Source organism: Pistacia vera, unplaced genomic scaffold (genome assembly GCF_008641045.1).
Source record: "Pistacia vera cultivar Batoury unplaced genomic scaffold, PisVer_v2 Contig911, whole genome shotgun sequence".
NCBI classification, from domain to species: Eukaryota; Viridiplantae; Streptophyta; class Magnoliopsida; order Sapindales; family Anacardiaceae; genus Pistacia; species Pistacia vera.
The window spans coordinates 31,866-176,044 of NW_022196792.1; the positions used below are offsets into that span (position 1 = coordinate 31,866).

The following is a 144,179-nucleotide window of genomic DNA, read 5'->3' on the forward strand; positions in this document are numbered from 1 at the left end:
TAAAATTATAAGGATAGAGATTAGTTCACAATTCAATCTTATAAATTTTCTCTCACAATTTTGATGTAACAGTTCACAATTGGTCAACTCATAATTTGACAGATAGGACCCATAACAAATAGACGAAACATATTTATAAATTAATCAATTATAAGCTATTACGTCATAATTATGAAAAAAATTTGTAAGACTGGATTGCATAAATTATAATTATCGAGTAACTCTACACAAACTTCATACGAACTAAATGACACTTTTTCATAATTAATGTAATTGGTTTCTACCTGTATTTTTAATTTTTACTTATTCAGTTATTTCATGTCACATCAACTTGTAGGTGTTATCAAATTTTTGTATTATTCTTTGTCAGCTTAATCAACTTCTTGTTCATTTTCATTTAAGAACTTGTATTATGCATCTAAAGTGTGATTCATGAGTTTGATGAATTTGTCTTAGAAAAAATACAAGGAACCAGCTGGCAAGGCGATGCGACGTCACCGGAAAAAAAGGAAATTGACCCTCAAGTCAATAACAAAATGCTAAAAACTTTCCGCTTTGTGAATAGTGTTAGACCTATAATAAGGAAGCAAGTGTGGCGGCCTTGCTTGACTTATTCGAAAGGGACAATGAAAAGGTAAAAGATGCAGCTACCTGGACATCTTACCTATTCCTTCCTTTCGAACTTATCCCATTTCCCCACCTTGAGCCCCACCTTTTGGGAACACTTTATTATCCTTGTCCCTTGCTGACGAAAGTAACCAAACCTATTAGAGTAATTTTGAAAAAGACCTCTATGGAAAGTCCGAAAAATGTTTTTCATAAAAAAAATATATATATATACTTTTTATCTAATAAAATTAAAATAATAAGCGTTTAAACCAGAGAAAAATATGCTTCTATTATATATTTTTTAAATGATATAAAAGTTAAAATTAATAATATAAAAGATGCAAATTATAAAATTAAGAAAAAAAATAAAAAAATTCAAACAAAATAGATAAGTTTATTTTATTAGATAAATTATTTGCTTCTTTGTCCCATTGTTACTCATGGTCAAACTACCATGCAAAAAAAAAAAGATAAACTCTTTTGTTTGTTTAGATCTGATTAATTTTTAGCGCATTTCTAACGTTACACCTCCATCTAACATATTAAATCAATGGCAGTTATCTTTTGGATGAAAATGTCACTATATTGAAACGTTTAGGTTTATAATGTCACTTTATTTAAATCTTTGAGTCTAATGGTACTTACATTAAACTTGAATAGAGCGTTTGGTTCAGGAAATTTTTTATTACAAAATAAATAGTATTAACACTGAGATAGATTACCTTGAAGATTAGCGGGGAATGTTATATTAAAATGTTTTGTTAGATTAGTGAGTATAAATAATTAATATGTTTGATTGGAAAGAATAAAATATTATCGAATGGGTTTTTGTTAAATTGCCCTTCCTTTTTAATAATAATATTATTGTTATTTAGAGCATTACTTTTAACCTCATACATTTAAGAATTTAGATAAAACACCCCAACAACAAAAGTTTAAAATTTAACAAAATACTCCTAACCACCCAAGAAGACTGGCCGCCGTCAGCCACCACTGTTGACTGCTGCCGATAGTCATCAGAATAGCGCACGACCTGTCAGATCTGGTTGAATGTGCATCGATTTGGCCGTTTCCGAAAAATCAAAGGCTAAAAACAGCCAGATGGTCGTGGATCTGGCTGAAAAAGGCAAGATCCATTTTGGTCATTAATGGCCAAATCTGTGGTCGTTAACGACGGTGGATCTGACTAAAAACAATCACATTTGGGCTACTTGTTATTTAGTAGACATATGAGGGCATTTGTGTTTAAAATTTTTATTAATTAAGGGTAAAATTGATATAAACAGTGGATTACTCCGATAATGAAAAAATAATACCCTTTCAGAGGTAATCGAATTACCCCATATATTACCTACGGTAATCATTATTGGTATTGATCAATTATCATAATTTTTTATTACTTGACATATCGTAATTTTTTATTACTTGACATCCAAACGTGATAATTGTCGGATTAAAAGATAGATTACCAATGTTATCAATTATACCGTGAACCAAGGGCTCATGAAAAGTATTTATGTTTTAAAGCCCATAAACTTTATAGGAACCACAAGTCAATTATTCAGAATTGTAACATCATATATTTTATTTAATATGCTTTAAAATTTTTATTCTTCAATAATTTCATACCAAAATTGTTATGTGTTAACGAATTTTATAATCTTAATTATACATTAGCATGTTTGGATTAAATTAAATGTTATTCAACTTAACGTAAAGAGAGCTTTGTAGAGAAGAATTTTACATTAAAAAAAAGAATTATTAGTAGGATTTGTAGAAAAACCGATTCAAATAAAATTGATATCAAGTTAATTAAGTCGTTTTGGTCAACAACTAAAGACAAAGGATGGTATCTATGATGTAAATATTATAAATTAAATATATAAAGTTAATTAATTTTCCACGAGTTCAATGAATATGTCTTCGGAAAAATATACACTTTGAACAAACTGGTACTAAAGGTGAAAGGGACGACACTGGCCGACAATGTTGAAACACATGCAAAGACAGAATTTTGACGCTCAAGTCAATGAAAAAAAGCTAAAAAGTTGTGCTTTCCGAGTAACGTGGAGTGCGTTTGATTTATTATTTTGGATATAATTTTTGAAATAATATTGGATAATTGAGTAGGATTATGATTACGAGAATATGATTTGTAGAATATGTGTTTGGTTGAGTATTTTGACCTTGATATTTGTGTTGAATATTTGATTGATATATTTTTTTTATAAATGATTTATAAATATAATATATTGTTGCATTTTGTTAAAATAATGTATTATTATATATATAACTTATCAATTTACATTTTAATAATATTAAATATTTTGTTGGTAATTTTGTCACCCATAAATATTAAAAAACAAAAATTCATATTAATTTCAAGTACTAATCTAACTATTTAAAAACATCACATTAATACATATATGACAAAAGTACTAATTATCAATCCTTACCATCATTCTTGCATGTATACTCCATTAACAATTACGACATGGTCCACTGTGTTGCTGACAGTGCATTCGTTATGTTATCCTGCACAGTCGTCATGTTGTCTATAATACCTTGTTGCGGTTGACGCGGTCCTTCTCCATTTCGGCCATATTCTGTCCCGTTTTGACGATCATGATATACTTGCTCATTACCCGTACTATTATTGGTTTTTTCGAAGATACGGTCATCCATATTGTGCATTCTGATAAAATTATGAAGTACACAACATGCCATAACAATCTTCTCTTGTTTGTCCAACGGGTAATTGTTCATTCCATTCAAAATACAGAACCGTCTTTTCAAAACACCAAAGGTTCTCTCGACAACATTGCGGAGTGAAGCATGTCTGTAGTTAAACAACTCTTGTGGCCCCCTTCAATTACGGCAATGATCAGAAATATGGTAAGCCACTAGCCTATGAGGGGCGAGGAACCCATCTCTATTTGGATAACCCGCATCAACCAAATAGTATTTCCCTGTAATAATATCATACATTTTATTTGAATTATAGGGCCTCAATAGTGGAGCAAAGACGCTATAATACGTCAAGAAATTACTTATACCTGGTGGAGGATGTGAGAATCCAGAATTAGGATCATCAAGAATTGAATTTAAAACTCTTGAATCATGCGCTGATCCTTCCCATCCAATAACGACATAAGTGAACATCATCATAAAGTCGCATACAGCCATTACATTCTGTGTCGTCGTTCCTTTACGATTCCGGTACCTATCGACAAATTCATGTGGAACCGAAGCGTATACATGTGTGTCATCCATGGCTCCAATACAGTCCTATCGTGAAAATTGAATTTTACTCATATTAACCGACTATAAAAATTAATAACACAATGAACTTAACTATCTACTAATAGAAAACATAATGAACCAGTACCTTAAAGAAAGGGTAATATTTTCTGTTGGCTGATATTTCCCATGGAACATCATTGAAGTCAGGTGGTCTGATAAACTCTATCTTCAACTCACATAAAGCGTCGCAAATTGCGGCAACATGTCTAGAGATCATCTCACTCGAATGTTGGAAATCCTCCATCATCGTTTTGATTGTCTCGTTTTTTCTAACGATTGTTAGAAATATCATAACTTGTTCTTCCAAACTCGTCTTCCTGGTTGGTTGCAATTTGCCTTGATCGGACAAAATTTCACATAAGTATGTAAAACAATCTTTGTCCATGCGGCACTTGTCATAGATCCTGTCAGGATGACCATTGAGTACTTCCAACATGTACTCATGACCAGTTAATACGGATGTATGTCGTAGTTCACGCCCACTTGCTTCTAACACGGCAACACCGCAGAGTGCAATGGATATATCTGTCAGTATTTCTTCTTCGTCCCTCTCATCTGTAGCACGTCGTCTTCTTCCTGTATGGCAAGACGACGCCATTTAAACCTACACATTTGCAAAACATTTATCAACAATTAACAGTTGTTGTACTACTTAGCAAAATATAACAGTTAATATTTAATTCTTATGACAATCCAAAACGGTGTTTAAACATGTAATATCACATAAAACAGTACCACAATTAATAAGTTCATACATTAGTGTTATAAATTGTAATTGTAATGACAACTGCCCATTGACACATACAAAATTGTTGCCAAACACTTAGGAAATATAGTGTCATCTACTTATTGGGAAATTTGTCATAAATCTAGTTAGCCTTTTCTTCGAGTAAGAGTTTCACGAATATCTCCCACCACCCTGGATTTTCATATAAGTACTCGACAACCGACAGGTAAAACTGTGACGGTACTTGCATGGCCATTATGATGTCAATACAATTGCTCATGGAAAAAGGATCAGATGGAGCACTGGTGTTCTCTTCATCCCTCTCATCTGCACTGCGATTGCTAGCCCACGATCCCATAGTCCGCTTCTCCACAGGCTCGTCCGTCAATCTACCAATGACATCTACAAGTGATTGTCCAGGGTCACTTCCGTTCCTCCTATTTCTCGCTCTTCCATGGCCAGATCTGTTTGGTCGTTTTTCCCCTATCGTCCGATCTAGATCAGGTTCAAAGTCGCTATCATCCATGGGAACCGCGCCCTGATTGGAATCACTGAAGGTCTCCACCGGTTGAGATGTAGATGGGTACGCATATCTCCCAGAGGCAGTTTGCCTCTCGAATATGATTTCATAAAGATCCTTTTGAGGAAGTCCTTTGTGGTAAAATTATTACGCCAGTGGGTTTTGCTGGTAAGTTAAAAGAATAATATATTAATATTTAGCAGTCCACAAAAAAAAAAAAAAAAATGCGTACAATTACGATGTCGTTGAATAATATTAGTTAAAAAATATGAAAATTTACCTTGACATATTCTTGCCAAACCTCAATGGGACACGTTGGACTTTGTGACTCGTTATCCCACCCGAACCCCGTGTGTTGCAGCAATTTCCGCCATGCTTGATATACTGTTCGCAGGTGAAAGAACTTAGAGGTTAATTGTGTGACATTGAGTCTCCTGCCAGCCAGTGATGATATGTCGTCCAACATGTCCTCGTAATCAGCTGTTTTTATTGTAGTACCGTGTGAAGTTTTGGCCTGCTCAGATAACAGGACCAGAAAATTTGTGGGTCATCTCAGTGGACTAGGCCACAGAATCACTCATCTAAGGACAGTAAGGTGAGGGACAACCAACATTGGGACACCATACGAATCACCAATCACATTACAAAATATAATACTCATATGTTAACGTAATCAAGTAAACACATATAAACTTATACATCATTCGATCCGACATTGCTTGAAGACGTCAATGCAAGGGAAGATACAGACAATGTCGACCAATAGGGTGTATGAAGAACTCCAAGTCTGGAAAAACGTCGAAACTTTCGCCTCTACTGCAAGTAGTAATCAATTCTACGACATCGGGACAATTTATACTGACGTTTGTGCATATGAGCGTAATTTCTTGTTACGATTAAAGAACGATGTCAAATCGATAGAACAAATATATCAATTAGTGAAATCCGAATAAAATATTTGAGTCAACCAATTACAAAACGCATTATTAAAGTCCAAATTAAAAGGATTAATGAAAAGAAAAAAACAGTATTAACTATAATTATTTCCAATAAAATAAAAATGAAAAAAATAGAGTCTTGATGTCTTGAAAACAAATAGGTAACGGAAACTCACAAACTGGATTTGGGTATTTCGCGAGTCTCTTTCCCTTCCCTGAGACAGATAAACATCAAACACAATTAAAAGGATTCATGTGTGCACACGATATTAAAAACATGCCAAACAAAACAAAAACTTAGAAAAACACAATTAAACATCAAGCACAATTATAAGGATTCATGCGTGTACACGATATTAAAAACCTGCCAAACAAAACAAAAACTTATTAAAAGGATTCATGCGTGTACACGATTTTAAAAACCTGCCAAACAAAACAAAAAGTTAGCAAAACACCTTTCTCTTGTAGACAGATCTGCGACAGATCTGAGGTGGGTTTGTGATAGATCCCTTCGGTTACGGTGGTGGGTTGACGATGGTGGGTTGATGGTGGTGGGTTGACGATGGTGGGTTCACATGACAGATCTGAGGTGCGTTGACAGTGGGTTCACGTGACAGATCTGAGGTGCGCTGACGGTGGTGGGTTCACGGTGGGTTTGTGACAGAGCGATTTGCGGGTTCACGGTGGTGGGTTAATGGTGGGTTCACGTTGGGTTTGTGACAGAGCGATTTGCGGGTTCACAGTGGTGGTTAACAGTGGGTTTGTGACAAAGCGATTTGAGGGTTCAAGTTGGTGGGTTGACGATGGGTTCAAGTTGGGTTTGTGACAGAGTGATTTGTCGGTTGATGGTGGGTTCACGTTGGGTTTGTGACAGAGCGATTTGTGGGTTCACGGTGGTGGGTTTGTGACAGATCTATGGTGTGTGGTGGGTTTGTGATAGATCTAAGGTGGGTTCACAGTGGTGGGTTTGTGACGATCGACTACGGTCACGTTTGTGTTGTGATGATGGCGACAGATTGATTGGGTGGTGCTATGGGGTGGTTTTCTGATTCAGGTGGCTGGTCTAATGTGCTTTGTTTTGTATTTGCAGGTGGAAGATTATGTTGGAGAAGAAAGATGGTTTGTGACGGTGGTGAAGCTACGAAGGTGGTAATGCAAAGTGAGAAAGTGACGATGGTGAAACACTGAATCTGGTAATGCAAACAGAGAAGTGAAGCACTGAAGCTGGTAATGGATACTGAGAAAGTGAAATGGTGAAGCAGTGAAGAAAAGTGAAAAGCAAACTGTAACGGTCAAAAAATTGTCAGATAGTTGTCAGGATTGTATTTTCAGGACAGTATTGTGTAAATATTGAACCAAACGCTATCTGTAGAATCCAGTCCAGAATATGAATAAAAATATTGAATCAAACACAGCCGTGGTTTTTGTTCCTCGGATTTAGTTTTGGGTTTCACTTTTCTCAAAAACGTTTTAGTTAAAATAACCCAAAACTTATAACTAAATATGTGATGTGTATAAATTCTAAGGCTAGCCACTTGTAGGATTTTTATTAGTGATCAATATCTGTAATTGCATTTTTCTTTTATTTATTTTTGTTCTTTTCTAATTCAAGTCTTCACACTAACACTGGCCTCTTGCATTCTAGTGCATATCCCGTTTGTTTATTTCATTTAGCTATATATATATTAATCTTTACAAATAATGATCAAGAAATCTTCTTTCACACATATATACATTAAGGTAAAAAAAATAAACATATATGCTCCAAGACCCGAAATTAATATTTTTCTACCAGAAAAAAGCTACTGTACAAATACAACATAAGCATAGCTGCTTTCCTTTTCATTTTCCAATCATCTGCTTCATCCAATCATCTGGTTGGTGTACCCATAATTTTATGAGGAAAAACGATAGTATATCAAATTTGTACATCAAATAATGTGATAAAATCTTGACTATTAATTAATTTTAACTTAATATTAATCAACGATCAAGATTTTATCACGTCATTCGATGCACAAATTCGATACACTTGGCTGCAGCATTACTCAATTTTCTGATACTGACTGACTTCTACACTGAGAAAAGTCTGGAAGACATAAGGATCATAAACAGAGTGAAAATTTATATCAATAAGTGAATAACAATATAATTAATGGAAAATAATACAATTATTAAAAGGAACATGTCAAATTTATGTATTGAATGATATGGTATAATCTTAATCATTAATTAATATTGATTCATAATTAATCGATAATTAGAATTACATCATGTCATTTGGTATATAAATTCGATACGCTCTTTTTGGTAACAGTAACATTACTCATAATTAAAACGGATATATACATGAAGATAGATCAATGAAATTATTAATTTAAAACTTGATTGACTTTGGGCATGAACCGATCTATAATGTTGGAGAGCATAGCTAATTAGCTATAAAAAAATACATGAAAATTCGATACGCTCTTTTTGGTAACAGTAACATTACTCATAATTAAAACGGATATATACATGAAGATAGATCAATGAAATTATGAATTTAAACTTGATTGACTCCGGGCATGAACCGATCTATAATGTTGGAGCATAGCTAATTAGCTATAAAAAAACACATTGTAAACTTCTTTAACATCTCCAATGCTAGTTTTCTACTTTCAAAAATTGATGACAAGCTAGGAATTAGCTATGCTGTCGGCTACATGTATTAATTCATGCCTGCTTCATCAAATCATTAGCCATAATTTTCTGATTCTGACCGACTTCTACGCTGAGAAAAGCCTGGGAGACGTAAGGATCATAAACAGAGTGAAAATTTATATCAATGTACGTGAATAACAATATAATTAAAGGAAAATAATATATCTATTGAGAAGAGTTTACCTAATTTATATATCAAATGGCGTGATATAATCTTGATAATAGCTTAATATTAATTTATAATTAATCAATAATTAAGATTAGGTAACGTTATTCAGTGTATAAATTTAATGTATTTTTTTCAATAATTATATCATTACTCATAATTAAAACGGATACATACATGAAGATGGATTAATAGAATTATTAATTTAAAACTTGATTCTCTGGGCATGAACCGATCTATACTGTTAGAGCATAGCTAATTAGCTATAAAAAAACACATGTGGTAAACTTCTTTAACATCTCCACAGCTAGTAAGAATTCTTCCTGCGTGTAATGCATGGAAACGACTATTGTTGAGAACTGATGGTTGAATAATACTATACAAACAACATTCTCTCATAAACTTTTTCTTACAACCTTAATGTGATAGTTTGCAATTGATTAGTTCATAACAAGTCCCATGTGGATCTTGTATGAGTCCTACTAATTAATTGTGAACTAACTAATTACGAATTGTTATGTTAGAATTGTAAGAGAAAATTTGTGAAATAAAATTATTGGTGTAGTATTAAGGTAATAGTTTTTGTGAAATAAAATTATTGTTGTAGTATTAAGGTAATAGTTATATTAGTCTAGGGCTGGTTAACGAACCGAGACGCTCGTGAGCCGGCTCGGCTCGGCTCGGCTTAAGTTCGACTCGTTAACGGCTTGGTTCGTCTGATAGCGAGCCGGCTTGACTTTGCTCGTGAGACAAAACGAGCCGAGTTCGAGCCATACAAGGCTCGGCTCGTCAAGATCGTGAGCCACGCCTGGCTCGAAAAAACGGGGGCTTTTTTGAGAATTTCTGAACTATTGGGATTTAATTAAAATAATGCAAACAAGTTTTAAAAAATAACAAAATGGCCCCTGTTATTAAAATCCCCAAATCGTGAAAAATCCATCACAGTGGAACCCTGGCCGTAAAATTTGAATCAAACTCCTCCCAAAGTAACGATTTTCGGCCAGATCTTGTTCATCTTCGTCAGCTTCGCGGGATCTTCGTGGGATATTGTTCATCGTCGTCGGACCTTTGACAGCCGTTGGATCTTCGTCATCATCATTGGATCATCGTCGGAACTTCATCTTCTTCGTACGAGCTTCGTCAGATCTGAATGTTCTTCGTCGGATCTAAATCGTCTTTGTCAGATCTGAAGTTTCTTCGTTGGTTCGTCATCATCTTCGTCGGACTTTAATCAGTGAGTAGGGGGTTTCTTCGTCTGATCTTGTGCTCCTTGTTTTGGGATTATTCCTGTACCAATGGGATGATAATATCTTTGGAATATTTGCATAGTTCAACTAACCTCCATTGATATTTTTGTGAAAGAGCCCTGTGTCATTTTCCTTTCTAAGCCATTAAGCACAATATTTTATCTGTTACATATTTCTCTATATTAATTGTTTTTGTTGGATTTTGTTATGCCTGGGAAATCAAGGGCTGACGTGGAAAGTCATGTGATGAAGTGTGACCTGCTCCCGTCAGAACGGTAAGCGCACGTCAAGCCTGCCAAACGCTATGGAGCTCCCACGTGTCCATTTCCCTGCTCCAAATCGCGTGAAATCAGCTTGGGAAGTGGGCAATGGGACGTAAAGCCGGATTACGTCCTGACATTCACACCAACCTAAGGATTTAATGATGATTACTTGCATTCATCTTGGTACAAAAAGAGGAAGACCCTTCATTAAGGGGATTCGGCCATTTTACACTTGAACTCTCTCTCTCTTACAAACTTTGTATTTACTTTTCTTAATCATTTGTAAGTCAGTTCGCTGTTACGACCTGACCCACTATACTAATACAAATCAGTGGACGTAGGACTTGCTACCTTAGCATCCGAACCACTTTAAAAAGCTCTCATTGCATTTATTCTACAGTCTCTCCATAATCACAGGTGTCCCCTTGATCAATCAACGTTACGCACGTGTCGATTAGTTAGTGTTAGAATCACGCATCAACAGTTTGGCGCTAGAAGGAGGGCCTGATTTAGTGTTTATCCTTCATCAGCAGAATCTTCAACCTACCAGTTCTACAGCAACAAATGGCTCGCCAATCTAAACCTAAGCAAGCCAACCCGCGCATTGAGGGAGTTCCCCTAACCTAGGGGGATACCCTTTCTAGGATACTTCCAGTTTCACAAAATGCTGTAGTGGATATCCCAGTAGCTTCGCAGCTTGACCCCGCCATCAGAAGCTACCTGGAGAGGTTCGACAATACTCTCCAGACGGTCAACCAGAGGCTGGACCGTTTGGACCAAGGCATATCATCTACCACAGCTGGGGCGGTGCAACCGCCAAAAACGCATAAAGGTCAAGCGAAAGCGCGACAAAGGGAAAAAACCCATGTCGCAAGCACTGCAGAGCGCAGACGTAAGGGTAAGCAAGTGGCAAAAAGTAAGCCTACGGGCTCCCAAGGACCAGCGAACACAAACCGTGCCCCAAGCAAGGTGCCGGCAAAGCTGAGACTCGACGAAAAAGTGAATCCCGAGCTGTCCCATGCTACGTCGTAGGTGAACCCAAGCAAAAGTGCTGGGCGCGACGATTCCTATCACCGCCAGCAGAACGATCCCAATCGCTATCATGCGGGTGGTCCCTACACCTCGCGGGGCAGTTCGTACCACCGCGAGGGTCATGAAAATGCCCCGCACAATCTATCTCCTTCACACGCCTCTAGTCAGCATGTGTCGAGTGCGGCCGAAAATGCCGACCGAGGCGAAGAGGAGTCCGACCTCTGAACTTTCCTGAACAGTAATCGCGAAGGCCGTACTCGCATGTGTGAAAGCAATCCCCAATTGGCTCCGTTACCACAAATTGAGGAGCTACAGCGAGCTCTAGACAGGTTAAGGGAGCAGCAAAACAAGCAGGCCCAGGTCGCCTCTGCATCCCCTTTCTCTCCCAAAGTGTTAGCTGCTCCACTCCCACCGGGGCTCAAAATGCCCGACATATGGTCGTTTGATGGGAACCATGACCCACAGGATCATTTGTATAAGTTCAACGACCTGATGGAGCTCCACTAGGTTTTGGATCTTGCAAAATGTCGTTGTTTGGCCGTGACGCTGACTTCTCACGCCAAGCGGTGGTTAAGGTCGCTCCTAGCGGGATCGATCAGTTCGTGGCATCAGATGAGCACGACGTTCCTACGGTATTTCCAAGCAAATCGAAAGTTTTTGATGCCTTTGAGCTACCTCAGCAACATAAGGCAAGAAAGAGACGAATCCCTGCAATCTTACATCGACCGTTTCCACAGGGAACTCAACAAGATGGCTCATGCCCCTGAAGAGTCCATCCGAACACTTATAATAGCTGGAGTTCGCCTGCAAACCGACATGTGGAAAGAACTGCAGGCTGAGGACGATGTTTCCCTCACCAGATTTTACAACCTTGCAGAAAAATATCTCCGAATAGAGAATTCATTGGCGGCACTCCGCCGTCGCGATCACGGCACTTCAAGCAGTATGTCTGGTCGGGGAGAAAATAGGAAAGCTGATCGCAAAGGAGTCATTGATAATCAGCGAAAAGGAAAGAAACCCCGTTACGAACACAAAAAGTCCTATGCTCCTGTTCCTTATCGCAACCGGGACGGAGCTCAATACACTCCGCTGAACGTGTCCATATCTGCAATCCTTGACAAATCCAAGGAGGCCAGCCTACTCGGTGAGCCGGAACCCATGAAAATCCCTACTACGGCCAGAAACAGCAAAAAATACTGTCGCTTCCATCGGGATAACGGGCATCACACTGATGAATGCCAAGCTCTAAAGCAGGCAATCGAAGAGCTCATCAAGAAAGGGCACTTCAAGGAGTATATTGATGACTCTCCAAAAGAGAACCAAGGGGAGCAAAAGAAAAAGCGTCGTGATCGCAGCGCATACAGTAGTGTTAACATAATCTGCGGAGGCCCACACCTCGCGAGAAACACGCGAGGTGCGCAGGAAAGGTACGCTCGCGAAGCATATCATGACCCGATCAGGGTAATGAACACTTCGCAGCGACCACAAAAGGCTCGAAAGGAGGAGCCGATCACCTTCTGCGAAAAGGAAGCAGCTCGCTTGCACCATCCTCACGAGAACGCCCTGGTGATCACGCCCCTGATAGGGTGCCATAATGTCTGCAGGATGCTTGTGGACAACGGAAGCGCTGTGAACATCCTGTTCAAGACCGCTTTCGAAAGAATGAGCCTAGACGAGGTCGACCTGAAGCCCGTCTCGATACCTCTTTACGATTTTACAGGGGACCACCTCCCCAAAGGAACGATCCAGCTACCAGTCACGCTCGACGACTACGACAAGGTGACTAGGGTTACCGAATTTTTGGTCGTGGATTACCCATCGGCCTTTAATGGAATCTTGGGGCGACCTCTGTTGAGAAGCTTCAAGGCAGTCATTTCCATATATCACCTTAAGATGAAGTTCCCCACTCCAACGGGGATGGGGGAAGTGTGCAGATCGCAAAGCGCATCTTGCGAATGCTACGTAAAAGAGGTGTAGATGGCAGGCAAGGGAAAGGGCATTTCGCGATGTGTGCGTCGCCAGGCTATGGCGATCAGCCGGATCGAGCCACAGCCCGGTCTAGCGGAGGATAATATAGACCCGCGAATCCAGGAAACCCCTCCCAGCGGCCCGGTTGAAGATTTGTCCGAGATTTCAGTTGATCCAAAAGAGCCGAGCCGAGTGTTAAGGATTGGAAGCTGTCTCAACCCTCAACTTGCTTCCGAACTGATAAGCTTCTTAAGGGAAAACATTGACGTGTTTGCCTGGTCGCATGCAGATATGGTCGGGATCAGCCCAGACATTATTTGCCATGCATTAAACTTCAACAGTGAGGCCAAACCGGTTTGCAAGAAAAGAAGAGCAATGGATCCAGAGCGGTACGCTGCACTAAAATCAGAAGTGGAAAACCTCCTCCGAAATGGGTCCATCCGAGAGGCACTCTACCCGACCTGGGTTGCCAACCCGGTCCTGGTAAAGTAGCCAAACGGCAAGTGGCGGACCTGCGTTGACTTCAGCGACCTCAACAAGGCTTGCCCGAAAAAAGCTTCCCTCTGCCGAGAGTCGACCAGCTCGTTGATGCCACCTCGGGGCACGAGCTGCTAAGTTTCATGGACGCATACTCGGGATACAATCAAATCTCGATGTATGGGCTAGACGAGGAGCATACGTCCATTACAGACCGGGGGCTCTATTGTTACAAAGTTATGCCTTTTGACCTCAAGAATGCTAGCGCGACCTATCAGAGGTTGGTTAACCGAATGTTCTTCGACCAGATCGGAAAGACAATGGAGGTCTGTGGATGACATACTGGTCAAATCCTAGATCGCCTCAGAACACATCGCACATCTCGCCAATATGTTTAACATCCTTCGGCTGTACAAAATGAAGCTGAATCCCCTCAAGTGTTCATTCAGAGTATCGTCAGGAAAGTTCCTGGGATACATGGTTAATTAGTGAGGGATAGAAATAAACCCTGAGAAGATTCAAGCTCTGCTCGATATGGAGAGCTTGACCAGCAAGAAACAGGTAATGAGTCTAAATGGGCGAATAGCGGCACTTAGTCGCTTCATATCGAGACTAACAGACCGCTGCTTACCATTTTTCAATGTTCTGAAGGCCAACAAGAAATTCGAATGGACTCCCGAATGCGAACAGGCGTTCCAGAGTATAAAAGAACACCTCGGGAAGTCACCTCTCCTCTCTAAGCCTCTTCCACAGGAAATCCTGCTCATATACCTGTCCGTCTCTCAGTTCGCGGTCAGTGCAGCTCTAGTACGGAAAGAGGAAAAGGCGCAATGGCCAGTGTACTATGCGAGCAAGCGTCTGTCGGATGCCGAGATGCGGTATCCGAAAATGGAGCGACTAGCCTTTGCTCTGCTGATCGCATCCAGAAAGCTGCGACCTTACTTCCACGCCCACACGATCCACGTAATGACTAATTAACCCCTCAGACAGGTCCTCCAGAAACCAGAAGCCTCGGGTAAATTGCTCAAATGGGCCATGGAATTAAGCCAGTTCGACCTAAAGTACAAGCCCAGGTCGACCATTAAGGGGCAAGTTGTTGCTGACTTCATCTCAGAATTTTCCTGTCTCCCAAGCGAGCAACAGCTTAGCGAAGTCATCCAGGAAAGTATTCAGAACCTGTTGACCTGGAACCTCTACGTCGATGGGTCATCGAACAGAAAAAGAGCCGGTGCGGGTCTTCTCCTTGTAAGCCTCGAGGCGGCTCGAATTCATGGTATTCTCCGGTTCGGGTTTAAAGCGACCAACAATAAGGCTGAGTATGAAGCCCTGCTTTCCGGGTTGCGGCTTGCCAAAGAAATGGGTGCAACAGCGATTAGCATTTACGGCGACTCCATGCTGGTCGTTAACCAAATTTTAGGGGAATACCAAGCCAAGGAAGAGAACATGATCCGCTACCTAAAAGAAGCTAGGATCGCTCTTGGGTCGTTTTTGAAATCACTCAGATCCCCAAAGATAGCAATTCTATAGCGGACGCCCTAGCAAAGATAGCCTCGTCGTTGGATTCAGATAACATTCCTGTTCGTTTCGTCGATGCTCCAACTATCAGCTCAACCGAACAAGCCGTAAATATGACTCAACCAGACTCCTGGATGACTCCCATTTTTCGGTACCTCAAGGATGGGACCTTGCCAGACGACAAGGTCAAGACAAGGGTCCTGCGAGCAAGATCTGCTTGTTACACACTTATCGGGGACCAGCTGTATAGGAGAGTATTCAGTGCCCCTCTCCTCCGATGTGTAACCAGTGAAGAAGCAGACTACATCATGAGGGAAATTCATGAAGGGATCTACGACAATCACACAGCTGCTCGATCTCTTGCGAACAAGGTTGTTCGTTAGGGATATTATTGGCCCCGGATCCAAGAAGATACGCACAATTTTGTCAAGAAATGTGACAAGTGCCAACGGTTCGCGAACATTCCGTGAGCCCCCTCTCACGAGCTGATAACGATGTCTAGCCCCTGGCCATTTTCCATGTGGGGGATCGACCTTATCGGTCCCATGCCAGTCAGAAAATGAGGGGTCAAGTATGCCGTGGTCGTAGTAGATTATTTCACAAAATGGGTGGAAGCTGAACCGCTTGCCGCAATCACGATCAGAAAGCTGAAAGACTTCGTTTTCAAGAACATAGTGTGCCGCTACGGAATTCCCCACACCCTCATCTCGGATAATGGAAAGCAATTCGATAACGAGGAGTTCAAGCAGTTCTGCGACGAGCTGGGCATCCATAAAAAATTTGCCTCAGTCGCCAGATCGCAAGCAAATGGCCAAGTTGAAGCTGTCAACAAGACCACTAAGCACACTCTAAAGGCCAAACTTGGGGCAGCCAAAGGAAATTGGGCTGACGATCTCCCCGAAGTCTTATGGGCGTACAGGACAACTCCGAGAACCTCCACCTCAGAAACCCCCTTTTCGCTAGCCTATGGCTGCAAAGCAATGATTCCTGTGGAGGTAGGAACTGGTTCTCTTCAGAGAGACTTGTACGATGAGGTTGAATCTGGATCTTGTTGAAAAGCACCGCAGCAAGGCTTTGCTAAGGATAGCAGCCTACCAGCAACGTGCCAAAAGGTTCTTTGATTCAAAGGTCAAGCGAAGAGACTTCCAGGTCAGAGACCTTGTGCTAAAAGTTCTCCTTGGAACCAGGGAACCAAGTGCGGGGGTACTAGGACCTAACTGGGAAGGTCTATACCGGGTTGACAAGGTGATCAGACAGGGGACTTACCATCTTAAAAGGTTGAACAGTTCCAAAGTACCCCGAGCTTGGAATGTCGAGCACCTCCGGCCTTACTATCAGTAATCCCGAACTCAGCTCTCATTATAAATCAGTTTTTGATTTTGTTAGTTCCCTCTTTGTTGTAAAGTATTATTCTGTTCGCTGAAACAGTTCGCATTTATTCTGTTCGCTTGTAACAATTCGCATGTAATATTACCTATGTAAAACTGAATTGTAAACTGCACTTATGTATGATAAAGCGAACAGCAATTGAAAGCAAAATGTATTTTCATTTATTTACAACAAAAATTGTTTAAGACCCTATTCCAATGGAGTCGGTCTCATTGCGCTAAGGCTGGTCGGGGGGATCCTTCGAAGCAAGACCCGAACCCTCTACCTGGTCGGATCTTCGGGTGGCCGCCGCTGCTTGATCATCTTCCTCCGCCAAGATCTGCAAGGTCTCTTGCCACCCATCTGGGAGGTCAGAAATATCCAGATCTGGGTTCATTGGTCGCAGGGTATAAATGAACCCGATTGCCCAGTCAGTGGCCTTATCCTCGATCTCCTCTGACTGGATCTGCATTTCTTCAGTCAGTGAAGCAATTTTTTCCCGACTCTCCTAGAGTTTGGCCTCGAGAGCTAGCCTTTCCTTTTCGAAGGCCTCCATTTCTTGTTCAGCTCGCTGAGCCCATATAGAGGTCGTCTGGAGCTCCTGATCCTTCTCTCCGACCTCCTTAAAGAGCCTAACGGTTGTCCTCTGAAGCTCATTTACTCCTTCCGCACGTCGTTCAAGCTCCACCTTTTGGAAGTCCACTGTCCGCAAAGCGGCATCCTTTTGGTTCAGGTACCTGTTCGCCACTTCGAATGCTTGTGTTCTTTCCGCTACGACGGTCTCCAGGCTCTGTTTGAGCTTCGCGACCTCCTCTTTTAGATCACTTGCCCCCTTCGCGGCCCCCAGCCGAGTCTTCTCCATGGACATCCTCATTGCAAGCAAAGCCTGCGAGCAAGAAGTGAATTAGAATGAAAATGGCGTACAAACTTTGAGAACATTTCGATTACCTTGCTTAGATGTTGGAACGACGTGGTCATCAGGTCATCGTCCATATCGGCGAACTCATCATATGACTCCGATAGCCCATACTCGAGCAGAGAATAGACTATCAGCTGCAGGTTTTCGGGCAGGCTCCCCAACGAGTCCAGCATTAGTGCGCCCTTCGCCTTGTCGGCAACAATCGCCTAGTCCGCGGGTTCTTTGCCCGACCTCCTTCTTGAGTCCTATCGCGACCTTAAGGGCTCTTCCTCAGATTCGGTCTCTGACTCGTCGACCTGAATCTGCTTCCTCTTCTTCGACCTCTAGGCCGGAGCCTTCTTCCTCGGGCGAGCAGGTGGTGGCTGAGCGACATGTTCTGTCCTGGTCGTTTCGTGCTCAGGACAAGACTGGGAAGGCGCGGCTGTTCGCACCAGTTGTGCCGTTATGGGGCGAGCAGCTTCGACCGCCCTTTCTCTCCTCGATCGAGGGAAGATGAACGGTGCTCGTCGGGGTTGCTCGTACTCCTTCAGAGGCATGGTCGCTGCATGCAAGTACATTAGTAACTAAACAAAAATTATTCTATGACCTGAGGGGAATCAATGTAACTTACCTTCTTCTGGGGACTCCAAAGACGCGTTGTTACTGAAAAAACCATACTTTCGCAAATTCACGGTCGTCACGAGCTTCCTCGTGTCTCGACTTTCCTCGGGAAGGACTCCAAAAGACACTAGCATGTCCGGGTCAGCGAGCAAGTCTTGGCTAGTCGTCTTGTTAACTACAAAAGAAGGCAGGTCGTTATAATAAAGGAAGCGAACAGACAATGAACCTAGCGAAGAAGAACCTACTTGGTTTCTGAAAGCGGTAGTAGCCGTCATAGCAGAAAAAGAAGAACTTTGTCTCGTAGGCCCCCGCGTTGCTGGGATAGCTATGTATCCCTTCGGTGATGGTAGTTAGCTCGCCCAAGCCACTCTCGCGGCACGCGATGTACATCGCGATGGCGATGACATACGTGTTTGGCATCAACTGCATTAGTGCGATCCCAAAGTGATCCAGGACCTACCTAATGAAAGGATGGAAAGGAATCATCCCAACACCCTTGAAGATCTCTTCGGAGATCGCAGCTAGGCCATCGGAAGTATGCCGCAACGACCGGGTGTTGTCAAGGAACACCTCTGCGCGGACGTCGAACTGTCTTTTTATCCTATCGAACTCTTCTCGGGTGAGAACCGAGAAGACATCAAGGGATGCGTCCGCGGGAACGTCCCGCGAAGACAAACTGGCTCCTTCCTCGGGTCTGGACGTTGACGGTTCCATTCCAGAGTCTGCAACATCGACAGACAGGTCATTTTAGCCATCACATGTTGTCCTGCACGACGGGATGGGACAAATTCCTTAAACCCTAACAGTAATTCGAGCCGCCATCCACGGCTCGAATCCTACGACGCGTCTCTGATGAAACACTAGGAGACCCAACGCCATTGCCCACCAACCAAACACAAAAAAAAAAAAAAAAAAAAGAGGAAGAAGGAAAAGGACCTTACCTTCTGGGGCGCGTGACTGAGGACAGATCTTGTTTTGGATACCTGAGAGATGCCAATCGGAAAAGAAGAGCCTCCGGTTTGCAAAGATTTTTCGCTCGAGGCAGAAGGGATTCTGGTGGCATCATCTGAAAAATTTGGGCTTTTATATGGACTGCGAACCAACGGTTACCACCCCTCGGAATCGAAATGACAGCCTTCTCTCTCTCCGCATTAAATGCGCCCCACGTCGCATTCAATGTTGTGATAAGGGTCGTCGTTTCGAATGTGTCGTGCAATTAATGCTATCAAAACAACACCAGGTCAGCACACAACGCATTTAATGCGCCTGCCAGACGCTTTAACACGTGCAGAGCGCCTGACAGCGCGGAAACAAGCTCATTGAATCTCCAACCCTAAGGCACGGTAAGAAACGTCCGATGAATCCAGGTCATTAGGATGATGATTGTCAGGTCGTTTGGGCAAAGATTGTGCGAGGTCGTGTTCGAAAAAGGCCCTGTCCCGAGTTTCTTCCATTCAGGTCGAAATTACCAGAACCTCCAATCGCGGCATGACTTAGTTTCCAAGGTTCGATCCCCAAACCTTGAAAACTAGGGGACTTCTGTTATGCTTGGGAAATCAAGGGCTGACGTGGGAAGTCACGTGATGAAGTGTGACCTGCTCCCGTCAGAACAGTAAGCGCACGTCAGGCCTGCCAAACACTATGGAGCTCCCACGTGTCCATTTCCGTGCTCCAAATCGCGTGAAATCAGCTTGGAAAGTGGGCAATGGGACGTAAAGCCGGATTATCTCTTGACATTCACACCAACCCAAGGATTTAATGATGATTCCTTGCATTCATCTTGGTACAAAAGGAGGAAGACCCCTTCATTAAGGGGATTCGGCCATTTTACACTTGAACTCTCTCTCTCTTGCAAACTTTGTATTTACTTTTCCTAATCATTTGTAAGTCAGTCTGCTGTTGCGACCTGACCCACTATACTAATACAAATCAGTGGACGTAGGACTTGCTATCTTAGCATCCGAACCACTTTAAAAAGCTCTCATTGCATTTATTCTACATTCTCTCCATAATCACGGGTGTCCCTTGATCAATTAACGTTACGCACGTGTCGATTAGTTGGTGTTAGAATCACTCATCGAACAGATTTTGAATCATTTTTAGTTGCCTTTTGGAAGTCTTATGCAAAATTTGGAGATTTCCAATTCTTTTCTTTGAGATCAATCTTTGGTGTACAAATGTGCCTGAAATTTAGTTTGAAAAATTGAAGGAATGGGAACAGATTTTCACCTTCACACACTGTAGATGATAAGGCTTTTAGTACTTTGGTTTTCCAGTTTTGTCTTCTTATGCGTCTTTATAAGTGTGAAGATGATAAGGCTAATCTAATGGTTAGTATTGTTATTCCTAAAACTTATTGCCTTATTAAATTTATTTCTGCAGGTATCGGAAGCATCTGTTAGTAGAAATGGCAGTACTATTATTGTTCCTGCTGGAAGTTCTTGGGACGAAGGGTGGACAGCATTCAGAAACATTCCGGCAGAAATTAATGAAGCATCGCGGCTTTTCATATTGCCCAATCAGGCGTACTTGCAGAGCTTGCATAAACCCCTTTTCTGTTTTTACACATACAATTGTTGCATTTATCAAATGTCTTACTTATCCCTTTTTTGGTTATGTTGTATGTGTGTGTGAAATAGCAAAGTTCTGAACCTTTAGAGCGTCTTGTTGGGCTTTCAGATGATGTTGGCGCTGGCTTCATTTCTGGCCATAGTAGCCAACCTGCCTCTGCTTCTGAACTAAATGTTGACAGGTCGGTTGACTTGCCGGCACAAGATGAATTAGGTAACATGGGGGTTTCAAAAGTAATAAGAGCCGATCAGAAGAGATTCTTCTTTGATTTGGGGAGCAACAACAGGGGTCACTTCCTGAGGATATCTGAGGTGAAAAACGGAGGATATTTATGTTTATTTATCTAAATTGGCGAGTTAAAATAAACTGTTAATGTTGTTTGCAAATATTAATCAAATTTATTTGAATTGGACTGGGGCCAAACTTGCTCTGCCAGCAAATTAACGAAAAGTTAAATTATGATTTTTCAATTTTAAGCCCTTCTGAATTCGCCTGCCATATTTAAATATTTTAAACTAATTTTCTTATTTTCAATATTGAACATGGTTTAGCTTCAAAATTATTTGGAGATGGCTGCTACCCAGACTGTTGCCCGGACAAAGTTAAATTATAATTTGCATTTATTTGAATTTCAGACAATCAGACTGTTGTCCAGCGAATTTTTGTTAAAAAAATTAAAAAAAAAAAAAGAGACTTATTTGGAGTTTGAGTCGGCTCGAAATATGCCAAATATATTATCGAGCTGAGCCGAGTCACATAATTTCTGACTCGGCTCTGGCTCGACTCGTTTATTATTCCTCTCTTATGAGTCGAGCTCGTTAAACCAAAAACTCTGCTCGGCTTGGATCAATAACACCCCTAATTAGTCAAATTTTCTAGTTAGTAGTCTAAACTAACCTTGTTGCTACTGGAAGTTTTGTGACTAATTAAATTTTAGCACCATGTGGGAATTTTCAAGGCGCACGACTCTAGGGAAGGTGTATATATAATATATCATTCTCTTCACAGTAAATATCAACAAATTTATAGGTTAAATTTTTTTTCCACAAGGATTTATTGGATGGGCCGTGAAACGAACGACGGTTGGCCCCAGTGAATCAGTGATGTGATATACACAAATGCCAAACTTTTGACCCTCAAGTCAATGAGAAATTAATAATAAAAAATAAAAAAATTTCTTCTTTCCTATTGATGACATGCTAGGAATTAGAGCTACGCTGTCAGCTATACGTATACTATTAATTAGCATCATAAATTTTCTTCCTGTGTATAGTACAGTTTATAAATGCTATGGGAAGACGCTGCTGAAGTATTCCGACTAAAATTTATATGTTGGCAATTTTCAATTCCGAAATAAAAATAAAAAAATGTGAGCAGCTGGGGACAATGACCAAGACATTAGCCCACAAGCCAGAAACAAAAGTTAATGGTTGATTCATTGACTCTGGCTTTGAGCTGGTCTTTCTTCGTTAGAATTTACAAAGAATATGTGAACTAATTTTAATAAGAGTTTGATAAAATTAATTGTCAAAGTAATTCTACGCAAACTTTTATGTGTTTGCAATATTTTGTATTGCACTTTGTCAGCTTACTCAACTCCTTGTTGTTTTCCAGTTATCTCAGTTATACATTAGTTTTTGCTGATTGAAGTGTTGTTCAATTAACTGGACTAAAGAGTGCTGCTTAGAGAATAATTTGACTCTCAGGTCAATAACAAAAAGCTTAAAACTTTCCCATTTTCGTATAATGTTTCGATACACTAGACCTAAGTAACCATCGTATTCATCTTATAGCATATAACACTTCTCATAGTTGTCTCCATTTTCATTCAATTATCTCTTCTTCATACTTCAGACTAAATACAATTTTTGTCGCATATAATGCATAATCAAGTAATTTGACACTACATGTGTGATAAAGATTGATAAGAGAAAAATACTCATAATAAAATACATTAATTGGTTGTATAATGATGTGGTACCTAGTGGTATTATTGTAAATTAGGTTAATAGTTTTCATTAAAAGAATATAATATCTTAATGACGATGAACCATTCTTTGATTAGAGCTTAACTGGAATTAAACCTGTTAGGTTGTTTCTAGGGATTGCAATTGCCCCCGTGGGTACAGTCGGACAGGTTCTCTCTTGTCGCCACTTTGTTTGAGGAGGGTATTTAAACTAAAATTTCAAGGATGGGGCAGGGATAGAAATGAAAACTCATTTCCGAATTAATTTCTGAGAGGGGTGGGAACCCAATCCCCAAAACAAATTAATTATTAAATGAATTTAGTTTGTATAATTAAAAATATTTAAAGATGGTCCTAAAAAATAAAATAAAAAAGTAACTACAAAAAGGAAAACTCAATTTTGTCAATTAAATTAGTGAAATTGAGTCTTTATTATAATAATCGGTATTCATATTTCATTTAATTCTATTAAAATTATTATTTTTTCTATATGAATAATATTAATGAAGATAAGTTTCCATAGTTGTTGGAGGACGTCTATTTGAAGTGGCAATAAACCTTAAGCCCAATACCCACAACCTTCTTCTAGACTGTCAACTGACCTCACTTAGAAAATGCACCCATTGGCCCAGCAAAAAACTGGCCGAAATTTTGTTCAGAGGCCGAATTGAAGAGTCCAGAGAAAGCAATTAGTCCGATATATGCAAGAGATTATCCATTACATATTAACATGTTACCTATTGGTGATTTATATATATATTTCGAGAGATTTGATACTTGCCAGAATTTTTTGGTACGCATGGAAAGGGTTGATTCATTGACTCTGGCTTTGAGCTAGTCTTCCCTATTGTTAGAAATTACAAAAAATGAATGATTCTATTAGATATATGTCTCAAAGAACTAATTTTAATAAGAAAATTCATTACAAATAAAATTAGGACAACGACACATTAGCAAATAAGAGGGGAAAGTAATTGCCAACCTAATTCTCTTAGAGTACTTTTAAAAATTCATTGACTTTGGCTTTCAGCTGGTCTTCCTTCATTATAATTTAGAAAGTCTGAAGGATTCTCTAAGGAAACTATCTTTGGGTGATCGAATGGTTTGATAGTGACTTTTGGATATATCACTCAAGATGTCTTGAGTCCGAGTCCCTTCTCGGTTGTTAGTAAGGGTACGTAGCCATTGAATGTCTTACCTTACCCTACCGATAGTTCTAGGGTTTCAGGAGATTAATTGAGATGTGCATAAACTGGTTTAGATACCCTCGATCATTAAAAAAAAGAAAAAAAAAAAATTCTCTAAGGATATGTCAATATGACTAATAATAGTAGTTTAAAAAAACTAATTGTCAAGTAATTATACACAAACTTTGGCTTTAAAATATAAAAATCCTTCAGGTTTATTGTAAATGCAGTTAAACCTAGAGGTTTAAACAAGTAATTATACACAAACTTTGGCTTTAAAACATAAAGGTCTTTCAGGTTTATTGTAAGTGTAGTTAGTCCTAGAGATTTAAACAAGTAAATTACAAACCCAAATGTTATAATATCATGACATTTTTATAAAAAAAGTAAGCATCATTGGCCTAATTTGTTACCTAATACACAAGATCTGACGACCCAAAAAACCTTTTGTCTTATCTAATTATAAATAAAACAAACAAAACATTAATTAAATACAATAAATATTAAAAATCGAAAAATGTTTTTCATAAGAATTTTTTTTATCTAATAAAATTAAACTAATAAGTGTATAAATAAAAAAAAATACTTTTTATTATATAATTTTTAAACATTATAATAGTTAAAAATAATGAAATTAAGAAAATAAAATAAAAGATGTTAAACAAAATAGATAGGTGCATTTTATTAGATAAATTATATGTTTACTTTGTCCCTTTGTTATTCATGGTCAATTAAACTATCATGTGATACAAAAAAAGATAAACTCTTTTGTTTCTTTCATTCTTTGAGTCTGATTAATTTTTAGCGCATTTTCAATGTTACCCCTCCATCTAATGGATTAAACTAACGGTTGTTATCTTTTGGATGAAAATATCACTATATTATAACGTCCGGGTTATTACTTGTTTAAACCTCTGGGTCTAACAAAAGTTTCATTAAACCTGAAGGGTGTTTATGTTTAAAAGTCCACAAACTTCATATGAGCCACAGGTCACTTATTCAGAATTGTATCATCATATATTTTATTTTATTTATTTAATATGCTCTTAGTTTTTTAATTCTTCATATATTTTATTTTATTTATTTAATATGCTCTTAGTTTTTTAATTCTTCAATAATTTCGTACCAAAATTGTATGTGTTATACATTAGCATGTTTGGATTAAATTAAATGTTCTTCAACTAAACGTAAAGAGTGCTTTGTAGAATTTTGACGACTGCAGTCAATGAGAAAAAGCTTAAAAACTTCTGCTTTTCTGAATTCCAAGTGGGTTTTGTTTTTTTTTATTGTTAATTGATTCTACGCGCAATTGAAGTCTTCGCACTAACACTGGCCTCTTGCATTCTAGTGCATATCCCATTAGTTTAATTTTCAACTTCTAAGTCATGTTATGGTTTATTTCATTTAGCTATACTTCCTACAAAAGAGGCCAAACACATGGGAGTTAGCATCGCATTTTCAAAACCAACATGTAATCTCTACAAAAATGTTAAACTAACATTAAGGGGTTGATATGATGATAAAAAAGATTTGTCCCTTTTATTGACTTTTTTGTTTCGAATTACCTTACAGTTATCTATCACATTTGTAATTTACCTTACATCATTAGGTTTGTAGAGTGTTTAATAGATTCAAAAGATTAATTAAGGTGTGTATAAATTGACTTGAACACCTTGATCATTAAAAAAAAAAAAAAAAAAGGTTAAAAGACACAAGTTTTACTATCAAAAACGCTTTTAAATTTGGTAAGAAAAATGAAAGGGTAAATAAACAATTACTATTTAATCAATGACTAAAAAAATAATAAAATGGACTAATCTTTTAAGGGAAAATACAACATTATATTATAGTCTTAAAAAATCCGCTTTTCCTTGTCTCAATGTCATGTCATAGTCCTCTTATATAGTCTCATCACCATCTCTGACGAGAAGTAGGTACTAGGTAGATTGTGAAGTCTCTTAATATTTTTCATAAAAAAATAAAAATTTTTATCCAATAAAATTAAAATAATAAGTGTATAAATCGGAGAAAAATATTTTCTATCATATAATTTTTAAATATTATAAAAGTTAAAAATAATAATATAAAAAGATGCAAAGTTTAATTAAGAAAATAAAATAAAAAAATGTTAGACAAAATAGATAAGTGTATTTTATAAGATAAACTACTTGTTTACTTTGTCTTTTTGTTACTCATGGTCAACTGTACTATCATTTATACAAAAAAGATAGATTCTTTTGTTTTTTCAGATCCGATTAATATTGCACTTTTCCAATGTTACCCCTCCATCTAAAGGATTAAATCAACAACGGTTAGTTATTATAATATTTGGGCTTGTAATGTCATTTATTTAAACCTTTGAGCCTAACGATTTACATTAAACCTTAAGGGTGTGAATGTTTTAAAGCTCACAAACTTTATACAAACCAAAGGTTCACAGGTCACTTATTCTGAATAGTAACATCATATATTTTATAGTAAACGACATGTTACCGCCCAAGGTTTAGCGAAATAGCAAAGGCCCAAGCCTAGTTTCATAAATTTCATATTTTTACTCCTAAATTAATATAAAATTGTTTAAAATAACGGTAAAAGATAGTGTAGTCCTTTACACATCGTTAAATCTGAAATGACAATGAAAATGATCTCAAAGGGTGTAGTAGCTAGGTGGTGGCTTTGGGTGAGAAATTTTGTCAAATAGGTGGTGGGCAGCTTGGTTGTGGCAAGGTTGGAAATGATGTAGAGTCGCCGACGACCAGGTAATTACACACAATACACTTCAAAAAGCAAACCACAAATCAATACCAACGAAATCCGACGTTTGCAGAGGATAAGGGTCGTAAAACGCGACTTACTTGCGGCGTCAAAAAGAGGTCAAAGGCGGCGAACAATGAGTGGAGGGAGCCAGAGGAGCTAGTGGTTTAGAAGAGGTGACTCATGTCAAAGTGAAACACACGCAATTGTTAGGTATGTTCTTATGTAATATTACTTTAAATTTTGTAAGAAAAATGAAAAGGTAAATAAACAATTATTAAAAAATAATTAAATGGACTAATATTTAAGGGAAAATACAACATTATTTTATAGTTGTTAAGAGTCAATCAAACTCAACCTAACCTGTTCCTTTATCAAACATAACCAGCAAACACTCAAGAAACAACACAAACAATAACAAATCAAGAACTAAGAACACAGCCAATTTTTACCATGGTTCGTTTATCCCAAAGGAATAAACTACATCCACGTTGAGCTCCAAGTAAAATGGAGGCTCACTGCACTATAAGGATCAATCCAATTACAGATTACAACTCAATCAATAACAGCCACTCAAATCATCCAACCTTCAATCCCCCGTAATCTACTCTCAAAGACAACTACTACAAGCGTCTTAACCAGAAGAGCCTAACACTTCTTCTACCCACAATTTACCGAATAAATTGCAACAAATTACACAAATTGAAGATTAACCAAACTAAGAATAAAACCCTAGCAGAGATGAAAAAATGCGATAGAGAGGATGAAAGCTACTATTTGTTTCTGTATAACTTCAGCTTTCAATAGGTTGACCTCAAGGCTTCATTTGCACCATTGGATTAGACTAAAACCAAAGGCTGAGATCTGTCACTTAATAAAACTTCAAAATGATAGCGTATTGCTTACTCCAACACGACACCGTTTGAAGCTTCACTCAACAATCTCCACCTTGAAGCTTCAACACCTCACAAGGACCATATACCTTATCAGTGCAGTTTACCCACAAGTTACTCATCATAGCTCAGTTGCTGCCTTTTACTGAATATGCAGCAAGTTCAAGCAGTGCTTGAACTTGGTTGGAGAGACCACCTTTGTTCCCATATCTGAAGGGTTATCCTTGGTTGGCACTTTTTTCAAAATGACCACTCCTTTATCCACCAGTTCCCTTACAAAATGGTATTTGACATCAACATGTTTGGTTCTCTTGTGGTACACGGGATTTTTGCTCAGGTGTATGGCACTTTGGCTGTCTGAATAGATAGTGACAACACCCTCCAACAGATTAACCTCTAACAGTAACCCTTGGAGCCATAGAGCTTCCTTGAAAACATCCGTTACAGCTACATACTTTGCCCCAGTTGTTGATAGGGCAACAATTGGCTGGAGTTGGGACTTCCAGCTCACACAATTTCCTCCCAAGGTGAACACGTATGCAGTGGTTGATTTCCTTGAATCCTTGTCACCTGCAAAGTCAGAATCTACAAACCCTACCAGATCAAGTGAGTCATATCTTTTTTCATATTTCAAGCTCACATGAACAGAACTATTGATATATCTAAGAAGCCATTAAAGAGCAAGCCAATGTTCAAAACCAGGATTTGACATAAATCTGCTTAAGAAGGAAATTGCAAAAGAAAGGTGTGGTTAGGTACTAATCATGGCATACATTACTGACCCAACTACGTTTGCATAAGGGATGTTTTCTATTTTTATTAAATCTGTATCAGATTTAGGGCATTGTGATCTACTTAACATAAAGTGACCAGCTAGGGGTATATTTACAGTTTTAGAACCTGCCATGCCAAACCTAGACACTAAATTTTCCAGATAAGCCTTCTGATGGATTTTTAATTTAAAGTCCTTTCTGTTTCTATCTATTACTATGCCTAGAATCTGTTTAGCACTTCCCAAATCCTTCATATCAAATTTAGAGTTCAATTTTTTCTTTAGCTCTTCTATCCTAGATTTAGACTTGCTAATTAAAAGCATGTCATCAACATACAACAGCAAATATAAAGGCATGTCATCATATAAAGCATAATAGAAACAGCTGTCATATTTGCTTCTATTGAAGCCAATGTTGAGAATAAAAGCATCAAAACATTTATACCACTGCCTAGGGGACTGTTTCAGTCCATATAAGGATTTATGAAGTAAACATACATGGTTGGGCAGATTTCTATCTACAAATCCTATAGGCTGTCTCATGTAAATCCTTTCTTCTAAGTTTCCATGCAAAAAAGCAGTTTGAACGTCCAGTTGTTCTAATTCCAAGTCCTCATGAGCAACTATGGTTAGCATAATCCTAATGCTCTTATATTTAACAACGGGGGAGAATATCTCATTAAAGTCTATTCCCTCCCGCTGTGTGTAGCCTTTGGCTACCAACCTGGACTTATATCTAGGGGGTCCAGTGGGGTTCATGCCTTCTTTAAGCTTAAACAACCATCTACATTCAATAAGTTTCTAGTCTTTGGGATTTGGAACCAAAGACCAGGTTGCCTTTTCCTTTAGGGACAACATCTCTTCCTCCATTGCTGCTTGCCATTTTTCTTTGTCTTTGGATCTAACTGCTTCTTCATAGCAGTCTGGTTCTGTCCTCTAAACTTGAGCCCCTGTCACCAGGGCCATGTAAATCAAATCCGTATAGGAGTATCTTGCTGGTGGCCTGATTTCTCTCCTACTTCTATCCATGGCTAGCTAGTACTGAGCTAAGGGGTCAGGATGGGGTTTAGCAGGTTCTGTTGCATTTTCCTCTTCCAAGTCAAGGTCCAGATCTGGTTCATTTACTTCAGCTTCCTGATGTTCCAATCTAGGTGGAATTTCAGCAGGCTCCACCTCAATTTGGACTCTCCCAGGCTAGTCCTGGGTCATAGGATTGCTACTTGTTGATCCTGCATCAGGGTTAGCAATTTTGCAAGGAAATATATTTTCATTGAAAATTACATCTCTGCTGATTATTATCCTAACTCCTAGGGTACTTTTATCCCAAAGCCTATACCCTTTGGTTCCCTCTTGGTAACCTAGGAAGACACACCTAAGTGACCTAGGATCTAATTTCCCTTCACTGTTATGGACGTATGCAGCACATCCAAAGGTCCTCAAGTGTCCTAAACTAGGTTTCCGATTACTCCATTTTTCCTCAGGACATTTAAAGCTGATGGCACTTGAGGGACTTCTATTAATAAGGTAGGCAACTGTATTTAGGGCTTCTCCCCAAAATGACTTAGGAAGGCTGGATGTGAAGAGAAGGCATCTCACCTTCTCTAAAAGGGTTCTGTTCATTCTTTCAGCAACCCCATTCTACTGAGGGGTTCACCTAACATTTCTATGTCTTAGGATGCTATGTTCAGTGTAATAGGAGTCAAATTCTAGGTTACAGAACTCTAAGCCATTGTCTGTTCTAAAAGTTTTAATTCTTTTGTCAGTTTGGTTCTCTACAAGGACCTTCCAACTCTTAAACCTACCCAAAGCTTCATCCTTAGTCCTAAGCAAGAAAACCCACACATTCCTACTGTAATCATCTACTATGGACAGAAAATAACTACTAGCCCCATGTGATTTGACCCTTTCAGGTCCCCATAAGTCAGCATGCAAATATTCTAAGCAGTTGGCAGCCAGGTGAGTCCCCTTTTGGAAACTCAACCTGTGTTGCTTGCCCATAATGCAGGTCTCACAAAATTCAAGAGTTTCAATTGGGTCCTTACCAAACATATGGAGGATGTCCAAGCCTTTTTGGCTCATATGGCCTAGTCTTAAGTGCCATTTTTCAATAACATTCAAGTTAGTAGAAACCAAAGCAGAATTTAAATGATCAAAATAATAGGATCCAGACAGAATATATAAGCCATTCCTTTTTATCCCTTCAAGCAAAACACAATTACTTTTATAGACATAAAGGCAACCATTTTCAGCTTTATAACTACAACCAGACTCATCTAAACTACCTAATGAAATTAGGTTTCTTTTTAATTTTGGAATGTATCTCACTTTAGTCAACTTGACAGTTTTACCATTGTTTAGTTTTAAGGTTATGCTGCCTATCCCTTCAACTCTACAAGCATTATTATTCCCCATGTAAACTGTTTCTAACCTATTCTCCTCATAGTCCTGAAACCAATCTTTATTGGGACTCATATGAAATGAGCAACTAGAGTCCATTACCCAATCATTTAATTTTTCTGTTTTAGAAACAATTAGAACTTCAGATTCTTCTAAATTGGACTTAGAGGTTGCTAGGTTGCTTTCAGTGTTCCCTTGTTTCTGTTTCTTAAGCCAGGCATAATAGTTCTTTTTCAAATGGCCAGCCTTATTACAGAAGAAACACTTCCTGGTTTCTCCTTTGGCCTTACGGTTTTGTTTTCCCTTTTTCTTATTCCTAGGCCCACTATCAGACTGGACATAATTACTTATGTGGTTAAAGTCACCTTTTCCCTTAACAAATAGGTTACTACCAGTTCTTCTCTGCACTTTAATCTCTAACGCCCTAGCTTTTAATCCTGAAACTATTAAATCCACACTTGGGACAGTACCAGTGTATTGAAGGGCATTTTTTACAACCTGGTAATCTTCAGTTAAAGAATTCAAAAGAATCATAGCTAAACTAGAGTCTTCAAGTTCTTGAACTGTACCCTTCAACACTTGGGTCAGTTTCAAGAACTCATCAATAGTCCTAGAGCTATCCATTTTATATGCAAATAAAACACCTTTTAAGTAAGCTAGATTAGGTGCGGACTATAATGCATAAAGGGATTCGAGTTTACCCCATACCGCTGTCGGAGTTTCAAAGCCGTCTACCTTTTGCAGGACCCTGTCGGAGAGGTTCATAATGATCAGGTTGTACGCCTCCTCCTCCACTTCTACCTTTTTTTTTTTCAGTTTCTCCTCTGACCATTTGGTCTCGTCCTTTTCCAGTGCAATGGCTACCTTATTAAGTGATAATAAGGCTTTCATTTTCTTCTTCCAACTATTGAAATCAATTTTCCCATCGAATTGGGTGATTTCAACTCGTGTAGTAGTCATAGTGTTTAGATTTCGGGTTGGTGTTTGAATTTAGGGTTGACACAGAAGAAACCCTAATTTAGTTAGGATCGAATTTGGAACTGATTTCAAGAAATTGACTAGAAAATCTAAGGTTTTCCTAACCCTAAGACTCTAATTTGACTGATTATATCGAAACCCCCAATTTGTATAAACCCTAGGTTTCAAGAATCACTCAGATCAGACCGAAAACCCCTTAACTCTGATACCACTATTAATAATCAATCAAACTAAACCTAACCTGTTCCTTTATCAAACACGACTAGCAAACACTCAAGAAACAACACAAACAATAACAAATCAAGAACCAAGAACACAGCCAATTTTTACCGTGGTTCGTTTATTCCAAAGGAATAAACTACGTCCACATTGAGCTCCAAGTAAAATGGAGGCTCACTACACTATAAGGATCAATCCAATTACAGATTACAACTCAGTCAATAACAGCCACTCAAATCACACAATCATCCAACCTTCAATACCCCGTAATCTACTCTCAAAGACAACTACTTCAAGCGTCTCAACCAGAAGAGCCAAACACTTCTTCTACCCACAATTTACCTAATAAATTTCAACAAATTACACAAATTGAAGATTAACCAAACTAAGAATAAAACCCTAGCAGAGATGAAAAAACGCGATAGAGAGGATGAAAGCTACTATTCGTTTCTGTATAACTTCAGCTTTAAATAGGTTGACCTCAAGGCTTCATTTGCACCTTTGGATTAGACTGAAACCAAAGGCTGAGATCTGTCACTTAATAAAACTTCAAAATGACAGCATATTGCTTACTCCAACACGACACCGTTTGAAGCTTCACTCAACAATAGTCTTCAAAATATACGCATTTTATATTTCGTTGTCTCACAGTCAAAGTCCTCTTATTAAGTCTCACGATCTCACCACTATTTCTGGCGCGAAGTAGGTAGGTTGTAAAGTCTCTTAATAAAGGCATGTTCTTAAGCCAGAGATTCCTGCACTTGGATAACCATCTCTGAGTTATTAAAGTTTTGTATCTTGTTTCATCTTCACTAATCCATTTAGATTAAATTAGACATAGGAGAATTCTTGAACATGCCATGGCTTTTACAAATCTTCTTCGTCTTCTTACTTACCTGTCTATAGGCATCACTCTTAGCAATGGGTAGAGATGTTACGATACGGGAAACTTCACAACTAACAGTTGTTGATGCGTGATTTTTACACCAACGAAAGCACGTGTGAAATGCTGAGCTGACTCAGAAGACACACGTGAATGTGAAGGATAATGAGATAGTAAATGCAATGGGGACACTTTTTAAAGTGGTTCGGATGCTAAGGTAGCAAGTCCTACGTCCACTGATGCTTATATTAATGATAAAGGTTAGGTCGCCTTTAGCTGACTGACTTTACAATAATATTACAAGGTATTGAATGCTAAGAATTCTAGGGAAAGAGAGAACAATTAATCAAGCGTAAAATGTTCCAATTCCCCTCAATGAGAGAGGAGCTCCCAATTTGTAGTGGGATGCCTTAAGGCAATGATCACTAAATCTGTAAGTTGGTGGGATTATCTGTGCAAATCCTTCTTTATGTCACATTGCCCACCTTCCAGAATGATTTGCGCGATTTAGAGCAGGGATTAGACACGTGGGAGCACCACAGTTTCTGACTGGCCTGACGCGCACCCATTATCCTGACGGAAGCAGGCGGTGGTTGTTCCAATGATCTGACTTTTGTGGGCTGAATAGACCTGACGTCAGTCCTAATATTTTTTAGGCATAACAACAGTGTTTATGGCAAGAACCGCAACCTTATCCTTTCAAATCTTGCTTCTAATGTATCAACAAATGGGGGTTTTTATACTGCTACTATTGGCCAAGACACCATCGAAGTTTATGCTCTTGCACTTTGCAGAGGTGATTCTTCTTCAGAAATTTGTTTCAGCTGCGTCAACTCCACAACCCATGATCTTATAACCAAATGTCCCAACCAAAAAGAAGCACTTTTATGGGGAGGAGATCCTCCATGCCTTGTACGCTATGCAAACCGGTCTTTTATTGGATTACTGGAGCTGGATCCTAGGGATGCTGGCTATAATGTGAATAATATCACTACGAATTTGACACAGTTTGATCAGACCTGGGAAGGGTTAATGGATCGCGTGGTTACAAAAGTCTCTATGGGTTCTTCTAAGCTCAAATTTGCCACTGAAGAAGCTGATTTGACTTTCTTTCAGAAGATATACGCCTTAATGCAGTGTACTCCAGACTTATCCCGGAGTAATTGCGATTCTTGCCTTCGTCAATCTGTATCTTACTTCGAGAGCTGCTGTCATGGGAAGCAAGGAGGTTACGTTCTGAGGCCTAACTGTATTTTTCGCTGGGATTTGTATCCCTTTTATGAATCAACTGAAGCTCCATCTCCATCTCCGTCTCCTCCACTACCACCCAGAATTTCTCCTCCACAAATAACTAATACCCCACCCAGTAAGTTCGAACTTGATAAACTCAAATTTTAAGGGGAAATTTTAATTTAATTATTGAATTTTGTATTTTTCGCTTGGATTTGTATCCCTTCTATAAATGTTCAGAGGCCATTTTGATTTTTGCAGACAAAGGAGGCATTGCACCTGTAGTTGTGGGAATTATTATTGTCTCTATAATTATCATCATATCACTACTAGTCGCTTTAACTTATGTCTTTTTAAAGAGGAGGAGAAAGGCAAAGGGCGAGATAAGAAGAAAGCAAGAGCTAAAAGGTTAGTCATTTATGCATTGTTTTTTATGTCAAGGGTTATCAAATCTAAGGGTGAAATTTCAAGCTAGAATTTTGTTTTAATCTGGCTGCTTCTATTAACTCTGATATAATAGCTGCAATTAACAGAAGAAAGGAATTAATACTGAACAGAGAAATCACTCTCTAGCATCTGCCTTCGTAAATATGTTTTTCAGGAATAAAAGTCCATCATAATTTTTACATCTATCAGTGGCTGTTTATTTATATGCTTGACACTATTTTTAAGATGTCGGTGATGAAATTGAGACTGTGGAATCCTTGCAATTCGACTTCAGCGCTATCAAAGTTGCAACAGATGACTTTTCCATTGGTAATTGAGAATGTGGCAAAGAGCACCATTTGGTGATCAAAATGCATCCAGTTGTAAAGCTTGAGTTCCCGGAATGCAATTCAATTGTTTTGCATTTACCTCATTTTTTTTTCTTAATATCATTTCAGGGAAGACTTCTTGACGGACAGGATATAGCTGTGAAGAGGCTGTCTAGACAATTAGGACAAGGAGATCTAGAATTTAAAAATGAGGTCCTCTTGGTGGCCAAGCTTCATCATAGAAATCTAGTTAGGCTTCTAGGTTTCTGCTTGGAAGATAAAGAAAGGCTTCTTACATATGAGTTTTTGTCAAATTCAAGCCTAGATAACTTCATATTTGGTATGCAACAATTATTAACTAGATGTGTGTGCATATATGTTGCATATAAGAAAGCAAATGTTTTATGCAATCTATTGAAGTGCTTTGGTTTTGTTGAATTCTTAGATCCAATCAAGCGATTATTATTAGATTGGGAAAAACGATACAAAATCATAGGAGGCATAGCTCGAGGAATTCTTTACCTTCATGAAGATTCAAGATTAAGAATTATTCATCGCGACTTAAAAGCTAGCAACATTCTTTTAGATGCAAATATGATCCCAAAAATTTCAGATTTTGGAATGGCAAAGTTATTTGAAGTGGATCAAACTCGAGGCGATACAAGTAGAATTGTTGAAACCTTGTAAGTATATACAAGAACATACTTAGAGCTTGCTAATTAAAACTAGATTTTTTATTCATATCACAGGAAAATATCAAGATCTCTTATGTTTTACCACTTCCTATATGTGGCAAAATCATGAATAGTTTTGGTTTTCAGTAAAACTAACTAATTCTAACTTATGACCCTTTTCAGTGGATATATGTCTCCTGAATATGTAAAGTATGGACACTTCTCAGTTAAGTCCGATGTTTTCAGCTTTGGTGTGTTAGTCTTGGAAATCATTAGTGGCCAAAAGAACAGTAGTTTTTGCAATGGAGAAGAGGAGGAGGACCTGCTAACTTATGTAAGCAAAATCTTTTAACTATTTTATCTTCTTCTCTTTCAGATACTAGATAAGTGATGACAATGAAATTTCAAAAATCAAAGAAAGGCACTAACATTGTATGTGCATTGTTCATTTTTTGTAGGCATGGAGAAATTGGAAAAAAGGGACAGCTTTAAATACGATGGATCACACTTTGAGGGGTCATTCCAGTAGTGAAATTATGAGATGTATTCATGTTGGATTACTATGTGTTCAAGAAAATGAAGCTGATAGACCAACCATGACTTCAGTTGTTCTAATGCTAACTAGCAACTCTGTCTCTCTGTCAGTGCCGTCAAAACCTGCATTCTTTATGCACAGCGTTGTGGAACAGGATAAATCTGAAGTGACTGTGCCGGGTCAATCAAAAAGCAATTTTGTCCAATATTCAGTGAATGAAGCTTCAATCACTGAGCTGGATCCCCGTTAACATACAAGTATGCTAGATCTTTAAGCATGTTTGTTCTCTAATACTTTTACTTTGAGTTTAAATAAATATTGTGAAGTAGAATACTCTGTAGTTCTTCTGATTTTCTGGAATAATATTCAAGTCGTTGAACTAAAGAGTAAAAGGTATTGTTGTTAATTATTTTTTCTTCATCTGGAAAATCTACTTCTCGTCATCAGAGCTTCATCACTGAGGAGAATCCTTTATTGTATTACCCCTTTGTTCTTCAGATTTGTAAGCAAATGAATGTAAGCTGTCCAGAATTCTTCTACATTTGCTGTGATGAAGTCTTATTTAGTTAGAAGAAAAGTTCAACGACTAGGCTTATCCGTGATTAAAGGTCTATCAACTTTAAACTTATGCATTGATTTACATTTTACAACTGTATACAATAGATTTAGACTGTTCTTAATTTTATTTATTTCATGGAGTCATATTTTTTTTTTTTTTTCATTCCACTTTTTTCACCTCTAATTTCCTTCCTTTTTTTCACTTTTACTCTTCTTAATAGGAGTTTGGATTTAAGACTGTTTAGTGTTGTAAACCAGGTAAATTGTATTCAGGTGATATATTTTTGCTTACACCAGCCTCTATCTATGCTAATAAAGCATAAGAAAGATAAACATAGACTGGAAATGTACACGTAGAGTTCTCTGATTTTCACTTTGTTTGGTTACTTGCTTGATATGTAATGTTGATCATGACTTCAAATAAGGGTTATAAATAGATTGAGAAACTATTCTTACATTAATTCATAGTTTAATAATCAGGGGTCTCCGCCAATGTTAGAATGCCACATTGAAATATTTGATTGAATTGAGTCAAACCTGTTTGATATATGTATAACCTGCAAGCGGACAGGCGACAACAGGAGATTTGCAATTACATGAATAGGAAACTATTTCTGGACAGACCCACCCCTGCCTATCCTCGGTCCTTGAAATAAATTAATTATTAAATAAATTTAGTTCATTTAATTATAAAATATTAACATGTAACTGTTGGTGAGAATTCATAGCTGCATTCCATTTTATTCTCACATTAAAAGTAGCCAACATACATATAATAATAGTACACTACCTTCCTGTGGAAGATAATTCATGAAGATCAGAACTGATCATTCCAATAGACTCTTTCGATTCAATCTCATTGCTTACCTTCTTACAAGCCATCTCAATTGCTAAACAATAGTTTAATTGATTCACAATTTGATTCATGGTTGGCCTGTTGGCGGAAGATGGAGAAATACAAGCCATTGCTATTTCTACAGCTTTCTGCACAGAGTTTAAGTTGAAGTCTCCCTGCAATCTTGGATCAATAACATTTTTAATATCTGCCTTGGCAAGCATGAAACTCACCCACTGACTTATATGAGTCCTGTCACTATTGTTTTCTACCACGGATTTGCTTGTAATTATCTCCAAGAGAACCACCCCAAAGCTATACACATCACTTTTTTCAGTCAACCTGTTTGATATATAGTACCTGTAGGACCATAATACATGATTTGGGCAGCTATGTAGGATAGAAAATTGACAATACTTCAGTATTCTAGAGATTATAGTTCTGATAAGAATAAGATATACTTACTCAGGGTCAAGGTATCCAGGGGTGCCAACGATAGTTGTAGACACATGAGTTCCACCTTCAGCTGAAAAAACTCGGGAAAGGCCAAAATCAGCTAATTTGGCTTGAAAATTTTCGTTAAGTAAGATGTTTGTTGATTTCACATCTCTGTGGAATATGGGTGGTTTACAGCCATTGTGGAGATACTCCAATCCTACATTTCAAATCCAACTCTTAACATTAAACAAATTACAAGCATAAAGAAAAGAATGTAAAACATACGAAAAAGGAAAAAAATTGTAAACTATATACTTCCTAACCTTGTGCTGCCTCTACTGCTATTTTAAGTCTCCCTTCCCAACTCAGGATATCCTCATTATCTCCTGCATTAATAAGTATAAGCATCTTGTTTATTTATTAATTAAGACCTTGGATTAATCTCTGCATCCTAAGAAAGTTGCTCAAGGTAATAGCAGTCTAAACTGGCTATGTAGGTTTATTAAACAAACCTAAGAGATGTTTTTCTAAGTTCCCATTAGCCATAAACTCATAGATTAGCCCCATGTTTATGCCCTCATCGCAATAACCAACAAGTGTTGTCAGGTTTTTGTGATGTACTCTCATAAGAAGTTCGACCTGTAAAGATAAAGCTAATATAAATTATTCTCAAAAATACAAAAAGTTAAAAAAATAATGAGCAAGTACATTGAAATACCTCAGCTTGAAACTGCTTATATCCTTGAGCTGAAGATGGAGAGAGCATCTTCACAGCTACTTGATTGTCATCCAAATATCCAAGGTAAACTGTTCCGAATCCTCCTTTCCCGATAACCGTCTCAAAGTTGTTGGTAATCTTCACAACATCAGAGTAAGAGAACCTTCGATTTTTCAGCTCCAGTGACCTGTTATTATTCAAATCTGGAAGAAAACTTCCGTGTTAATAACCACAAATTCGATGAATAGAATTTGGAATTTCATCAAAATTTGAAAGTGTGATCTAAAACTAAATAAATTATTTAGTGGCTTTTTTACCTTGTTTTCTCCTTTTGAAGCCCCATAAAGTAGCAAATACAGTTAAGACGACGCATAACGAAACAGCTGCTTCTAGTAACGGAATAATAAACTTGTTCTTTTTTGCACAAGAAGCTTTAGGACAAAGATCTGGATTTTCGTGCACACTGAATCATCATGAGGAATAATGTAAGAATTCAACAATATAAAAGTCCGTTGACAATTTTAATGTTCAACTTTTGACAGAAAATAAACCTTAGGGATAGCAAATTATCCTTCTGTTTTTGCAAGAGTCCAGCTGGAATTGAACCTTCGAGTTTGTTTCCAGTCAAGTTTCTGAAAAAAAAAAAAATTGTAATTAAAGATTAGACCCTGTTTTCCTAAAACCAAGAAAATTTTCCTAATGGCCGTAATCCTGATAAAGCAACTTACAGCTCTTTCAAGTATGGTAGCAGTACTAGAAAATCAGGCACTGGGCCGGTCAAATTGTTATTTGATAAGTCCCTGAAATTGTAATTGAAATGTTAAGCTGAATGTGGTCAGTATTTTAATTGTAATTGGTTGATCACTTGATTACAGGTTTCTTTGAGATTTGAGATGCGTACAGAATTTGTATTGATGTGAGCTTGGATATGTCAGGGGATATCTCGCCGTCTATTCCACTAGATGATAAATTCCTGCTTGCCAATAATCTTTTTTACATGCATAATCTTATTAACATAGTGTCCAGTCAAGTTTTTCTAAAAGAGTAGACTTACAGGGATATGATCCTGGGGGGATTATAATCATCGTAGCTGCAATTAAGGCCTTGCCACAAGTACTTCCGCGGGGCGCATGGATCTCCTTGCCAATTTGATCTTTTCACTCCATATTTTGACTTGATATTCATGATCGCATCAACTAAGATTTTTACAAGCATAAAGAAGTAAGAACCAAACTAACGATGACTAATCCTATACAGAAAATGATTGTCTAGAAGAATATACACACCATCTTGCTGGTCAGTCAGCCATTGCATGAATTCTTGGGCACGATATATTTCCAGGGCGTTGAGGATGGGCGGTAGTGTTGAATTCTTAGTTTTGTTGATAGTTATCACATTTTTTTCTTCACTTAACATGGGTAATACGGAATAACTAGTGCTTGTGTATAAGTATGTAGAGGGGACTATATTACTACCGACAACTCTTCCATTTGTGAAGATGTTCATTTCTCTAATCTGGTTTTCCTGGTGGTCTTGAAGTTCAGCTATATAGAAGTAGAGATAATATTGGTAATCTGGATCACTAGTTTCCCAATTGAACTGCAAGGAATCGCTACCGTTTTCTGGTATAATGGCAGTCTGCATGACCACAGACGGTGGTTGGAAATTGTTCCGAGTGTCGACAGTGAGTGAGCTATTGATTGGTGTCCAGTTCTGGCTGTTGTAGGGCGTCCAAATGCGGTCATAAATGTCATCTTTATACCTGTATTATATAGTTTTACATAGTTTTATAACTTTTTCCATTTTATTGAATCTTAGTGAAGAGAACAAAAATTATTAAAAAGATTAAAAAAAAAAAAAGGCACCTAAGCAGAAGACATCATAAGCCTTAATTCCAACACGGATATGAAAGTTTGGAAGACTAAAACATAGAAGCTAGCAAGTTTGGAAGCTTCAAATTAATTATTAGATCGATTTTGCTGATATAAAACAACTGACCTGATTGTTTGATTGGCAGTTGAACCAACATCCCACCTCCTATAGAGCAGTAGTGATCCTGATTGAGTTTGATAAGTGGAATTACTCAGGGGCCTTAATTCCAACACTGATATGAAAGGTGTTCCAGAGTCTGTGTTTTCAAGACAAATATATACGTAGTTTCTCTTGGGAATATGGATGATCTCCTTGGTAACTATGGTAGATGCATTTGGCAATTCCACCGAATCCCACATATCAGCTCCAAGAATGAGATTAAACCTTGGTACTTTACCTTTGCCATCTAATTCCATACATGAACCTTGCTCTAATCAAGAACTTAATTTCGCCAGGAGCAGTTTTCAAGGTGTAACAATTCTTTTGCCGTCTGGGAAGCTTCTCACTTTCAAGAATTGTTGTTCAAGGGTATGCTCTTGATTTAGATGAGATATTACTGCAACACCAGTCTCTCATGAAGGTTGCATCTGAAGTGTAATTTAAGCCTGTCACCTTGTCGGTATAGCCAGAATTTCTGATATCCACAATCGATGCTAATGAAAGCCTGGAATATATACGGATATAAACAAAGAGAAAACAAATCTAATTACATGGTTGGCAGAATAACAATACAACTAAAATTCATGCTTAAAGATGGATAGAGTTACTAAACCGATTGACTCTGGGCGTGAACCAGGACTCTGAGAGCAGCTATATATATGAATGCATAGATGATCAACTTCTTTAACATCTCCATTGCCAATTCGGTTTCTCCTGTCTATTGCAGTAATTTATGATGCTATCGAAAGAACATTAATGATTGACAATATTATAGGAATATCAGTCAACTATTCTACTGAGTATCAACTCATTATATTACTCTACTTGATTAGTTTTAGTACTAGTGGAATTTTCAGGGGCACTTGCAGAATTAAAAATTCAATGTATTATTTGTATATATATAAAGGGACAATTAGGACAAGGACATTAGCCAATAAGAAGGAAAGGTAATTGCCAACCTCACCCTATGGAAGTACTTCTGAAAAAAAATCTCTATGGTAGGTCGATTCGTTGACTTTGGCTTCCACTGCTGCCTTCATATAATTTAGAAAGTATGAAGATTCTCTAAGGTATGTCTAAGTATGACTAATAATAGTAGTTTAACAAAACTAGTTGTCAAGTTATAAATAAACTTTGGCTTTAAAACATAACACACTTCAAGTTTAGTAAAATACTAGTGAGACCCTAAGGTTTAAAAAGGTAACATTGCAAACCAAATGTTATAATATATTTATATTTTCATCCAAAAAATAACTAGATAAGCCTAATCTCTTATCTAATGCTGACAAAGACGCAAATGTTATAATATAGTGATATTTTCATGATGTTCTTTCCTCGCTAAGAAAGCCTGGAGACGTTATGATCATAAGCAAAGTAAAAACTAAATCAGTAAGTGAATAACAATATAACTGAAACAGATACTTGCGAACTCTTGGTTTTTGTATAGTTTCAAATCTTGGCCTGTCCAAGGTTTTGGTGGAAGGGGATTTCCTTCCCCTAGTTTTATTTTTTTGATTCTTTATGCAATACCACGTTTACCCAAAATATATATAGTTAAATGGCTATATACATGAAGATGGATCGATGGAGTTATTAAATTAAAACTTGATTCACTCTGAGCATGAACCGATGGATACGTTTAGAGCAAGCTTTAAACACAAGCACAGATGATAAACTTCTTTAACATTTCCGTTACTAGTCAGATTTTTTCCTGTGTATAATGCTATGGAAAAGACTATAGTGCGCTACCGGAAGTTTTCTGACTTTTAGTGAATTTTAGCACCATGCAGGAATATTCAAGGGTTGATTCATTTATAAATTCAATTGTAATGTTTGTAATATAAAAGACTTCTATCATGGCAAGGGTTAATTGATTGACTCTGGCTTTGAGGTGGTCTTCCTATTGTTAGAATTTACAAAATAAAATATTCTCTTGGATATATGTCTCAAAGAACTAATTTTAAAAAGAGTCTGATAAAATTATAAGGATAGGGATTGGTTCACAATTCAATCTTATAAACTTCTCTCACAACTTCGATGTGATAGTTCGTAATTGGTCAACTCGTAATTTAACAGATATGACCCATAACGAGCAATCGAAACCTATTGTAATTGATCAATTATGAGTATTATGTCAGAATTATAAAAAAAAAATTTATAAGATTGGATTGTCTAAATATTATTTGTGGAGTAACTCTACACAAATATATGAACTAAATGGCATTCTTACATATTCAGTTATATGTCACATCAACTTATAGGTGTTATCAAAATTTGTCAGCTTAATCGATTCTTGTTCATTTCATAAGAACTTGTATTATGCAGTCAGTTATATGATTAGTTTTGCGGATAAAAGTGTGATCATGAGTTTGATGAATTGTCTCAGAAAAAATACAAGGAACAGCTGGCTTGGCGATGCGACGTCACCGGAAAAAAAAGGAAATGGACCTCAAGTCAATAACAAAATGCTAAAAACTTATCCCACTTGACTTATTCGAAAGGGACAGTGGAACTTATCCGCTTTTGGGAACTTTATTATCCTTGTGACCTTGTCCCTTATTGGCGAAAGTAACCAAACCTATTAAAGTAAGTTTGAAAAGGACCTCTATGGTAACGTGATCCAAAAATCCTTTTATCTTATCTAATTATAATAAAATAAACAAAACATTAATTAAATGCAATAAATATAAAAAGTCCGAAAAAAGTTTTTCATTAAAAAAAAAATACTTTTTATCTAATAAAATAAAATAATAAGCGTTTAAATCAGAGAAAATATGCCTATTATATAATTTTTAAATGATATAAAAGTAAATTAATAATATAAAAGATGCAAATTATAAATTAAGAAAAAATAAAAAAATTTAAACAAAATAGAAATGTATTTTATTAGATAAATATTTGTTTCTTTGTCCCATTGTTACTCATGGTCATACTATCATGTGATACAAAAAGATAAACTTTTGTTTGTTTAGATCTGATTAATTTTTAGCGCATTTCTAACATTACACCTTCATCTAACAGATTAAATCCATGGCAATATCTTTTAGATGAAATGTCACTATACCAAAACGTTTAGGCTTATAATGTCACTTTATTTAAACCTTTGAGTCTAATGGTACTTACATTAAACTGAACATAGCATTTGGTTCGGGAAATTTTTTATTACAGAAAAGATAGTATTATCATTGGATAGATTACTTTGAAGATTAACGGGAGAATGTTACATTAAAATGTTTTGTACATGTTGAATATAAATAATTAACATGTTTGGTTGGAAGGAATAAAATATTATCAAGGGGTTTGTTGTAATTGTCCTTCCTTTTTAATATATATTATTATTATTTAAAGCATTATTTTTAACCCCCTTACACCGAGAATTTAGCTAAAACACCCTAACAAAAAAAGTTTAGTTTAAAATTTAACAAAATACATTACCACCCAAGAAAACTGTTGCCCATTAGCCACCACTGCGTGCTAACGATTGTCATTAAAACGAGACATGACCTACCAGATTTGGTTGATTGTGCATCAATTTGGTCGTTTGCTGTAACATCAATATTTTAATATGCTTTTAATTTTTAATTCTTCATAATTTCATACCAAAATTGTTATGTGTTAACGAATTTTATAATCAGTATACATTAGCATGTTTGGATTAAATTAAATGTTATTCAACTTAACGTAAAGAGAGCTTTGTAGAGTGACCCGCTTGCTACTGCTGCCATGCCACATTCAGTCAATCGGCCTAAGGCTTCTCATAGAATACTCTTTCCATGCTAACTGCTAAGCTAATTCTACGCCGAGCTAAAGGCTCTAGCAAGAACAGCTTCTCACTGGGTCACTAAAGACCGCAAGAGAATTTTTCATTAAAAAATATAATAATTAGTAGGATTTGTAGAAAAACCGATTCAAAGAAAATTGATATCAGGTTAATTAAGTTGTTTTTGTCAACAACTAAAGACAAAGGATGGGATCTATGATGTAAATATTAAATTAAATATATAAAGTTAATTAATTTTCCACGAGTTCAATGAATACGTCTTCGGCAAAAATATACTTTGAACAAACTGGTACTAAAGGTGAAAGGGACGACACGGGCCGCCTATGCTGAAACCATGCAAAAACAGAATTTTGACGCTCAAGTCAATGAGAAAAAGCTAAAAAGTTCTGCTTTCCGAATAATGTGGTTTTTGTTCCCGGATTCAGTTTTGGGTTTTCACTTTTCTCAAAAACGTTTTATTAGTTAAAATAACCCAAAACTTATAATAAATAGTGATATGTGTATAAATTCCGAGGCTAGCACTTGTAGGATTTTTATTAGTGTCATATCTGTAATTTCATTTTTCTTTTATTTATTTTTGTTCTTTTGCTAATTCAAGTCTTCACACTAACACTGGCCTCTTGCATTCTAGTGCATATCCCGTTTGTTTATTCCATATATATATATATTATATATATATATTATATATACACACACACATTAATCTTTACAAATAATGATCGAGAAATCCTCTTTCACACATATACATTAAGGTCAAAAAATATACTATATGCTCAAGACCCGATATTAATATTTTTACACAAAAAAGCTACTGTACAAATACAACATAAGCATAGCTGCTCCTTTTCATTTTCCTCCAAAGATAGTACTCTTAAGTTTTAACTGAAGTGTATGAAGGTCTAAACGTGAGCACATGAAGATTTATACATACATGTATGCATTATTGAGAGAGTACTACCTTGCTATGGGAGATAATTCAGCATGATATTGAATTGATCCATTCAATGCACTCTTTCAATTCAGTCTCATTGCCTACCTTCTTACGAGCGTCTCAATTGCAAACACTCATTCAATTCGATCACTACCTCATTCATGGTTGGCCTTTTAGCGGAAGTTGAAGAAACACAAGCCATTGCTATTTCTACATCTTTCCAAGCAGAGTTTATATCAAAGTCTGCAGTGATCTGGATCAACAATACTCCTAATATCTGCCTTTTGAATGAATCCACATAGGAAGCGTATTGGGGAGTCTTAGGCTTATAAATGGAGGGAGTCCCTCCACCTAATAGGTTAGATTTTGGGTGTGAAACTCCAACCCATGACAAGTGGTATCAGAATAGACCTGATTTGTCTTTCGATGTCCTGCCACGCCCACGCAGGGGTGTCCACGTGTGATTGGGGTCTACACGAGAATGAGATAGAAGGTAGACAAGGGGCCCCACCTGTGACGAGGGTGTCACAGGATTGGATGGGAATATAATGAATCTACATCGAAAGCATTTGGGGAGGTTTGGGCTTATAAATGGAGGGAGTCCTCCACCTAAGAGTTGCCTTTGGGGGTGAAACTCCTAGTCCGTGACACTTGCAAGCATGAAACTCACCAATTTACTTATAAAGGTCTCTCTTGGGTTTTCTCAATCACAGGTTTGCTGTAGCAATTCTAAAAGAACCACGCCAGAACTATATACATCGCTTTTTTCCGTTAATCTATTTGATATAGTACTGTAGGGATAAAACACATAATTCAGTCTATCTTAATTTCCATTAGTTGATCATGACACAAATATAATTTCATACAACATTAACATTGAAAATTTTGAATTGCAAAAATAATAGTTATAAAATAAGGACTTCTTACTCAGGGTCAAGATATCCAGGTGTGCCTGCTATGGTTGTTGACACATGAGTTCCACCTTCAACTGGAAGTGTTCGGGAAAGGCCAAAATCAGCTAGCTTAGCTTGAAATTGTCCATTCAACAAGGTGTCTGAGGACTTTACATCTATGTGAACAATGGCTGGCTTACAACAACTGTGGAGATACTCCAGTCCTGCATTTCAAAATGCATGCAGATAATTAGTACACTTACAAACCGCATAAACAACAAAGAAAAATATAATATTACTTATCAATTTCCTAACCTTGCACTGCCTCAGACGCCATTCGAAGTCTTCCTTCCCAACTCAAGATATCTCCATCGTTTCTGTATGCATGAGAAAAATTATATTGAGCAAAAGATCTATCAAAAATATAAGTAGCTTAAAGCCTTAACTATATGCATGCAGCTGTAAAACATCAAATTGAATGAGAGAATGAATTAAAAAGAATAAGCAAACCTAAGAGATGTGATTCTAAGTTTCCATTTGCCATGAACTCATAGATGAGTGCCATGCTCATGCCCTTATCGCAATACCCAACAAGAGATGTCAAGTTTTTATGATGAACTCTCATTAAAATTTCGACCTGTAAATAAAACATCATCTCATAGTCTTACATATATTATGAACATTGAACAAGTTCATTAAATTTTATTTACTGGTTAATTTAGTATACAATTACAAACCTCGGCTTGGAATTGCTTATGCCCTTGAACTGATGATGGAGAGAACATTTTTACAGCTACTTGATTGTCATCTTAGCGTCCATAGTAAACTGTACCAAATGGATGGTTTGCACTCCTGGAGAGACAGGAATGGATGGTTTGCTGCTGTCCCTCAGGTTGGCTTAAGAAAGGTTGGCTTTCCGTTCATGGTTCAACATCCAAATAATTAAGCTCTATATTAAAGAATTTAAAATTACTTAAGCTCAAAGCCTCAAACTAATAAACATATTAGCGTTACGTAATTGTATGTAAATGTTTGTGTTTCAACGTTACGTTAATGAATGTCTCTCTAACGAGGGTCACTCTTGCAATCAATTAACTAACTCTTTTAACCCACCGTCAAAATACTGTAAAATCACCGTAAAATAACGTCCGTTAACTGGCCGTCAATAACAGCTGTTAACTTGCCGTCAATAACTCCGGTTAGTGTGCCGTCAACAAACTTCCGTTATATAATGTTGATTTACCGACGCCGTTAGATAACATCACATTTTCTCCACTGTCACTGTTAACTATCATCAGTTTTCCGCTGCCATTAGCCAGCTTTCGTTTACCATCGTCATCACTGTTATTGATATTCAATTTTTTTTTTTTTTTTTCGTTTTGTAGGTTTCAGATGGAGTTATTTTACGTTCTCAAATTTGAGATTAGATAGATTTAATTCTAATGAAAACAAAAAACTTTATTGGATGCAATTACATGAATAGGAAATTATTTCTGGATTTGGAAACTGAATAAAACATCAAATTATAGACCCACCTCTGCTCACTTTAACAGAAAGAAAAAGCGCATTAGTCCACTACAATAGAGAGTAGTGCTTGTGTTTTTATTTCTCCATGGAACCAAAAAAACAACTGAAGTTGAAGAAGGTCTAAACCTCTGCCCAAAGCAGGACATATATCGAGAAAGTACTATCCTGCTAGAGGAAATTCTTCTGTCTGAAAATCTGAATTGATCAGTTCAATACCGTCTTTTGATTCAGTTTCATTGCCGACCTTCTTACGCGCTATCTCAATTGCTAAACACTCGTTCAGTTCGATCACTAACTGAGTCATGGTTGGCCTTTTCGACAATGTTGGAGAAATGCAAGCCATAGCTATTTCTACAGCTTTCCAGACAGAGTTTATGTCGAAATCTCCCTGTAATCTTGGATCAACAATATTTCTAATATCCGCCTTGGAAAGCATGAAACTCACCCACTGACTTATATGCGTCCTTTCAACATTTTTTTCAATCACCGGTTTGCTTGTGATTATCTCCATGAGAACCACACCAAAACTATACACATCACTTTTTTCCGTCAACCTTTGTGATATATAGTACCTGCAGGGCCATATAATAGATCGTGAAACTAAGGTATTTCACTGGCACGTAGGATCAATATTTTGATAGTACTTTTTGGATTCTAGAGATTATAGTTATGACAAGAATGGAGCAACTTACTCAGGGTCAAGGTATCCAGGGGTGCCAGCAATAGTTGTTGAAACATGAGTACCACTTTCAGTGGGAAAAATTCTGGAAAGGCCAAAATCAGATAATTTGGCTTGGAAATTTTCATTCAGTAAGATGTTTGTGGATTTCACATCTCTGTACATGTACAATAGGTGGTTTACAGCCACTGTGGAGATATTCCAATCCTGCACTTCAAATCCAACTCATCATATTAGTAATGTAACTTAGTGAAAATAAAATTTTGTATATCATATGCTTCCAAACCTTGTGCTGCCTCTGTTGCTATCTTAAGTCTTCCCTCCCAACTCAAGAGTTCCCCATCATCTCCTGCATCCTCGAAAGTAGCTAAAGATAAAGGCAGGTTACAATATGTAACTGGGAGAAATCAAGTTGGTTGAGCTATATTATAGTAGAAAATGAAAGAAATAAACAAACCTAAGAGATGTTGTTTTAAGTTGCCATTAGCCATAAATTCATAGATCAGCCCCATGTTTATGCCCTCGTCGCAATAACCAACTAGTGCTGTCAAGTTTTTATGATGAACTCTCATTAGAAGTTCAACCTGTAACAAAGTAAAAAGACAGTATAAATTTAGTCTTGATGATAAGAAAGAAGTTGAAATTTTCTGTACTAAAAAAATTGAAGACCTCAGCTTGAAACTGCTTGTATCCTTGAACTGAAGATGGGGAGAGCATCTTCACTGCAACTTGTGTGTCATCTAAATATCCATGGTAAACTGTTCCAAATCCTCCTTTCCCAAGAACCATCTCAAAGTTGTTGGTAATTCTCACAACATCAGAGTATGAGAACCTTCGATTTTTCAATTCCAATGACCCGTTCTTCATTCCTTGTTTTGTCCTTTTAAGGCTCCATAAAATAGCCAGTGCGGCCAAGAGGACACATAATGCTACTGCTGCTGCTAGTAATGGAACAGTAAACTTTTTTCCCCCTGAACATGAAGCTTCAGCACAAAGATCTGGATTTTCTTCCACTCTGAATCAACAGATGATGATTAATGTAATAATTCAAATAACTATAAACAGTCTGTTGATCATTTTCTCTCCTTATCATCTATGGTTAACAATTTATGAACTAAATCATTTAGATCTTAACTTTGAACAGAAATCAACCTTAGTAACAGCAAGCCATCATTTGTTTTTTCCAAGAGTGCAGCTGGAATTGAACCTTTGAGTTTGTTTCCAGACAAATTTCTGCAAATCCAAAGTAAAGTTGATCTTTCATTTTCATAACCAATAAAATCATTTCTATAGTCTTAATGACTAAATAACTTACAGCTCGGTCAAAAATGGTAGCTGTGATAGAAAATCAGGCACGGTCCAATCAAACTGTTGTTTGATAAGTCCCTGAAATAGTAATTGAAATGTTAGGCTTATTTAATTGGTTCCATTATTAGTAGTTGACAACTAACAGGTCCAAATGAGATTTAAATACTTACAGAATCTGTAACGATGTGGAGACTGGATATGTGAGGAGAATATCTCTCCTCCTAGGCCACTCGACGACAAGTTCCTGCTTGCATTCTCAAAATTCTGTTAATGATGTTTTGTCAAGGCTATGAAGTGAATCCTTTCCGGAAAAGATGAAACTAAGAGGGATATGATCCTAGGGGGATTATAATCATCGTAGCTGCAATAAGACCTTGCCAAGTAATTAGGGTCACATGGATCTCCTTGCCACTTTCTTTTCCTCCATATTTTGTCTTGATATTCAGCATAGCATCAACTAACATTTTTACAGCAAAAACATTCGGAATTAAAACCATGGTGACAGATTCTAGCCCTCCGAAATGAAAATGTCTACAAGAACATACCATCTTGTTCTTTGTCAGCAACTGTGGAATTTCTTTCACCTGATTATCTCAAGGCATTGAGATTGGGGAATGTGTTGAATTCTCAGATTTGATTGAGAACTCGTATTTTTCTTCACTTATGGATGAAGGGGTGTATACAGTGTATGTAGAAGTAAGTGGAATAAAGGGCCATACCACTTCCTTCCATTGATATAGAGGTACAGGTATCTAGTCTGATTGGCTTGGGTCTCTTCAACCTCAGCAAGTACAAGTTAAAATAATTGCAGCTTGGGATCACTAGCTTCCAACCGAACTGCACCGAATCCTACCATTTTTGGGTATTACAGCAGTCTGCATTACTGTAGATGGCAGTTTTCGTTCTGGGTGTAAACTTTGAGCGAGTTGTTGATTGGAACCCATCTTCTGGCTGTTGTAAGGTGACCATATGCGATCATAAATGTCATCTCGTACCTGCTTATTTACATTTTCTCAGTTGTCAAGCTTTCAGGTAAAATCCGATTAATGGAGGATCGTTGTTGTCGGATATGAAATGACTTACCTGGATGTTTTATTGGTTATTGATCCAACATCCCATCTTCGAAAGAGTAGTGTCCTGACTGAATAGGATAAGTGAAATTTCTCAAAGGCCTTAATTCTAGTGCTGAAAGAAGGTAGTCCGGACCTGTGTTTATAAACAGACTTATGTAGTCCTGCTGGGGCACAGGATAATCTCCTTGGTAACAATAGTTGATTCATCTGCCAATTCCACGAATCCCACACATCAGCTCCAAGAAGAAGATTAAAACTTGGTACCTTACCTCGGCCGTCATAATTTCCATACATGATCTTGCCCTAATCAAGAACTTCGAACTGCCACGAGAGGTTTTAAGGTGTAGCAATTTTTCTTCCCCTCAGGGAAGCTCTTACATTCAAACTGTTGTTCCAGGGAGCTACTGTTGAATTTAGGTGATATCTGATTGTTTACACCAGTCTCAATGAGGCTGCATCCGAAGTGTAATTTAAAGCCCGTTATCTTATCATTATAGTCAAATTTTCCGATATTCCGCAGTCTTGCTGATAAAACCTGAAAGAAATGACTACATGAGTCAAGTACCATTCAGTGAATAACATGAAAACACTTAAAATTTTAGTTATTGGAACCTGATGGATTCTGGCCATGAACCAGAAGAGTCATAGCTACTAAGCCAAAAAATGCAATGGTGAAATGCTTGAGCACATCCATGGCCATTTCAGATTTCTTCCAGCTCAGATTTCATTGTATAAGTTAGGGTGCCAAAGTACATTTTATAATCTATGTCAACTCTTCTTGTAAGCATAGTCCTTGTGAAGATGTCATGATTCTATTTCTAACTCAAATATTACTATCCTGCATTATGATTAACCCTGTGCAATTTTTTTCTGGATATATTCGTATATATATAGTTGAGTCTGTTAGACAAAGACTGCATTTGACAAAGCATGAGTGAATCATTGACCGAAAATTTGGGGATCTGGTCGCTTCATTTGTTAAAAAGTAATAAAAAAGAATTCATTACATATGCACCAGCTTTACAGATTGAAATGTTTGAACTAATACAAAATTGAATTCATGCAGTTAAATTTTCAGATTTAACGGTTTTAGCATGGTATCAGGTCAAATCAATGAAGAAAAATATGGTGTTTTTGTTTGAATTGTCATTTTATCTTCCCTTTGTTTCGATTTATTTTACCTGTGATGAATGTTTTAGACCTCAATACAATTGCTTGGTTGCTTATAAACTGTGAATTATGATCATTAGAGATATTTCAAATTTTTAATGTAATAAACTATGTGTATGATTGTATTTAGTCAACTAAAACCGTATTTTAATAGCAAGGAAATTTGACTCAACCAATTGTTATAGAGATTTTAGAATCTACAATAAAATAACAAAGAGACAAGTCTTCTTGGTCAATGGTTCATAAGTATTTAAAAGAATGTTGAACAAAAAATAATATGATATGCGCATCAGGATCATTATCATTTCTTAACAGATCAGTACTTATCCAAAAATTCCAAGTGATTATAACTAAAAAAATGTATAATTTCATTCAAGTCTTTGATAGCTTAGTAGAACAACTGTACATATTAAAAAAAAAAAAAAAAAAAAAAGGAACAAGGACCAGCATTATTGGCAGCTGGTTCTGGGGAATTCCTTCATATAATTTTTAGTAATATAGAAATTTTGAATCCATAAGAATTTGTCAAAGGGAAAGTATGAATATTCAAAGACAAAAACATGTGAGAATTCTTTATAGATATGTCAAGTTTAGAAGTCACTGGTGAGCCTGTCATAAGGAGAAAACTATGTTAATCACTATTTTCAGTCAATGATCAATTTATAAGTCTTGAATTTTCTCATTAAAAAGGCATGTTAGTTGAAGGGCACTATGTAAAGCCTAAATAAGTTGAAGGATGATTAAAACAGCAGAACTTTCAAAGGAGAATTTCAACATGTCATAAACCGTAGGAGTGCAAGAGCAGCAAATCAAGAGGGACAATTTCACCACCTTATAGAAGCCATTGGAGAAGAGCTGTAAATCAAGAGGGAAAAATGTTAACGGGGGTAACTACAGAAATAATGCTGTAACTACAGAGCACTCTGTTCTGCTTGTTCCTTTCTGTCATCTAAATCTAGATAGCTTATATGGACCTGAAATGAGGAACAAAGCTTTCATTGGCTGCAATACAATGTATAGTAATAAATTGTGTTTTTGGAAAATGAATAAAAATCATAATCTCCATACTGAATGTCGCTCTGATAAAAAAACTGTGTATGGTTACTGCAGTTGAGCATATTTTCAAGGAAAAAGAGTAAACGAGACCATTAGCATATATGAATTTGTGAATGTGATGTTAAACTGAACTGATAAGATTATGTCTAATGTATTTTCTGCCTATACTTTTCTACATGCATTTCATTTAGTCCATATTCAACAGGATTGATAAATTGATATTTTTATTACCTGATGCTATACTGATTGTGAGATGCCTTATTTTAGACTATTGTGACTTATGTCTACTTCATATAAAAGCCGTATTAAGAGAGGAAATTTAGTTTCTTCCTTTTTTTTTTTTTTTTTTCCCCCTTCTTTAAAAGTAAATAACGCAAATAAAGTCAACTGAGCAGATACTGCTTTAAAATGAATACTGCTGTAGTCTATTATTATGTGAATTTAAACTAGAAGTTTAACAATGTTATGCAGTTAGTCGATTACGAAGAATGAGTTTATTGTGTAATTATTCAGGATATAAAAACTCAATGAAAACAGAAACAAAAAGTAAAGAGAAGAAATAAGCGTTAACTTAGGTTTTTTTTTTTTATTTAATTATTGCCTCAATTTATTATATTAATTATATCCAGAATGCAGAATAGCTAAACCTGTGGCATATACCAATAGAAAGCTTAAAGTGAACTGATGAAATATTCTTATTTCCAGCTTGTGGAATTGCTATATATCACTTGCAGCAGCATTCTAGTGCACGTCTTTATCTAATCTCCTAACTTTTAAGCCATGTCAATGCTTTCTTTTCTGTGATTTCAGCTGTTTTCTCCAACTTATCTTACAACTGATGATCAGGAAATAATTTCTAAGCCTTCAATTCAAGTTTCTTTTTTCCCCAAAAACAAATTACATTAATTAACTGCAATGTATAGAAAGTAGCTTATCTGCTCTTGTTTTTATTCTCTCTCCTGAAGAACACAACTGAAGTAGAAGATCAACCTTGTACACAAACAAGCTTATTCATACAAACGACCCTGTTAGGGAAGATAATTCAATCTGAAATTTTGAATTGATGGATTCAATGCCGTGTTCTGATTCAGTGTCATTGGCCACTGTCTTACGAGCTGTTTCAATTGCTAAACACTGGTTCAGTTCAATTATTACCTGATTCATGGTTGGCCTTTTGGAGGAAGTTGAAGAAACACAAGCCATAGCTACTTCAATAGTTTTCCTGCCAGAGTCTATGTCAAAGTCTCCGTGTAATCTTGGATCAACAATATTTTTAATATCCTCATTTGCAAGCATGTCATTCACCCATTTACTTATATGAGTCCATTCAGGAGAATTTTTATCAATTACAGGTTTGCTTGTGATTGTCTCCAAAAGAACCACTCCAAAGCTATACACATCACTTTTTTTTGTTAATTTCTGTGATCCATGATACCTGCAGGGCAAAATACGTAACTTAGTCTTTGTACGATGATTCATTTTTAAAAGGTTTGGGTTACTGTTTAGTAAACAATGCAATCTTTGTCTGATGATTTCCCAAACATTAGATGTGTTTAGATATTTTCGAAACGAAAAAAATGAATAATGAGGACAGGATAACAGGACTTCTTACTCAGGATCAAGGTATCCAGTGGTGCCAGCTACGGACGATGTTATCATATGAGTTCCACTTTCGACTGGAAATATTCGGGAAAGACCAAAATCAGATAGTTTAGCCTGAAATTTTTCATTTAATAAGATGTTTGTGGATTTCACATCTCCGTGAACTATGGCTAGCGTACAACCACTCTGGAGATACTCCAGTCCTGCATTTCAAATTACATGCACACAATTAACTAGTTCACTTAACAAACCATATAAACAACAAAGAAGAAAAAATAGTACTCATCAACTCGCAAACCTTGTGCTGCCTGGGTTGCTATTCGAAGTCTCGCTTCCCAACTCAAGATATCTCCACCCTTTTCTGTGTGCATAAGTAATACATACATAAAATCAGTTGATAGCACAAGAATATATATATATATAGCTGTGAAAGAGATCAAATCGAAAGAGCTAAAATTTTGAACCATGAAATTAAATTAAAGGGTAAACAAACCTAAGAGATGTTCCTGTAAGTTTCCTTTAGCCATGAACTCATAGATCAATGCCATGTTTGTGCCCTCATCACAATATCCAACAAGTGTTGTCAAGTACTTATGATGAACACTCATTAAAATTTTGACCTGTGAATAAATACTCATATCTTATTCTCACATATATATATCTGTATGGAAAAGTTGAAAATCTCTCGCACAGGTTAGTTCACATACCTCGGCTTTGAACTGCTTACACCCTTGAAATGATGATGGAGAAAGCATTTTTACGGCTAGTTGATTGTCATCTATGTAACCATGGTAAACTTTTCCAAATCCCCCTTTACCAAGGACCGTCTCAAAGTTGTTGGTAATCCTCACCACATCTGAGTATAAGAACCTTTTTTTTTTTTCAAATCCAATGAACTATCCCTCTTCCGAACTGGACAAAAAAAAAAGAAAGAAAGAATTTTCCGGCTAAAGTAATTAATCTTGAATCCAGTGAAATAATAAAAATTAGCAGCTTTTATATAAAATTTTATTTATTTATATGTTTTTATTAGAACTAAAAACAGTATTGCTACATAAGTAATGTTACAGTTTCTATGTTTTGAAATCCTAGTTTTTTGTGTCCCAAATAATATGAGGTTTCTAGCCTCATTCTATTTTCATTGTTATTTTGAAGAACATAATTTCGACATCTCTACAATAATCAAATTTAATTGGTAGTTTCATTATCAAAATTAAAGAGATATTATTTCTCAGCAGAATATCAAGATGTGAAACTTATCTAAGAAACTTATGCTCTTCTCTGTTTAGGAGAATTGATACATTTAGCTAGCAGTGCTTGTTAATTTCTTGAATTACTAAATTACTGAATGATGCTAAGACAAAAACATTATAATTTTTTTTTTTTTTTTTAATTTGAAAGATCAGTTTTCTATAGTTCACTCAATTTTTCATTATTTGAACTTCATTTACTATATTGCAGCATATTAACATATTAGTCTTCTCTTTGTGCTATAGGATTTGGAACGTTACAGAGTCTCCTCAATTGAAGTGATTAACAGAACATTGTTGAAAATAATGTGAAGCCAAAACAGGGTCGTTTCACTTAAGTCCATTGGAAGCCAAAACGGGGTCGTTTCATTTAAGACCATTACCAAAACTTAGCCGTCAGCCGTCAACCTTTTGTGTATCTAGTACCTCAGGGCCATACTACTAGATCGTGAAACTAAGGTATTTACTGGCTGTAGGATCAATATTTTGATAGTACTTTTGGATTCTAGAGATTATAGTTATGACAAGAATGGAGCAACTTACTCAGGGTCAAGGTATCCAGGGGGCAGCAATAGTTGTTGAAACATGAGTACCCTTTCAGTGGGAAAAATTCTGGAAAGGCCAAAATCAGATAATTTGGCTTGGAAATTTTCGTTCAATAAGATGTTGTGGATTTCACATCTCTGTGTACAATAGGTGTTTTACAGAACTGTGGGATATTCCAATCCTGCACTTCAAACAACTCATCATATAGTAATGAACTTAGTGAAAATAAAATTTGTATATCATAGCTTCCAAACCTTGTGCTGCACTCTGTTGCTATCTTAAGTATTCCCTCCCAAATCAGAGTTCCCATCATCTCGGCATCCTCGAAAGTAGCTAAAGATAAAGGCAGGTTACAATATGTAACTGGGAGAAATCAAGTGGTGAGCTATATTATAGTAGCAAATGAAAGAATAAACAAACCTAAGAGATGTTGTTTTAAGTTGCCATTAGCCATAAATTCATAGATCAGCCCATGTTTATGCCCTAGTCGCAATAACCAATAGTGCTGTCAAGTTTTATGATGAACTCTCATTTAGAAGTTCAACCTGTAACAAAGTAAAAAGACAGCATAAATTTAGTTTGATGATAGAAAGGAAGTTGAACATTTTCTGTACTAAAAAAATTGAGACCTCAGCGTTGAAACTGCTTGTTCCTTGAACTGAAGATGGGGATAGCATCTCACTGCAACTTGTGTGTCATCAAAGATCCATGGTAAACTGTTCCAAATCCTCCTTCCCAGAACCTCTCAAAGTTGTTGGTAATTCTCACAACATCAGAGTATGAGAACCTTCGATTTTTCAATCCAATGACCGTTTCATTCCGTTGTTTGTCCTTTTAAGGCTCCATAAAATAGCCAGTGCGGCCAAGAGGACACATAATGCTACGCGCTGCTAGTAATGGAACAGTAAACTTTTTCCCCCTGAACATGAAGCTTCAGCACAAAGATCGGATTTTCTTCCACTTGAATCAACAGATGATGATTAATGTAATAATTCAAATAACTATAAACAGTCTGTTGATCTATAATTTTCTCTGCCTATCATCTATGGTTAACAATTTATGAAATAAAATCATTTAGATCTTAAACTTTGAACAGAAATCAAACCTTAGTAACAGCAAGCCATCATTTTGTTTTTCAAGAGTGCAGCTGGAATTGAACCTTTGAGTTTGTTCCAGCAATTTCTGCAAATCCAAAGTAAAGTTGATCTTCATTTTCATAACAATAAAAAATCATTTCTTATAGTCTTAACAATGACTAAATAACTTACAGCTCGGTCAAAAATGGTAGTGTGATAGAAAATCAGGCACTGGTCCAATCAAATGTTGTTTGATAAGTCCCTGAAATAGTAATAAATGTTAGGCTTATTTAATTGGTTCCAATATTAGTAGGTTGAAACTAACCGGTCCAAATGAGATTTAAATACTTACAGAATCTGTAACGATGTGAGACTGGATATGTGAGGAGATATCTCTCCTCCTAGGCACGACGACAAGTTCCTGCTTGCATTCTCAAAAATTCTGGTAATAGAATGTTTTGTCAAGGCTATGAAGTGAAACCTTTCGGAAAGATGAAAACATAGAGGGATATGATCCTAGGGGGATTATAATCATGTAGCTGCAATTAGACCTTGCCACAAGTAATTAGGGTCACATGGATCTCCTTGCCACTTTCTTTTCGCTCCATATTTTTGTCTGATATTCAGCATAGCATCAACTAACATTTTTTACAGGCAAAAACAATTCGGAATTAAAACCATAGTGACAGATTCTAGCCCTCCGAAATGAAAATGTCTACAAGAACATACCATCTGTTCATTTGTCAGCAACTGTGGAAATTCTTTCACCTGATATATCTCAAGGGCATTGAGAATTGGGGGAAGTGTTGAATTCTCAGATTTGATTGAGAACTCGTATTTTTCTTCACTATGGATGAAGGGGTGTATACAGTGTATGTAGACAAGTAAGTAGGAATAAAAGGCCATACCACTTCCTTCCATTGATATAGAGGTACAGGTATCTAGTCTGGTTGGCTGGGTCTTCAACCTCAGCAAAGTACAAGTTAAAATATATTGCAGCTTGGGATCACAGGTTCCAACCGAACTGCCCGAATCGCTACCATTTTTGGGTATTACAGCAGTCTGCATTACTGTAGATGGCAGTTTATAGTCGTTTGGGTGTAAAATTTGAGCGAGTTGTTGATTGGAAACCCAATTCTGGCTGTTGTAAGGTGACCAATGCGATCATAAATGTCATCTCCGTACGTGGTATTTACATTTTCTCAGTTGTCAAGCTTTAGGTAAAAATCCGATTAATGGAGGATCGTTGTTGTCGGATATGAAATGACTTACCTGGATGTTTTATGGTATTGATCCAACTCCCATCTTCGAAAGAGTAGCAGTGATCCTGATGATAGGATAAGTGAAATTCTCAAAGGCCAATTCTAGTGCTGAAATGAAAGGTAGTCCGGAGCTGTGTTTATAAGACAGACATGTATGTAGTCCTGCTGGGCACATGGATAATCTCCTTGGTAACAATAGTTGATTCATTGCCAATTCCACAGAATCCCACCATCAGCTCCAAGAAGAAGATTTAAAACTTGTACCTTACCTCGGCGTAAATTCCATACATGAATCTTGCCCTAATCAAGAACTTCGAACTGCCACGAGTAGGTTTAAGGTGTAGCAATTTTTCTTCCCCTCAGGGAAGCTTCTTACATCAAGAACTGTTGTTCCAGGGAGCTACTGTTGAATTTAGGTGATATCTGATTGTTACACCAGTCTCAATGAAGGCTGCACGAAGTGTAATTTAAACCCGGTATTTATCAGTATAGTCATAATTTTCCGATATTCCGCAGTCTATGCTGATTAAACCTGGAAAGAAATGACTACATGAGTCAAGTACCAGTCAGTGAATAACAATGAAAACACTTAAAATTTTAGTTATTGGAACCGATGGATCTGGCCATGAACCAGAAGAGTCATAGCTACTAAGCCAAAAAATGCAATGGTGAAATGCTTGAGCAATCCATGGCCATTTCAGATTTCTTCCAGCTCAGATTTCATTGTATAAGTTAGGGTGCCAAAGTACATTTTATAATCTATGTCAACTTTCTTGTGAAGCATTCCTTGTGAAGATAGTCATGATCATATTTTCTAACTCAATATTACTATCGCATTTAGATTATGACACCTGTGCAATTTTTCTTGATATATTGTATATATATAGTGAGTATGTTAGACAAGAAACTAAGCATTTGCAAAGCAGTGAGTGAATCATTGACCGAAAATTTGGGGATTGGTGCGCTTCATTGTTAAAAAGTATAAAATAAGAATTCATTACATATGCACCAGCTTTACAGATTGAAATGTTATTGAACTAATACAAATTGAATTCATGCAGTTTAAATTTTCAGATTTAACGGTTTTAGCATGGTATCAGAGTCAAATCAATGAAGAAAAATATGGTGTATTTTGTTTGATTGTACTTTACTTCCCTTTGTTCGATTTATTTACCTGTGATGAGATGTTTTAGACCTCAAACAATTGCTTGGTTGCCTATGAACTGTGGAATTATGATCATTAGAGATATTTCAAATTTTAATGTAATAAACTATGTGTATGATTGTATTAGTCAACTAAAACCGTATTTATAGCAAGGAAATTGACTCAACCAATTGTTAATAGAGATTTTAGAATCTACAATAAAATTAACAAAGAGACAAGTCTTCTTGGTCAATGGTTCATAAGTATTTAAAAAGAATGTTGAACAAAAAAATAATATGATATGCCTGCATCAGGATCATTATCATTCTTAACAGATCAACTTATCAAGAAAATTCCAAGTGATTATAACTAAAAAAATGTATAATTCATTACAGTCTTTGATAGCTTAGTAGAAACAACTTGTACATATTAAAAAAAAAAAAAAAAAAAAAAGGAACAAGGAACAGCATATTGGCAGCTGGTTCTGGGGAATCCTTATATAATTTTAGTATATAGAAATTTTGAATCCATAAGAATTTGTCAAAGGGAAAGTATGAATATTCAAAGACAGAAAAACATGTGGAATTCTGTATAGATATGTCAAGTTTAGAAGTCACTGGTGAGCCTGTCATAAGGAGAACTATGTTAATCACTATTTCAGTCAATGAATCAATTTATAGTCTTGAATTTTCTCATTAAAAAGAGGCATGTTAGTTGAAGGGCACTTATGTAAAGCCTAAATAAGTTGAAGGATAGATTAAAAACAGCAGAACTTTCAAGGAGAATTCAACATGTACTACAAACGTAGGAGTGCAAGAGCAGCAATCAAGAGGGAAACAATTTCACCACCTTATAGAAGCCATTGGAGAAGAGCTGTAAATCAAGAGGGAAAAATGTTAACGAGGGGTAACTACAGAAAATAATGCTGTAACTACAGAGCCCTCTGTTCTGCATTGTTCTCTTTCTGTCATCTAAATCTAGATAGCTTATAGGACTGAAATGAGGAAGCAAAGCTTCATTGGCGCAATACAATGTATAGTAAATAATTGTGTTTTTGGAAAATGAAAAAAATCATAATCTCCATACATGAATGTCGCTCTGATAAAAAAAACTGTGTGGTTACTGCAGTTGAGCATATGTAAGGAAAAGAGCTAAACGAGACCATTAGCATATATGACAATTTGTGAATGTGATGTTAAATGAACTGATAAGATATGTAATGTATTCTGCCTCTACTTTTCTACATGCATTTTCATTTAGTCCATATCAACGGATTGATAAATTGAGTATTTATTACTGATGCTATACTGATTTGAGATGCCTTATTTTAACTACTGTGACTTATGTCTTACTTTATAAAGCCTATTAAGAGAGGAAATTTCTTCCCTTTTTTTTTTTTTTTTTTTCCTTCTTTAAAAGTAAAATAACGCAAAATAAAAAGTCAACTGATGAGACTGCTTTAATTAAAGATACTCTACTGTAATGAACTCTCGAAAGAAGTTTTGAACAAGGTTATGCAGTTAGTCGATTAGAAGAATGAGTTATGGTAATATTCAGATATAAAAACTCAATTGAAAACAGAAAAAGAAAAAAGTAAGAGAAGAAATAAGGGTTAACATTTAAGGGTTTTTTTTTTTTTTTAATTATTGCCTCAATTATTATAATTATATTCCAGAATGCAGAATAGCTAAACCTGTGGCATATACCAATAAGTAAGCTTAAAGTGAACTGATGAAATATTCTTATTTCCAGCTGAGGAATTGTTATGTATCACTGCAGCAGATTTAGTGCACCTTTTATTCTAATCTCTAAATTTTAAGCCATGTCCTGCTTTTTTCTGTGTTTCAGCTGTTTTCTCCAATATACTTACAACTGATGATAGGAAAATCATTCTCTAAGCCCATAGCTACTTCAATAGTTTTCCTGCCAGAGTCCATGTCAAAGTCTCCGTGTAATCTTGGATCAACAATATTTCAAATATCCTCATTTGCAAGCATGACCTTCACCCATTTACTTATATGAGTCCATTCAGGAGCACTTTTATCAATTACAGGTTTGCTCGTGATTATCTCCAAAAGAACCACTTCAAAGCTATACACATCACTTTTTGTTGTTAATTTCTGTGATCCATGATACCTGCACGGCAAAATACGTAACTTAGTCTTTGTCTGATGATTCATTTTTAAAAGGTTTGGGTTACTGTTTAGTAAACAATGCAATCTTTGTCTGATGATTTCCCAAACACTAGATGTATTTAGATATTTTCAAAATGCAAAAAATGAATAATGAGGACAGGATAACAGGACTTCTTACTCAGGATCAAGGTATCCAGCGGTGCCAACTACGGACGATGTTGTCATATGAGTTCCACTTTCGACTAGAAATATTCGGGAAAGACCAAAATCAGATAATTTAGCCTGAAAATTTTCATTTAATAAGATGTTTGTGGACTTCACATCTCTGTGAACTATGGCTAGCTTACAACCACTGTGGAGATGCTCCAGTCCTGCATTTCAAATTACAAGCACACAATTAACTAGTTCACTCAACAAACCATATAAACAGCAAAGAAGAAAAAATAGTACTCATCAACTCCCAAACCTTGTGCTGCCTGGGTTGCTATTCGAAGTCTCGCTTCCCAACTCAAGATATCTCCATCCTTTTCTGTGTGCATAAGGTAATACACACATAAAATCAGTTGATAGCACAAGAAAATATATATATATTAGCTGTGAAAGAGATCAAATAGAAAGAGATAAAATTTTGAACCATGAAATTAAATTAAAGTTGAAAATCTCTCGCACAGGTTAGTTCACATACCTCGGCTTGGAACTGCTTACACCCTTGAAATGATGATGGAGAAAGCATTTTTACAGCTACTTGATTGTCATCTATGTAACCATGGTAAACTTTTCCAAATCCCCCTTTACCCAGAACCATCTCAAAGTTGTTGGTAATCCTCACCACATCTGAGTATAAGAACCTTTTGTTTTTCGAATCCAATGAACTATCCCTCTTCCGAACTGGAAAAAAAAAATTCCGACTAAAGTAATTAATCTTGAATCCAATGAAATAATTAAAATTAGCAGCTTGTATATAAAATTTAATTTATTTATATGTTTTTTTTCTAGAACGAAAAACAGTACTGATACATAATGTTACAGTTTCTATGTTTTAAAATCCTAGTTCTTTGTGTCCCAAATAAAATGAGGTTTCTAGTCTCATTCTATTTTTATTGTTATTTCGTCAACTTATGCAAAAGTTAACATGAAAGTTTGGTTTCGAAGTATAGCATTATATTATTTTAGTTTCATAAGGGTAAGATTTTTCGAAAAGGATACGAGTCATAATACCTTAAGGAGGCCCTCTTCAATACAACACTTTACATAAACTAAAGAGTAACTTTATAAATAAATAAATAAATTTTAATATATGAGTTGCTAATTGGCTGCCGTGGAGAAGAGGAAGGTTGAAGAAGAGGGTGTTACTGAAATAATTTTGAAAGGAAGATAGTTATTTTACTAATATTATAATTTGAGAGCTAGAAAGTAATTTATTAATTTACTTATTACTATAATAAGAGGTAAAAAAGATATTGACTAGTCAAACCTGGTCAAAACAAAATTTACCATAATAGAGTTTAAAATTAGTCAGGAGGCCGAACGACTTACACATACCCAAGGTTTGTTGAAACGATAAGTTGGTACCTAAAAGGTTTTGAAACAACAAATAGGTACCTTCCGTCATGTTCTGTTAGTGATTTTCGTTTGATAATAGTGAAAAGACTAGAATGCCCTTGAAAGTTTGATATTTTAGTCTTTTATAAATTTAAAAATTTCTAAAAAACCCCCTAGGTTTGCTAATTTGACTAGATACCCAAATATATAAAATTTTTGTAAAATAATAAAAACACCCCCGCCACCCGCAGTGCCAGATTCCAGCCACCACCGCCAGAATCTGGCCGGTAAATTGCGTTATGACACAGACCCATCGGATCTATGTTGTAACGGGTCAATATAGCCTTTTCTGACCATATCTACGTCTAGATCTGGCCGTCGAGGCCGCAAAACTCCATCTGGCCTTTGCCGGCCTCGCCGGCCAGATCAACGCGTTACGACACAGATCCGATGGGTTTGTGTCGTAACGCAATTTTTCGGCCAGATTGCGGCCTCAACGGCCACATCTAGCAGTAGATCTGGCCTTTCCTGCTAGATCAGCCACGGATCTGGCCGAAAAATGCTAGATCTAAGCGTTACGACACAGATCCGACGGTCTGTGTCGTAAAAAAATTTTTCGGCCAGATCCCGGCGGTGGTGGTCGGAATCTGGCACTGGGGGTGGTGGGGGTGTTTTTGTCATTTTATAAAATTTTTATATATTGGGGTGTTTGGTTAAATTAGCAAACCTAAGGGGTTTTTTAGAAATTTTTAAATTTATAAAAAACTAAAATATCAAACTTTCAAGGGCATTCTATTCTTTTCACTATTATCAAACGAAAATCACTAACAGAACATGACGGAAGGTACCTATTTGTCGTTTCAAAACCTTTTAGGTATCAACTTATTGTTTTGACAAACCTTGGGCATGCGTAAGTCATTCGGCCTTAGTGGGGATTTGTAATTTCAAAATAATAGCTAGCCGACTAGCACTACCAAAACTAAGAGCAAACTTCGGAGCCTGCCCGATTATGTCTTAAGTATCAAAAGGATTATCGAATAAAAATCTACTTATCTAGGATATTTAATTTCATAATCTTCTCAATTAACTAGTTTTTCAAACAATTAATCTCTCAGTGGTAATACTAAATTTTTACGTAATGCTCTTTTTACCTTGTTTTCTCCGTCTAAGGCTCCATAAAATAGCCGCTGCAATACGACGGTAGAAAATGAAACGACTGATGCTAATATCGGAGCAATAAAGTTGTTCTTTTTTCTGCATGAAGCTTCAACACAAAGGTCTGGATTTCCGTCCACACTAGAATCAACAGATGATGGGAAAAAATAAGTTTCTTTTAAGTGTTTGTTATTCATTGTGATCACGTAGAGAGAAATAAACCTTAGTGACAGCAATCCATTCTTTTTTTTTTTCAAGGAGTCCTCCTGGAACGGAGCCGTTTAGTTTGTTTCTTCTCAGGTTTCTGCAAATAAAAAAATATCAACTAGATGACCCTTCATTTTTATAACGAATAGAAATGTTTACCATGTCTATGCATTAATCTTTAAATATGATGCCAAATAAATAACTTACAGCACCGTCAAGAATGGTAGTTGTGATAGGAAATCAGGCACTGGTACCGTCAAACTATTATCTGATAAGTCCCTGTAATGGTGACCGATATCTTTAAGCTTACTTGGTTCCCAGTATTAACTAATTGATGACAACTTCTGTATGCGAGGTTAAGATACTTACAGAACTTGTATGGATCGATTTGAGACTCGATATATCCGGAGATATCTCTCCCTCTATTCCACTTGTTGACAGATTCCTGCTTGCATGCCCAAAAATTTCATTAACAGGGGAGGGGGTGTTAGTGTCTTTTTTAATATTTTATTATTTTTAATTTAAATTAATAGTTTATTATTTGTTTTTTTTTTTGGAAAGGTTAGTTTATTATGTGTTGTTAAACATAATTTAATTTTTTTTTCTTTTTTCTTTTAATCTCTAAATCGCAGTATGTGAGTTTGTTGAGCAATAGAAGAATTAAGCAAGGAAAAGGAGAATGTTCAACTTAAGAGGAGATGTTGAGCAGTAGAAGAATTAAACAACAAAAAGCTTTCCGTTTATGTTTGAAGTACAAGCATTCAGTCTGTGTTTGAGCTATTTTTACTTTTATAATCAAAACGCTGTGTTTTATGTGTACAAGCAAAACGCTGCGTTTTTCAGTTACAACAGCTAAGTATAACCTGTATGTTTTTACAAAATTCAGTTAAGGAAGCAACAGATTTCTTCTTCAATCGTGTTCTTGATTTTTCTTTCATCAAACCTAAAATATTTCAGAGGTTTTTTTTTTTATTTTTTATTTTTTTATTTTTTAAATGATATACTTAAAAAATATTAGACCTCTCAAAAAAAGGAAAAAAAGAAAAAAAAAAATTCTATCCATTAGTAAGTGATCAATTTTAGGAAGTTGGGTGCTCTCTTGACCTTTTCTGTTTTTTTTTTTTTTTCAGGGTTTTATAAACTTACAGGGACGTGAGCGATGGAGGATCATAACCATTGTAACCGCAATCAAGACCTTGCCACAAGTAAACTTTTGGGGCACATGGATCTCCTTGCCAGTTCTTTTTACTCCATACTTTTTCTTGATATTCATGATAGCATCCACTAACATATTTCGAAAGATTTGAACCCATTAAAAGAAAAAAAACATGAAGAACTTGTTAAAAGAAAAAAACAGAGAAAATTGTCTGGAAATATACCTTCTCGTTTTTCTGTTAACAATTGCTGGAATTCTTTTACCAGGTATATCTCAAGGGCATTGAGGATGGGTGATAGTACAGAATTCTCAGTTTTGTTGATTGAAAGGGTAATATTTTCTGTACTGCTCAAGGGTCCTCGGCTGGCCACAGAGAAGGAGGCTAAGTAATTGGGAACAAAAGGTCCAAACCACCACTTTCCATCTACATAAATATTCATTTCTCTGGACTGGTTTGCTTCAACTTCAGCAAAATGCAAGAACACATAATATTGCGAAGTGGGATCCTTAAGTTCCCAATGAAATCCCAAGGAATCGCTTCCATCTGCTGGAATGGCCGCAGTCTTCATAACACTAGATGGTGGTTTGTAATCGTTCTCAGTGGACTCGGTAGAGAGGGGGCGACCAACTGATGGTGTCCATCCGTCAAAGAGACTGGGCCGCCAAATACGATCGAAAACGTCATCTTTGTACCTATATATATAATACAGTTTTACTTAGTAAATAAACAATATTAGATTCACCAAAACTTGAAAATGGCTTACCTGAATGTTTGATTGGTTCTGGAGCCGACATCCAACCGAAGAAAGAGAGACAATGATCCTGATTGAGCTACATAAGTGGAATTTTGCAGGTGCCTTAATTCTAATGTGGATATGAAAGGTGTTCCAGAGCCTGTGTTGACAAGGCAGACATGTAATATTATTCTGAGGGATATGAATGATCTCCTTGGTAACAACAGTGGATGCATCTTTCAATTCAACCGAGTCCCATACATCAGTTTCTAGAAATAGATCAAAACTCGGTGCTTTACGTTGGCCATCATAATTTCCATACATGAGTCTCGCTCTGATCAAAAGCTTATTATTTTAACCTGCAGGGTTTAGGGTATAGCAATTTCTTTTTCCTTCGGGGAAGCTTCTAACATTCAAGAACTGTTGTTCAAGGCCGTTACTGTTGTATTGATCACTTGATATAGTATTGCTTACGCCACTCTCTATAATGTTTGCATCTGAAATGTAATTTATGTCTGTGATCCTGTCAGTGTAGTCAGAATCTTTCGGTATTCCACAATCTATGCTAATAAAGCCTGAGAAAGATAAATATACACAGGAAACTTCAGTGTAATTAAATCTCAGAGTAACGATGAATATTAATATTTAAAAATTAATCGAGCTACGATAACCGGTTTGACTCTGGCCGTGAACCAGAACCGTGATAACTACCATGCCCAGAAATGCAAAGATCAAATGCTTTAACATCTCGATCGCCATTATTTCGGATTCTTACTGAGAATATACAGTAGGAATTAGTTATGATCACAGATTATATAGACTGCCAAAATACAACAATGAATAATACTACGTACTATTTATTACCCAATATATTATGGTGCATTCACATGTAGACTCTCATCAACTTCAAATGCAATAATAAAATATATATAGCATTGTAGACAAGGACCATAATCTATAAATCTCAACTTCAGAACTATCATGGAAAAAGTTAATGGCCTGCAAGACTACTAGTCTTGAAAAGCAGACTTTTATAAAGCAAGAGAGCTTGGGTTGAATTGAAAGACAGTTTATTCTTATTTACATTTGGTTGAATTCATCAATCCAAGAACTGAGTCAAGCAATCATAATGGTTAGATGGAAGAGGAAATAAAAACATGTGCCACACGATTACTATTAGGTGATGAATATTGTATTTCGGTTCAAGCAAAATTTTTAATTTATATGTAAAGTTGACCTTACTATCCATCAGCTCTCCAGATTGAAGATTTATGTATGCATTCTGTTATCAAATAGGAAGGAGATTCGAGTATTTCTTGACGTTGGAAACCATATATTGAGAAATGATATGGCATCTTTTGTCATAATTTGTTTGTCCTTTCACCTTTGGCTTTAGATTTATATTACATGTGGAGAGATTTGCTAAAACTTAATACCATTGCTTGGTCGGCTATGAATATTTAACTAACAAGAAAAATTGGCTCAAACAATATAGATCTGAGAATCTCCACTGAAATTAAGAAAATAAGTTTATGTTATACCTTTGTTGACATGGTATCACACAGACACAAACTATGCATGTGGACCATATAACTTTTGTATTTAATAACTATCAATCACGTTCGTAATAAAAATATATATGAAAGAGAAAAAATATATATATATTGTTGACATAGATTCGCTTATTAGTTGTATGAACGATGTGGTACGATATTTAAGAAGAATGTTGGTCAGAAAATACATTTTTTAAGAGATCAAAACTTGTGCGAGAAATTTCCACGTCATTCATAGGTCAGTGGCAACAAGTTGAAAACCTTATATATATGTTTCTTAGTTATATAGCGCATTTTGAATCCATACCAATTTGTCAAAGGGAAAATATGAATATTCAAAGACAGAAGAAACAAGTGACAATTCTTTATAGATATGTAAAGTTTTAATGACAGACTGTTTCATCAAAATATCCATCTATAAATCCCATATAAAAAGTATGTTATCAACTTGTGCTGGTCATAGGGATACCATTGAGTTACATTTGGAATAGCCTGCGACGCTCAAATTATTTAAGAATAGATGAAGTCAAAAACTATATGCAGAAACTAGTGCTTTAACTACAGAACACTCTGTTCTGCATCGTTCTATTTCTGTCTTGTAAAGTTAGATAGCTTATATGGAATTGAAATGGAGACGTAAAAATATTGTTTTCTGTAACAAAATCTATAATAAATTAATTTTGGTGTGGAAAAATGAATGAAAAACAAGATTGCAGACTCTCATCTTCTGCTGTCCTCTCTGTTTTTTACGGAGAGCTCTGTTCAGCTGTCCCTTCTTTTTCAAAAATCAGATTATCGTTCAATTTATGCTGCCAGAGTATGTATATATAATAACAATTAGAATTATATCCTTTCAGTTCTCGCTTTTAACGATAAGCATGATCAATTAGGACATCATCATATTACTGTCATTCTTCAATTCAAGTTCATTTTTCAGAAAAACAAATTACATTAATTAACTGCAAGGTATAGAAAGCTTATCTGCTTTTGTTTTTATTCTCTCTCCTGAAGAACACAGCAACTGAAGTAGAAGATCAACCCGGTATACAAACACGCTCCTTCATACAAACTAAAGCAGGACATATATCGACAAAGTACTACCTTGTTAGGGAAGATAGTTCAATCTGAAGATCTGAATTGATGGATTCAATGCCATGTTTTGATTCAGTGTCATTGGCCACGGGCTTACGAGCTATCTCAATAGCTAAACACTGGTTCAATTCAATTACTACCTGATTCATGGTTGGCCTTTTGGAGGAAGTTGAAGAAAAACAAGTCATTACTAATTCTGTACCTTTCCTGCCAGAGTCTATGTCAAAGTCTCCCTGTAATCTTGGATCAACAATATTTCTAATATATATGTAGCTGTGAAAGAGATCTAATTGAACGAGCTAAAATTTTGAACCATGAAATTAAATTAAAGGGTAAACAAACCTAAGAGATCAGTGCCATGTTTGTGCCCTCATCACAGTACCCAACAAGTGTTGTCAAGTTTTTATGATGAACACACATTAAAATTTTGACCCGTGAGTAAATACTCATATCTTATTCTCACATTAAATCCTTTGAGAGGAATGACATAATCATGTCGCATATGATGACACATGACTAGATAAGAGAATTTTGACATATTATGTAAGATGCATGACATTTCTCATATTCATTTTTTGTGCATACTTTTGAGCCATACTCAGCTGCTTTTGACCCAACAGTTTGGGTTTAGCCCAAAGCCCATCTAAACATACTAAGGTCCTCTCATATGGTATTATATTCTTAGTTATAAGAAATCATAATATATATCTGATACATTTCTTGCTTACTTCTCTATTATATGAATGATTTGTTCATTATCAAGCAATGCTGAAACTTGATAGGGATCATGCTAATGCTTATATAATTATAATATAATCACTAAGTTTCAAACCAGAATAATACATTTTACTGGCTTTAACCATAAAAGAGAACCTATACAACAATGTTTCAAGTCTAAAATTTAATATTTAACTAGTTTGCAAGCTTTATAATCCAATATTCTGTTTGAAACAACCTTGTTTTCATACAGTTTTTCATCAAAGCCATATATCTTCTGTCTCAAAACAGAGGAAAAAACATGGAATTTTGCAGAGCCTTTGCTTTTCAAGGTTCACATAATTTGCCATTCTCAAATTTAGAAAAAATAACTTCCATCTCAAGTTATGATGAAGCTAAAAGTGTAAAGGAAACCTAATTATTCTTTGAGTATACATTTTCTCGCGACCATAATCAACCAAATTCTTTCCTTTAAATGGTCTTCTACACTTTGCATCACCTTATTTCTTTCTTCAAGAGTAGCTTGTTGAAACATATGATATATTTATTGATTACTTCTCTATTACAAGAATGAACTATTCATCATCAAGCAATCGTGAAACTTGAAATGTTAATGCTTATATGATTATAATATAATCACTAAATTTCAAACCAAAATCATATATTTAACCAAGATTTTGACAACAAATTTTTAACTGTTTTAACCAATATTTTAAGTAAAAATAAATAAAAATTGTCCAACTAATTTTCAAGCTTTATAGATTGTAATGCAATATTTTGTTGAAACAACTTTGTTTTATATAATTATCCATCAAGGCCATATATTTTCAGTTTTAGAATAGAGGAAAAAGATGAGATTTTTGTAGAGCTTTTGGTTTTTAAGATTCACTTAATCTGCCATTCTCAAAATTTTACTCAAAACTTACTTCCATCTCAAATTACAATAAAGCTAAAAGTGTAAAAGAAACTTAATTATTCATTGAGTAAAGGTCATTTTCTCCCAACAAAAATCATTCAAATTCTTTCCTTTAAATGACCTACATTTTGCATCATTATCATAGCTGATAGATTGAAAAGACTTCCTATTTTACAAAAAAAAAAAAAAAAAAAAAAAAAAAGGGTTCAAAAAACAGCCCTGTTTAATTCATTATTTTGATAGTTTTTAGAATAATATTTTGAAAAAAGTTAAATTGGGCGAGTATCACGATGTAGGATTTGGAAATTAACAAAAATACCGCCTATATTTGTTTATTTACTAAACACCCCTATAATAAAATATTAAAAGTTAACACCCCCAACCCACCCATTAAATATGGACAGCTGGCCATCACCGCCGGAGGGTGGCCGGAGTGTCTTTGCAATTTCTAAAAAAAATATTTGAGAGTGTTTAGTTAAATTAACAAATTTATGAGGTTTAAAAGAAATTGAAAAATATAGAATAATATTTTGAGAATAATGACATTTTACTGTTTAACTTTTTTGGGAATACTAATAATAGTATTCCCAAAAGCGAAACAAACGAAGCCTGAGTCCGTTGTTTTATTAATTCATACCATATTCCCTATCCTATTCCCAAAATAGTTGTTTGTTTAATTATTTAGGAAATACTATTATATTTTATTTAATTACTTTTAGTCCCCTTAAGTTTATTAATTTAATTAAACACTCCTAGAAAAAAGTTTAAGAATTAACAAAAACACTCCTACCCACCCATAGTTGTCAGATTATGGCAACCATCGTCGGTGATAGCCAGAATTTGTCACAACAACGTAGAAACGACCGGAACTGGGTGGTAATTTACCGATCAGGCCTTTTCCAGCCAGATCCACAGTGGATCTAGCTGCCAACGACGGCTAGATCTGGCCTTTTGTGGCCATCAACAGCCAGATCTAGGCCAAATTGACGCACGTCCGACCAGATCTGACCGGTCTGCCTCAGAACACCATTTTTCGGCCAGATTCCGACGGTGATGGCTGAAATCTGACACTATGGGTGGGTGGGGATATTTTTGTTATTTTACAATTTTTTTTATATATTGGGGTGTTTAGTTAAATTAACAAACTTAGGAATTTTTTTTTTGTTAATTTTTAAATTTTACCTCGTAATAATCACTCTATTCAATTATCCAATTTTATTCTCAAAATCTTAACCAAAATAACAAACCATATGACCCTTAATTATTAGTGAAGTCTAAACGAGTTGGTTACATTCACTTTAAATAATATTGTGTCACATCAATTAGTGGGAGTAGCAAACTTTGAATTGGACAATCTTTTTTATTATATAAATTTGTTTTTGGATAAAGTGGGGAGGTGAGCTCAGATTGTTCGTATATGATATATGTAAATGAGGAAATTGACTTATTTTAGTCATAAAATTGAATAATCTAAAACCTGTTACATGAAAGATAAATTATTAATTTATTTATCATTTTCAATTGATTCCATGAATTTACTTGTGGAAATTTTGTTGAATTTGGGGTTGGTTCTAGAATTGAAGTTAAGTTGGATTGGATTGAGAGTAATTGTAAAATTGATAAGATTTTTTTTGTGATTATTTTTCAGTATTGTTCTAAAATTGATAAAAACATTTGCTAGAACTAAGAAGTCGTACTTCAAGAAAATAAAACTTAAATCCCTTGAGAAGATATTTGTATTTAAAAACTAATATATATAACACCATGCAAATAATATCCATATACTCTTATTTCACATGATGTGTTTTCATATGTAATTAACAATCTGACGAGAGGAATGATGTCATGATATCGCATATGATAACACATAACTTGACAAAAGAATTTTGGCACACTAAATAAAATGTATAACATTTCTCCTACTCCTTTTTGTGAATCTTTTAGCTTTTGACCAACAGTTTGTGTTTGGGCCCGATCCATAACTTTAAGGCCCATGTAAACATACAAAGGTCCTCTCATAGAATTATGTTGTTTGCCAAGCAAAATAATATTATATGATATATTTCTTGATTATTTCTCTATTTACATGAATGAATTATTCATCATCAAGCAATGATGAAAATTATTATTCAACTAAATTTCAAGCTTTATAGACTGTGCTGCAATATTTTGTTGAAACAACTTTGTTTTCATATAATTATCCATCAAGACCATATATTTTTAGTCTCAAAACAGAGGAAAAGCTTGAGATTTTGCAGAGCATTTGCTTTTTAAGATTCACATAATCTGCCATTCTCAAAATTTTACTCAAAACTTATTTCCATCTCAAGTTATAGTAAAGCTAATAGTATAAAGGAACTTAATTATTCTTTGAGTAAAGATATCTTCTCCCAACAAAATCATTCAAATTCTTTCCTTTAAATGGCCTTTTACACTTTGCATCAAATTCTTTCTTTCTTCAAGAGTAGCTTGTTGAAAGTTCACTCCTTAAAATCAATTGGATTATTTTAAATATTCTTGTATCACTATGATAGCTTGTAGATCGAAGGGACTTCCTAAAAGAAAAGAATAAAGGAATTGCTTGGACAACACTTAACACTTTAACTAGTATCGGAGCAAAACTTTGGTTTGAATTTATTCCTTGGTCTGTTCAATACAGTATAAAAGTTGAATAAAAGTTACAACATCATCACAACATAAGCAAACCAGATATTTCGATTTCTTATCAATCTTTGTTTAATCAATTACCATCATTCAATATGGCTGAAGCTCTTGTTTCCATTGTCTCAAAACAACTGGCTTCCATCGGTCCTCAACAAGTGGAAGAAGGAATAAGGCTAATTACAGGTGCTAAACAAGACATTGAGAAGCTTCAAAGCAATTTCATAGCCATTCAAGTTGTGCTTATTGATGCTGAGAATCGACAGGTGAAGGAGAATGCTGTGAGAGTTTGGTTGGCCAAGCTCAAAGACGTGTCCTATGACATAGATGATGTGTTGGACGAGTGGAACACAAAGCTTCAAATTTTAAGAATTAAGAAAGCTAAAGATGATTCTAAGGCTCTAAAAAAGGTATGTTCACTCATTCTTTACTATCTCATCTGTAGGCCATCGGTTCTGCGTTATGATATTGCAGTCAAGATGAAAGATCTTGATAGGAAATTGGATATTATTGCTACTGAGAAATAGAAATTCCAATTTAGATCAATCACTAAGAGTAGCAAGAAGTACAACGACCAATGACAACCTCTATTATTAATTTAACATAGATTTATGGAAGACATGATGATAAGAATACAATAATAGATTTTTTGTTTACTCAGAGTAGTCATGCACAAGACCTCTGAATTATCTTTATGGTAGGGATGGGAGGAATTGGTAAGACTACTGTTGCTCAATTAGTATATAACGATGATCAGGTGAACACCCATTTTGAAAACAAAACATGGGTGTGTGTTTCTGAGCCTTTTGATGAGCTTAGAATTGCCAAAGCAATCCTTGAATCTCTCACAAATAGTGCACCAAACTTAAATGACTTAGAAACTGTGGTGCAAAACATATGTCGACATATTGACGAAAGAAACTTTCTTCTTGTCCTAGATGATATATGGACTAAAAATCCCAAAAATTGGGATCAATTGAAGTGCTCTTTCAAGTATGGTTTTCCATAAAGTAGGATTTTGGTGACCACACATAAGGAGAAAGTTGCAAATGTCATAGGAACCACCAAAATGATCCCATTGGGACATTATCTGAGGAGCAATATTGGTCACTTTTTAGTAAAGTTGCATTTTTTGGAAAAAGCAATGAAAAATCTAATGAATTGGTAAAAATTGGTAGGAAAATTGTTCATAAGTGTAAGGGTTTGCCACTTGTAGTAAAGACTTTAGCGAGTCTTTTGTGTTTTAAAAGAAAAATTGTTGAGTGGAAAAAGATCTTAGAGAGTAAAATTTGGGAATTAGAAGAGGTAGAAGAGATTTTTTGACCTCTACTATTAAGTTATTATGATTTATCCCCTGCTTTGAAAAAAATGTTTCTCATATTGTGATATTTTTCCAAAGGATTATAAGATAAAGAGAGAACAATCGATTAGGTTATGGATGACTCAGGGCTATGTAGAGTCAAAACCAAATAAGGATATGGACTTAGTTGGTGAAGAGTATTTCGAAACTTTGGCAATGTATTATTTCTTTCAATATTTTGAACAAAGTGACTATGATATTTATATAGGTTCTTGCAAGATGCATGATATAGTGCAAGATTTTGCTCAATTTCTTAATTTTGCTCAATTTCTTACCAAAAAGGAATGTTATACAATAGAGGTTTGATGATACAAGAGAAATTGAATTAGAATCTTCTTATGATAAATTTAGACATTCAATGATAAAGATTCAAAGAGGGGCTTCATTTCCTAGCTCTATTTATACCAGAAATACTTTTCTATGTAGCCTTGTGCTTGATTGTAATTACAGTACAGACCCTAAGAAAGTTTTGTCCAAATTAGTTGATCAATTTACATGTCTAAGGTCATTATCTTTGAGTGGCTGCTCAATCAAAGAACTTCCAAAAGAAATAAAAAAAATTATACACTTGAGGTACCTCGATTTGTCTAGGAATGAAGATATAAAAGAACTTCTTGAGACATTGTGGGTTATATAATTTACAAACCTTAAACATCACTTTATGTGAAAATCTCACAAAACTACCACAAAGGATGGGAAACTTAATCAACTTGAGACATTTATTAAATGGGGGGACTCCTATAAGTTACATGCAAAAAATTTTGGAGAGATTTACTGGTCTGGGAACATTACAAATATTTGTTATAAGTGCGGGCAATTATGGTAGCAAAGCAAGTTCTATTGAATGTCTAAAAAACTTCAATCACCTTCAAGAATTTGCTATAAAGGGTTTGGGAAATTTGAGAGATGTGGATGAGGTTAAGGGAATAGAGTTAAAATATAAGAAAAACTCGTGTGATTTGTATGTAGACTTTGAGGGGAGGATGAATAAGGAGCAAAATCAAGAACTTTTTGAGGAGTTGCAACCACATCGAAATTTAGAGATATTAAAGCTATGAAATTACAGTGACAACACTATTTTCCCTAATTGGATGATGCCATTAATTAATTTGAGAATTTTATTTCTTTGGGTTGCATAAACTATAAGCATTTGCCTCCTTTGGCTAGGTTGCCGTCCCTTGAAATTCTTGTGATAGATGAAATGAAGAGCCTAAAAAGAGTGGGTAATGAGTTTTTGGGAATAGAGAGTGATGCCACATCATCATCTACATCAATTATTGCGTTTCCCAAACTGAAATCACTTTGGTTCTGGGAGATGGAAGAATGGGGAGAGTGGAATTGCAAGATTACAAAGAGAGGAGCTGAAGATATTACAATAATGCCATCTCTTTAGAACCTGCAAATTCTATACTGCCCTGAATTGACATATCTACCAAGATGACAACGTTGAAGAAAGAAATAGTTGAATGTCCTCTTCTTGAACGATACAAAAGCGATAGTTGATCGTCATCTTTGTCTAATACTGATTAAGTTCTCTAAAATTATCAACTTCAACACTGATTTTCCTTCAAACCACAGGTAATCTCCTGTCTTTTCCCATTTAATTAGTTTTTTTATTACATTCTTTATTTTACAACAATAACTTACATCTAATATTTAATACCTAATTATCAATCACCATTTTTGTACTCTTTAATCATCTCAATGAATCTAATTATACTCTTATTATAAAGATTGTAATTTAAGCATCGGTTTGCAATGATATTTTATGTTTTTCTGTAAATGTAACAAATTCATTTTGTCTACTCAAAATAATAGGATTTGAACGAATGCATGGTCTCTGTTAAAATGAAGAACATAACAAGAAAATCTCTACTAGATTCAGAAATTAATGTTTGTTATGTTCCCAGAAGATCTTGAGTGAATTGATAGCTCATCATCATCTCCTCTAGTTTTGACCAGCATCTCTCAAGTCTTAACTTCAACTTTGATTCTGCCAAGTGACAACCTTTGAATTCTCAAAATGCTACAACCGTGATCAATCCATAGGTAATTTGTTCTCTCCTTATCGGTTAGCTTCATTTTTATGATGAAAAAAATTTGGACGAGATGCTTTAGTGTTAATGCTTGTGAAAGCAATATTTTTAGAACTTTTTGAATAAATAATAAAAGCAACATAAAGTCAAAATGTTACTCAAAAATCAATTTTAACATCCTCTGCACTTACTGTTGGACTTTTAACTTCATAATTTGGTCTTACATCCTGTTTTTAAGAGAAAATTTATATTTTTTACTCCATTTTTGTTAATTTGAAGTTAACTCATGCTAAAGTTTTGTTTTGTTTTCTTTTCAAGCTGCAGCAACCAGGAAATCCTGCACTGGAGACATCTTGTGACAGAAACGCTGAATACGAGGCATCATTGCAATTTTAAAACTGAAAAGGCTCCTTCAGCTTGCCACGGTTTTATTTAAGAAATTGTTGTGTTATGTTGTTGGATGTGAATTGGACACGGTAATCTAGCCATAGGGTATCATATATAATCTTGAATCTATAACTTTGTAAAAACAAATTACTAAAAAAAATCAATTTTTATTTCTTTTCTTTTCTAGCTGCAACAAACAACCATGACACATCTTGTGAAGAAATGTTTAACAGCAAGCACCATTATAAAGTGAAAAGGCTCCATCAGTTCGCCATATCGGTTTCTATTAGCAATTGTTACTGACACAACCCGTCCCGAATTTCCTCGTCCCGTAGGATCCGGGCGCTCCCACAAGACTCGGATACCCGAGACGTGCCATGTAGGAAAACTGCGAAACCTGTTTAAAGACATACATCATCTTTCGTTTTACAAAAGAAAATAGTTAGGGAAACTTTTGGTATCAGGTTTTCCACTTATACTACACATTCCAAAATATGAAACAAAAGGAAATACATCATGGAAAACATGAGTTCTTGAAACGAAAGTCCAGATTTACAATGCGACATAAATATAAGACCCACATAAAAGATGTCAACGCGTGGCACAACCCTGAGCAGGAGGCTCCTGCTCGGCACGATCTCGGAAGGTCCTGGTGGGGGGAAAAACATTTAAAAAGGGGTGAGCTAAAATAATCGTGGAGTGGGGAAAAAGGGGGAGGTTTATAAAAGTTCTTAAAAAAGAATAATGCTAACATACAACAATTTTCAAGCAAATCATGGCAACAATGTAACTTTATGAATATGCAAAGAACAAACCCTGTTCTCGCATACAATATACAATTTATTTCTAATCATCCTGCACTCAGTAAAATGTACTTGACTTACTTCCTTAACTGTATCGGATTCTGTATAAAACTCAACATTATTATTAAAACTCTCAACACAACTAGTACCCTGGGGGAAATCTGTCGTACCGGGGGGCGTCCCACAGCAGGCAGAGCGAGGGACGTACTGTCATACCCGGCAAGGTCTATATCGCGCGGGCAGAGCCTCAAAAACTGTCATACCTGGGACCACTCAACGCCCAGGCAGAGCCAATAAAATCTGTCAACGCATGCACAGAGCCAAATCGAAACTGTCAACCGGCGGAATCCTGCATCGCTCGGGAGAGCCAAAAATCTGTATCTCGGGGGATGGGTACTTCGTAGGGTGGTTTTAGCACCATAACAATCTCATGCATAATCTCAGTAACATATAAGTCAATAACACATTACCTATGCGCTTATAAATATGCATATACGACATAATATTCAAAAATCACATATAGGGCTGAAAATAAACTGTAAAACATGTTTCAACAGAACACCAAATGCACCTTTATACATAAGTGTATATATAAAAAAAAAAAGAAAAGAGTTAATTATATGATAAAGTCTCATTCTAAATAAATATATATATTCCATTCAACAATTTAAGCCAAACCAACATTTCCGTTACCAAACTCTGCAAATATGATTTTCTCCACCCTTCAACATAAGCCGAAACCAACTCTCTCTATAGTGCACCACACCCAAATCAAGCAGCCATCAACATCAAATCATGGGACAGACATATACATATATTAATTAACATGCAGCAGGAAGCTTATTAGTTTGGAACAAGATCTAATTCATTATCACCCAAAACTTTGCCAGCCGAACAGCAAGATAAGTTTTAGCAAATAAAACACTTAACTCAAGATTTTGCACCCAAAACATTATAATAGAAATAGATAACTTGACATGCAAACCGGAATTAAGTTTTTTTTTTAAAAACACTTTTGGTTAAACACTCACTCTTCTATCTATAATTGGTGCTGTTTACAGTGCTAGATTTCGATCTCCACCGTTCAGAATGTAGAGCTGTGTTTCATGAACAACAATCCGAAAATCAGCACGATCGGACGGCGAATGAGCTCCAGATCACGATTTGATGATCCACTGTTCACAGACTTAAAACTAATAAACTCTCCCTTTCTCTTTTGTTTCTTCTCTCTTCTCTCACTCTATCTCTCGGCCAAACCACTCTTTCTTCTCTTCTCTCCTTTTTTTTCTTTTCTTTTCTTTTCTTTCTCCTTTCTCTCTCTCTTCTTTCTTCTTCTCCTCTCGTTTTCTTCTTTCTCCTTTGGGCGAACTGCCCAGTTTCCTTAAATAAAAACAGTTTGCTAAAATATTTCTGCCCCCCATTTTTCTCTAATTTCCAGTTTAACCCAGCCACATAAGCTTTCCCTAGCAAAAATGTCCAAATTTTTCCCTCTTGATACATGCAAACCCATCAGGATTTATTTCTTCGATTTCACCCCCTTAACACAGCTTTAAAAACTGACAGAAATACCCCTATCTTACCACAATACCAAAAAATCAAATTAATTAAAAAAAAAAAGAATTAATTAACTTAAATACAATTCATGATCTAACTAAAATCAGGAATGGGGTTTTACAGTTACTTTATGCTGATGCATTCTAATCACAAGGACGAGGTAATTGGCCGTAGGACTTCTTACATGATTTTGTATCCTAACTTTGTACATTTCAATTATTCTTGCTAATTATTAATTTTATTATATTGTTATAGGGAAGATATTAGTTTCTCAGTCGAGCTAGTGTTCTCTGGCATACAAAAGAGAGAATATCAAGAGCTCATTGGCATGACGGAACTAATCTTTTTTAGTAACTTGAGTCTTTCTCAGGTTCGAAGTTTCAAAACATATATTTATTAATAAAGGACCAACATTTGCCATCAACGTAACCCACGGGTAATTTCCCCTCTCTTTTTCTTTTTAATTAGTTGTTTTATTATAACTAAATCACATCTTCACACCATTTTTCATACTTCCACAATTGATCATTTGATTTACATATCTTTGTAATAGCTAGGATTTTGAAACATTGCTGGGTCTCAAGTAAAGTGAAGAACATAATTTCGACATCTCTACCATAATCAAATTTAATTGGTAGTTTCCTTATCAAAATTAAAGAGATTTTATTTCTCAGCAGAATATCAAGATGTGAAACTTATCTAAGAAACTTACGCTCTTCTCTGTTTAGGAGAATTGATACATTTACCTAGTAGTGCTTGTAAATATCTTGAATTATTAAATTACTGAATGATGCTAAGAAAAAAATATTGAAATAATTTTTTTTTTTTTTTTTTTTTTTAAGGTTGAAAGATCAATTCTCTATAGTTCACTCAATTTTTCATTATTTGAACTTCATTTACTATATTGCAGCATATTAACATATTAGTATTCTCTTTGTGCTATAGGATTTGGAACGTTATAGAGTCTCCTCAATTAATAAAGTGATTAACAGAACATGGTCATCCCTTCTAGAATCAGAAATTTTTTCATGATAAAGATTCCTAAATGCTAGATTATTGGTCTTCACAGAATAACATACATAATAATGTAAGTTTTTCTCATATTTATATCTAAAGTCATGTTCAAACTCGATAATTAGGCGAATGTATATGAAACACAGTTTATGAATCCTTTTTCACTGAAATAATAATGTATTTTGCACCTTAAAACCGCAGTTTTGTTTTTCAATAATGGTGTGCTTCAACGTGTAACTCTACATTTTGGTCACAAGAAGAAACCACAGTTTTATCTACTAACGGTTCTCGCTTAGGTGATTTGAGGTGTGAAGTGTGTCGTTCATTTTCAAAGTTCATCCAACAATGTTTCTTCGAAAAACTGGTTGCTTTTAGAAGAACATTCCAGGAATCTGGTGTCACTTAAGCAAATTAATCATCCCTTGTGGACAATGCTGAAAATGGAATGAGTTATATGTTACCATCACTTTCTTTGTTTCATTTCATCTCTCAGTTGAAGCAATAATCTCTCCAACTTCTGCTACTTATCTCAGCCAATAGTTTCTCACATTATTATGCTTAACTTATCCCATCATCATCTCCTCCAGTTCATATAATATTGCAAGATTTTCTCATATTTAGATCTTAAAGTCAGATATTTTTGTGATATATATAACATTTTTTTTTATGCATCCTGTCGAACAGAACTAATCATGTATTGCAGTTGAGGTACATTAGTTATATTTTTCAATAATTGTGAGCGTCACCAGGAAACAATGCCTTTGGTGAAAAGAAGAAAGTGTCTGATATCTCTTGCAGGTAATGGCCAGCCAGACAATATGCTAGAGCTCATTGGCATGAAGGTGCTGCTCTGTTTCAAATTTGAGTTTTCTAAGGTTCAAAGTTTCAAAACATATATTTATTAATAAAGGACCAAAGTTTATGTATATATCTACGAACATTTTCTACTAGGTGATGTGAAACTTGGTTCTGGAATTGAACTTGAACCTGTTCATTTTCAATGCGCACCAATACTGTCTCTTCAAGCAATGGCGCTGCCTTCGAGTGAACATTCTGGAATCCGAGTGTATAGATTGAAAACAAATCATCATCTCAGATAATCTCTATATTAGCATCACTGTTTGGTTCATATTATTAAAAACCGCAAGTCTGCAGTACACAAGCTGCACTCATCTGAAGCTAAACTCCACTGCATTCTGCTGCTGCATATGAAGTCCGTTAGTTAGGACCAAGTCTGTTAGTTCAAAGGTTAAACGTCAACGTTTTTACAACTAGCTGTTATACTAAAAATAAAGTCTGGAACGATTAAGCAGCAGCAGCAGTCTTCATCTTCTTTCATCTACCTCTCAACCTCCATACTGTGCACTCATCCAGAAATAGGCAGATTCTATGGTCAAGATTTTGTTATTTTGTGTTTGTCATGTAAGTTTGAATGATTGAGATGTCTTGTTGTGGTCAATCACATGGATTGCACGCCAGATTGATTGTAACTCTATAAAATCGGCAAATCAGGTACAGCAAGATTGAGAGGAAAAATAAGATCAAGATTTTGTTCTCTGTTTTCATCAAATCCAGTTCATTTTTCTGCAATGTTTTCAATTGTTTACACATATCATCTCTGATACTCTAATTTAGTATATGGATATTTGTGCTTGATTACATGGTAGCTATGGATTTTGTACCCAAGCCGTCAAAGTCCAGAATGGGAGTCGCTCCCGGAGTCCTGCTCAGCAGAAAGAAGTCAGATTGGTTAAAAGTGTGTTGATCACTTTGAAGTTTCTTTTTTTATGGGAATCATTAAAACCATGTTTATGATTCAAGTTCATCTATTAGGTTTTACAGACTTTAGAACCCCATAAAATATCATTTGTCCAATAACTTCGTGAAAGAAATTTATCAAAGCATATGTTATGTTTTTAAATAGAAAAAGTTAATTTCTATAACATATTTTTCTGTCTTGTTTCATGCTCTGCTCTGGAAAAACTATAGTTTATATCAGCACCCTGATATTCTGCAGCTATGTTACTATTTAGTGAAATGCACAAGATTGTAGAATAAATTGTTGACAATTGTGTAGAGCTTATGTTAAAAAATAGGAATTCGAAGAGCTTTTTTCTTTTAGCTTCTACTAGTTGGCCTTCTTAAAAGTACGAAAGTTATTCCTAAAAGAAGGTTAAGGATGTCAAAGTTATAGCATGGCCAATTTAATTTGTTTAGCTGAAACTGCAAACTTTAAGTTACTTCCATAACAAGTATGGTAAGCTAAACTGCAAAGGGAAAAAAGAAGTAAAACTTATTCTTTGAGTAAAGATCTTCTCCCAACATAAATCAATCAAGTGTTGCCTTTAATTCGCTTTCTACACTTTGCATCGGATTTTTTCTTTGCCTTCATAATGGATATATATGCAATTATGCTCTCAGCAAGAATAACCTTGAAAATCAATAAACATTTTAAACCATATCAGTTCGTCCCGTGTAATAATTAACCATATGTGTAAAGAGATTACCTTCGAATTGTCAAGCAGCTACAATCGACATCAACTCCAGTGATTTTCTCCTCTCTCCTTTCAAACATTTTCTTTTCATAGCCTAAGCAGATAAAATTATGAATGAGATTTATCTGTGTTAATTTTATAACAAGCTGAAAATTTTCACTTTTTTATAAACAATAAAAGTATTGTGTCTTGTTAACTATTAAGCTAGCTGATGAATTGTTTCTTTTTCAAAATGCAGAAAATAGTCATGCACAACTGCATTGGGAAAAGGCTCTATCAAAAAGTCCATGCTTTTTCAAGCAATTTGTCTTCTGTTGATGTATGTGAGGTCGACTCGGTGATGTGGCTTATATCTTAACTTTTTAAGTTCCAATTCTTGTAGTAATTATCATTATCAATGTTTTGATGTTACAGGGGATGGCATTTGATTTCTCAGCGATAAGTGTTCTGGCCTACAAAGAGAATATAAGATGTGACCAATTGGTGGAACTTTAAGAAACATGTGCTCTTTAGCTCTCTTTTGAGAATTGATACACTAGGAGTGCTTGTTATTCTTTTGAATTACTAATTTACTGGATGATGCTGAGACAAAAACAATTGAAAGATCAATTTTGTGGAGTTATATCATTTTGCTGGTTACACCTGTAAATCACAGGATTTAGTAATATAATGCTCCAACCAGTACTATATATGAGAAATGAATTAGACAATTGTTGTTTCATGGTAAGACCCTAGCTGCTGTAGCTTATTGTCTTCATAAGATAACATACTACATTGCAGAGTGTCATACTCGATCTTAAAATTGATATAATAGTCGTCTATCCATCTCACAGAAAAAATAATGTTTGCAGTTTATGGCTATCTCTGAGGCAGCAGAAACTGGTCTGTTTCAATCGATGTTTCTACGGTTAGAAGTTTCAAAACATATAATTATAATAAGAAGTGAAGTTTATGTACATACTTATAGAATTTTCTACTTACAGTAATAAATAATGCACTTTGTCATTAGACGAAGCTGCAAAAACATCTTGCATGTAACGCTAGCAAGCCACAGACAGTATGCTGAGCTCATTGGCATGAAGAAAACTTGTTCGTAACTTTGTCTTTCTCAGGTTCGAAGTTTCAAAACATATAGTTTATTAATAAAGTACCAAAGTCAATGTATAATCTACGACATATTCTAGTGGTGGATGTGAAAACATGGTCTTGGACTTGAATGTGAACTGCTCTTTCATTTTAAATGCTCATCCAACTCGGTCTCTTTAACAACTAGCAGCCTCTTTCATAAGTTTTGGAAGATGTATTAGAAAATTTATAACTTTTTTAAGAACGCGAGATTGTTGGTCTAGATATATGTATGATATATTGGTATCAATATGTGTCCTTATTATACTGTAGGAAGGCTATTCATTTGGTGTCACATCCAATGAGTTATTAAGTAACTTTAAAGATATAAAACATCTAGTTGTTTCGCAAATCTTTATGACAGATTGTTGTATAATTCATGGATCGCATATGCCCATCAGATCAAATTTGTACCATTTTATACAAATATGCTAAAAAGGTCATGAAAGGCTGGCGTTTTTCATATGCCCACTGATAATGATATGGATTGAACACAAGATAAATTTCTTGAATAAAAATATCATACTACATCATGTGTATCTCACTATCACTTTATAGAGAGTATTTGTTGACGCTATATAAGCCAAGAAATAATTGATTTAGGAGTAGGGACGCAACAATAAATACTGGAGTAATGGCAGCACCAGCGAGGCTTTAGCTCATTTAGGTGCTCCGTGTTGAGTTGTCGACCACTTCAACAATGAATGGGTACGTAGACGTTATTCGAGAGATTCGTTATAGGGATTTTTTAAGTTATTAATTTTTGAGTAGGCTTAGGGAATAAGAATCCTTGTGTAATATAAGTTTATCTTTAAATTAGTAAATATTTTTTTCTATGTATGTGAGTGAGGACAAATTATAGAAACATTGACTTTCATGTGGAATGAGAGAGGTGACCGTATTGTAATATTAACTCCGGTTAGATGTAACCTATTAATTGGGTGAATAGGCTAAATCGGGACAGTTCTTTTGACTTGATTGATTTGTGTGGTGTGTTCTGTCTTGATTGCATTACTCTAGATTGTTTCACCTGGCCCTCCCTAACAATAATGCAATAACCGAAAATTGGGACAAGACGATAAAGCATAAAAAGACGGCCTTCAATTTGACTCTAAAGTAGAGACACACGAATAGTCAAGCCGGTCTGTGTACTATAAAAACGTTAAACACGCATATTGGACCGACAGATCCAAATTCAATAGAGCTGAATTTTCATCAGAAAAGATAAATAAACACAAAAAGCAGCACTACCAAAACGGAGAGAGAAAACTAAAAATATGCTGAAGCCTAGATAAGAATAAACATCACATGGTCATCCAAAGGATAATATAATCAGTTCGAGCATTTGACGAGTCTCTCTTTTGGTAAAACTCTAGTGGGAAAAGAGAAAGAAAATATTGTTTTGCTTGGATTATGACAAGTAGGACCCTTCACAAGTGTTAATTAATCTTGTTGTCTATATAAGTTTATAAATCAATCACAGACCACTGCTGAAACACTGTAAAGAATAAAATGGCTGAGACGGTGAAACAGAAGCATTTTATTCTAGTGCATGGGAAAAACCACGGAGCTTGGTGCTGGTACAAGTCAAACCACGGTTGGAGGCTGTGGTCACCGGGTCACGGCGCTTGACCTTGCTGCCTCTGGATCAACATGAAGTCCATCCATGAAGTTCATTACTTTATGAGTCACGGAGCCTTTGTTGGAGATTTTGGCCTCTCTTCTCCTGATGAAAAGATCATACTGTTGGTCACAGCCTTGGAGGCTGAATGGCTTTGCAATGGACAATTCCAAGAAAGATTTCTGTGGCTGCTTTTAACAGCTTGCATGCGGACACCAACCACCATCATATATCTTGGAGCAGGTTCGTCCCAACTACTTTAATAAAATAGTACCACATGTTATGCTAAAAAGATTAGCTCTAAATCTCTCTCTCTCTCTCTCTCTCTCTCTCTCTCTCTCTCTATCTATATAATATATATATATATATATATATATATCATATTTTTAAATTTTGGAAAGTTACTCGAGAGGACCAGCAGACCCTTTGATGGACACTCAAATTCCCCCTTCCCACAAAACCATCTCTCCTGTCATGTTCTTCGGCCCCGAAATCTGAAAAAGCTCTATCAGTTGAGCCCTGTTGAGGTTAGCCCATCTCCCTTTCCCCTCCGCAATCTTATTGAAGTTGAATTTGTCTCATATTGCTAAGGTAGACTGTTAGGGTGTACATATGATTGACTCACTCCTTAAACAAGCTTTCGAGAGTAAGTTCTATCAAGACTTGATCATAGTATTAGGTTTGTTTTATTGAGCGGCTGATGGGTTCTGATCTATACATTAGTGGAGGTGATGATAGGTTTGAATCCGACCTTGCACGTCAAGCATGAGAGAGAGTATTAAAGTTGAATTTGTCCTATATCGTGAAAGTATTGAAATTGAATTTGTTTCACATCACCAAGTTAGACTGTTATAATATATATATATATATATACAGTTGTACTCTCTCCTCCCTTGAGCTAACTTTTGGGAGTGGTTTCTATCCAAGTTAGATTATCAAATCTCACAATAAAATATCAATATCAACTAAATTATGCTTAACTATACCATAAACGATCTGGCCTAAGATTTGCAATTTTTTAAACATTTTTACTTTATATATATATATAATTAAAAATATATTTTGAAGGATCTGGAGCTAGCGAAAACGTTAACTAGGCCAGGATCACGATTTTTAGACGACTTGGCAAAGTCCATCTTTTTTGGTTTTCTTCTGTCTGATCTAAATGTTGTTGTATAAATGATGGAAGAGTCAGAGATTGTGGTAACTTTAAGATTAATTACGTAAGATGATTCTGCTCACCATTTCAATCTACAAAATAGACCTAAAAGAAGATATTTTCTAAATTGGGCCCTACTTGGCCCAAATCAACATGGAAATGGGCTGATTGATGTAAGGCTAACTAAATTACATTGGAGGATGCATAACTAAATTAAATTGTTATTATTTCCCTTGAATTAATGTAGAAACCTTGTTCCTAATCCGTATGAGAAGACAAGGTTTATTAGAAAAAAAAATCCAGAGACGGAGTTCAAGTTCTAGTTCTAATTAATATTAATTAGTTTCTTGTAATACGAAGGTTAGTAGAAGTATATAAAAAAAAAATAAAAAAATAAAAAAAAACCCATAATCTCTCCAATTTACTCTGATAGATGGGCTACATGGTTGGTTGTTTGGTGCACCGATGATTGAGGGGTGGCAATTGTTAGAGTTGTAGACCACTTCAATAATAAGGGGTCACAGAGACATCCCAAGGGCCGTTTGGGCCTTTTTCATGAAGAAGCACTGAAAGATTATTTTAAGTTGTAAATTCATTATTGGATTTGAGCTTAAAAATAAGAATCTTTATAATATTAGGTTTTAATTTATTAAATCTAATATATAAACATATTTTTTTTCTTATATGAGTGTGATAACAAATCATAGAGCAAATTGCATTCATTGTAAATGAGAGAGATGAGGTAGTATTGTAATAATGTTGACTGTGTTGGACGTAGCCTATTAATTAAATGAACCAGGGTAAATCGCCATATAATTTGCATATTATTCTCGAATTTTTGTATTTTACCAGCCTAGCCGTATTATTCGCGAACTATATGCCTTATACGTTTTATTTGTCAATTATCTCGTATTTTTCCGGTATCCAAATTTTTGTCAAATTAAACGTAATTTTTTCACTATTTACCGTATCATACTCGTAAAATTCTCATATTCTTTTTTTGTCGTACCCATATATTTGAAATGCTATATTGATTTTAATTAGGTGGTCCATGAAAAGTGTTAAAACTAGGATTGATGTTGTATTTTTTAAAACGTATTATTGACAATGTGTTATATTTAACTCGTACCGTATTTTTCTCTATCCGAATTTTATGGCCTAATTTTTCCAAATATATTTTTTACCATTTTTCGTATCATACACGTAAAATTTATATTATTATATACTATTTTTTTATCGTATCTGTATTTACTAACTAGGGGTGCGACTAGGACTGCAGTCGAAAGTGTCGAGCTCGGGCTCGACTCGGCAGAGAACGAGTAGTTCTCGAGTTCGAGCTCAACGTCAAGCTCGTGAAAACTGTCGAGCTTTTCAGGCTCGACTCGAACTATTCGCGAGCTGTTCGGCGAACTGGAGACGTCATTCGAGCAGGAGATCGAGCTGTGTTAATATTTCCCCTAAAATCTGAAATCAAGTCATTCTTTCGGCCAAAAACAAAGATTCAGCTATTCACCTCCAAAACACAGCGCAAGATTTGAAACCACCATTGTCCAGCCTTCATCCAGCCTTCATTCAACTACTACCGANAGTACAAGTATAATATATATAAAAAAAAAAAAAAAAAAACCATAATCTCTCCAATTTACCCCATTAGGTGGGCTCCATGGTTGGTTGTCTGGTGCAACGATGATTGAGGGGTGGCAATTGTTGGAGTTGTCGACCACTTCAACAATAAGAGGCCACGTAGACATCCCTTAGGCGGTTTGGGCCTTTTTCATGAAGAGGCACTAAAAGATTTTTCCAAGTTATTAATTTATTATTGGGTTTGGACTTAAGAATAAGAATCCTTGTAATATTAGGTTTTAGTCTATTAAATCTAATATATGAACATGCTTTTCTCTTATATGAGTGTGATAGCAAATCATAGAGCAAATTGCATTCATTGTAAATGAGAGACGTGAGGTAGTATTGTAATAATGTTGACTGTGTTGAATGTAGCCTATTAATTAAATGAACCAGGGTAAATCGTCATATAATTTGCATATTATTTTCGAATTTTTGTATTTTACCAGCCTAGCCGTATTATTCGTGAACTATATGCCTTATACGTTTTATTTGTGAATTATCTCGTATTTTTCCGGTATCCAAATTTTTGCCAAATTTTTATAAACGTATTTTTTCACTATTTACCGTATCATACTCGTAAAATTTCCATATCATTTTTTTGTCGTACCCATATATTTGAAATACTACATTGATTTTAACTAGGTGGTCCATGAAAAGTATTAAAACTAAAATTGATGTTGTATTTTTTAAAACGTATTATTGACAATGTGTTATATTTAACTCGTACCGTATTTTTCTCTATCCAAATTTTATGACCCAATTTTTCCAAATATATTTTTTACTATTTTTCGTATCATATACATAAAATTTATATTATTATATACCATTTTTTCATGGTATCTGTATTTACTAATTAGGGGTGCGGCTGCTCAAGGTGGGGAATAAGATGGGGGAGAGACTGGGTGGAGAAGGTTAGGGAATGTGAGGGCGATGGGCTGGAGAAACGGATTGGGTTTTTGTGTTTCTTTATTTATTTATTTTAATCGTTAACTCACATAAAAACAAAAATAAGGGCATTATAGACTTTTACTAACGATTTTAGGGTTAAGCAAAAATTCCGTATACGTCTATTTACTGACACTTTGACAGGGATCATGCTATTACTTTCTCCTGCTACCGGATCTAAGGCACTTAAAGTAAACCTCATCAGGGGCCTAAAGTATTTTCCTCGAAAATACAGTGATATGCCAATGCCTGCCTTATCACAAATATCAGTACCATCACATTATTTGTTAAGAGATCAGTACTTGTCAGAGAAATTTCCAATTGATTATAATTTCAGAAAAGTCTTTGATAGCTTAGTAGAAACAACTTGTAGACCTTATACACATTGGAATAAGAAAAAAGAACTTGGAACAGTATTTTTGGCAGCTAGTTCCGGGAATATCCTTGATAGTTAATATGACTTGGAACAGTATTAAGGAAAGTGGAACTTAAGAAACAATCGCTCTTTAGCTTCTCTTTTGAGAATTGATACACTAGGATGGGTTATGCTTTTGAATCCTAGTTTACTGGATGATGCTGAGGACCAAAAAAATTGAAAGATCAATTTTGTTGGAAGTTATATCTTTTGCTGTGACACCTTATAACACAGGATTTGTAAATAATGTCCACCAAGTAACTAAATATAGAAAATGAATAGAAATGTTGTTTAATGTAGACCCCTAGCTGCTTCTAGCTTATTTGTCTTTCATTAAGATAAACTTACTTTACCATTGCAGATTGTCTCACTTAACTTCGATCTTACAATTGTATATATAGTCTGTCCTATCCCCCCCATCTCACAAAAATAATAATGTATTGCAGTTTAGGCTATCTTAGTGCATGCAGAAACATGGTCGCGTTCAATCGACGAGTTTCTCAGTGTTAGTAAACGATCATTTTGGGTGTACATTCCAAATGAGTTGTTAAGTAACTTAATTATACTAAAAGATCTAGTTGTTTCGAAAATCTTTTATGCCATTGTCGTATTAATTTATGGAAGCATATGCCATCAGAATCAACGATGTACCATTGTATACTAACTATTGCGACACAAAGGCAATGAAACTGAGCTGGCCGTTTTTTTACTATTGCCCACTGATTTATTGATTTGGAATTGAACAAGAATAATAAGTATTTGAAATAACATATCTAATATATCATATCACTGTTGCCTATCTCACTAACATTTTACAATATTTGTTAGCTTATTGCTACACCAATACTTAATTGATTTTAGGAGGTAGAGTCTTCAAACTAAATACCTTGACGTAATGCATGCACCAGCGGGGCTTTTAGCTCTTAGGGGTCTCCGTGTTAGAGTTGTCAGACCACTTCAACAATAATGGGTCCACGTAGACGTATTCCATGACGACTCGTGTAAGATTTTTTTAGTTATTAATTTTATATTGGTTTCAGGCTTATAGGACGAAGAATCCTTGAAAAAAAACTACTAAGTTGTACTCTTTAATAATCCTTCGTATATTTTATTCTTTTTTCTTTCTTGTATGCTGAGGGTAACAAATTATAGAACAAAATTGACTGTTTCATGGAATGAGGAGAGGCTGAAACATATTGTAATAAATATAACTCTGTTAGATGTACCTAAATTGGTATGAAGTTAGGGTAAATCTAGACAGCTATTTTCTATTTATATTGATTGATATTTGTGTGTGTTTTGTCCTTGATTTAAATATACTCTAGAGATGTCCACCCCTGGCCCTCCCTATACAATAATGCAATCACCGAAATTGGGGGAAAAGACGATAATGCATAACAACAGAGGCCTCCAATTTGGACTCTAAGTGGACAAACGAATTAGTCACAAGCGGAACTTGTTATACAAACTAAAACATAGCATTTTGGTGACCGACAGATCCAATTCAATAAGACTGAATTTTCATACAGAAAAGATAAATAAACACAAAAGCAGCACTACCAAAAGGTGAGAAAACTAAAAATATGCTGAAAGCCTAGATAAATAAAAAACATCACTGGTCATCCAAAGGTATAATATAATACGTCGAGACATTTGAACGAGTCTCTCTTGTAGAAACTCTAGTGGAAATAGAGAAAGGAAAATATTGTTTTGCTGGATATCATGAAAAGTAGGACCCTATCACAAGCTGTTAATTATCTTGTTTGTCTATATAATGTTTATAATCAACCGAACCACTGTGGAAACACTGTAAAGAATAAAATGGCTGGACGGTTGAAACAGAAGCAGTTTATTCTAGTGCATGGACAAACCACAGGAGCTTGGTGATGGTACAACGTCAACCCACGGTTGAGGCTGCTGGTCACCGGCCACGGGCGTTGACCTTGCGTGCCTTGGCATCAACATGAAGTCATCCATGAAGGAGTCATTCATTTATGAGTACACGGAGCCTTGTTGGAGAGTTTTGGCCTCTCATTGCTCTGATGAAAAGATCATGACTTGGTTGGGCACAGGCCTGGAGGCTTGAATTTGGGCGTGGGGCAATGGACACATTCCCAGAAAAAGATTTCTGTGGTGATTTTCTTAACAGCTTGCATGCCGGACACCACCACATCCATATCTTATATCTTGGAGCAAGGTCGTTCCCAACTCTTAACTAAAATTAGTACCACATGTATGCTAAAAAGTATTGCCGCTCATAATCTCTCTCTCTCTCTCTCTCTCCTTCTCTCTCTCTATATATATATATATATATATTATATATATATATCTATAATATTATATATATATATATGAGTCGGAAGTATTTATATCTTTTTAAATTTTTGGAAAAGTTACTCGAGAGGGACGCAGCAGAACCTGTGGATGAATTCAACATGCCCCCTTTCAACAAACCAATCTCTCCTGTCACTGTTCTTCGGCCCGAAACTTGAAATTAAGACTAGATCAGTTGAGCCCTGTGAGGTTAGCCACTCCCCTTCTCCCTCCCAATCTATTGAAGTTGAATTGTCACATATTGTAAGTTGGTAGGACTGTTAGGCGTTGTAATATGATTAGGACTATCCTTCTTAACAAGCTTTCGAGAGAGTAAGTTCTATCCAATTCAACTTGATCATAGTAGTCTAGAGTTATGTGTATGTTGTCGGCGATGAGGGGTCGGATCATGCACTTTATTGAGGTGTGATGATAGGTTTGAATCCAGACCTTGCAACGTTGCAAGCATGAGAGAGCAGTATTAAAGTTGAATGTCTATATCGTGAAAGGATATGAAATTGAATTTGTTTCACGATCAACAAACGTAGACTGGTTATTATATTATATATATACCGTTTGTACTCTCTCCTCCCTTGAGCTAACTTCTGGGAATGAGTTTCTATCCAGTTAGATGTATCAAATCTCACAATCTAAATATAAATCAACTCTAAATTAGCTCTTAAACTACTACCAAGAAACGATCTGGCATAGATTTGCAATTTTAAACATTTGTACTTATATAGTATATAGAATTAATACAATATATTTTGAAGATCTGGAGCTAGCCGAAAACGTTAATGGCAGGAATCACGATTTTTTTGTAGAACCGACTTGGCACAAAGTCCATCTGTTTGGGTTTTCTTCTGTCTGATCTAAATAGGTTGTATAAAAGATGGAAGAGTCAGAGATTGTGGTAACTTTAAGATTAATTAGTAAGATGATTCTGCTCACCATTTCAATCTACAAAATAGACCTAAAGAAGAATTTTCTAAATTGGGCCCTACTTGGCCCAAATAAACATGGAAATGGGCTTGATTGATGTAAAGGCTAACAAATTACATTGGAGGATGCAATACTAATTACATTGTTATTATTTCCCTTGAATTAATGTAGAAACCTTGTTCCTAATCCGTATGAGAAGACAAGGTTTATTAGAAAAAAAAATCAAGAGGCGAGTTCTGTTCTAGTTCTAATTCATATAATAGGTCTGGTAATACGCAACGTTAATTGTTTACACATCATCTCTTGATACTCTAATTTAGTATCAGTATATGGATATTTGTAGCTTGATTACAATGGTAGCTATGGATTTTGTACCCAAGCCGTCAAAATCCAGAATGGGAGTCGCTCCCGGAGTCCTAGCTACAGCAGAAACAAGTCAGATTGGTTAAAAGTTGTTTGATCGCTTTGAAGTTTCTTTTTTGATGGGAATCACTTAAAACCATGTTTTATGATTCAAGTTCATCTATTAGGTTTACAGACTTTAGAACCCCATAAATATCATTTTTCCAATAACTTTGCGAAAGAAATTTTATCAAAGCATAAGTTTATTGCTTTTCAAATAGAAAAAGTTAATCTTCTATAACATGATTTTTCTGTCTTGTTTCATGCTCTGCTCTGGAAAAACTATAGTTTATCATCAGCACTCCTGAAATATATCTGCAGCTTATGTTACTTTAGTGAAATTGCAAAAGATTGTGAGAATAAATTGTTGACAATTGTGAAGAGCTTATGTTAAAAAATAGGAATTCTGAAGAGCTTTTTGCTTTTAGCTTCTACTAGTCTGGCCTTCTTAAAAGTAAGAAAAGTTTATTTCTTAAAATAAGGTTAATGATGTCAAAGTTTATAGCATGGCAAATTTAATTTGTTTAGCTGAAACTGCAAACTTTTTTAATTACTTCCATAACTATGGTAAAGCTAAAACTGTAAAGGGAAAAAAGAAGTAAAACTTAATTCTTTGAGTAAAGATCTTCTCCTAACATAAATCAATCTAAGTGTTGCCTTTAATTGGCTTTCTACACTTTGCATCGGATTTTTTCTTTTCCTTCATAATGGATATATATATATATATGCAATTATGCTCTCAGCAAGAATAGCTTGTTAAAAGTTTAATCCTTGAAAATCAATATAACATTTTAAACCATATCAGTTCGTCCCGTGTAATAATTAACCATATGTGTAAAGAGATGACCTTCGAATTGTCAACTACAATCGCCATCAACTCCCAGTGATTTTCTCTCTTCTTTCCTTTTCAAACTTTTTCTTTTCACAACCTAAGCAGATAAAATTATGAATTAGATTTTACCTTGTGTTAATTTTATAACAAGCTGAAAATTTTCAACTTTTTGAATAAACAATAAAAGTATTAATGTGTCTTGTTAAGTATTAAGCTAGCTGATGCTAATTGTTTTCTTTTCAAACTGCAGAAAATAGTCATGCACAACTGCATTGGGAAAAGGCTCTATCAACTCTCCATGCTTTTTTCAAGCAATTTGTCTTCTGTTGATGTATGTGAGGTCAACTCGGTGATGTGGCTTATATCTTAACTTTTTAAGTTTCAATTCTTGTAGCTAATTATCATTATCAATGTTTTGATGTTACAGGGGATGGTATTTGATTTCTCAGCTGAATAAGTGTTCTCTGGCATACAAAAGAGAATATCAAGATGTGACCAATCTGATCATTACATTTTGGTGGCTAAATGTAGATGGGAAATGGCAAAATTACACTATTTTTCAAAGAAAAATAAATAAACTATGAAATTTGCACATTCATCTCGTTTCTATGAACCAATCAACTTTGGTTTTGTATGTTACAACCAAATAAATAGTTTACGAATTATTCAGTGTGCTACTGCTACCATTCTATTTTTCTTATATGATTACACATAATTCGTAAATTATGTTGAGATATTGGAGAAAACTAATTATAGATATCTGTTCTCGATGCCTTATGCTGCCTGCAGTTTCCATGGCCTAACCCCTGCCGGCAGTTTCTATGGTCTTTGTCTGCACTTTCTATGATCTCTGCCTGCAGTTTTTATGGTCTTACCTGATATGGCCTTATTGTTTGGATAAGACTCGAGATACTCCAAATAGAGTTTTAGTATAATAAGGATGCATATGTATTTGGTTATCTGTATGGTAAGGATGCATATGTATTCGTTAATATAAGAATTTTTATTTAGTTTTATTTTTGAAGATAAGGAATTTATATTTTAAATCTTTAATTTTAGTTGTGAAAATGTTGTTAGTTTTTAATAAATTTTATTAATTTTTCATTGTAATTTTATTATTAACCACTAAAGTTCTAATGTTTTTATTCTATAATTATCGAAACTCAACCGTAGATCACCATAAAATATTACACAATACTTTTAATAAAGCATAAAGAAAATAAGACTCTGAAAATGAGATTTAACAAATAAGCTCCTGAGTGCCATTGATAGCCTATATTGGTATTTACATTCATCCATATTTTTTTCTGAAGATTTTATGGCAATAACTTCTGGGTTTTTTTGAAAAACATGGTATTTTTGCTTCCTGCTTTTGTACAATTTCAGCGTCATAAGGATGGCAATTGGCCCAATATTCCGGGTACCTGGCTCTGCTCATCCCGAAAAGGTCAGGTTTGGGCTTGGGCCTGATTTTGAGGCCCAACCTCGGGTACAAGCTGGGTCTGGGTATGTCTTCAAGCTCAGCCCGACAATTTTAATATTAATTATACTAAATCATCCTTATACTATATATTTAATTACAAGATTATCTTATATATATATATACTCATTTTTCCCAAACCCTACATGGGTAGATGGATGCACTTTGTGGAAAGTTATTTATATATTTGGTAAGTATTCAAAAATAAATTAATATTTAAAAATTGTTTCTAGAATTAAAAATATAAAAAAAATTAATATTTATTAATATTTAAAAATTCACATTATAAAAATGGACGGACTTAGACGGGGCTTGAGATTAGAAAAGGCCCATCGGGGTGGGCTTGAGTTTTACTTATTATACCTGTGACGGGTTTGGGCTTGAGCTTAGGCTAAGGGGTATCCAGCCCAGCCCAGCCCATTGCCATCACTTCAGCGAGGAAGGTATAATAAAAGAAGTTGCTGGTACCAGAAATTGTATTACTCTTCCTTCGCAGAGCATGGCTGTCGTTTGATGTGATGATATTCAGAAAGATCATGTAGGACGATGTTATCAACTGGGATTTTTACACGTGGCCATCATTAGTATTTTGTAATCATGACATTTTTGTGGATTATGTAGATGAACAGCGTCATTTGTGAGAAGTCAGCTGAAGATGCCTTCAAACTAGTAGCAATTGAGCTTGGGTTTATGTATGATGTGCTTTACACAAAGGCGACCTCAATTTATACTCGATTAGGAATTTGTTGCCGAGGCATCAACTTTCTTTTCTCTGTTTTGGCATTAGTTTTCTTCTCCGTTACCATTGATATGCATAGTTATCCTCTAACTGATATCTACATTACGTACTCTCTGGTAGTTGGGGCTGTTTTTCTAGAGGTTTATGCATTCATCATACTTCTTTTATCTGACTGGACGGAACTCTGGTTGGTTAAGCTCCAAATACCTTGGATTAATTATATTCTTTCTTCTATCCGTAATTTTCATCCACTTTTGACAAATCACACAAGATGGTCTCAATCCATGGCGCAGTACAGCTTAATAAGTTCCTGCATTAAAGACATACAAGGCATGTGCATTTATGTTCATAAGTTGCCTTTCAAGGAGTTTTTAGAGTACCAGAACTTGACTTGGGAAAAAGTGGATACTCATATGAAAGAATTGATCTTCAAGCAGCTAAAAAAAAAAGCTGAGAAAATTGAAGTCAATTATATTATAAAGTCATGCAAAGAGCTACTGGCCCAGCGAGGGGATTATGTGATTAAAGAAGGGTATGAACTTGATGAATTCAGTTGGAGTACCATTGAATTAGAATTTGACCACAGCCTTCTTGTCTGGCACATTGCTACAGATGTTTGTTACAAAGAAGATTTTGGTGACACCAACGAGGAAAATCTTCAACCAAGGTGCAAAATTAGTAAATATTTATCAAATTACATGTTGTATCTTCTCGTCCTATGTCCATCTATGATGCCCAAAGGCATTGGTGAGATCAGGTTTAGAGACACTTGTGCCCATGTCAGGCAATTTTCTGTAAACAAAGACAAGAAAAGAATGCACAATTTGTTGTTCGACATGATCAGTAGACGACCTATAAATCAATCAGTGCTATCTGATGGATGTGAGCTTGCCAGAAAGTTGCAGTCATTGGATTCTCGAACAGACTGGAATCGTGAAAAGAAATGGAAGATGATAAGTGAAGTATGGGTTGAAATGCTGGCGTATGCTGCAAGTCAATCTGGATGGAAAGAGCATGCCCAACAGCTTCGGAGGGGCGGTGAGCTGCTCACTCATGTTTCCCTTCTTATGACACATCTTGGTTTAAGTGAACAATACAATGAAAAGGAGCGATTCTATTTCATATGAAATAACTTTTCCATGTTGTCAATTAATGTTTAAGTTTCATGAATATTGTTGTGACTAATGTTGCTATCTTTGTATATTCTATTTCCAGGTTCATTTCAGGTTTAAGACCACTTTTTCCTTTCTATTTTTATTTTTTGCAGAGCACGAAATAGATAAGGTGGCGTTCATATAGGTTTTTGACATTTTTGTTTTTAAAAAATGAATTCAAATATGAAAATATGAAACTTGATCGTATTTTTTAGAGTTTGTTAGGATCCCACATTGGAAGGAAAAAGAGTGGGCATATGAGTTATAAAGGGCTTTGGGCACTCTCTTTTAACAATTCGGTTTTTCAAGAAGAGTTCTATCTAAGCTCACAAAAGGTTCATTGTCCAACTCACTTGTTTGAGTTATTAGATGGGTATCTATCAAAATATGAAAATGAATTTGTTATCATTTTCAAATCAAAATAGAGAAAAGACGTTCACCGGATAAATTTTAAATTTAATATGTGAAAAATAAAACAATATAACAAAAACATTTTTGTTTTTATGCAATGTAAAGTGAAGATATAATTAAAGAAAAGAAAGTAAAGAAAAAGAATAATGTTTTGTTGCATTTGTAAAAGTGTAAGTTTAGAGAATGATTTCCATGAAGCAATTTTTGGTTGTTTCCTTAAAATTGTGTAAGCCAAGAGAGTACTCAAGCAAATCCTTCGTTCTCATTTTATGAAAATATTTTCTATTTGTAAACAATTGTTTCACGTTTTGCAAGAAAAAAAGTTGTGAAAAAGGGAAGAAAACGGCATCACTTCGATCAGTTTTTATACCGTTACGTAAGAGTCGAGGGAGGTAAGACTATTTTACTAAATATAACGGAAGATCATGATTAGTTATAATACTTTTTCTGAGTCTAATTTATGTTTCCTCAAACATTAGGGAGGTAGTCCTTGATTTATGATTATTTAAGTTGTTGCCACAGACAAATTTTCAAACTACCCCTGGAGTTTCAAAAAATCACAGAAGGATTATAACTTTGTAGAAAGCATCAGATACTACGCCTAACTTTGCAAATAGTCATCGTAATTTACCCCTGGATGCTAACACTGTTAGTTAATTGCAAAATTGTAAAGAACAAATGGCTGTGATCTCACCATTTGTACTCCATTAATGCATCATGACCTCAATTTTTTGGAAAATGCCAGCGCATAAAAGATATTTTTCCATTGACAGCTAGAATGATAGCATCTCGGAATAAATTATTAATGAAATCAGAATCAAAATGGATAGTTGTTAGGGACTGCAGACTTCGATGATGCCTGAGGTACCAAGCGACAAATATTTAAAAACACACAACTGGTATTATCTGTCACTTAAGCGACCGGTGCGTCAGTTATAATATACAATAGCCGGCATGCAATAAACTAACGAAATCTCACACTCACACTAGCAACTTGCAATTTCTCAATTTTTAGATTAATGTTTCACCTAATACGTGTAATCAAATCAGTGATTAGGAGATAAGGGACGACTTACACCTTCCCAAGGTTTGGCGAAACGACGATTGATACCCAAAAGATTTCAAAACGATAAACATGTACATTCTATTAGTGAAAAGACTAAAATACCCTTTAAGAAATATTATTTTATTTTTTTAATTACTTTTATACCCCTTAAGTTTATTAATTCCATCAAATACCCCTAGAAAAAAAGTTTAAAAATTAACAAAAACACCTCCACCCACCCATCTTGCCAGATTCTGGCGGCCACTGCTGGTGGTAGCCGAAATCTATCACAACGGTCTATGTCACCATCGAAAATGACCGGTAATTCACCGATCTGGCCTTTTTGGGCCAGATCCACCATGGATATGGACGGAAAAGGCCACATCTACGGCTAGATCTGGCCGTCGATGGCCGCAACACTCCATCTTTGGTCGTCAGCCACGACCAAAGATGTGGCCGTCGTTGTCTGTCAACGATGGCCAAGATTTGACCATCGTTGACAGTCAACGACGTCTATTTCTTTGGCCGTCACTTTTTGACCAGATCTGGCATTTTCACGCCAGATTTGGCCTTTTCTAGCCAGATCCACTGTGGATCTAGCCGGAAAAGGCCAGATCGGTGAATTACCGGCCATTTCCAGTGGTGGTGTAGACTTTTGTGACAAATTTCGGCTACCACCAGCGGTGGCCACCAAAATTTTGCCAGTATGGGTGGGTGGAGGTGTTTTTATTAATTTTTAAACTTTTTTTCTAGGGGTATTTGATAGAATTAATAAACTTAAGGAGTCTAAAAGTAATTAAAAAAATACTAATATTTCTCAAAGGGCATTCTAGTCTTTTCACTAACGGAAGGTACTCGTTTGTCGTTTTGAAACCTTTTGGATACCAATATGTCGTTTTGCCAAACCTTGGGTAGGTATAAGTCGTTCGGCCGGAGATATTTAGCATTCTTAATTAACGGCACGGAGAGATATTTTGAAGGACAACTAAAGGAATTATTATTTTTTAGGTGATTAAAAGATTATATTGATACTAGAAAAAAGTTTCAACAAAGCTACGGACACCGATTATTTTACATCGAAAATGTGTACTGACCTACTTGTACCCCTGACTCACACCAGCAGTCCAGACGCTTGATTTTTCTAGTAAACGGTTGTCCATACTTTAAAAAAAAAAAAAAATCTAAACAAAACTCTTCTTCTTTGTCTTCATTCCCCATCTCCTTTTTTTTTCTTCGTCTTCATTCCCCATCTCCTCTCTTCTTCTTCGTCTTTGTTTTATGAGATAGGCGTGCCAAATCCAAAGGCTCTAAAGCCCAGAAAACTACAGAAGCAAAACAAGGAAAACAATTTCTCTTTTGAGGTACATACCTTAAATTTCGAATCAATTTCTCTGCAGTTTTATTGTAATTGAATTATCGCTTGTTAGCATTTACATAATTGTAATTTTAGATCAAAGTTTGGTACTAAAACACCATCAAAGAGCTTTAACGCCATCAAAATGGAAGGGAACAACGACACTGTACCGAGTATTGTAGTTTACGTTACTGTACCTAACAAAGAAGCAGGTATTATTTCCTTATTCTATTTGGCAGCACGTCATCGTTTTTTAATTTTCTATTCTTCAACGGAATTGAGCTGAATATTTCATTTAAAAATTTGTTCAGGAAAGAAGCTGGCTGAAAGCATAGTGAAAGAGAGGCTTGCAGCATGTGTAAACCGGGTACCGGGCACCTGTATCAGTCTTTTAATTTATACTTTTAAGGCCATTACATTTTCTCTTGCTGGGATGTAGCCTTGTGAAAGACTTGTTTTGTGGGTAGCTTGGATTAAGAATAGTTAGAGTTTAAGATATATTAAAATTTATTCATATCTAGTTCACTGCCAAGTTGCTCTTCTGGAAATAACTCTTAAAATGAGTTCCTTCCCTCTCGCTAAACATGGTGTATGAAGATGGTGATCAGAAATTTGCAGCATCTACCGAAATTACACCAGCTCTTTATATTTTCATCTGAGTATTAATAAATAAATGGACTCATCATGTTGAGCTTTTATGAAAAAGAGTTATCTTTTAACTGTATTTTTGGGTAAATAGGTGCAATGTTTAAGCTCTCCCTATTTTGCTTATGTAGTTTTCTAGGCTTTGGAGCCTTTGGATTTGGCACGCCTATCTCATAAAACAAAGACGAAGAAGAAGAGCGAAGAAGAAGGGTTTTGTTTAGAATTTTTTTTTTTTGCTTTTTTTAAAAGTATGGACGGGGCGCCTGTCCAAATCGTAAGGGATGGCCGTCCCCAAGGTTTTTTATTTTTTTTCTTTTCATATTTTAGTTAAGGATAGGCGTCCCTTATTTGCGGGCGCCCGTCCAAATTGAAGGGACAACCGTTCATAACGGATGAATGACCGTCCCTAATTTTTATAAAAAAAATTTATTTCATTTTACTTATGGACGGGCGTTCTTTAAATGGAGACGTCCGTCCATAGTAAATGGACTCCCGTCCATATAATTTGGACGGGAGTCCATGTAAGTGAACGCTCGTCAATATTTGATAGACGACCGTTCACTAGAAAAATATTTATAGAAAAATCAGGCGTTTGAACTGTTGATGTGAGTCAGGGGTACACGTATACTAGTACATATTTTCGATGCAAAATAATCGGTGCCCGTAGCTTTGTTGAAAAAGTTTTGGTCCTTTGTAAGTATAAAAATTCCCTATTGGTTCACTTGAGCTCTGCCACTCTCAAGTGGAATCACGTGAAAGATTCCTGTGGTCCTTTAATTCTTAAACCATAGATATATAAAAAAGTTGAGTAGAGCTTATAGGATCAAACCATAAACACAAAAAAGTTTTTTAAGTCTCAATCTCCGTTTGATAAGGAATCAGAATTAGTTGAACTAGAAAATATAATGCAATATATACTTTGGCATGTCAAGAGAAAGAACTTTCTCATAAAAAAAGTTTTAAAATTTATTACCAAAAGTTTATATTCTGTTTATTACCTAGGATATATTTTCCGAATTGACAGTGAACAGAGAAACAAACTCGGTTCAGACTGTTGGGCTTTTGAAGAAGATACCAATTAAAAAGATTTGTTATACTAACCGACAAAAAAGAGGAAGTTTGAAGAGCATACTTTAAATCTATTTTTTTTTTTTTTTAGAATCCCAATTCCCACAACAACAATCAAGTCTAAAGAAAAATAAAAAATAATCATGTTTTGGACTAAATTGAACCCTAAAATAAATAAGTATGATTTAATCATAAATAAACTAATTTAAAATGAACGATACATATATCTAAAACTGATAAAATAGAAAATATAATTAATTGTGATACTTTAAATAGTGAAAACTTTAATAACTTTAATATTCAAAAGTTTTAAAAGCCAATAACATGATGAGAAAGAGAAAGAGAAAAAATTTGAAGATAAAGCCAATAAAAGAAGCTGGAGCCGTGGAGCGAAGAAAGAGTAAAGAAAGTTTTAAATTTTAAATGATGTGGATGTGGGCTGGAATAGATATATTAATATGTGGGCCTAGGTGTATGTATTTTTTATAAAATCTGGGGGTAGGCCTGGCCCGGTTGGATATATATTTAAGTGTAATTTTTTTGGGCTAAAACTTTGGAATTTTTTTTTTTAAAATCTGACCCTTACAGAGGCTGGGTCCGCCCCTTAGATGCTGCGTCAGTGAGCCCATATTTGGTTCATAATAAGATGTGATATCCAGTTAAAGCCGAATCAGTGCCTACTCTACATTTACTAGTTTTTGATTGGGTGTAATGTTTCCATCCAGTGATCTCAATTTTTAGAATATTAGATTATGTTTCACCTAATACGCGTAATCAAATCAGTGATTATAAACATTAATTTGTCGATTAGTACTAAAGCATAAACTTGTGTATGATTCCTTTTATCTTTCTCTGACTATAAACATTGATCAGTTACCACAAAATAAACACACCAACCATTTCAATTTCTATATTTCTGTTTTCATCAATTACATAACATCATTAAATTATGGCTGAAGCGCTTGTGGAGATAGTGTTGGAACAATTTGTTTCAATCATTCGTCAACAGGCGGAAGAAGGGATAAGTCTGATTGCAGGTGCTGAGCGAGAAGTCGAGAAGCTTCTAGGCAACTTCCGGGCAATTAAAGCTGTGCTGGCTGATGCTGAGAACCGACAGGTGAAAGAGAACGCTGTGAGAGATTGGTTAGCCAAGCTTAAAGACGTGTCCTATGACATTGACGATGTGTTGGATGAATGGAACACGAAGCTTCAGAAATTGAAGATTAAGAAAGCTGAAGATGCTTCTAAGCCTCTGAAAAAGGTATGTTCCTTCATTCTTCACTATCTCGGTTGTAGGACATTGATTATGCGTTATGACATTGGCGCCAAGATAAAACGTCTTGATAGAAAATTAGATATTATTGCTGTGGAGAGAGAGAGGTTCAACTTTAGAACAATCACCGAGGATAGCAAACAAGTAGAACGAGTAATCACCACATCTGATATTGATTTCACAGAGCTTTGGGGAAGAGATAAAGATAAGAATTCACTAGTCGATTTGCTCTTGGTTCAAAGTAGTCAACAACAAGCCTTCCCCATAATCTCTATAGTAGGGATGGGAGGAATGGGCAAGACAACTCTTGCTCGATTAGCTTTTAATGATTACAGGGTGAACAGCCATTTTGATAGAAAAATATGGGTGTGTGTTTCTGAGCCTTTTGATGAGCTCAGGGTTGCAAAAACAATACTTGAATCTCTCACACATAGTCCATCACAATTAGTTGACTTAGAAATTGTAATGCAAAACATAGGTCGACAAATTGAAGGAAAGAAGTTTCTTCTTGTCTTAGATGATATATGGTCTGAAAATCCTAAAAATTGGAGAAATTTGAAACGTACTCTCAAGTGTGGATCTCTAGAAAGTAGAATTTTAGTGACTACACGTAAGGAGAGTGCTGCGAGGGTCATTAGAACCACCAACACAATCTCACTAAGAACACTTACCGTTGAGGAATCTTGGTCGTTGTTTTGTCAACTTGCATTTTCTGGAAAAACCAATAGTGAGTTTGAAGAAATTGGTAAAAAGATTGTTCAAAAGTGTGAAGGTTTGCCTCTTGCTATAAAGACTTTAGGTAGTCTTTTGCACCTTAAAAAAAAACTTGAAGAATGGGAAAATGTGTTAAATAGTGAAATATGGGAATTAAAAGAGGTAGAACTGAACATTTTTCCACCTCTATTATTAACCTACTATGATTTGCCCTCAATGTTGAAAAAATGTTTTTTATATTGTGCCATCTTTCCTCGAGACTATAAGATAACAAAAGATAAACTGATTAAGTTGTGGATGGCTCAAGGTTATCTTAAGGGAGACAACAGGGATGATGAGGTTTTAATTGGTGAAGATTGTTTTAAAAGCTTACTCCCTTTCTTTCAAGATTTTGAAACAATTGAATATGATGGTAGCATAATAAGTTGCAAAATGCATGTTATAGTGCATGAACTTGCCATATTTCTTGTAAAGAATGAGTTCTGCACTATAGAAATTGATGGTCCTGCAAAGCCTCAATTAGAGCTTCATTGTAAAGAAGCTCGACATTTAATGATGATTGGGAACTCAACTTCTATTGATGTTAATAATGAGAAATTGCGTAGCCTTATTGTTGAGAGAACTGCATCTGATATTAAGATTGGAGTTGATTTATCAAATTTATTTGACAAATTGAAATGTGTAAGAACGTTGGATTTGAGTTCTTGTTCACTCGAAGAAATTCCAGAAGGAATTAAGAAATTGATCAATTTGAGATACCTTAATTTATCTCATAATGTAAACTTAGAAAAATTGCCTGAAACATTATGTGAGCTACACTATCTGGAGACCTTAGACGTCACTGAATGTTTCCGGCTCCAAGAACTACCCCATGGGTTGGGAAAATTATCTAACCTAAGGCATTTAAGAAACCATAGGACTTCTCTAAGTTACATGCCCAGAGGAATTCAGAGATTAACTAGTCTTCGAGAATTAAGCAAATTTGTTGTGAGCAATGTTAGTGATGATAATAAAGCATGTAGCCTTGCACATCTAGAGAATTTGAAGGACCTTAGAGGGTTTCTTCTCATAACTGGGTTGGGAAATGTAAGTGAAGTGGGTGAGGTTAAGAAGGCAGAACTTAAATATAAGACAAAGCTCCGAGGTTTGGGTCTAAGATTTGATGGGTGGATGTATGCGGAGGATGAAGGAATTTTCGAAGACTTAGAACCACCTCCAAATTTACAGGAATTAATGATACAATATAACACAGGGAGAACTATGCCCCTGAAATGGATCCTGTCGTTAACCGAGTTGAAGGTGTTAAAGCTATCGTCTTGCTTTGAATTCAAGTATTTGCCTGCTTTAGGTGAATTATCAACACTTGAATCACTCATGATATGGAATATGACGAGTGTAAAAAAAGTTGGGAATGAATTTTTGATAGAAAGTGGCAACAAGTCATCATCTTCGTCTTCATCTTTGATGTTCCCCAACCTGAAATATCTTGCTATGTGGAGTATGGAAGAGTGGGAAGAGTGGGAAGAGTCAGATTTTGATGTTGCAAGTATCATGCCATGTCTTCATTCCTTGAAACTTTCCTCATGCCCCAAATTAAAGTCACTGCCAGAGTACATAATTCGTCCAACACCAAGATTGGAGAAATTGGAGATCGAAAACTGTGGTATTCTAAAACAATGTTACAACAAGAAGACAGGACAAGACTTCTCCAAGGTCTCTCATATTCCTGGGTTCGTGGTTATGGATGATTCTATGAGATCCACTTCATTAGTTAATGTCGATCCTGAAACTGACCCACCTATCATGGAGTCACGAATTCAAGATAAAGGCAAAGGAAAGATGCCTATCGACTTCTCGACTACAATGAGCAGTGACCCACGGGTAATTTCTTTCACATTCTCTTTCTGTTTAGTTGTCATTTATACTTTAACTGTGTTGAATTTTAATCTATATCACTTTTAAATTTGTCTTACTATCTGTTCTAAAACTTGATTTTAAAATTCAATCTGCTGAGATTTTAAATAATGTATTGCATCCTGCTAAAACAGTTCTTGCAGACATAGCAGAAACTTCTAATCTGTGCAGATGCTCTGTTACCACTTCAAATCTGGTCCACATCATCAAATCATTCTTCTTATTTCTCATTAAAAATTTATCTCGTCTCATTGTGTTTCTTTTGTTCTTGTTAAACCAGACATCAGATTCTGAATAGACAAATGTTTTTCGAGCTGCGGCAAACAGTAAGCAGACTAGACATCTTGTGAAAGCTACCGATGTTTACTATCAGCTACCATTGAGGTGTAACAGAACTCCATTAACTTGCAGTCACTTCTTGAGCAATTGATGTCTTATGTTGCAAAATTGTTCTCGCTAATTCCAATATTTAATGTTACAGGAGAAGATACTTAGTTTCTTATTGGATTTAGTGTTTTGCCGCATGTAGAAGAGAGAATAGCTTGATTTGACCTGTTGACGAAATGAAACTTTTTGGTAAAAATGCTTTCCAGCTTATATTGATTATCTTGTTTTAATTATTGAAGCCTTATTTTTCTTCTAAACTGTGTTTCTCTCTTGTGACAGATTCTACCAAGAAACATGTCCAGTATGGGGTGAAGTATTTTGCTCACAGTAAGAGTGGGGGCAGGTTAGACATGCAAGCGCTAAAGGAGAAGAAAGTGTGTCAATCAGATGTTGTGTCTTTGTTTCCTTACCCGAAGAATGATGTGAAAAGAATACAAAAGAGGAGTTGTGAAATGGTATTTCTTGCACCCAAAAGATCAACTTGGTTAGTTAACCTCTGTAACTGCTATGCACTCTTCAAAAATTCTGTATTATTCAATCAGAAAGCATATCACAAAAATGTGGGACTGTTCATATCATATTATCAAAATCTGAGCTTATAAGTCTAAAGTAACAGAACAAAAAGGTTACAATTAAGTAAATAGCTGTGCTATCATATACATTTATGTGTGCCTCTGTTTGAGGAAGTTAATGAGAATTGTGTTGACAAAAACAATGCAGAAGATGCTACAAGCTAGAGAACCATGGTTCCAGATTCATTAATGAGACTAGCTGGGAGAATGCCTGAAGGTAAGAGGAATAATTAAGGAATAAATTTATCTACTTTAAATGATTGAGATTCAATATTGTATCCAATTTGTTTATTATTTTCTATCTCATTTATGAAGTGCAGCTTATGTTGAGTCATTTATGTAGCTTATGTTAGTTTAGCTTCACTAGTTGCCCCAAATTTTCTCTGCAGGATGTCTTGATAGCTCATTTCTAGAGGTTTGTTTTGACTGTCTTCTGGCTGTTAATTTGGGATACTAAAAGGCCTTTTTCTTCATAAGAAATTCTGGATTTTGATTTTTCAGTTCCATGCAGAGAAGCAAGTTCAATGTATCACGAATTTCTTCAGAATGATACTCTTCTTGAAGGGGTATTCTTTGAGCTTCTATTTATATCTATACATGATCGATTCTGTCTTTTATCTTTTAAAATTTTTTTTCTGCTTCGGTATAATTTTTTTTTCTCACTAGACTTGCATTTCATCGTCAAAGCTCAAGGATCCTGAAGATATTGAAGTATATTGGAAGAAAGCAGGATTCATGGACGTGAAGACTTTGTTTAAGAAACTCCTAGTTCTTCTTTAACTTGTACAAATTGGGTAAATCTATGGCTTGCAAAGATGAATTAAAATTAATGCTTCAGTGTTTTCAAAATGTTTTTGGAACTGTGTTTTTGACAGAAAGGCAAAAATGAGTTTTGCGAAAACATGTTAGAAAATGACTCAAGCTTTCTCTCTGTGTCTTTTATTGTTTATAAATAGCTTCTCATTTCATGATTTTTCATCTTTTAAGAGCTTACTGTTGATTCCTAATATATAATTCATTCTTTGAGCCTTGATTTGCCAATCCTTCTGGAGGAGAAAGAGTTTTTATTTTAATTTTAGTTTTTCTCTTTCGGTGTGTATTCGTACTTTTTTACTTCGTAATATGATTTGAATGTGGGTTATTCACTTGTAAAATGTGAGATTTTTCACTTCGAGAGAGTTGAAAGACTGAGAGAAGAATGTAACTTGTATATCTTTTGAGGGTTGAAGTTTCATAGTGGAATCCTCAAAGCCATAAAGCTTTGAGGCGTGGATGTAGGTCAAGTTTGCAGCCGAACCACGATAAAATATTGTGTCTACTTGCTTTTTTATTTTTATGTTTTTTTGTGATTTATTTGTAATTTCTGTTCTCATTTTAGCATAAATTCAACTTAATTGCCAAAATTGGTAATACTTTCACTGAGAACATCTTAACCCGATTCACCCCATTGTTGGTGCTAATCTCTTAAGTTCTTGAGGAGTCGTTTTATTTTATAAGAGCCAACCAACACGTTTTTGATACTAAGACAACTCTATCTTGTAGATAACAATGCTACCAAATGCATGCTTTTTTAGCATATAGTATAGAATGCAGTTGGTTCTTAAATGGTAACAAATTATAGGCTCATATCTTATTGCTGATCAGTGGCAGCAGAAATCAGAAAACTTCATTTTAGTGTTGCGTCCTGAAGTCAGTATAAACAATTGTCCCTTAATTTACAAACATTAGTCTATGGAATGAATATGTGGCGTCATTTAGTTTGAATGAACAGTTGCTTCAATATGCATAGAGCATATATATACTATGGAATTTCAAGAGAAATTCTTCAATTCTCCATGGACTTTTTTCTTATTATTTGACCAGTATTCTGATACCAAATTAGCGCAAGGCAGAGTTGGACTCCATAAGCTTTGAGGGCACATCATGGTCTACAACCCCACCTACCAAAGAAAACAACTCAGAGTTTGGAGCTATTGAGTTTTGGGTTAGGTATAAGCATGGTGGATGGAATCATACCATAAGAGAGGACCATAACCATGTCACGATCTGTTATTGTGGGAAATATGTGAGCTATAGTTATCATTGTGCATCCCGGAAAATTTTCTCGAATTATTCTTTGCAGAGTGGCATCTGTAGCCGAGTCAATTGATGCAGTTGCTTCATCTAACACCAGGATTCTGTTTCTTTTATTACAGTAAAACATATAGAATATTGAATGATACTCCTTAAAATTACCAGATGAATCCAGAAACATAGGAAGCTTGCAGGCAATTGCTTTAAGCTGGCACTTCTCCAAGACCTAGAAATCAAGGACAAAATTGATGATTCATACACAAAAATTGACAACACATTAAGTGGTAATAGGTGGCCATTACACAAGCAAATTTGTGTTAATTGATCCTGCGGCTTCCTACACTAAAGCCACATTTTACAAGCATGGAGGTGAAGCACACATGTAAGGTTACGTTCCTATCAACATAAATCAGCAGGAATCTTCAATGGTTGGTCAGATATTGTCTTTTCTGTCTAGTGTTTAGTCAAAAGGGAGACGTTTCTCACGAGTTCATATACAATATGTATAACTTTACTCTTTGCACACATTTTATTGGCTTTATTTCCTATGCTTAACATAGTTTATTTATCCCTCTTTTAAGGCAAAGAATCTCAGGCCCACCTCTTCACTTTTGTGTAGGAAAAGACAACAATGATTAAGCTGCGAGCAATAATTGTCACTTATATAAGCTGGCACTCCTCCAGGGACTAGTCGTGAAGTAGAAATTAAGGCATAGAATCCTTTGGGCCTTCCCCCCTCATTGGCTAGGAAATATTGGAAAATTTGGTTTTTCATCGAAAAGATTGAGCTGAATTCACAAAAATCTGTAACCCTTTACTGGCTTGGAGGAGAATAATCTACAACAAGGCACACAACATATTTGTTTGCTAAGAGTACTCTGTTTAGGCGGCCGAGCTGTAAATGCTTCTCAGAGGGACAGAATATAACAATTAGACAAAAAATAATAATTCAATTAAAACTAATTGTTACGAAACTAAGATAAACTAATGTTGCAGGTTTATCAAGATAAATTAATGCTGCAGGTGTATTGACAATGTCTGTCAAAGTATGAGGTGTGCAGCAGCTGCTGAAACCATGTAAGAAATTTGCATTCAATAATCATGTGTGGCTTAGATGAAGTAATATCTATGCATTTAATAACTTATTTTACATTATTATAACAATAAACGCAACCTTATTTTCACACCTCAACTGAAGTAACAAAAGCTGGCAAGTAGTATCATTACCTTATTCAATCCTAAACCTTATTTTTTATGATATTAAATATGATATGTCTATCATAGATGTGGGTTTTTGCAGTTGGTTGAGCTGATGATTGAGTGCAGTCACAAAATCCGTGTCCTCCATATGTTTTTTCTGTTGGAGTTGTCGACTACTTCAGCGGCTTTTCCATGTATAACCGCTGTAGGATTCCTTTTGAGTTATTAATTCCTTTTTGGGTTGGGCTTAGGAATAAGAATTCTTGTAAAACTAGGTTTAATCTCTTAAACCTAGTATATAAACATACTTTTCTCTTGTTATGGGAGTGAGAACAATTCATTCATTGTAAACGAGAGAGGTGAGGCATATTGCAATAATATTGACTCAGCTGGACGTAGCCTACATTGGGTGAACCAGGGTAAATCGCGCGTATTACATTCTTTGTTTACTGTTTGTTTTGTTTAACTATTATTATTTTGTTCCTGTTGCTTCTCTATTTCGTTCATTTTCCATGAATCAAAATCTTCTAAGCACTGCAAAATGGTTTCACCCTTGGCCTCAGCCATGGCTGTTTCTCTTCCCCTGCAAAACATAGCCCATCCTTCATCACTACTATCAAAGCTAAGCATTGTTAAAATCTCGTGCATTGTAGGATCATTTTCCAGTTCACGGCTGAGTTGTATCTTAGAGTTCCACATGCTCTCTATCCGCTTCCAGAAAAACCAAACCAGATAGGGTTCTAGCAATGTGGAGCTAAGCTTCTCCACCAAAATGCTGGAGATATTTTCTTGAATTTTCTCTTCAGGGTTGCTCTTCCCCACATAAAGGATTTCCAATGGAATGCCTGCAGCTTGTGCGACTGTCTTTGCAGTGGCTGTGAATTTCCTGATCCATTCTATGTCGTCTCCACCATACAAGCATATGTACTTTTCTTCTTCTATCTGAAATTGCAAAAATGTATAATTAGTAACAGTTTAATTCCGGTGTAAGTATATATGAGAAGTATATTTACCCAAGAGGCAATGATTTTATCTATATTTTCTGCTAACAACTCAATTCCCCAAGTCTGTCGTGTCCAAAGTTCTGCCTCCTTGCTCCTAGTGAAAGGGAATGCAAGGATTCCCCAAATCCGGAGCATGTGGAAGGCATTATTGTTGACCATTTCCCCTTCCGGATCAATTACCACAACTATAGGTTTCTCCTTGAACTGCCACACTATCTTTATGTACGTGATCACTCCTGGATCGACCATTGAATGATCATACACAGAATACCATGGCATTTTCCACAGGAGATTCTCAAATTGATTTTGCTTTGCTTTGGCCAATGCGGTTGACCTGTCCACAACTGGGATCCACACCACTTCATACTTAATCTCTTTCCCATTTAGACACTGACCAGAATATGCAATCAGTTCCTGTAGGATGCGTAACTCATCCATGGTGATGTCCATGTCTGAAATGAGGAGCAGCACTATCTTACTCTTCAAAACTTCGATGTTGACCTGTTTTTGTCATGCAGTATGAACATGTTTTAATACGAAAGTCTAGACCAATAATCTTTTTTTTGCTATTGCTACGTTTCAATGGTAATAAGATATAGCAATATTTTGAGTAAAATTAGTGAAATTGATTTTCCAGGAAATTAATTTTTCTTAATTTGAAAAAAGAAAAAAGAAAAAATCAGCATACCTTTTCCTTGGTGTCACCCTTAAGAAGAAGTAGTTGATCTTCCTTAGCATAAATCAATTTCCTTAGAACCTTCATGTTATCCTTTTGCGGTGATTCCATGATTTTCTCAAATAACAGTTTACGGTGATAATGACTGAGTGCAGTCACAATATCCTTGTCTTTCACATGTGTTCTCCATAATTCAAAATCACTCAAGCATTGCAAAATGGTATCACTTTTGGCCATACCCATGGCTGAACCCCTGCAAAACACAGCCCATCCTTCATCACTTTCATCGAAACTGAGAATCGTATTAATCTCCTTCATTATAAGATCATGTTCCACTGTATAGCCGAGTTGCATCCTAGAGTGGTACATGCTCTTTAACCGCTCCCAAAAGAACCAAACCAGAGGGAGATCTTGCAATGAATGGCTAAGCTTCTCCACATTAATCACGGAAATGTTTTCCCAAATCAGCTCCGTAGGGTCCTTCTTCCCCACGTAAAGGATCTGCAATTTAATGCCTGCAGCTTCCGCAACTGTCTGTGCTGCTGTTGTGAATTTCTTGATCCAATCTATGTTTCCTCCACCATAAACGAATATGTAGTTTCCTTCTTCTATCTGAAATTGGAAAAACTGAAAATTATGGCGTGTCATGCATATTTCGTTCAGGTCCACGAATAATTATTTAATAAGCATATAATACCCAAGTTTGAATGGCCTCATCTATATGGTTGGCTAAAAAATCAATTCTCCAAATCTCTTGTGTCCAAAGTTCTGCTTCTTTACTGCTGGTGAAAGGGAATGCACGGCTTCCCCAAATCCAGATTATGTGGAAGGCATTACTGTTGATCACTTTCCCTTCACGATCAAATACCACAATAATGGGATTCTTTATGAACTGCCACACTTCTTGGATGTACATGATAACTGCTTTGTCGATCATTAAAGGGTGATACACAGAGTACCATGGCATTTTCGACTGGCGATTCTCAAACTGATCTTGCTTTGCTTGGCTCCATAGGGTTGACATGTCCACAACTGGTATCCACACCACTTCATACTCCCTTGTTCGATCATCAGGAAACTCTCTATACATTTTGTCTAGGATGAACACCTCTTCATCAATGTACATGTTTGAAATGAGGAGCAGCACATTCCTTCTCTTCAACACTTCGATGCTAGCCTGTTTTTACCACAAAATAAAAGACAATTACATTATATTCGGTGAGGATAGTATGTTTCATAATTCAGAAAAAAGAAATGAGAGAAAATTAGCAAACCCTTGTCTTGGTATCATCCTTGACCTTGAGGAGAGGTAGCTGATCTTCTTTAGCATAAATCAATCTTCTCATAACCTCTGTGTGATCAGTAGGCACTTCTTTCATGAGTGCTTTCAGTGTTTCAAGTCTTTGACGGTCTGCATTAGACCTTTCATGCTCTGCATTGATCACACCAAGTAATGGTATATTTTACTTATCTATTTAGTCATATAATGAATCAAAATTATTTTTCATGGAACTGTTTTCTGTTTGTTTCTTATCTTTTCAATAATTTTTTGTGGGAACGAGTCACCTGTTATTTGATTGAGTAGAATCTTAAGACCGTCGTGTATGAAGCTGACATTCTTGGCGAAACTTGCCTTTTCTATTGATGATATTTTCCTGAGATAACCAAGAACAAAATCACCGTATAAATGTGTTGCATGTGTTCGTTTTTACTCGCATGTCATCAAAATCTTTAACGATAATACTCTCCGTTTAAAATAATCCAGTAGTTTAAAGAAATGTTGAGTTCAAATTCAATAAGTACGTGTTAGTTAACTTGTTTTCTTTCACAGATCAATTAAATTACGTATACGATAAGAAAGATAGAGAAAGGATTAGCATACTCATATCCTAAGCCAGCGAGGGCCAAAATTTGTGATGCGCAACCCACAATGCTTCGAATGGTCCAATAAACTGCCGTGGAGATCTTCATTTGGTCGGCATTGATATCGTTCTGAGATTCAAACTCTCTCAACTCAACAATCCATTTGGTTATATTTAGCGCGGCCTTGATGACGTTGCTAACTTCCTCAAATTTCAGTTTATGTGTGTCTACGCTCTCTTGAGGCTCTGGCAATTCCTTGAGTAGTGAAACTGATTTCACAAGTGGATTGCTGGAGAAAGGTTGTGGCATCACCAAGAATTCACCGAAGTTCAAAGCAAATGCAACCAACGCTAGCACTGCTTTTGCATCCCACTCGTAGCTTCTAAGGGTTTTGAATATTTCCAAAGTTGTGGCAAGTTCATGATCTCCACCTCCAGGAAACTTGCAGCATATCTGTTAAAGGGGGAAATTTTACATTATTTCTGAAAGGTAAAAATTGGAACTTAATAATCTCTTCTTATAAAAATGAATCCCTCTCTCAAATGGATGTACAATACAAGTTGAGGAATGTTATATATAGCATTACTGATTTTCTATTTTTCTTTATATGAAAGGTATTTTCTATTTTCCTTTATTTAACTAAGATTTCCTATTTCTTCTTCATCTCAAAATATATGTTTAGTACTTTCAAGTCATCAAGTTTTTTTTTTTCCTTTAATTTTCCGATTTTTATTGTCCAAACCCTAGCTTCCTAACTATGTCAAGGCGAGTTAGACCGTCATAAACTCATAATGCCGCTTTCAAATGTTTTCCTATGACAAGATAAAGGGGTTGGTTAGAGAAAGGGAATAGAAGACAAATAACAATTAGGATTCTTTTCTATATGAACTTTTAAAGATCTTATACCGCTTTTGCATTTTCATTTATTTATTGTTTACATATATCTAATTGTCTCGTATATTTTTATTATGTAACTATCAATCATAAACAATGTTTTTATACTCAAACTAGGCTTTGACCCAGTCAAGGGACCGGTCCTCAGATTTGGAGGTTCGACCGGTGGGTTGGATTGGAAACATTGTTATGATATCAACGTAACATAATAAAATTTTAAAGTTCTAATAATTAATAAATCTCAAAAATTTTGAATTCTGGATCCTGGAGCGGATGTTCCTATGCAATTTGGTTCTCTGACTGGTGATTAAAACACAGTTTAACATTGTTCATTTGATTCAACCCTAGGCCAATCCTATCTAGTCTGGTCTGGTTTTAAAACATGAATCATAAGTATATTTATATATTGTAATCACCGATCACAAGCATTTAAAAGCTCATATAAAAGATCAGATTAGGAAAGGATCTCGGTCTGACAAATTTTTTTTTTTCTTATTTTTCATGGATAAATACAAAAAAAAAAAAAAAAATAAAAAAAATAAAAAAAATAACCGTTGTTTGCGCCCGCTGTTGGAGTTGTAACTTTTGTTTTTTTTTACACTCATATGGAATTATATGCCATTTTCTTTTACTCTAAACAAAACTTTTATTACTTTTTTCTTTTTTTCATTTTCATCCTCGTCAAACTTTTATCACCATTCTATCATTAATTTTCTTACTCACCATACTTTTACCACCTACCAACAATTAGTGCAATCTCAAAAATTTTCCATCAAATTACAATGGTAGGGTAAGGGAACGCGACTGTGCTCTAGTCAATGCTTTTCTAGATGTTTAGCTTTTGTAATAGCAAAAGATTAGCGGTGTGGTGGTCTTTGCAATGACTGAGGTTTTAGGTTGATGTTCTTGGGTCTCAATATAAATCCCCAGAAATGCAAAAGAGAAAAGAAAAGAAAAAACCATCCTGATTGAAGCGAAGTATAAGACTAAAAACATGAAATAGATTTTTACTGTCATATTGAATAACATAATGAATGAAAAGTCATAGTGTAAAAAACCTTGCAGGAAATTTCGTTGATGGTAGATGACAAGAGATCGAGCATGCGATCAAATTGGAAAGCCTTGTAATCCAATACATTTAGCTGCATTTGTGTTGCTCCCTACATAGTATAATATTTATAGTCACACCCTTAAAAGTCTGCAGTAAATAGAGACAAGATTCATCATATATATATACCTGATCAAAACCAAAGCCAGGGACGGCACTAGGGGTGGCAGGTTGCACTTCAAAGATGTCCTCGATGATGTACACAAGAGGTTTCACTGCTAATGATTCACGGACATCATCGGGTGCAGCTGCATGAGTGTTTTGAGCTTTCCCCATCGTTGTAAGTTCTTTGTGGAGGAGTAAGAGTTCCTGGATGTGGTTGACATTTGATTTACCAGCCGGCATTTTAGGTGGTTGGACAGTAGAGGAATAGAAGAAAGTCTAATTGGATCATGTGCTATACCTTAGCTTCCCATTGAACAACCAAATGGAAATGGATATTTATTTGACGGACAAATTTTGGAAACTACCCCGAAGTTTCATATACCATCACTCAGATACGAATATATCTACAAATCCATCAAAAACTACCCCTAAACTCTTACGCCATCTACATGCTGATGACCATTTTTCCTACGGATAAAGATCTAAAGCAAGAGTACATGAAACGAATTTCCTTTTCCTTTTTTTCTCACTCCCTTCTTTCCAGCTCTCTTCTCTCACAAGCTCTTCTTTCTTCAACTCCTCTTTTCCTTTATCCTTCTCCTTTAAAAAAGACCAAAAATTCATAAAAGTTATACAAAAACAAGAAATTAAAAAAAGTGTACAGCAATTAAAAAAAAAAAAAAAAGACATAATACCAGCTCAAGCAACATAAAACAACACAAAATAATCGTTTTGATACCAATTTTATTACTGTAATATGTCGATGAAATTTTCTCTAATGCTTTCCAGATATAATCTATTATAATCAATAAAAGGATGTATTAGTAAAGTGTTAATACATAAAATTTTATTTAGATATTTTCAATTTAAAAAAAAAAAAATACATCATATATCATAAAACTATTAAGTGCTCGGTGTTCCTATTAAGTGTTTAAGTGACTCAAAAGAAACGACCTCTAAGACTGAGCTCCATTACTATTAACATAGAATCTCCATTGTTATGGGACCTCGTTTCGGAAGCTAAAGCAAGAACACATGAAAGGAATTTCCTTTTCCTTTTTTTTTTCTCACTCCCTTCTGTCCCCTCTTCCTTCACAAGCTTTTCTTTCTTCCACTCCTCTTTCCCTTTTACTTTATCCATTAAAGGAAATGCCAAAAATTCAGAATTCTTATATAAAAAAAAAAAAAAAAAAAAAAAATTTATACACACACACACACACCCCCCTTTTACCTCACTTTTTCTTATACTTCGTCATTAACTCTAAGCCATAGGCAAATCACATCAAGACGGGATGAATTTGAACAATGAAATGCATTTAGTTGAATAAAAAACTTTAATTTGATGCAATAACTTCCTTAAAAGCACACATTTAATTGTTAGACCCTTAGGAAAAATAGTGTTTTGGGGTTCCGTAATATTGTTGAATAGATTTTTGGGTCAAATTAAACTTTATGGCTAAAAGGAATTAGATAAATTTATTCATTCTAAAAAGATGGAAATAGCTAGGTTATATGTAAGAAAGGATTAAACATTTGAAACATGAAATAAAAAAGCTAACAAAATAAGTATATACATTAGGGACACATATCCAATGCAGAGAGCCAAAATATAAGCAAACTTGAAAAAAAAAAAAAAAAAAAGTTGATGGGGGCGTGTGGCCCCTTGTTTTGTATAATGGAGTTCTATATTCTTGTAATTCTTTTGCTTTCGTTTATATATTATTATTATTATTATTATTATTCATAATTTAAAACTGTATTATATTTTACACATATATGACTTTCATTTGGCACTTGTGCAGTGTCAAAGCTACCATTAGGCCTTGGTGGCATGGTTGTTAGTATCCTACAATACTTGATACGTATCATACGATACGATTCGATACAAGTCGTCAACGATACGTATCAGAAAGTATATCATAAACCTTTCGATACGTTGATATGTATCCTACGATACGATACGTATCCGTTCGTATCCTTAAAAATATCGATATAAATCGATATGACTTTATTAATTTGGGCCAAAGATCCAAAAAAAAAATTTGGGTCGAAACAGGGTCACCCCAACCCGATTCACTAAAACCTGTCTAAATTTACCCATTTTGCATGGAGAAAGTGAAGAGGAATATGTATTGCCCATTTTACATGATAATAATAATATAAGTAGAGATATAGATATTGACATTGATCTTGGAATTTTGTGATTAATTTTTGATTATGTAATACCGTAATTTAAAGTCAATAATAGAACAAAATTCTTTAATTAATCTTGGGGATGATATTAATTTTTAGAAAATTTTGATTATTTTATTAATTTTTTTGAAAAATGTGTATCTTACTATACGATACGATACGTGATACACGATTCAAAAAATTAGGTTTTTGATACACGATACGATACACAATTTGATAACCATGCTTGGTGGCCACTGGCCATGGCCATTCCAAGTTTTTGTATGATTTTCGCCGAGCACTATAAGCCTTCTATTATGGAATAAGTAGAAGATTTGTGATTTATAAGGCTGATATTTTTATATGAAATATAGACTCAATTGTAAGAAGTAGAAGATTTTTTCCTCCCAAAACAATAAGCTTGTAATATTCATAAATCACATCATAAAATGCTATCCAGTACAGATTTGATTAGTAACATCAAATGTTTTTCAATAGGTTTTTCAGTTCCTTGCAGTTTCATCATTAAGGACATATGAAGTTGATAGATCTATTTTCTGGGCAAGTTACCAAACTTTGGAACGAATGGGAAGTTCGAGCGGTAATTCTACTAAGCCTTCTTTTACAAATTATCCTCATCATATTTGGTTCTCAGAGAAAATACAGAACAAGAAGTTGGATAAAGATCGTTGTTTGGTCAACATATATGTCAGCAGATTGGGTGGCAACTGTTGCCTTAGGCAGCCTGGCTAAAATCCAAGCAACTAATGAAAGTAGTTGTTCAAAACACTACAATATGGGACTCCAGACATTTTGGGCACCCTTCCTTCTCTTGGATCTTGGGGGTCCTGATACTATCACGGCTTACTCTTTAGAAGACAATGAGTTGTGGTCAAGGCATTTTCTTCCGCTGCTTGTTGAAGTTGGAGTGGCAATTTATGTCTTCTTTCGCTCTTTCAAAATTACATCCCTTACATATGTATTCATTCCAGTATTTGTTGCTGGAATCATCAAGTATGGAGAAAGGACTTATGCACTTAAGTCCGCAAGCAACAAGCAGTTTAAAGAGGACTTGCTTTCCACTCATCTTATTGTGGAAAATGCTATGAGAATAGCTATGGGAATCAAAGAAGAAGATTTTTTGAGATGGAACTGATGGAGGAACCGAAAGAAATTTCGTATGAAAAAACTTTGAGCCGAAAGCCGGAGTTATCTAATAATATTGAAGAAGCTTATTTTTTGTTCAAGAGGTTTCAGTATCTCTTTGCGAACATGATTCTGCCCTTCAATGACCGCATAGAGTGCTACAACATCATTCAGAAGCAAAAGGAGTCAGACAATCCAGAGGCATATAAAGAGGCCTTTAAACTGGTAGAAATTGAGCTCGGATTTATGTATGATGTGCTTTACACCAAGGCAAACATAAATCATACTCGGATGGGATTTTTTCTTCCCATCATCAGCTTCTTTGCCTCTGTTTCTGCATTAATTGCCTTCTCGATTGTCATTGGTATTCATATTGATCCCCATCTCTATCCTCTAACCGACATCTTCATTACTCTCTTACTTCTTGCTGGGGTAGTTTTTCTAGAGGTTTACGCATTTATCGCGTTTCTTTTCTCCGACTTGACAAAAATCTTTACGGTCAAGAAACAAATGCCAAAGGCTACTTTTTGTAGATCACCTTCGACCAACAAGAGGTGGTCTGGACATGTAGCACAGTACAACTTAATAGATGTTTGCCTTACAGAGATACAAGCTGGCAAGTTCATTAATGGTGTTCGGAAGCTGCCTTATGTCAGCAAATGGAGAGAGGAGTGCCATTACTTGTATCGGAAAGCTGTGAACGATGATATGCAAAGAATGATTTTCGAGCAGCTGAAACATAGAGCTGAGAAAATCAAAGACAATTATACAATGAAGTCATGCAAAGAACTGTTGGCTCACAGAGGTAATTACGTGCGTGAAAATTTTGAAAAACTTGATGAATTCAACTGGAGCACTATTAATCTAGAATTTGACCACAGCTTTCTTGCGTGTCATATTGCTACTGATATTTCTTACTATCATGATTCTAAACAGAAAAATGAGGGTGATTTTCACCAAATGCGTGAAAATAGCAAATGTTTATCAGATTATATGTTATATCTTCTTTTTCTATGTCCATCCATGCTCCCGAAAGGGATTGGCGAGATAAGGTATAGAGATACATGTGACCCAGGTGAAGCACTTTTTAAAAAGACAAAACAAAAGTGGAGCTGATCAATTTGAAGTTTGCGAAATGATGCTCAAAATAAATATCAGCAAAGGGCATGTAACTCAGTCTATGTTGGTTCTTGGAAGAGAAGTCCAAAAATAAAAGGATGAATATTTGCAATGAAGGAGACGGCAAAAAGGCACTTCTTAGTCTGTATATTTCATTCATAAAACAAAGTCATTTATACAGACTTTTAACACTGTATTACCTACTGCAATATAATAAACTTATTACAAATCAACTTTAGTAGAAAACAAACACCTAACCAAGTTTAAGTCTCAACTAAACAAGACACAAAATCTGCATTTAAATGGCTAAATATCTGCTCCACAACCACTGCAAACTTAACAAAATAAACATGAGCTGTAACTTTGGCTCCAAAACATATTTGAATATCCAACAAAAAGGTTGTCCCATTTCCAGCAGATTATCACCTACATCATCACTCCTCCTTGATAAGCTTGCTGGAAACACCAAGTCTAAGTCTCAAACTCTCAAACTTGGTTTTAGGTATACCCTTGGTCATGATATCAGCAAGTTGATCTTCACCCCTGCAATGGATTAGTTTTACTTCAGCATTGCTTTCGGCTTCCCTCACAGCATGAAACTTGATCTTGATGTGCCTTGTCCTGCCATGTAGGATTGGATTCTTAGCCATGGCCACTATTGATTGGTTGTCACAGAAAATTACAGTAGGTTCTTCTTGAACCTGCCTCAAGTCCAGCATAATTTTCCTTAACCAAATAGCTTGGTTGACTGCTGCAGCAGCAGAAATATATTCTGCTTCTGCCGTGGACTGTGCTGTGGCGTCTTGCTTCTTGGAATGCCAGCATACGACCCCTGAGTTCAAGAAGAACACATAACCTGATGTACTCCTCATGTCATCAATGCATCCAGCCCAATCACTGTCAGAGTAGCCAACAAGCTGAAACTTTTTTGCTTTCTTGAACCATATTCCAAGCTCATCACTCCCTTTAACATACCTCAGTACTCTCTTGGATGCTTTAAGATGAATCTCACTAGGATTGGACATGAACCTAGAAAGAACACTAGCAACAAACATTAAATCTGGTTTGGTGGCAGTCAAGTACAGAAGACAGCCTATGATGTTTTTGTACATTATTTCATCAACTTTCTCAGCCCCATCATCCTTACTCAATTTTAAATTCACAGCCAATGGACTGTCCACTGGTTTGCATTTGTCCATGTTGTACTTATGCAAAATTTGAGTTGCATAACTCTTTTGATTGACAAATATCCCAAGGTGACTTTGGTGGATTTCCATCCCAAGAAAGTAGGACATCTCCCCTAGATCAGTCATCTCAAATTCCTTATGCATGGCTAATTTGAAATCATTAAGTTGATTTGAACTGCTCCCCATGATGAGTAGGTCATTAACATAAAGTGAAATTATGGTACACTCATTTTCCAGCCTCCTAACATATAATGTGTGCTCATTAGCACTCCTTGCATAACCCAAACTCGTCAAATACTCATTGATTCTGCTGTACCAGGCTCTTGGAGCCTGTTTCAAGCCATATAAGGCCTTTCTCAGCAAATACACCTTATGCTCTTGCCCTTCCACTTCATATCCCTACGGTTGCTCCACAAAAATTTCCTTATTGAGCCAACCATTTAGGAATGCTGACTTGACATTTAGTTGGTAGATTCTCCACTCAAATTGGGCAGCCAATGCAAGAAGAATCCTTATAGTATCATGTCTAGCCACCGGTGCAAAGGTATCCGAAAAATCCACACCATATTGTTGAGCAAAACCCTTAACAACTAATCTTGCTTTATGTTCATACACTGAACCATCAGGCCTTAGCTTCCTTTTAAAAATCCATTTTATTTGGATCACTCTCCTGGTTGTTGGTCTGTCAACTAACTCCCAAGTTTCATTCTTCTCAATCATGTTTATCTCCTCCTGCATTGCATTCCTCCAGACTTAGGCTATGCCCTACTGATTGCTTCCAGAAAGCTGTGACCTTATTTCCACGCCCATACTATCCATGTGATGACTAATTACCCACTCAGGCAGGTCCTCCAAAAGCCAGAGGCATCAGGTAAATTGCTTAAATGGGCCATGGAATTGAGTCAGTTCGATCTGAAGTACAAGCCAAGATCGACTATCAAAGGGCAGGCTGTTGCTGACTTCATCTCAGAATTCTCCCATCTTCCAAGTGAGTCAGAGTAATAGCCTAGCGAAGCCATCCAGGAAATCGCTTAAAATCTGTCGACCTGGAGCCTCTACGTCGATGGATCATCGAACAGAAAGAAGGCCGGTGTAGGTCTTCTCCTTTTGAGCCCTGAAGGGGCTCGTGTTCACGATATTTTTCGGTTTGGATTCAAGGCAACCAACAATGAGGCCGAGTATGAAGCTCTACTTGCTGGATTGCGGTTAGCCAGAGAAATGGGTGCAACCGCGATCAGTGTCCACAGCGACTCCATGTTGGTCGTTAACCAAATTTTGGGGGAATACCAAGCCAAGGAAGAAAACATGGTCCGTTATCTGAAAAAAGCTAAGGCCGCACTCGAGCCGTTCAAGCACTTCGTAATCACTCAGATTCCCAGAGATAGCAACTCTGTGGCAGACGCCCTGGCAAGAATAGCCTCATCGTTGGACTTAGAATCACCGGATAACATTCTTATTCGATTCGTCGAGGCCCCAAGTATCAGCCTGATTGAACAGGCCGTGAATGTGACAGAATCAGATTCCTGGATGACTCCCATTTTCCAATACCTCAAGGATGGGATCTTGCCTAACGACAAGGTCGAGGCAAGGGTTCTGCAAACAAGATCTACTCGTTACACCCTCATCGGGGACCAGCTGTACAGGAGAGGATTTAGTGCCCCTTTCCTTCAATGTGTAACCAGCGAAGAAGCAGAATACATCATGAGGAAAATTCATGAAGGGATCTGTGGTAATCATACCGTCGCACGATCTCTTGCGAACAAGGTCGTTTGTCAAGGGTACTATTGGCCCCGAATTCAAGATGACGCCTACAACTTTGTCAAGAGGTGTGATAAGTGTTAGCAGTTCGCGAACATACCGCGAGCTCCCTCCCACGAACTGATAACCATGACTAGCCCCTAGCCTTTTTCCATGTAGGGGATCGATCTCATCGGTCCTATGCCATTCGGGAAAGGAGGAGTCAAATATGTCGTGGTCGTGGTAGATTACTTCACTAAATGGGTAGAAGCCGAACCGCTAGTCGTGATCACGACCAGAAAGCTCAAAGACTTCATTTTCAAGAATATTGTGTGCCGCTTCGGAATTCCTCATACCCTCATCTCGGATAATGGGAAACAGTTTGACAATGAGGAATTCAAACAGTTTTGCAACGAGCTGGGCATCCATAAAAAATTCGCCTCAGTCGCTAGACCGCAAGCAAATGGCCAAGTTGAAGCTGTCAACAAAACCATCAAGCACACTCTGAAGGCCAAACTTGGCGCAGCCAAAGGGAATTGGGCCGACGACTTCCCCGAAGTCCTATAGGCGTACAGAACAACTCCAAGAACCTCCACCTCAGAAACACCTTTTTCGCTGGCATACGGATGCAAAGCGATGATCCCCGTAGAGGTGGGAACTGGTTCACTTCGGAGGGACTTATACAATGAGGCCGAAAACGAAGCACTTATGAGAGCAAGCCTAGACTTTGTTGAAGAACATCGTAGCAAGGCTTTGCTAAGGATAGCAGCCTATCAACAACGCGCGAAGAGGTTATTCGATTCAAAGGTCAGGCGAAGAGACTTCTAGGTCGGCGACCTTGTGTTAAAGGAAGTTCTTCTCAATACCAGGGAACCAAGTGCGGAAGTGTTAGGACCGAACTAGGAAGGTCAATACTGCATCGACAAAGTAATTAGATCGGTGACTTATCATCTCAAAAGGCTGAACGGTTCCAAAGTACCCCGAGCTTGGAATGCTGAGCACCTTCGACCATACTATTAGTAATTCCGAACTCAGTTTTCCTTGTAAATTAATTCCTGATTTTTGTAAATCATTTCCTTGTAAAGTGTTATTTTGTGCGCTTGTAACAATCTTCACATGTAATCTTGTTCATGTAAATGTGTTATGTTATCACACTTGTTCCAATAAATGTAAGCAATCAGGAAGTACTCATGTATAATAAAGTGAATAGAAATTGTAAAAGCAAAAATGTATTTCATTAATGAGGAGTACAACAGGCAAAATGGCATGACTATAAGCCGTAATCTGGCTCCTAGAGGACCGACCTCATCGTCCTAGGGCTGGTCGGCTAAGGGTTTATCCAAGGCATGTCCCGAATCTCCTGCTCGGGAGGCTGCCGCTTCATCATCCTCCCACGCCATGGACATAAGTGTATCCCGCCAGTCCCCCAGGAGGTCGGACATATCAAGTCGCGGATTCTTCGGTCGCAAGGCATAGATATACTCGATCGCCCATTCGGAAGCCTTCTCCTCGACCTCCGCTACCTGATTCTGTATCTCTTCTGTCAAGGAAGCAACTTTTCCCTGACTTGCCTGAAGTTCAACTTCGAGAGCTTGCCTTCGCTTCTCGGAGGCGTCCTTCTCTTGTTCTGTTCGCAAGGCTTGCAGAGAGGTTGCTTTGAGCTCCTGGTCCTTCTCCCCGACCTCCTTGGAGAGTCTGGCTATGGTCCTTTGTAGCTCCTTTGTTTCCTCTCCATGCTTCTCGAGCTACGCTTTTTGGAAGTCCACCATGCAAAGAGCCGCGTCTCTTTCATTCAGGTATCGGTTCGCCGACTCAGAAGATAGGTTTCTATCTGTTTTGGTGGCTTCCAGGCTTCTCTTGAGCGTTGCATTTTCTTCTTTCAGAGCAACCTCTCCCTTTGCGACTCCCAGTTGAACCTTCTCTAGGGACATTCGCATGGAAAGAAGGGCATGCGAACAAAGAAAGATAGAGTTAGCTAATCAAAAGGAGCTAAGGGTAGTCCTCGCCGAGGATAGTTCGTTTACCTTGCTTAAGTGTTGGACCGATGTGGACATTAGGTCCACGTCGCTGGAGTCTGCGAACTGCTTAAATGATTATGAGAGTCCGCATTCCAATAAAGCGTAGATAACCGACTGTAGGTACTTCGGAAGGTTCCCCAGCGAGTCCAACACTGGAGTATCCTTTCTTCGCGCCTTCAGCAGTGGTCGTATCATCCATCGGTTCCTCACCCGACCTCCTCACGTTCGACCTCGACCTCGACCTCTTTGGTTGATCGCCCTCAGATTCGGTCTCTGACTCTTCGACCTGAATCTGCCTCCTCCTCTTTCGTTGAGCCGTTGTCTTTAGCCTCAAGCGAGCAAGCAATGGTTGGGAGACCTTCGTGGTTCGTATTGGTGCGTCCTCTGACGGTTGTGGCTGAGAAGTTCCAGCAGGTCGCATCTATGGGCCCAATGTTGCACCTTTAGCCGGGGGAATGGTCGAAGCAGCATCAGTTGCCTTGGCTTTTCTTGATCGAGGAAAATTGAGCGGCCTTCATCGCGGTTGCTCTGACTCCTTTGGAGGCATGGTCGCTGCATGCAAAGCATCATTAGCAAAGATATTCTATTTCACGACCAAAAAAGGACCAGTTAGCAAGACTTACCCAATGGGGGCTCTAGCGACGCGTTTACGTTGAAGAAATCGTATTTTCTCAAATTCGCGGTCGTCATGAGTTTCTTCACGTCGCGCTTTTCCTCAGGTAGGGAGCCGAAATGCACGATCCTATTTCTATCGAAAAGCAGCCCTAAGTCGGTCGTCTTGTTAATTGTCAGTAAGGAATCAGGTCGTTAGAAAGAGCACATTTCGAATGTAATGAATTTGTCAAAAAAAAAAAAAAAAAAAAAAAAAAAAAAAAAAAAAAAAAAAAAGAAGAAAAAGAGGCCTACTTAGTTCCTGGAAGCGGCAATGGTCGTCATAGTGAAAGAAGAAAAACTTCGTTTCATAGGCCCTCGCGTTGCTCGGGTAACTGTGTATCCCCTCGACGATAGTAGGTCGCCTGGACAAGTAACAAGAATCCTTGTCCTTGCTCTTTTTCGAGAAATACGAGCAGTCGAGCTTCGTCGTGGTCAGCTCACCCAGCCCATTCTCGTGGTACGCAATGTACATTACAACGACAATGACGTACGTGTTCGGAGTCAGCTGCATCGACGCGACCCCGAAGTGGTCCAAAAGCGACATGATGAAATGGTGGAAGGGGATCAGTCCCCCGCCCTTGATGATCTCCTCAGGTATCGCGGCCAAGTCACTTGGCGGGTATCGCGATAAGTGTGTCACATCGAGGAAAACGTTCACCTCGATACCATACTGCTTCATTACCCTCTCAAGCTCATCCCTGGTAAGTACCGAGAAGACCTCGAGAGGGATACTCAGAGCACCCTACAGGGACGAACCGGTTCCCTGCTCGGATCTGGTTGTTGAGGGGTTCATTTTGCCAATTTACAAAAGCGACAAGTAGAAGGGTCATTTAGCCGCCGTATGCTATTTCGTACGATGACGTGGGAGGAAACAAACTCCCTAAATCCCAAAGAAAACCCTAACAGCACAATTCGAGCCGCCATTCATGGCTCGAACCCGACGTAAGCGTCTTGTCTCCGATGGGTTACCGGAAGACTTACGCCATTTAATCATGGAAAATAATGAAACAAAAACAGAGAAAGGTTCTTACCTCTCGGAGTATGAGAATAGCTTCCACTTCGAATACCGGAGAAATGCAGGTTTGGAAGGCAAAGGCTCCAGGTTTGCAAAAATCTCTTACTCTCTGTGAAAAAGACTCTGGTGACATTGCCAGAGAAAGATTTGAGTTTTTTATAGCGTATGAATCGACGTTTGGATTTCTCGGAATCGAAACAGTGTTTGAGCGACAAAGATTTCTCACCGTCGATCACGGCCATGTGTCGCTCATCAGCGGGGAAGAGTGAGCGTCACGACTGAAGAAAGTCAAACCTTCATCTTTCCTGTTGAAAAGCTCAAATGACGGCCATCTCTCTCTCTCAGAGCATTAATGGCGCCTCAATATGCATTTAATGCTCTGGTAAGGTGCGTCATTCCAACATACCTCGCATTTAATGTTCTGATAAAGTGTACTGTGTCAGTATACAACGCATTTAATGCGTCTGGCTGGCCCTTATCACGCACAGGGTACATCTGTCAGCGCAAAGACTGCTTCCTTAAATGCAACCATATCAAAAGCACAACAAGTGCCGTATGACGAAATCAGGTCGCTTGCCCTCTGCAAACAATGATCATACGAGGTCGTGTTCGCAAAAAGTGCCATCCCGACCTACTTTCAAACGGGCCAGAATTTCCAGAATTTTCAGAAATCATCCAATTGCGGCATGACTTGTAGTTTCAAAGGTTTAATCCTCGAACCTTAAAAACTAGGGGACTTCTGTTATGCCTAAAAAATATAAGGGATGACCTAAGATCCAGTCAGCCTACAGGAGTCAGATCATGGGTACACCTACAGCCTGCTTCCGTCAGAATAGTGGGTGCACGTCAGGCCAGCTAGAAGTTGTGATGATCCCACGTGTCCAATCCCTGCTCCAAATCATGCAAATCACTCTGGAAGGTGGGCAATGTGACATAAAGAAGGATTTGCACGGATAATCCCACCAACTTACAAATTTAGTGATCATTACCTCAATGCATCCCACTATAAATTGGGAGCTCCTCTCTCATTAAGGGGGTTCGCACATTTTTACACTAGATTAGCTACTCTCTCTCTCTCTCTCTCTCTCTCTCTAGAAGCATTTGATACCTTGTAATATCATTGTAAAGTCAGTCAGCTAAAAGCGACCTGACCCTTATCATCAATATAAGCATTAGTGGATGCAAGACTTGCTACCTTAGCATCCGAACCACTTTAAAAACTGTCCCCATTGCATTTACTGTTATTTTCCTTTGCATGCACGTGTGTCTTTTGGGCCAGCTCAACATCTCACACGTGTGTTTCGTTGGTGTAAAAATCACGCATCAACAGAGATGAAGATGTTATCCATTGATTTCTTTGCTAATCAAAAATTCCAAGTTTAATATGTTAGAGAGAAAATTCATCGCAATGCTAGAAAAATAAACAAACCGAATTAGTTGACAGAAGAGTTTACTATTTATCTAAAAGCTTTGGGTCCGTTTGTTTTATTATTTTGGATAAGATTTTGGGAATAATATTGGATAGTTGAATAGGGGAGAATTACGAGGTAAAATTTAAAAATTTTCAAAAAAACCCCCATAGGTTTGCTAATTTAACTAAACACCTCAATATATAAAAATTTTGTAAAATGACAAAAACACTCCCATCCACCCACAGTGTCAGATTCCAGCCACTACCGTCAGAATCTGGCCAGAAAATGGTGATACGACGCAGACCAGTCAGATTTGGCGGATAGGGCGTTGATATGGCCTTTTCTGGCCAGATCTACCATGGATCTGGCCAGAAAAGGCCAGATCTACGTCTAGATTTGGTCGTCAATGGCCTTAAAAGTCTAGATCTGGCCGTCAGCGACAACCAAAGATATGGCCATCGTTGACAGTCAACGATGTCTAAGATTTGACCATCGTTGATCGTCTATGACGGTCATTTCTTTGGCCGTCACTGACGGCTAAATCGGTGAATTACTGGCCAGTTTCGATTGTTTCTAGGCCATTGTGACAGATTCTGGCTACCAACGACGGTGGTTGTGGTAGCTAGAATCTGGCAAGTACGGGTGGGGGGGTGTTTTTGTTAATTTTTAAATTTTTTTGAGGGGTATTTAATGAAATTAATAAACTTAAGGGGTCTAAAAGTAGTAAAAAATATACTAATATTTCTCAAATAACAAAACAAACAAGTATTTTGGGAATAAGATTAGGAATATGGGTAGAAATAATAAGCCAAACAGAGCCTTTGTTTTTCCAGACAAACATGTTGGATATAGTGAATACTTCTCTTAAGTTTAACGAATTGTCTACCTAAGGAGAGAGTGAGAGTGAATTACCATTTTAATTACTACAGAGAAAAGTTTTTGGATTTATGTTCGTTGCTATCCATTACTTTGTTCAGTGTTGGTAAATAAAAAAATGTGTGGGAGCGTAAAAATCATAAATCCTTTATATTGGAAGCTATTTAACATTATTAAATAGAATATTAACTAGTACAAGTACGCTTGCCCACTACCCCAATCAAGTCATGGCATTTGGCACTTTCATTGGTTTGCATTCCTTTTGGTTGGTTTTTAGGAGGACCTATTTAACGGTCTAAGTCACTCTATGATCGGTTTTTAGGGTATTCACTTAACGGTTCAATTCATCCATTTAATTGATTTAAAGAGCTAAAACACCACTTGTCACCGAACATATATCAGCTAACCAAAAGACTAACCTATTAAATGATGTTGCCCTCGTAAGTCCAAGACTTAGCCATATCTATTTGAGGTAGGATTGCAACAATATACAGGAAGGGTTAATAAACTATATGCATTGTTGGTAACTACTAAACAATTTATTTGTGGCATTACCAAATAACTAAATCTAATGGACTGTACAAAGTGCACTCATAAATGCAACATTGGGTTAGATCAAAGTCCAATATTCAGAATAAATTTGCGAACCTGAAAAGAAATATCTTGTGGAAGGAAAAAGAAGAGGACATAGCTTGGAGAAAACTACATACCTTAACCAGCATCAAAACAAAATGTTCATTAATATGCTAAAAGAAAAGAATTTGGGAATTGCTTGTAGAAAACTTCATACTTTAACTAGCATCAAAGCAATATTGAATATGTCAAAAGAAAAGATTATGGGAATTACATGGAGAAAACTACAAACCTTGAGTGACACCCAAGTAAATTTTTTTTGAGCCATCAGGTGAAAGATTCTATGGCGTGTATAAAAAAGAACAGTTAACTGGAGAGGATATGCTAGCACAGCATAATTAAGCACACAAAATATTTCAAATTGTCATCTTCCTTTCATCATTAACCATCTTTCAATATGGCCAAAACGCTTATCCCCACAATCTTGGAGCAGCTGGCTTCAATAACTAAAGAAATGAAAGTAATTGAGGGTGAGAATGAAGTGGGAAAGCTCAAGGAAAAACTTGAGGCTATTCAAGCTGTTCTTGAAGATGCGGAGGAAAAACAAATGGTAGACAGCAGGGTAAAGGTGTGGTTAGATAAGCTTCAAGGCACATTCTATGATATGGAGGATGTGTTGGACACGTGGATTGCTGCAACAAGAAAATTACAAATGAAGGAAGTTGAAAATGCTTTCAACCTTTCAAAGAAGGTACGTTCCCTCATTTTTTCTCAAATCTTTGGTTCAAGACAAGTTTTTATATGTCAAAATATTGCTCTCAGGATAAAAGAAATGAATGAAACTCTTGATGAAATTGTTAAGGAAAAAGATGATTTTAGTTTCAGCTTGTCAATGAACACAAGAGTAGAAGAAGAAATGATTACCCATGTTATTTATTTGCCATAGGTTGTTGGAAAAGATTATGATAAGAATGCCATAGTAAAGCATTTGTTGAATGAGAGTAGTCAAGCTCCAATTGATCATCTTCCTATCATTTCCGTAGTAGAGATGTTAGGAACTGAACAAACAACTTTTGCTTAGTTAGTTGCTAAAGATGATGAGGTGAAAAATAGATTCGAATACAAAATATGGGTGTATGTCCATAAATTTTTTGATGGGGTTATGATTGCTAAAGAAATCCTTAAATCTCTTAAAAAAGATAATTTTGCACTAAATGAAAATAAATTAGAAACTTTGTTAGGAGAAATATGTCGATGTTTAGAGGGAAAAAAGTTTCTTCTCGTCTTAGATGATGTGCGGATTAAAAATCTCAAAATTTGGGAACAATTTAAGGATTCTTTGGGTGGTTCTCAAGGAAGTAGAGTTTTGGTGACAACATCTACAATTAAGACTACCAAAATGATGGGAAGCACCAACATGGTCGTATTAGGAAATGAATGGCAATCTTCATTATCATTATTTAGAAAATTTGAGTTTTCTAGAAAGACTAGTGAAGATAAAATGTCGGATGTTGAACGCTGGTCATTTTTTAGCAAACTTGTGTTTTCTACACTGACTTGTGTAGAGCGTGAATGTGCAAGCCTTGTTTTTAAAAAGATAGCAAGCACCTGCAATGGTTTGCCTTCTGTTGTAAAGATTTTAGGAAGTCTATTGAGCTCAACAACAAATAGTGAACAGTGGGAAAGTGTCGACAGTAAGCTAATAAAATTAGAAAAGATGGAAACACAATTTCCCAGTCCTTTACTATTGAGTTATTATGAATTGCCTTCCAAATTTAAAAAATGTTTTCTATATTGTGCAATCTTTCCGAAAGATTTTGTGATAAATAAAGATAATTTGATTAAGTTATGGATGGCTCAAGGTTATCTTAGGGCATTAAGAAAGGATGACGCATGGAGTTAGTAGGTGAAAAGTATTTTGCAATCTTAGCAATGAGTCATTTCTTTCAAGATTTTGAAAGAAGTGTATACAATGGTAGCATATTACGACGTAAGATGCCCAATATAGTGCATGATTTTGCTAAATTTCTTATGGAGAAAGAATGTTTAACTCCCACCAGTAAAGATGATCATCAGAAATCTCAATTAGAAACTCCTTGTGAAGAAGCTCGACATGTGATGATAACAGCTAATTCAATTCCAATCTCTTATATTCGTAAAGCGACAAAGTTGCCTAGCTTGGTTGTAAATAAGACAGAAATTGGGGGATAGCTATTCAAAATATTTGAGGAGTTGACATGTTTAAGGACATTAGATTTGAGTGATTGCTCAATAGAAGAAATTCCAAGAAATATAAAAAATTTGATACATTTGAGATATCTTAATTTATCTCACAATATGAAAATTAAAAAATTATTTGAGACATTGTGTGAGTTATATAATCTACAAATATTAGATCTCGATAATTGTTATAGACTAGAAAAGCTACCTCGCAGGATTGGAAATTTAATCAACCTTAGGCGTTTAATGAACCACAGAACTTGTCTAAGTTACATGCCTAGAGGAATTAAGGAATTAACTTGTCTTCAAACATTGAAGAAATTCGTTGTGAGTAATGATAAGATTAATGAGAAAGGAGGAAGGTTTGAATGTTTGAAAGATCTGAATACTTGAAGAGCTTCTCACTTTAACGGGTTTGGGAAATGTGAATGAGATTAATAAAGGAAAACTTGAAGATAAGGAAAATCTTTATGGTTTAAGTCTAAGATTCGATGAGAAGACAAATGTTGACAATGAAGGAATTCTTAAAAGCCTAAAATCACCTCCAAATTTAGAGGAGTTAGTCATACAATGTTACACTGGCAAAACTATGCCCTTAGACTGGATCAGTGAACTAGGCAAGTTGAGGATGTTAAAGCTAATGTCTTGCTTTGAATTTAAGGATTTGCGCGATTTAGGAAAATTATTATCACTTGAATCATTTATTTTATGCAATATGAAGGGTGTGGAAAATGTGGGTAATGTATTTTTTGGAATAAATATTGATGGCTCGTCACCATCAGGTACCTCTATTGCCTTTCCGAAATTGAGGTATCTCAAGTTCTGGAACATGATAGAATGGGAGGAGTTGGCGTGGGGTCGGAGTACTAATACGAGTGTTAAAATCTTGCCGTGTCTTCGTTACTTGGAACTTGATTCATGCCCAAAATTGAAATCATTATCTCTTTTGGGAGAATTACCATCCCTAGAGTCACTCATTATAAAAAGAATGAACGGTATGAAAATAGCAAATAATGAATTTTGGGAAACAATATCATCTGCTTCTTCGTCCACGGTGTATACCTTTCCAGTGTTGATAAATCTGGAGTTTGAGGATATGAGAGAATAGGAGGAGTGGAATGTTAAATGGGATGAAAGAGTTATGCCAAACCTTCTTTTCTTGAAATTTTGTTCATGCCCCAAGTTGGTGGCATTGCCTGATAACCTTCTCCAAAGACCGGCTTTGCAGAAATTCATTATCAATGAGTGCTCTATTCTGCAAGGAAATTTACCTAAAGGAGACAGGAAATAAATGGTGCAGGATCTCTCACATCCCTTACATTCAAATTCATTCTTCTATTTATGTATACAGAAATGCATCTTCATTAATCACTCTGCTACCCGACACAGAGGTAATTTCTTCTCCTTTATTTCCTGTTAAAGTTATGATGTTGTGCTAGAAGTTCATTGTGCTGGAACTGAAGCTTAAAGATAGTTTTTTGCTGCAAATAATATGTTCTGCATGGTGCTGTGCTGAAGGCAGTAGCTTATGACCAAATTGTCAACTTTTGTGTTAAAATTTGCTTAGGTAAATCCAGCTTGGTTTGAGGCTTTGTGTCTTCTAAGTGTAACATAGTTGTTAGATTTGTGTGGATTACCTTGCATTATGTAAAAGGCTTATTGGATAGTGGTTGTAACAGTAAGCCAAAGATATGTTATATTATATGGTTGTTGGCTAATGAAAAGATAGATTAAGCTCTCTTCAGTTTTCTCTCTTTCTTTGACAATTCAGCATTGCTAAAACACCAACTTGGTATCAGAGCTAGATCACCTCATCTCCATCTAAGAAACTCAAAAAAACCAACCTTCAAATCACCATCAAACTCCAACCTCTTGAAGAACAACTCTGTCCCAAACTACAATCTGGTTTCCATGGCAACTCAATTAGCTTCTCTTTCACTGCCAGTGTTCAATGGTGACTAATACCATATTTGGGCTGTTAGAATGAAGGCCTATCTAAGTGACAAGGGCTTTGGCAGTATGTGGAGGAAGAGAAGCAACCACCGCAGCTTGGTCTAAACCCCACTCTGAATCAGATGAGGATGTATGAACAGGAGATGTCAAAAGCTCCAAGAGCCTTATCTCATATACACTCTGCTGTAACAGACCTTATGTTTACAAGGATAATGACATGTGAAACAGCAAAAGAAGCATGGGATAGGTTGAGGGAGGAGTTCATGGGAAGTGATACAATCAGGAATATGCAAGTGATGAACTTAGGAAGAGAGTTTGAGAATACAGGAGATGGAGAAAGTAAAGGAGTATGTGGATAGGCGTATGAGTGTGGTGAATAAGATCATATTATTGGGAGTTGAGATGAGTGATAATTTGATTGTTGAAAAGGTACTAGTTAGCTTACCCAAAAGGTTTGAATCCAAGATATCTTCCCTAGAAGATTCAAAGGATCTATCACAAATCAGCCTTACCGAATTGGTCCATGCTCTATAGGCTCAAGAACAAAGGAGATTAATGAGGCAAGAGGACACTAATGAAGGTGCTATGATAGCTGCTCAAAAGGGAAAGAATATTCAGGGAAATAAAAAAAAGCATGCCAGAGACAAGAGAGGAAAAGAGAAAACTAGTGGGCAGTGGGGAAAACCAAGTGGAACAAGAAGTTATCCACCATGTTCTCACTGCAAAAGGAAGGGACATGCAAAGAACAGGTGCTGGTTTAGGCCTAGGATCCAGTGTAGAGGGTGCAAACAGTTTGGGCACAATGAAAAAGTGTGCAAAAGCAAAGGTGCACAACCATCACAGCAAGCTCAATATGCAGAGGATCAACAGCAGGGCAGTGAGTCTGAGCAACTATTTGTAGCTTCATGCTACTCAACTCAGACCAGCAGTGATGTGTGGCTAACAGAAAGTGATTATACCAACCACATGACAGCCAATTTGGAGAATTTTATCAGATTGGATAGAACCTACAACTCTAGAGTCAAGATTGGAAATGATGATTATGTGGAAGCTGAAGGAATTGGAGATGTTGCAGTCCTAACACAAACAGGTACCAAGGTTATTTCAAGTGTCTTATTTGTGCTTGAAATTACACAAAATCTGTTAAGTGTAGGAAAAATGCTAGAGAAGAATTACACTTTACACTTTCAAAACCATTCATGCCTTATATTGGATTGTGAGGGAAATGAGTTGATGAATGTTAGGATAATGGGAAAAAGCTTCTCGGTAAAGTGGAAAAAGTCAGTAAACTTAATACTGGTTAGTAGGGCTGAAGAATCTGAGCTTTGGCATAAAAGGTTTGGGCACTTTCACTTCTTACGAATCAAAGAACTTAAGACTAGAGATATGATGTTGGACCTACCCGAAATAGAGGATAAAAAGAGTTTATGCATAGCCTGCCAACTTGGCAAACTCAACAGACTGTCCTTCCCTACAGATCAAGTCTGGAAAGCAGGTGACAAGCTACAGTTGATCCACACAGATGTGTGTGGTCCTATGAAAACTAAATCACTAAATGGCAGTAGGTATTTTGTACTTTTCATTGATGATTATTCAAGAATGGCTTGGGTATATTTTCTGAAGCAGAAAAATGAGGTAGTTGCTGTGTTCAAAAAATTCAAGCTACTGGTGGAGAATCAAGCTGGAACATTGATCAAGACTATAAGGAGTCATAATGGGATAGAATACACCTCAAATGAATTCAGCTCAATTTGCCATGAAGTTGGAATTCAGCATCAGTTTACAACCCCTTACACTCCTTAGTAGAATGGTGTTTGTGAGAGAAGAAACGAAACCATTATGGAAATGGCCAGATGTATGATGGCTAAGAAGAATCTTCCTAAAATGTTCTGGGCTGAGGCTATTAATATAGGTGTTTTTCTTCTAAACAGGCTGCCCACTAAGGCAGTCAAGTACCAACCTCCAATTGAGGCATGGAGTGGAGTTAAACCAGCTGTGGGGAGTTTGAAAATATTTGGAAGCATAGATTATGTCATGATTCCAACAACCAAGAGAACCAAGCTGGATGATAAGGCTAAAGTTGGGATATTTATAAGTTACAGCAGCAACTCCAAAGGCTACAGAGTATATATCCCTAAGTCAAGAAAAATTATATTTACATGGGATATAAAGATTGATGAAAGTGCAGTTTGGAATTGGGAAGAGAAGAGAATAGATGAGCAAGCTTAGTCAAGACAGAAAGAGATGAGAGAGGGGCTGATCTGAGAGGCAGATTCTGATAATGATGAAGAACATACAGTAAGAGGGACTAGATCCTTGGTTGATGTATACGAAAGATGCAATATGGCTATGGTGGAAGCTAGAAATTACTATGAGGCAGCAAAGTCTAATGCGTGGAAGGTTGTAATGCAGGAGGAGCTCACCATGATTAAGAAAAACCATACTTGGAAGTTAGTACACAGACCAGAAAAAAGGAATGTAATACAAGTGAAATGGATCTACAAGCTGAAAACCAATCCTAATGGATCAATCCATAAGCACAAAGCAAGGCTTGTGGTCAAAGATTTTGCACAACAACAAGGGATTGATTTTTCTGATATCCTTGCCCCGGTAGCCAGGCATGATACCATTAGATTATTGTTGGCACTTGCAGCCCAATTTGACTGGAAAATTTTCTAGTTAGATGTCAAATCGGCATTCTTGAATGGGTGGATTTCAGAGGAGATTTATGTGGAGCAACCTGAAGGCTATAAGGTTGAGGGAAAATAAGATCAAGTGTACCTGCTGAGGAAAGCTTTGTATGGTCTGAAACAGGCCCCTAAAGCCTGGTACAGCCGAATAAATGACCACTTATGTGGTCTTGGTTATACTAGAAGTCCAAATGAATACACACTTTACATTATGAAGAATGAAAGTGGATTGGCTGTGGTCTCTCTATATGTTGATGATTTGTTAGTTACTGGAAGCAATCCAGGTGAGTTGGATCAGTTTAAGTCAGCCATGCAAACTAAATTTGAAGTGACTGATTTGGGGCTGATGACTTACTTTCTAGGCATGGAAATAAATCAATCTGCAGGTGGGATTTTTGTGTGCCAACAGAAGTATACAGCTGAGATTCTCATGGAGTTTGGAATGGAGAATTGTAAACCAGTAGATACCCCACTGGTTCCCAACTTGAAGCTAAGCAAACAAGATGGTGCAAAGAGATTGGATGAGGGAAAATACAAAAGTTTGGTAGGGTGTTTGTTGTATTACACAGTCGCCAGACCTAACCTTATGTTCATTGCTAGCTACCTTTCCAAGTTCATGAGTAACCCAAGTGAGCTGCATTTTAAGGTAGCTAAAAGAGTTTTGAGATATGTGAGAGGAACCACCATGTTAGGCATTTGGTTTAGGAAATCCGAAAGTCTGAAACTATTGGGGTATACTGACAGTGACTGGGGTGGTTCCCTGGATGATGCAAAGAGTACTTATGGTTATGTATTTTACATGAACCAAGGTGCAATTTGCTGGTTATCAAGGAAGCAAGAAACTATGGCTTAGTCCACTGCTGAAGCAGAATACACTTCTGCAGCAGCCGCAGTTAATCAAGCTGTATGGCTAAGGAAGATATTGGATGATTTACAACAAGTTCAAGGAAGTCCTACATTGATCTTGTGTGATAATCAATCGGCTGTAGCCATGGCCAAAAACCCTGTACTCCACGGTAGAACTAAACACATTAAGATAAAATATCATGCAGTGAGGGAAGCTGAAAAATGTGGTGAAGTGAGTTTGGTGCACTATAGAGGAGAAGATCAAGTTGTGGACATTATGACCAAAGCTTTGTCCAAATCCAAGTTTGAAGATTTAAGGCTAAAACTTGGTGTTTCCAGCAAAAGCATCAAGGAGGAGTGTTAAAGTTATGATGCTGTGCTGGAAGTTTATTGTGCTGGAACTGAAGCTTGAAGATAGTTTTTTGCCGCAAATAATATGTTCTGCATGGTGCTGTACTAAAGGCAGTAGCTTAGGACCAAATTGTTAACTTTTGTGTTAAAATTTGCTTAGGTAAATCCAGCTTGATTTGAGGCTTTGTGTCTCCTAAGTGTAACATAGTTGTTAGATTTGTGTGGATTACCTTGCATTATGTAAAAGGCTTACTGGATAGTGGTTGTAACAGTAAGCCAAAGATATGTTATATTATATGGTTGTTGGCTAATGAAAAGATAGATTAAGCTCTCTTCAGTTTTCTCTCTTTCTTTGACAATTCGGCATTGCTAAAACACCAACATTTCCCATCTTTGTTGTTGTATGTGTAATGTGTTTATTCTTTGTTCTCAATCCATTGAAAATTATCTCTAGTGAAGTGATGTATTTTTTTTTTCCAGAATCCTCCCGAAGACAGTCAAGATAGCTCATGAAAGAGATTTTTACAATCAGGCAACAATCATTAAGGTGTGACAAACTCCACTAAACTGCAATGTTTTATCGAGAACTACATTACTTTCGCAAAAATCAAATTAATAACTTTAGAAGACAAAATTTTATAATTTTAGATGAAATAAATTAGTTTGAATTTTTGTTTTCTAATACTAGATGCAGCGAGTACATCATTTGATGATGTTAGTTAATAAGGTCTGTATTCTTAAAAAATGTAGACATCTACAGAAAAGATGGACAAAGGTGTTAATTTTAAAGTGACTCTTTTCTCATCTAAAACCATGTAAGTTTCTTCTTTCTATTCCAGCCATGTTCTTTATGGAAAATTTTGTGGGAGTTCATAGCTCCGCAGAATCATTTTTATAGCTCAGAGGATTTTTTTTGGTTGTTCTTTTGGCTATTAGGGTAGCAATGGGACAGTCTCTCCTTCAGAAGAGAATTAAAAAAACTACCTCATGCCCCAAAGATGAATTGATTTGTTCAATCTGTTATGTTATTTCTATTCACTATCTCTCCAATTCTTGATTTCTCAATTTGAAAATGCACCATAGTATTGTCTGACTCCTCAAATTATGTACAATTTACTAATCATGCCAACTAACAGATAGAAAACAATTTTTTTTTTTTTTTGGTCATTTTCCTTGACTTTTTTCTTTTCTCAGGAAAAAATGTGTTAATTTTACCTTGGAATTTGATAATAATTAACAAACTTTATTGTTTAAATGAGCAAGAATATATAATTTTTTTTTCGTTTTTCATTAGACTTGCATTTCAATATCAAAATACAGGGACCTTCAAGATATGAAAGCGTGTTGGAAGAAAGCACAATTCATGGACGTGAAGACTCAGCCTAGGAAATTTTTAATTGATCATAATTGTAAAAATTGGCTAAATCTCTGGCTCGAAAAGATTCACTAAGATTAATGCTTCATTAATGATTTTCAAAATGTTTTCAAAACATAAGTGTTTTCCAAAGAAACTTAGTGCATTAAACTTGGGAATCATTCTTTGAGCCTCGATTTGCCAATCTTTCCGGGTGAGAACTTTTTCATTTTCATATTTTCTTTGTGTTGTGTGTACTAGTTATATGTTGTTTGCTTTTGAGAGAGTTGAAAGGTTTAGATGTGTGTAGCCTGAAATGTAAATTGTATTCGGAAACCCGTTTGAGGTTCAAAGATTCATAGCGGAATCCTTGAAGCTTTAAAGCTTTAAAGTGTGGACGTAGGTCAAATTTACGGCTGAACCACGATAAAATGTTGTGTCTACTCTTTTTTTTCTCAAACTCTTTTATGCATTATAAATCAATTTGCCCGGCCAAACTCATTTTAGGGTAAAGTTGACTAAATAATGAAAGATTGATGTTTTTAATGCATTGATTCACAATGCTGTTGGATTTGTTAAACATCCATAATATCACAAGGTTCTTGAAATTAGGCAATTATTTGAAGGTGAATGCACTTTAAAGTTAAACAAGGTTGTCGAGTCAGTTGTCACGGTCACAAAATTAATCTTAAATACCGTAGTTAACAATAAGAAGGGTTCGAATCCATAGAGAGCAAAGATTAACGACCTAATGTATTTTTGAGTTAACAAAAGGGAAATTGGCAAGTTGATTGATTAAACTAAACAAACTAAATGCAAATAATAAAAGCTTAAAATTAAAACTAGTTAAGGCTTTATAATAAAAACGTTGCCACTACGGTTTTGGTTCGATTCGAGACCAACTCACACAATTCTCATCCACACTCTACAAACCCCTAAACCTACAAGGCAAGGTAGACCAATGAAATAGCTTTCTGGTACTCTAGGTATAATCTATCATGTCTCACCTGATCACTCAACTTCGATTGCTTAAAGACTATCATTGACTGTCGACAAACACTACAAGACAATACCACTAGTTGGTACATGATTAACAAATACAATTTGTCAACACATATCATCCAATCAACCAATTCACAATAAACGTAACAACAGTAGAAATGACATTAAATCCGAACACAACTCAATTACAATCAATGCGAAGTAATGAAAAACAATATTCATCATTTAATTATCTCAAACCAACATCTATCATTCAGTAAGTTCTATAAAAACATTTAATCACAATGGACAACTATATTCATCACAAATTATGCTCAAACTACATTAAAATATCGAAATCAAACATGAAATGAAAACAAATATAGCTGAAAACACAATACTACCAAATGTCCTACAATCAGGCTCATTCAATTAGTCGAGAGCTGATGAGGAGAGCAGTGAAGTCAATCTCGATCTCGCCTACGCCGTAATAGACAACCGGGAGCTCAACTGCTCATGGTGGTATCAATGGAGGCTGGAGCAGTAGAAATGAAGCTGGTCATGGCAAAGAGGAAGTAACCAACAATGAGATAATGTGAAGGAGTGAAAACGAAAAACGGATAGCCTGGAATACAAACAATCGTAACTCACCAGAATACGTTAGTTTTCCAACGGGTCTTCTGGAAAATGATGGCAGAAATGGGATCTGAAGGTACTAATGGAAAGCTCAGGTGTTTGGGAGTTTGAATCGGGTCCTGAGGAGATGAAATGTCACCTTAAAAGTGAGCGAAAATTGGCGTGGAAGCTGAAAAGGTACAGTAGTGGCGATGGTGGATTCTAGCTATTTTGGTGTTGATGAAGCTTAGAGGAAGGTGTATCTGAGTATGAGGAAGGTAGATAAGCTATCAGGGAAGTGAAAGAGTCATCGAAAATCGTTGAAAAATGGCCCAACGATGGTTAGAAGACGAAACGTCGCTAGTAAATGCGTGAATCGCGGCAGTGAGTGCGGGATGATGATGATCGATGCAAGGGAAAGTTGGAACGTCATCAAAAATGAGAGAGGAAGAGTCACCGGTGGTGGACTGTAGATTGGGGTGAGCAGCACTGCTGGAATGCAACCCTCACTTCCTTTATATACAAAAAGTTATGTGGTCCCTGCACGATTGAAAAGTGACAAAATAAACCCCCTAAAAATATGATAGTTTACCTCCCAAATAGCATAGATGAGACAAAATCACCCTTAATCCATAAACCATAACCTAATATCAACTCATATCATTTCCAAAATCATTTCAAACATGTTAAATTCATAAAAAAACATTAGGATGCATTTTTTCATGAATAAATTCATAAATTTCTTAATTGCCTCAATATGATTTCATTTTAATTGCACATAGGATCTTTGTATCACCAAAATAGAGTCAGTTTCATGACTCTAACAAAGATTGCATATATATTATGACTTTGCAAAGAGAGGAAAGACTCACGCTTTGTAAAGTATTTAACAAAAAAAGTTATTTAGTCAATCTGCAGGACCACAAAATCTTTTAACATGCCAGCTCTGGCTTGCTCTCCCTTGAACTTTGCGTTTCCAGCGACAAAGTTTGATATTTAATTGCTTATTAATGGTAGTAGAATGTGGAGAACTTCAGATAAGCAACCTTAAATCAATTTCAACAATTGTCACTTATTTAAGATGGCACTCCTCCAGGGCCTAGATGTGGAGGAGAAATTAAGGCATAGACTCTTATGGCCTTCCCCTCTTAAGGGCTAGGAAACATTGTTAATGTTGGCTTTCTATTGAAAAGATTGAGTTGAATTCACAAAATTCAGCAAACCATTACATTCTCAGAGGAGAAAAATCCACAACAAGGAGTGATAGAGCATCTCTGTTTCTAAGAGTACTGCCTGGGCAGCGGAGCCATAATGTTATTCAGAGGGATAGAACATAACAATCATTCAATTATCATATGTATCAATCTACTCAATTGGAACCGAGAATTTGAATTATGAATTGATCATAAATCAATAAATAAATACAAATAAAATTATTATATTACCATCCCAGAGTTAAAGGCGACTAGTAACAAGAATTATCATTACAACAAAGTACACAAGCTTATTTGCTGGCAAGTAGTATCATTAATTACCTTATTCAATACAAAACCCGATTTTTGGCGATATTAATTATGTTCTGTCTCTCCCATAGATGTAGGTTTCTAGAGCTGGTTAAGATGATGATTGAGTGCAGTCACAAAATCCTTGTCCTCCACATGTGTTTTCCATGAATCAAAATCTTTTAAGCTCTGTAAAATGGTTTCACTCTTGGCCACAGCCATGGTTGTTCCCCTGCAAAACACAGCCCATCCTTCATGATTTTTATCAAAGCTAAGAAGAGTATTAATCTCCAGTAGTAGAGGATCATTTTCCACAGTACAGCCGAGTTGCGTCTTAGAATGCCACATGCTTTCTAACCGCTGCCAGAAGAACCAAACCTGATGGTACTCTTGCAACGAGTGGCTGAGCTTCTCCACAGTAATGGTGTCAACGATTTTGCGAACTTGCTCTTCATTAGAATTACTCTTCCCCACGTAAAGGATTTGCAATGGAATGGATGTAGCTTCCGCGACTTTACGTGCAGTGGCTATGAATTCCCTGATCCAGTCTATGTTTTCCCCACCATACAAGCATATGTAGTTTTCTTCTTTTATCTGAAATTGAAAAAAAAAAAAAAGTATAATCATGGTCTATCGTGCACTTTTTTGTTCAGCCAACTAAACTGTAGTAAGTATATACAATCATCCTCTGAATGGGAATTTTGATAAATGAAAACTATATATACCCAATTAGAAATGTCTTCATTTATAGAGTCGGCTAACAATTTAATTCCCCAAGTCTGTTGTTTCCAAAGTTCTGCCTCCCTTGCTCTAGTGAAAGGGAAGCCTTGCATTCCCCAAATCCAGAGCATGTGGAAGGCATTGTTGCTGACCAATTTCCCTTGAGGGTCAAGTACAACAAGAATAGGCTTCTTGTTCAAGTGCCGCACTTCTTGGATGTAAATGAAGACTGCTGGGTTGATCAAAAAAGGGTGATACACAGAGTACCATGGCATGTTCAACTGGTGATTCTTGAATAGCTGTTGCCTTGCTTCATTCCATTCGGTTGACTTGTCCACAACTGGTATCCACACCACATCGTACTGACTCTCTACGCTTACTGGATCCTGATGAGACTGTGTGTACATTTTCTTT

General features: G+C 36.2%; 7 protein-coding genes and 1 pseudogene across 7 annotated transcripts; 4 read left to right on the forward strand and 4 right to left on the reverse strand.

The window, feature by feature from the left end:
* Positions 1–20,643: 20,643 nt before the first annotated feature.
* Positions 20,644–21,273, forward strand: LOC116119925 (transcription factor Pur-alpha 1-like). Its single transcript, XM_031405864.1, has 3 exons — positions 20,644–20,685; positions 20,738–20,878; positions 20,995–21,273. Exons 1-3 carry the CDS (start codon positions 20,644–20,646, stop codon positions 21,271–21,273), a joined length of 462 nt encoding a protein of 153 aa, XP_031261724.1.
* Positions 21,274–31,752: 10,479 nt separating this feature from the next.
* Positions 31,753–36,420, forward strand: LOC116119926 (putative receptor-like protein kinase At4g00960). Its single transcript, XM_031405865.1, has 9 exons — positions 31,753–31,872; positions 33,023–33,057; positions 33,645–34,342; positions 34,468–34,614; positions 34,879–34,966; positions 35,060–35,301; positions 35,407–35,644; positions 35,819–35,969; positions 36,094–36,420. Exons 1-9 carry the CDS (start codon positions 31,753–31,755, stop codon positions 36,418–36,420), a joined length of 2,046 nt encoding a protein of 681 aa, XP_031261725.1.
* A 1,094-nt stretch (positions 36,421–37,514) lies between these two features.
* On the reverse strand, positions 37,515–41,447 carry LOC116119927 (putative leucine-rich repeat receptor-like serine/threonine-protein kinase At2g19230). Its single transcript, XM_031405866.1, is given in 17 exon segments — positions 37,515–37,923; positions 38,029–38,218; positions 38,325–38,387; positions 38,514–38,640; positions 38,720–38,922; positions 39,037–39,182; positions 39,271–39,351; positions 39,448–39,519; positions 39,621–39,692; positions 39,774–39,915; positions 40,006–40,481; positions 40,718–41,002; positions 41,004–41,076; positions 41,079–41,131; positions 41,133–41,228; positions 41,230–41,255; positions 41,364–41,447. Coding segments are annotated over 17 exon segments (2,598 nt in total).
* Positions 41,448–47,821: 6,374 nt separating this feature from the next.
* On the reverse strand, positions 47,822–83,645 carry LOC116119928 (annotated as a pseudogene).
* Positions 83,646–103,790: 20,145 nt separating this feature from the next.
* Positions 103,791–108,407, forward strand: LOC116119930 (putative disease resistance protein RGA3). Its single transcript, XM_031405867.1, has 8 exons — positions 103,791–106,709; positions 107,023–107,126; positions 107,224–107,318; positions 107,409–107,613; positions 107,850–107,918; positions 108,091–108,116; positions 108,203–108,267; positions 108,368–108,407. The coding sequence occupies exons 1-2, from the start codon at positions 103,791–103,793 to the stop codon at positions 107,038–107,040; spliced, it is 2,937 nt and encodes a 978-aa protein (XP_031261727.1). The 3' UTR covers positions 107,041–107,126; positions 107,224–107,318; positions 107,409–107,613; positions 107,850–107,918; positions 108,091–108,116; positions 108,203–108,267; positions 108,368–108,407.
* Positions 108,408–109,658: 1,251 nt separating this feature from the next.
* Positions 109,659–116,795, reverse strand: LOC116119931 (protein SIEVE ELEMENT OCCLUSION B-like). The gene is made up of 11 exons (XM_031405868.1): positions 116,649–116,795; positions 116,470–116,571; positions 114,537–114,970; positions 114,221–114,309; positions 113,929–114,086; positions 113,352–113,831; positions 112,667–113,266; positions 111,988–112,479; positions 111,465–111,916; positions 110,745–110,841; positions 109,659–110,000 (listed from the first exon to the last, which is right to left on the reverse strand). The coding sequence occupies exons 1-11, from the start codon at positions 116,793–116,795 to the stop codon at positions 109,659–109,661; spliced, it is 3,393 nt and encodes a 1,130-aa protein (XP_031261728.1).
* Positions 116,796–137,049: 20,254 nt separating this feature from the next.
* On the forward strand, positions 137,050–138,249 carry LOC116119932 (uncharacterized mitochondrial protein AtMg00810-like). Its single transcript, XM_031405869.1, has 2 exons — positions 137,050–137,316; positions 137,521–138,249. The coding sequence occupies exons 1-2, from the start codon at positions 137,050–137,052 to the stop codon at positions 138,247–138,249; spliced, it is 996 nt and encodes a 331-aa protein (XP_031261729.1).
* Positions 138,250–143,147: 4,898 nt separating this feature from the next.
* On the reverse strand, positions 143,148–144,172 carry LOC116119933 (protein SIEVE ELEMENT OCCLUSION B-like). Its single transcript, XM_031405870.1, has 2 exons — positions 143,771–144,172; positions 143,148–143,639 (listed from the first exon to the last, which is right to left on the reverse strand). Exons 1-2 carry the CDS (start codon positions 144,170–144,172, stop codon positions 143,148–143,150), a joined length of 894 nt encoding a protein of 297 aa, XP_031261730.1.
* Between the last annotated feature and the right edge of the window lie 7 nt (positions 144,173–144,179).

Coding starts and splice junctions, on each gene's coding strand:
- LOC116119925 (XM_031405864.1), top strand. CDS start 20,644: ATGCGTCTTTATAAGTGTGAAGATGATAAGGCTAATCTAATG. Junction 20,686..20,737: donor ATGATAAGGCTAATCTAATG/GTTAGTATTGTT, acceptor TTATTTCTGCAG/GTATCGGAAGCATCTGTTAG. Junction 20,879..20,994: donor TTTTCATATTGCCCAATCAG/GCGTACTTGCAG, acceptor TGTGTGAAATAG/CAAAGTTCTGAACCTTTAGA.
- LOC116119926 (XM_031405865.1), top strand. CDS start 31,753: ATGGCTACCTTATTAAGTGATAATAAGGCTTTCATTTTCTTCTTCCAA. Junction 31,873..33,022: donor TCATAGTGTTTAGATTTCGG/GTTGGTGTTTGA, acceptor AGCAATGGGTAG/AGATGTTACGATACGGGAAA. Junction 34,343..34,467: donor AATAACTAATACCCCACCCA/GTAAGTTCGAAC, acceptor TGATTTTTGCAG/ACAAAGGAGGCATTGCACCT.
- LOC116119930 (XM_031405867.1), top strand. CDS start 103,791: ATGGCTGAAGCGCTTGTGGAGATAGTGTTGGAACAATTTGTTTCAATC.
- LOC116119931 (XM_031405868.1), bottom strand. CDS start 116,795: ATGGGGAAAGCTCAAAACACTCATGCAGCTGCACCCGATGATGTCCGT. Junction 112,480..112,666: donor AGGGTGACACCAAGGAAAAG/GTATGCTGATTT, acceptor TGACAAAAACAG/GTCAACATCGAAGTTTTGAA. Junction 111,917..111,987: donor ATAAAATCATTGCCTCTTGG/GTAAATATACTT, acceptor TTGCAATTTCAG/ATAGAAGAAGAAAAGTACAT.
- LOC116119932 (XM_031405869.1), top strand. CDS start 137,050: ATGGCTATGGTGGAAGCTAGAAATTACTATGAGGCAGCAAAGTCTAAT. Junction 137,317..137,520: donor TTTCTGATATCCTTGCCCCG/GTAGCCAGGCAT, acceptor GGTCTGAAACAG/GCCCCTAAAGCCTGGTACAG.
- LOC116119933 (XM_031405870.1), bottom strand. CDS start 144,172: ATGTACACACAGTCTCATCAGGATCCAGTAAGCGTAGAGAGTCAGTAC. Junction 143,640..143,770: donor ATGAAGACATTTCTAATTGG/GTATATATAGTT, acceptor TTTCAATTTCAG/ATAAAAGAAGAAAACTACAT.